Below are 144,179 nucleotides of genomic sequence, written 5' to 3'. Positions count from 1 at the left end.
CCTTTCATTGATGCTATATTTGCCAATCCTTGACAAGGAGGTACGAGGACAATATGTTGATCAAAAGGAACCATTAAAGATCCCAGGTTGCATGTCAATTCAACCCAAAGATGCTGGTTCCCCAATGTTGGACCGAACAAAGAATGAATATCATGTTTTCCTACAACGTGGGTCAGAGATGCGTATGAGTGATGGGATTTTGCTCAACACTTGGGAAAATATAGATTCCATGACGCTTAAGGCCTTGAGAGAGGATGAAAGCTTCGGATCGGTACCAATATATGCGGTTGGGCCCTTTGTCAGGCCGGTTGGACCTTCAGCTTCAAGGAGCAACTTGTTGGATTGGCTAGATGAGCAACCATCTAAGTCAGTAATTTATATTTCATTTGGGAGTGTTGGAGCTCTTTCAGCCCAGCAAATCACTGAGCTAGCTTTTGGGTTGGAGTTGAGCCAGCAAAGATTTATTTGGGTGCTGCGTCCACCGGCCAACAAGAAGAATATGCCTGGAAAGAAGCATGTGCTAGGTGACAAAGGCAACGATGCCCTAGATTACTTGCCCGATGGGTTCTTGACACGAACCCAGGGTTTGGGATTGGTGGTCACACAATGGGCACCACAAGTGGACATCTTGAGCCATCCGTCGACGGGAGGGTTCTTATCTCACTGTGGCTGGAATTCAGCACTAGAGAGTATATTAAATGGCGTGCCATTGTTGGCGTGGCCTCTCTATGCAGAGCAAAGCATGAATGCTATATTGCTATCTGAGAAAGTAGGAGTCGCAGTTAGCCCCAAAGTTGCACCGACTACAGCAGTGGTGGGGAGGGAGGAGATTGAGATGTTGGTCAGAAAAATCATGGGGGACCATGAAGAAGGGAAAGCTATGAGAGCTAGAGTTATGGAACTCAAAGTTAGCGGGGAAAAGTCTTTGACTGATGGTGGTACTTCATTCGATGCCTTGTCTCAATTTGCAAAGCAATGTGAGAATAAGTTGCTTGGCAATTAACCCTAGAAAATCGAAAGCACCCTAATAAATAAAGGAGCTACTAGTCTGTCGTATAAGCTACTAGTCTCTGGTTTTTTTTTTTTTTTTTCTTCTCAAAAACAAATTTGTGAGATGGGACCTAAGCTAGATCGAGTGATATCTTTTCTGTTCTGTACGAATTTAAATTCAATGTATCTGAGTAGTTTTTCTCTTCCTTTTTAATTTGTGTTTGAGATTATATGGGAAAGATTTAAAAAAAAAAAAAAAAAAAAAGTTGCATCATGCATGGGCTCCACGTACATTAATTAATTTGAAAGAAGAAAAATTATTTGTGAGGCATGCATGCATGCAGCTCCTATTAACCTCTATATGGAGTAAATAATGTCATGATAACTAACTGTACGTAACCCCAAAGGGGTAGCCTAAGTTACGAAGGACTTGATCTTCAAATATCACTTCTCTTAATATTTAAGGTTCAACACTTTATAGGTATAAATAATTTTTTAAAACCATATTTTTAATAAAAAAAAATAGCAATTTAATAAGTTTCATATAAAAAAAATTTTTGAAGATGCGGTTCACGAAATTGAAATTTACTTTATGAAATGGATTCAAAAAATCCTACCGCGTAGAGAGGTCCCCGACAAGATAATAAAAATTGTACGTCTCTTGCAAGTTTCTTGAAGAGTTCAAAACTGTCAATGGCAGGTTCAGAACAATTAACAGAGAAAGGCAAGTGATAAATACCAGATGGAATCCGCCACCTGCAAGTTTCTTAAACATCAATTGGAATGCTGCAATCTGTGAAGAGAAGGGTATAATTGGACTGGGTCTAATAGCTCGAGACCAAGGAGGAAACATTGTGGGTACAAAGAAAATAACACAAGCTGGGTTTAATGATTTCCTTTTGGCAGAAGTATTAGGAGCTTTTCAAGCAATAAAAATGGCTATGGAAATAGATTGTGTATTTTTTGAAGGAGATTCCTCCCAAGTTGTAAAGGGAATTAATTCTCAAGTAGAAAGTTGGGATAGAGTGGGGATGGTATTAACTGATATACACATGCAGCTATCTTCTTTTTCTAGTTGGAAGTTTTTGTTTATTAAGAGAAGTGGAAATACTCTACCTCATGATTTAGCAAAATCCTCTCTTGATGAGGATTCAGTTGTAATGTCTTTGTTGCCAGAAAGTAGTCATGTAACCTCTTAAGTTTAAAGTTAATATAGATGTATTTGATTTCAAAAAAAGAAAAGAAAAGAAAAGAGATCATGTTCGGAAATGAGTCTGATCATCAGTCAACACTTAATAAGTGAAGAAAAGGAAAAGTAGGCCGGGATCCTATATATTATAAATATCTGGCCGACATAAACTTTAATCGTAATGGATGATTGAATCATTTTCAAGATGGTGCCATTTGTTTTAGGAGTAATGTATTTTAAAATAAAATGATTTTATTTTTATAAATTATTTAATAAAATTGTCTCTAATTTAATATATAATTATAAATTGAAAAACTCTTAGGACAGTCGCCCGGTGTAAGCGCCGCATAAACGGCTGCTGATGTGGCAATAAAATAAAACGCACCGTTTTGAAGATGAACCATTTGAACGCGAGCTCCACAAGTAAGATCTCATTTCCTCCTTCCCTCCATCCTTTCGTCTTCATCTTCTTCTTCCCACAAAGCCCCTTCCCCTTCATCTCAAAACCCTAACCCTAACCTTTGAACTTCAAGCATGCAGCTCCACTTCCGGCATGCAGCTCCATTTCTGACATCTACTACCACAAATCCGAGGTCCGATTTACATGGGTATATTTTCTACTACATTCCATATTTTCCTCTTAGGATTTTCTTATCTACGAATTTTGTGATTTTTATTTTGATGTGTTCGATCTACAAACTATTAGGGTTTTTTAGGTTCTTTTTCTTTGTATTACCGAATGCTATTTTCATTGTTTGGTTTAAAGGTGTGGTCTTTCTATTTTCTTTCTATTACCAAGAAACTTGAAGATTTTTTTTCCTTTCTGTTGTAATCAAAATGGCAATTTAAATTCTTTTTCGACTGATTTCTAGTACCCAAGATTCTTCTTTAAAGTTTTGTTGACCCATTGTGGAGGGAGATGAAAAGGAAAAAGAAGAGAAAACTCAAAACGACTATACCTTACTCTGTTTCTCTATTTTCACTTTTGACTGAGTTGGAGCTCTTTAATTGCATTCACTTGAACCTGTGGGTTTTTTGTTTTTTTTTTTGGGTGAGTGTTTGGTTTGAAAATTTTGAGCTTGTTTCGTAAGGGCTTTGTTTGTTTGGGTTTGCCTTGGAGAATGCTCTGTGTTTAAGGTCTATTTCGGTGTCTGCATTCTTTATCTTCTAAATGAAGCCTTTTTGTTGTAAACTGTAGTTTGGTATGCCATAAAAGTAGCTGCCAATTTTTTCTTCTATTTGACTCGCCAGCTTTTCAGGCTTGTGCTCTTTCTTTTCTGCTTTTTTAGGTGCTTGAAAATCTTGGATTTCCCTGTTTTGTTTATCCATGGAAAGAAAAAGAGTAATTGATATGGTTTCTAATCTGTCAAAACTTGTAGTTGTCAACCTCCTTAACTTCTTCACAATCTAGCAATGTGTGCCTTGCATTGAGCTTTTTGTGTATGCTATTTTGTGATTAGGAGTTTATTGTCCTTGCCTATAAAAAAAAATAACCAAGAGTTATAGCTGATTTTTTTTGTAGTTGTAGCTTCTAACAAATTTCTTTAATGCATTTTATGCCCACAGTACGCACTTGGCTAAGTATACACTACAACTTATTTTGGTATTGGACCGAATGCTTCTCCGTCACAGGTAATCCAAACTATATTATAGTATAACATATCTTAAAATGTAGTCGTCTCAACTAATTGTCTCAACTAATTGTTTCAACTCTTTTGCACAGCCTTCTCAATTGCATCTAGCAATTCAGGATGATGACGAAGACGTTTATTAATAATTGATGCAGTTTGGTGGAGTAGAATATTTTTTGGTAGAGTTGCCAGTTGGATATTTTTTTGTGGATATTCGAAAGTACTTTTTGTAAATGAATATTATTTGGCAAAATATTGTCGGTAGAGATGTCAAATTTTCAGTGGAGATGAATATGTTCTATTGAAGATGATAATTTTTTGTAGTATTGGGCAAAACAATCACCCTACATGCAGTTGCTCTCTGTGTCCGATGTACAGTGTGTATAGTTGGAGCCATTCCTTTTTGTAATTGACTGGAAATTTGTAGTGGATGCAAGGACCATGAATTACATTGACATTTGTGGTAGAATGATATAAAAGTAGATGATTTACTGGACTCATGTACTTAGATTTGCATCTATATATATATATATATATATTTATGAGATTTTATTTGATATATTATTCATAAGACCCGTTGGAGGTACTGAGACATGCAGGTGTCAATGTAAGTCTGGTTGTGGCCATCAGTTCAAGTACTACTTGCATGGGTTTTGTTTCAAGTACACCTTCATTGCCGGCAGATCCTAATGAAGGCTTGCTCAAAGGAGTTTGGTGACAATTGAAAGCAACCTCTTATGGCTTGTGACCATTGTAGTTTAGAAGAAGATATTGACCCAAATGGGAAGGGTTCGCCAACACAAATTCACTTTAACAAGTTAACCATTGGAATTAGCACACTCGTGAAATATGTTTTACCATTTGAATCACAGACTTACATTTTAGAATCATGCAAATAGCACAAACAATTAGCTCAAAAATATATAATCTTACGTAAAGAGTACTCCATAAGCTTAGCAATATAGTTGGAAAGAAGCAGGCATTGCATCATAAATATCATCATAATAATGTTTGTCACAAGCAGAAGCATTGATACAATCCACAATTTGGGTCTTAAAATCCTTATTTCTTCCCGCTTTTCTTGAGTCCAGCACCTCCAACGGGTCCCTTTTGTGCCTTGGCTTTAAGCTCCTTGAGTGCCTACGTATCATACAAGTCGAATCAATTGTTTTTTGGTAGGTATACAGTTAGTTAAATCAAATTAAGAATCTTTCTTTCCAAATGGAACAATATGTACTCATTCTCAAAATATTCAGGTAATAGCTAAGTTCCAGATAAACATATAACTAAGTTAAGATATAAAGTATGAGATTTTGTTTTTGATAAGTAATAAAGCAGGAGAAAATCGAACTTCATCAAGTCACTAAGTTAACTCATGGTAATTTGATGTAAACATATCCAACTCCAACAGACACAAGCAATCCAGACTATGTATAAACCCCACAAACGAAGAAACACCACAATCAATGGCAGGAATTGAGAAGATCCAAAGAAATCTGTTTTCCAGTGTTTAAAATTATAGACATGTGACCCTATTTTTGGCTTGCAATATATGAGCTAAACACCAAATATGCACAAACCAAGAAAAGAAATCAAATATTCAAGCACTTGATAAGCACATCTTTATTATAACAGAGGAGTGGATAGATACGTACCATTTCATGGAAAATTGAAGTTTCTAGCTCTAAATTAGAACCCCTACAATGTAAAATTTTCATAAAGCTCAAAATTTCCTTTTCCTTTGATTAGGTACATAAAATCTGAAAATTTGTGGGTCATTTTTCTACCAACCTTTTTCTGCCTAGCATGTGCCCTCAGAAAAGCAGTTAAAACTTAAGTAGCTTTTGCTTAAAGGGTAAGATTATACAAAGAAACGGAAACAACAATGATGTAAAAACTCGCTACCTCATCGAAAGAGCACATCATTTCAAAGGAATTAACCAATAGTAATGCTACACATTAAGCAAAACACACTAAATATGCAAAATGTAATACCAAATTCCACAACCAGATTTCTGCTCAACAGAAGATCATAGCAGCATGGAGAACAAAATTTCGACAGGATATCACAGCACCATAAACTGAACCAGTCAACTAACATTTTTCTATAGAAAACTAGCACATACCCATTAATTAAAACAAATAAGGAGTCAAGTAACATCACAATTTTCTCATTACTCAAGATCTTGGCTTTTCTGCAAGAAACTATCCACAAAGCGAAGCTGACCTAATAACAAAAATGATACTATTATGTTTTTATTTTTCACCTCAAGAGCTTGCTTGGGTTTCTTGAACTTCCTCAACTCCTTGGCCACCCAACTACTGCTTAAATAATGGAAAGTCAAGACAACGGTTAGTCAGTTAGATCTCACATCAAACACATAGAAGAAACAGAGTAAAAAATAAATAAGAAAGTTAAAAATGCACCGTAAATAAGAAGTGTAATTTGAGAGCTAGATGAAAATTTCTGGAAGGAGCGACAATATGAGTTTTCACGAGCCGGAGAACTTATCAAGAGATGGAGCCAAAGCCAAAATGAGAGTCTCACGGGCAAGAGGTGAAAGATTTTCATCTATAAAACAAAAGGATAGCGAAGTATAGTAAGCTTGAAGACAAAGGAATGGAGAAGTACTACAAAGATCCGATTTTCACTATCTTTGTAAGTATTCACCCCTCACCACAAAGAGGACCTCTGCGAAGATGACCCACACCCCACGAAGATAACCCACATGAAGATGACCCAGTAGAAAATTCCCACAAAAATACCCACACAAAGAAGAAGACTAACTCAATGGCTACTTACGGCCTCTTAGAGATGACCCAAACAGAGTTGGTAACCCATGAAAATACCCGCATAACTTGAAGATCTTGTTGGGAATTTGGACCTCCCAAATTCACCCCCCAGGCTCTACCCTTTGCAGGAATAACAAGAAAAATAGAGAAATAATAACAACACAAGAAATTTACGTGGAAACTCCAAAACAGGAGAAAAACCACCAGACCCAGAGAAGAAAATTCACTATGTGAAAAATTGTTACAATCACATAATTTTTCTCCTCACCACACCCACAAAGCTACCCCATTAGTAAAACTTTAATTTTACACCTCTTCCCTTTTTACAAAAGGTTAATAGAAGAATTTAACTAAAGTCTAATGTTACTAAATAAGCTTTCAACTGGTATACTTAAACTAAGAGGTTAAGCCTCTTATTTATAACCTAAAGGTTTTGCCCCTCACTTACTTACCCACCGATGTGGGACTAAAAAGTACAAAATTCAACAATCTCCACCTTGCAACTTTGACTGGTCCCACAGCCAAGCTCCACCTCATTGAATATTTTCATAATCTCCGTTATCATGCTTCACCATAAAAGCATACCCACTCAGAATAAACCAATTCCAAGCATTTCACTTCGGCCCATATCGAAAACAACCTTACTGAAAATTATGATGTAACTTCCACGTTTGGCTCTCCTAGAAGTTCTTCAGCCATCAACATGAATTTCCACCACACACTCTGCATCAATGCCAAACCAATACCCGTGTGCAAACTTGTGGACCCGCTAATATTAACACATCCTCTATTATGGCAACTTTGGAAATTAGCAGTATGCCATGAGGATGTACATGTCTCTTTTTAAAGATCAAAATCTTTCATGGAGAGAGACATGACAACATTAGTATCATTTCCAGTATCTCCATTTACTGATTTGGAGCTACTTGCAGAACCTGCTCCAGCTTTTGGATAATTTTTCTTGACGTACCCAGATTGTCCACACTCCCAGCAGACTACTTTCTTCTTCATGGAGTTCTTCATCTTCCCATTTTCAGCTACTACCATCACTAAGTTCTCAAGTGGAACATTACTTCCACTACTTAGTCTTCTCTCTTCAGAAAAGATTTTACTAGTAACTTCTAAAAAAATTATTTTCTCCTTCCCATGTATCAAAATAGGTTTCATGTACTCATAGGAAGGTGGAAGAGACCAGATGAGTCTCAAGGCTTGATCTTCATCATCAATTTTAATTCCAATAGCTTCTAACTCAACGACAATGCTATTGAGAACGCTTAAATGATCTGAAATAGTTGTAACTTCACTCATCCGCAGTGTATGAAATTGCTCCTTCAGGTACACACAATTTGAGACGCCCTTCGTCTGATACACTCTTCAAGTTTTTCCCAGAATTCCTTTACCGTAGAAATTCCATGCACATTTGCAAGAATATTTTTGGCCTGGCACAGACGTATCGCACTTGCTGTTTTCAAATCCAGATCCTTCCAATTTTCATTGCTCATTTTAGATCTACTCATTTCACCAGTCACACTAGTACCAGTTCTGACTTTAGGTGTTGATCTGCCCTTCAATGCCTTGTGTAATCCTGATTGAATCAAGACATCATTGACTTGTACTTGCCACAAGCCAAAATTGATTCTTCCATCAAATTTCTCTACCTCAAATTTTATAAGATTTGAAAGCCTACTTCTTGACATTGCTTTGATGAATTTACTGTAGAAATGAATAGTACCTTACTAAGTCAGTTCCTAAGAAAGATTGGAGGGTCACAATGGACACACTTAAAATTTCCAATCTCCTAGACAGAACCTCCTTAAACTGTACGTATCCACACTACCACATCAAAGCTCCACTCCACAAAAAGAACATAGTGGCTCTGATACCAATTATTGAGAATTTAGATCTCCCAAATTCACCTCCCTAGGATCTACCATTTGCAGGAATAACAAGAAAAATAGAGAAATAATAACAACACACGAAATTTACGTGGAAACTTCAAAACAGGAGAAAAACCACCAAACCCAGAAAAGAAAATTCACTATATAAAAAATTATTATAATCACACAATTTTTCTCCTCACCACACCCACAAAGCTACACCACTAGTAAAACTTTAATTTTATACCTCTTCCCCTTTTACAAAAGGTTAATAGAGGAATTTAACTAAAGTTAAAAGTTACTAATAAGCTTTCAACTGGTGCACTTAAACTAAGAGGCTAAGCCTCTTATTTATAACCTAAAGGTTTTGCCCCTCACTTACTTACCCACCGATGTGGGACTAAAAAGTGCAAAACTCAACAGATCTCGATGCCGAAGTATAAATCGAGAAGAAGACCAAACCACAAAGCTTTTGTGAGCACAGAGACCACGAGCTCGAGAAGTAGCGACGCCACGAATCTTAATCTGTGAGCACAAAGACCACTGAAGAGTTTTCACACCAACAAGAAGCGGGAAGACCATGAGCTCTGTTTTCTTTAACCTTTTTGAATTTTTGTTTTTTTTTTTTTAAATAACTAACGTGGCATCAGCCGACTCCGTGGAGACTGTATTCGGCGATTGTACCTAGCAAAATTGTTATAAATTATATAACACGAGCTAGCTATTCTAATGAAGCAAATTAAACCATCATAAAGTTGGGAATTAAGAGATTAATTAAAAGAAATATGTTATCATTATGAGAAATTATTTAGAAAAATAGTAAATACACAACTATTTTTTACAACTTCATACTATATATTTGAACTCAAATAAGCTGATCACTGGTGAGGTTTTCTTTGGAAACCAAGCAAATGCCAAAAGATTTTATTTTCTCTATCTTAGAATAGTATTTCTGGTTAAATACAAAATTATTTTGTGGGTTGTCTTAATGTTAAATTTTCTTCGCTTTTTATGATTAAACTCTTTATTTTCTACGGTTTTAAGATTTATCATATTAATCGGTAAAATCTTCATTAAAGAGGTTGTGCCAAGAAATAAAATAATTAATAAGAATAAATTCCAAAATAACGACAATAAAGAATAAAAAATTAAATTATATATTCTAGGATAGATCTAGATTTGAAAATATAATGGAAAATGATGAGAGACAAAGCAAAGTAATTATAAGCAAATCAATCACAGGCACTACAACAATATTGATCTTTTCCCACTAGTTCTTTTTCCACTATATGTGCTCATGAAGAATAATTACTTATTGTTACAAATTGTATTAGTGGAAAAAAATATGTTCTTTTATCACTATTTTATCTCACGGTTTTAAAATAGTGGGTAAACTACTTTTTGCCACGAATTTATATTGTAGAAATAAATTAAGCTTTTCACACTAAAGAGGAGAGACGGCCAAAAAAAAAAAAAAACTTTTTCCCACGAATATTTGTCGCCGCAAATAAGTATTCTAGTTTAATCTCACCATTTAATCATCATCGTTGGATTAAATTTAGATCAAACGGCCCACATTAAATTGAAACCCTAATATATCCCCCCACCTCTCTCTCTCTCTCTCTCTCTCTCTCTCTCTCTCTCTCTCTCTCTCTCTCTCTCTCTCTCTCCCGCGCCGCACCCCCTTCCCATTCGCTCTCTCTCTCGTCGGCTCCATCCCAGGCCATTGTCGCCGCCATCGAGCATGACCACCTCACCGGACCCAGCCACCCCACCCCACCCCACGCCTCCCTCTCCCTCTCTTCCCTTTCTCTCTCCCCGAGGCAAGCCCAAACCGAGTCCCTCACTCGGTTCCCTGTCGTCGCGAGTCAATCTGACGCCAGCAGTTGAGCTGCACCACCACCAGCAGCCCCCCACCTCACCAACGACCCGCTTCCTCCCTTTCCCACAGCCGAAGCCCCCAAATTTCCGTCTCCCTCGCACGCTCCATCTCCCTCTCGGCATTCTCTTCATCACGGCCCAGATCCGCCGCTAGGCCCACCGTGAGCCACCTCGACTGTCTCAACTCCTGCCTCCCTCGCGTTCTCTCTCTCACGGATTCCCTGTGCACAGATTGGTTTTCCCTGCCGCCGTGAGCCACAATCGCCGCCTCTAGCCACAACGCCGCACCACCACGAGCAACCCACAGACACAGCAGTACCTCCCGCACGCTTTTATTCACTGTAGAAGCCCTTAAGTATGGTAAAATCCTACCTTTATATATTTAGAGTAAATGGACGTTTATATATATCGTGGTGTTTATTGTTTAGACAGATTTATATTCATGAATATGTAGTATTTTGGTTGTGTTGTTGTGAAAGTCGGAGGAGAAACAGAATGGTTGCGATATTGTTGTTGGATTGTGAAGTGTTGGGTCTTGTGTTGTAGTTGTGAAGTGTTGGGTTTTGTGTTATACTTGGTTGGAATTGTATTGAGCCATGATGAATTGAATATGCGTGTTGTATTTATTATGAGGGTTGGGATTGAAATATAGATCTGTGGTACTCCATTACATGCTGATTTGCAGGGGTGTGGGAAAGGGCAAGTATTAATTTCCTACTAAATGCTTGTTTGCAGTTTTGGTTGGCATCTAAAGTGTAATTCTAAAATGCCTCATCCATATATACAGACTGCTATCGCATACTGTTTGATCCATTAATTATTTGGTAATAAAATAAGAAATCATTCTCATCGCAGAACTAAGTTAGGAAACCAGTTTTGGAATATGTATATTGTGGCTTCTTAATGGCCATCATCTTGACTAAAGCTCAATGCTGCATATGTTGTCACGCTTCTATATTTAAATTGTTGTCTTCAGTTAACTCATCTTTCTTGTTTACCTCAGATAAGACCCATTCTATGTGTGTGTGTGTAGTTATTTATAAAATACTTGTTATTGATGGTTTTTGCCTGTCATGCTTATAACTAAAGTTGCATGAAGTTTCACTTATCATTCATGCTCTTAAAGATCTGCTCTGTTTTATTATTTCTCAACTTATCAATTAATTTCAGTAATATACATTTCAATTCATTCGTTGATGTGTCAGAAGTTTTTTGTTTTTGTAGGCATGCAATTCTTATCTATCTTGCTTGTGCATTTCCTGTAAGTTATTTTAATATATTTTTATTTATTTCATTGTGCAATTATCCAACAAATGGGATTGTTCCAGTGCTCGGCTAGAAACCTCAAAATTTATCATTTGCATAGAATGAGGGAACCCAAGAAAAGAAATGAAAAAATAAGCTCATTCAATTGGTGATGTTAATTTCCTGGAAAGTCTCAACTTTTTTTGGTATCCAAACACTTTCCTAGAGCAGTAACCTTTGGCATTTGCTTTTCCTTTAGTTCCTACTCCTATGTATACCTCTCTGATCTTATAGGCGGATGTTGAGAAAGGAGCTAGATGGCTTAAACTTCAATGAGCTCCAGAACCTAGAGGACCAGTTGAGTGAAGGGGTATTAACAATGAAGGACAAGGTGCTAAATTTTAGACTTTACATCTCTATACTTCCTTCTGTTGTCTAAATTGAATGTGCTTATTTGAGAAATCAGCCTTTCATATTATGGGTATGTAGAATTACTGATTCCTTTCATATATGCACCTATTTAAGTCCTAATCAATCCTTCATTTTGTTAAATGGCAGCCAAACTTGGTGGTCATGGTTCTTTGTTCTGTATGCTTGTAATTATCAAGTATTAAGCTGGTTCTTATCATTTTATTACCAATCTCATTTTTATCAAAACCTTGTGTTACCTTTTTGTTACTTCTAATACATGATGCAATGCAGGATCTGTTTGTGATATTTAGTAATTTAGTTGAATGTTGATTGGTAGGTGTGAAACAATATCATTTTTTTTTTAAACAATTATTATTTTTTTCTGAATTCTTTTACTATTTGCCGCAAATATGTCTCGTGGCAAATACACTTTTTTTTTTTTCAAAAAACATTTTTCTCCACCAAATGCTCTAGTGGGTAATATTAATACCCACCAGCACATTTCGTCATAAAATATAGTATTTCTCACTAACCAATCTAATTTGAGTAACCTTTTGCCAAGAAATTCGTTGGCTATCTCCACTATCTATTTAGTGGAAAAATATCATTATTTCCCACCAATTTACGAATTAGTGGGAAAAACACTTAGTGTCACCAACTTTAAGTCACTAGTCTCCCACGGATAGATTTAGTGGATAAAGAACATTTTCCACTACGACTATAGTTTTTCCGACCACATACACTTGTGGGAAAAGCCAACAAATGTTGTAGTGACGACACAAGAGTTTAACAATGTGCCTACATCTATAGAGTTATAGATAATTTTATTATATTGAAAAATCACAAAATACACTCTAGGGAGAAATCTCACTGTATAGAACACTCAGGGCGTACTAAACTGTTTATCAAGTACATATTTATAGTGTCACGTGACAATAATTTTAATTTTCACTTTTAGGTGTTATTCACTCGAGCGGAGTGTTAAATGCGTCTTGAGCGAGATCTTTGTCCAATATTTGCTCTAGTTACCTACTGAATGAGACTCGAGTGAACTCTCTGTCCGAATTTTGCTTAAGTCACCTATAGTGCAAACTTTCTACGTATCGTTTTTTTTTATCGCAAATAGTACCAAAAATTTCCTCCATGAGCATTGACCCCAGACCCCCACAAGCCTTGGCCATGTTAGCTCTGGCTTCTGCCTATCAGCCCAAGCCTCTTTAAAAATCTGTCAAAAAATTATAACGCATTCTTGTCAGATCAAGCCGACACACTAATAAAATCAGGCTTTACAAACCCAACAGAAATTTCTATTTTTTTAGTTCTAGTCCAAAAGAAAGCCAAATAAATGATATGCACGGATTAGGTCGTCTCCCACCTACTCACTCTCCTCTACATAGTGAATAAAATATTGAAGAAGATACTTATAATAATTATGTAATAAATTTTTAATGTTTTGATCAAATTTTATAATTATTTTAAAAATCTTCCAATAAAAATAAAGTTGTAAAGCAAACTGTATCTTTATCACTTAAATATTGCAGCTTTTTTAAAATGTGGCACATATACGTCATGTTACCAATCTTGGACTAGCGCATCAGTAGCCCGAAAATAATTAGACGAAGTAAATCGTGTCAATATTGTGAAAATATTTGTCCCACAACATGACATTGAGTTGTACGAAATTCGCGGTACTCACTATTTCGTTCAAATGTCCCGTATTTAAATACGAAGGAATCCTAAAACTTTTAAGTAAATTATATGTAGAATGTCCTCTTTTCAACCAAGCCGAGGTCCAAATTAATATAAAAAAAACTCTAGATTCATGGGATGCTTGGTAATTGGATTTTTGTAACCACGAGTTCGCCCTTGGCATTCTCATTTGCACACGATGTTTCGTAGGAGAATCAACCATAGAATTCTGACTGATTTGGTGAATGATACTAAAATTAAGATCCAATATTTTCTACTTTCTCAAAAAACAAAAAACACATTCACGTTATTATATGCCCTCGTATCTAAAATTAGTATCTGATGAGTAAATTGAATCCAACATTGCGAAGACAAGTTAATATTCATGTTCATGAAATTATTAACGAACGTTTCATGCGCATAATAAACTTTGAGATGATGATTGGATGGTTACGATTACCCTCACTGTCTTGTGAGGTGGTCGGCCGCCATGTTGAATTATTTTTGAGCTTTTTTGTTACAATAATACGAAAGACTAGCTTGTTATTCTAGAGAGAACATCGTATACTATCACAAAACAAATGAATAAGAATGATAATTTCTGTTCCTAGATTTTTTTTACTAATTTAGAAATAAAAACGACCATTCAGCCTCTTAAATGTATCAAACTTAGTTTAGCTAGGTGTGTGTTGTGTGTTCTCCTTGGAAGTTCAGATGTTTCACCACTAAGGTCTTCCCTCAGGAGGCTGGTGCTTTGAAGCTGAAAGGAATCCCTCTGCAGAGGGAGTAATTGTTGGGAGATACGGTTTTGTATCCGTTGGTATGCTATAACGTCGTCAAGCATGGCATAGGGTTGGGCAGCGGGGGGGCTGCAAATGGGAGGCGTGACAAGGTAAAATACACCTTTTTATCTTAGGTTTTGTTTTGTCTTTTTAAATAAAACGATATAAATCTCTAATGACGTCATTTCAAGATTACGTTTTGTTTTGTTTAAAACCTAACCCTCTCTCTCTCTCTCTCTCTCTCCCCCAAACCAACGTGGCCTCCCTCCCTCCCTCCCTCCTTCTCTGATTTTGGTGTTGGGTTCTGATTTTTTATTTTTTTTCCCGTTGGTTTTGGGCGGTTGGGGTTTTAGGTGGACGGCCGTGGGTGCCAGCCAATCCTTCCTCCGGCATCCGGACGAGGGCACCTGCCCATGAGAGGCAGTGCTGGGATTCAGGTACCCAAATTGTCTCCCCACCCATGCGGGGGGCAGGACCAAGGTGGCCCCCCGTTCGGGGGATGCAAGTGGCACCCCTATGGCATAGTTCACATGCTCACATTCAAGCACATATCACATGGGGAAGGGTCCTCTAGTTTTGTTCAGAGATGCTTATTTTGACCCAGAAAAAGGCAACAAAACTGCGGTGTCACGTGCAAGTGGAAAAGAAACACTCAGAAATGATCTTATTAGAGGAAGAGTAATGCTTCAATCATAAATCATCATCATGTCTTCATCCTTTAATGCGAAATCAAATGATTTAAAACTATTTGTTAAGAAAACTTATCTGCCAATCATTTGATGATGAGTTAGAAAATAATAAAATGATGATAATTAAGAAGATGGTGAGTGGTATTAATGTCCATCGAGGAAAATGAAAGTTTCTCATTTTATGCTTCCATGTTTAGAGACAAGCTCAACCCCAATATCCTCTTATGCATCAAACAGATCAACTTTTGTTTCAAGAAAGCTGAGATTTATCTTGAGCACAATATCCTAATGTAAGCAAACAGATAACCTGAGCACCAGTGATTTGAGCACAATACCCTGATGTTTTAAGAAAGCTGAGATTTATCTTGAGATTCAAACAGATCAATCCCAATATCCTATTTTGAATGCAACAAACACAGAATTATCTTGAACACCAGTGTGAAATTTGAGGCAATCAAAGGGACTACTCACTCATAATAAAAAGGAAATTGATTGAAAAACTTCACCTGAACTATATAGAAGATTCTAGCCCAACGAAGGAAGAAAGCAGATGGATTTGTTTGCTAATTAGATAATAGCAACCTCCAAGTGGTACTGCCTTTGTGTTTTGATCCCAAATAAAACAAAAATGATAAAAGAACACAATTCTAGGACAACCCCACTGTCTATTCAAACAGGTTCTTACAATAAATCAAGAATTGAAGAAGCTACTCCAAACATAATCAACAGGAAGACCTCCAAGTTCACCCGCTTTAGCCTTTCCCACCGCATGAATAATAACCTGGGGACGCTTTCCTTCAATGAAGCTTGTTGGAAATTCGATCTTTTCGTAAATGAATCAAATTAATATCCAATTCTGCAATGGCTCATAGAGAGAGAACTGTACACGTGACGAAAGGATAGGGTGCACCATTATCAAATGCAAGTCTCCCTACAGTGGCAGAAGTCACAAAAGATCCCAAGCAATGCCACACATCCCGGCAAAGAAGACCATGTATAGTGGAGAATGCACAACTAAACCAACATACAAGGCGAAATCTTCCGTCCTTCTATACATTATCATGCCTTGTCATCAACAGAATGCTTAACCATGGGTCTTCCCACTCCCTAATGTAAGCTCCAGATCATCCACTCCTACTTCATGGATTCTCTCACCCTCCCATGGCTTCACTCTGCCACTCTCAAACTCAAACTCTGAGCCTCTCCCCCTCTCCGCTGCAGCCCCCCAGTCTAGGCCCCTATGTCCGTCAACACCATCTTGGAAAGAACCCTGTTGGGCCCCTGGTTTCATTAAATTAAACGTTGGTGAAAGAGGAGGTGCTAGATGTGCAACTGTCTGGAAACTGACCCAGCGACCTGAGTCCACTGTGGAAGCATCAGACTCGTCGCATTCTGGTATTGTGGCAGGCATAATTTGGTGGCGCCGTGTAGGGCTTGCGGGGGCAGAGGCAGCAAAGAGAGGCTGGTGGAAGGAGTTTTGGGAGCCACTGTAAAGGGATTCCCAGTCAGGTTTTCGCTTTGAACCTCTAGAGGTTGGCGATGAAAGAGGTGGCGTTACTGGCGCACTATTAGATATTCTAAGAGGAGGGAGATTCGCGGGGATGGAGGCAATGTTGCGAAGGAACGGGAGGAGATATGTGGAGGGGTTTGCATCAAAGCGTGTAGGGCTTGGGAAGGAGGACGATGATGGGCTGGCATGATAGGATGGTATAGGACTCGCGAAATTTGAGGACTGTGGGCTTGGTTGAAGCGAGGAACATGCACTGAGGTTTGTTGAAGTGCCTGCAATCTCGCCAGGGGGTGGCTTGCTTCCCTGTATGAAAGGTATTAGCAAAAAAGTTAGGCAGGAGATAAGATTATTCGAAATGCAATGTTAATTTATTGCGGAAGCAGGAAATATTGATCAAGTTTCATGTTTTTTCTTCTTTTTTTCCCAGTCACTATCACGTTGAATTGAATACATGTGGCTCCAAGGACGATCTAAAAACACAAGCAAATGAATGATCTGCCAACCGGTCAAAGCAGGAACGGTAAACGGACAACTTTTCAACACGATGTTGTACATAAATAAAAGAGAGATTGAATCAATTTCAAACGTCTTCACTGTAAACGCAAACATATGGCGAAGAACCGAAATCTACTTCTAAACCTGGCAAACAAAGCAAACTCAGAAGCTAGATCTTACCCCATCATTCTGATAGACAAACCAAAACAAGTTCTGTAATCAAGACACATTACGCCATATAACATAACTGAAGCCAACCTCAGATTTAGAGGAGGAAATTACAGAACGAACTCACGGGTCAAACATAAGGATTAGGGAGCTTCTGAAATCCAGAACTTAAAAACAAAACAAAAAAATACACAAAACACAAAAATTACGGCATCTTAAGATCGAAACGAAAATTCAATCAGTGCATGCACGTGGGTCTTTCAATGGAAACCCAGAAAATTATAACTTCATTTATGTTCCAGAAACTCCAAAAAAATAAAGAGAAGACAAATAGACCCAGAAAACGATTGGCTAAAACCAAGAACCGAAAACGGCGAAAAGCAAAACCAGAAGTGCGAATAACACGGCTGAGAGGAGAAAATAAACGAGGAAGGGCGAAAACGAAACCTGACGATAGGTGGTGCCATCGTCTTGGACGATCCAGCCGGCCTCCGCACAGAGCGCCTTCAAGACCTCGTTGTTGTCGCAGTGCTTGGGAAGCTTATAGTTCCCCTGAGCTCTAAGACCAGAGTATATCTTGGCAGCAATGGCTCTTCTCCTTCTCTCCCTCCTCTTGTTGTTCTCCCTCTCTTTCCACGTCGGCAACCTCCCCGTAGACCCCCCACCGGCCATTATTCCAACCCCAACCCCTCTCTCAATCTCAAGCTTCTCGCTTTCCCACTCGACTTTTGCTTTTTGCTACTGTATTTTCTCGGGAGAGGGGATTCAGAGGAGAAGGATATCACCGGATCAGATCGAGCAGAGACCAGTCTACTGCACAAGAACAGCGCTTTCTTTAATCAAGTGAAGAGAGAGAGAAATGATGATTCTCTTTCACAGAGATAGAGATAGGGAGGCATCAAGCAAGGATAGAGGTCAATGAGTCAGTCCTCCTAAAGGGCAAAACAGGAACTTCAGGTTATTTTTATTTTAAAAAATTATGAAAATTTATTTTTATCTATACTAATAAAATGATATAATGCCAAATTATAAAGCTCGGAAATAGTAAGGTAGGACCTACAGAAGACGTGGATGGATTTGATAGAGTCACATTTATCAAAGGCACATGCATGGGTTGGTTAGTATGCATACACAGCGTGCCCTTAACCAGGATTTCGGTGCTGCGGTCCATGCATTGCATACGGTAACGAAAATGACAAAGGCCTCATTTCTTTTTTATTTTTATTTTTTACAATTTTTAATTTTTAATTATTGAATATTATTATTTTTTTTTTACATTGTTATTTTTTTTTTTTTTCTTTTTTTTTCATCACTGGCGTCGGGCATTGCCTTGAAATTACAACTTGTAAATTTTAATTTTTTTTTTTCATCATCATAGGCGGAAATTCCGAGGCGATGATTAAAAACAGAAAGAAAAGATGCCCCTCCGGAATTTGAGGGTTTTCGCTCTCACGGAGTTTCTGACGTTGATGTTCAGTTTGAACGGTACCAGATACAGACAAAGCACGTGGGTATGTGGGTCCCATAACAAAAGCTCTCTCCACGCCCCCTGTCCAAATCACCGTACTTTTTTGCAGCGTGGAGTCGGCTCCACACGTGCGACCCAGAGTCCTCAGAAAATAAAAAAAGAACTCACGCTGCTGGTGGCGACCACACTTTGCAGCCTTGGACGTGTCGTTCAGACCAAACAACACGTGAGTGTGGTCCCCATCTCGTTTACAAAACAACGAGGGGTACACGCCTCGAGCATTGCTGATATGACTAAAAAACCACTATTTAGACAAAAGTAAATTACAGTACTGTCCCCATTGTAATTCTAATTTATAGTTTTCAACCTAGCATTGAAGTCCTTCTGACATTTTCGAAATTCACGTACGAACTTTATTTTTTAGATACACGTATAACTTCTTTTATAATATTTTATATAATTATATTTTAAATTTAGAATTTTTTATAAAATAATATTATTTTTATAAATTATATTGTAAAAAATATTCTTTATATAAAATAGAATTGCGCAAAAAATTATAAACAAACTTTTACGTGGATATAGTTTCGTACATGTCCATCTCCTTTTTAATTAATATTTTTTATAACCTCTAGCTTTATTTTATTTTTATATTCTTTTAAAATATTTAAAAAATTTAATACTAATAATTGTGTATTTTTTAACGTTTGAAAAACCTTAACAAATATTTAAAAAGACAATTAATGAATACTCACACTCTAAGGAGTTATTTGGGAAGTTAAATATATTGAAAAATTTTCATCTCATTTCAAAAATTTATAATAATATTCTTCTCATACATCATTTAAATGAAAATAATATTTTTTAATTTTAAATACTTATATTTTCATCTAATCAATGTAACTTTCTTGAACTTGTAGATAAAATATAAAAAATGATACAATTTTTTTAAATTTAAAATGAATATATTCAAACAATTCTTTAACTTTATAATATTTTTATTTAATTTTTTCTGTCTTATTTTCTAAACTTGAATAAAATATATTAAATCATATCATTTTATTACTAATTATAAATTATTTTACTATTATTTACAAAATTCTTATATAATTTTATTACCTAAACATGTGTCTTCAAGGTTCTGTTCAATCTCAAACTAGGCGATTAGTATTGTTTTTATTTTTTTAAATAACCATGTACTTTATTAATATCAATCATTAATTAAATAATGTTCTCTTTCAATACAACTTATAATCTGAAAAGGACCCTTCTCCATTCATATATGCTGTCTATCAAAATCTAAAACTAATTTGGCCATAAGATGAGCAACAACATTCTCATCTCTAGGTGGAAAACGCAGGCTCCTTTGCTAAATGAAACTAAGTGCAAAGAACTCTTTCAAGTCTTCAATTTTATACCCATTCCGTGCTCAGCTTGCATTTAGATTCTGAATGTCCCCAATCATTTAGAGTACATAACCTTAAAAAATGACATGTTATAGACCCAACTTAATGCTAAAATCAATAAAATGACCTGTTGTAGACCCAACTCAATGCTAAAGTCAATAGATCTCTCCAATGCTAATATCGCTAATATCTAGACAATCATAGGACATTATACACAGCGGTTAGTATTGTCGACTCACAAATAGTACAACCTCTAGTTTAGGAATAAAAATTACTATTATTTTTTAAAATTTTAAATAAAATTTATATTCAAATAATTTTATAATATTTAAAAAATTTTCTAATATTTTCTAAAATTTAATAAAACTCTTAATTCATCAATTTTTTTGAAAAAAGAAAGGGCCTTGGTCCAAACTCCAGGATCCAATAGATGTTATAATTGGGGCAATGGGCACGTGCGGATCCAGCTAAGGTGGAGCGGGACGGGATAGCTAGGTGGCTTTAAGGCAATGAAGGGAACAAGACTTTGACACACGTGCGGGGGGCGGCGTGGGAGGGAGATGTGGGGACCACCTTCCCCTCTCTGTTTTTTTTGTTCTCATTGGTCCAAGAGACCACGTGGGAGTTCCATCATTCCCCCAAAAACATTTCCCCATTAATGAAACGTTCTTTTTTATATTTCCCAAGTTAGCCGATCCATTTTTACTTTCTTCTTTGTTCACAGACCGTCCTCATGACGACTCTACCCCATCCCCCACCTCTCCTTCACTTATTAAAGTGTTACTATCAGAAATATCATAAAATATTTTTTAAAAAAGTATTAATATAGATTGATAAGGTACATTATTATATAACTATTTTATTATAAAATAAATTTTATAAATTATATAAAATTTTATCAATTTATAAATTTATTTTTATAAAAAAATTTCGTGACGATAACACTTCTTAGAAGGTATCACTAATTGCTCAGATTTTAAAATAAAGTTAAATTAAGTAAAATTTTGATACAGAATTTGATGATCTTTGTTTAGTAATTAGGAGCTTGTTTGACAGATTTTGTGATTATACTCGGTCAAAATAATTGATGTCTTCCAGAGTTCCAAATTTGTGAAGTTTTGCCGCACTCCACCTGTTTGACAGATTGTCCGCACAAAGTTTTGTTATCTTCTCGGCTTCTAGCACACATCAGCTTATATTTTTCAACCCTCTAAATTGTACACGTTGCTAATTGAATATTATATAAAGAATAGGATTTATGTCAAAAGTCAAATTTATTGTTTTGTTCTTTAAAAAAATATAATGTTTTAACAGAGCTATACATGTCTTAAATGTTTGATTCATCTAACCCTCCCTTATTAGATTGTCAATGGTATTATACATTCAGCTGTATATGCTATTTGTTCGATTCAATGAACTTTGGTTCGTTGACATGTTTATTAGATTGTTGGTGGTATCACACATTCATTGAAAAGAACCTTTCTTCACCATATGAAGGGGAACAAAGTCATATTTATGAAACTACATCCCAAGTTAGAATTAAATTACTCTATGGAAGAAGATTACCTACTAGTATCAATTTGACTCAATACTAGCACGGATGCAATCCATGAGAACAAATAAAAGTCCGACAAATTTCGAGAGATAATTACTACCTTAAGCGCAAGAGATCAGGAACTATATATTAATGTTGGGTTAAGAATATAATGTAAAAAATTAAATCTAATTTTTTTTTCAATAGATTAAACTTTTAATATAAGTGATGATTTCACATGATATTAGAGCAGAGTTTATAAATTCTAATCCTAACTCTTCCACTCATGGGAAAGTCTTACCCAAGTGGTAATTTCAGATGTTGACATACTTGTTTTATTATCAAATCAATGGTCAGCCATCCAACTTACAACCAACGTTTTGTGCACCATTAGTCAAAGTTAAACGAAGAAATTAAAACAGTGTTAGTAAGCATGACAAGGGTACAAGTGTATAGACTAAAGTAAAGATTAACAAGACTAGGCAAGAGGACAACAACCTTCACCTAATCCTCACGTTGGTTGGACTTGTCTAATGCGAAATTAAATTTCATATTTATATATAGGATAAGAAATCTTGACTTCATGAAACAAATTCATTTCTATGTACGTACCTCGTCATTTGTTCTTCGACCGTCATAAGTCTTTGAATGCCATAATGTCATTGGATTATTAATACCTTCTTTGTCACGGACGAATATCTATCATGACTTGTGGATGATCCAAAAGATCCTACATCGTTTTTACACGCATGCGTGTATGACTACCGTACGTGCATGCATGCATGCACGTTATTTTCTCCAACAATTAATCCTTCATTTGATTTATGTTGCGGTAAATGAAATATATTTATATATTCAGTGATCAGCTTGTACGTGGCAGGAATATTATGGGAGAATTTTTTTATTTTTTTATTTTTGAAAATGAATGTTGGAGCAATTGGACATAGAAACCGCGTGCATTGAAGACACATATCCTTTCTTTATTCTAAATATCAATATCATCTTCAGTTTTTTCCTCTCTTTTGTCAGACTGTCCAATTCATGCTATTTATTATGATTCTTGACAGCCACGAGTGGATCGAAAATTTTCAGCATGATACTTTGCATCCACGGCTTTTTAAATTTTATAAATAATAATAATAATAATAATAATAATAATGGCAGTAGAACCAACCAAATATAAATAATAAAAAATTAACAGATTAGTAAATAACATAATATTAATTTAAGTTAACTTATTTGCTTATTTTATTTTCCTGTTTACTTATATTGTTCTATTTCTTATTTTCTTATTTACTAACATGATATCTTCTTAATTATTTATGCTTGGCTGGTTCTACGCCTATATTTATATATTTACTCTTGTATGTAGTCATTTCGCCTTCATATATCAGAGCCAAAACGATTTGGTTCCTGATAGATGTTCTATATCGTCTATTCCTTCGTCAATCTTCTTTTGGCTTATCCTGTTGTGTTTTTCTTCTTGTTTTCATTGGCGCCATCTTTATTATAAAGTAAATTTCCATAACCAAACAGTAAGGGCCGAGAGAGAGGGCATGAGAAGAAGAGCGTTGATAGGATATGTGTTACGAAATGTAATGGCTGTGAGAAAGTAAGCATGATAAGAAGTTATTAATCTTAAGATTTCAGTAAGTTTTTAGTGAATTAAATATTTAGGTCCAACTCATCTGTTAGCTTCAGATCTAGTATGTCTCCTAATATTGTTAATGGGGAGGACTTATATTCTCTTAAAAAATGATTGTACTGATTTCAATAAATGGTACTGTGTTCCAAAGATTGATGCTAAGGTTATTTATTTATTTATTTATTTTAATCAAGCATAGATGATATATATTGATAACAGAGAAAAAAATAGAGTCTAGCTCTTTACAAGTTACACTATAGGTGGATCTTTTTCACTAGGAAATTGCAATAAACAGGGAGAATTTGGATTAAAGAGATATTTCCATAGACTTTGATTGAAGCTGCCCATTGCGCTAGATTATGCGTGCATCAATTTGAGAATTGATGAATTTTCCTTGCTTGCCAACTTGTTAAGAATTTTAAGAGATCCTTTATATCATTGATGATGGGATATAAAATCCAATCTTGGACAGCTGAGGAATTTCTAATTGTTTGAATCACCACATTGGAATCTCCTTTAAGTATTATATTGTGCAGTTTTATTTTTTTAGCTTCTTGAATGGCCATTAAGGCTGCTCTAACTTCTCCTATGTTCAGATGGGGGCTGTGAATCCAGTCTGTTTTAGCAAAGAGAATTGTACCTGTAGCATCCCAGCATAAAGTAGAAATTGTGGAGCCATGTTTCCTCACAGCTACATCAAAAGACACTATCTTGGATTCTTGAAGATCTTGTTGTCTTTCTTCCATTGGCAAGAAATTATAAAAAGGCAAATTTTTTTTCTTTCATTGTCCAAACTCTTATACGATCTTGATAAATTTTTTGAATTGATTCGACAAACTTGAGGGGGGTGGATTGTATCTGATCATGGATGAATTTATTTCTATGGAACCAAAGGGAATCCATAGCAATGCAAGCAAAAACTTGAAAATATTGATGCTCAAATTCTAGGATTTTCAGGAACTTGCTTGGATTGATAATGTTATTGATCCACTCATAAACTGGTTGATGAGAAAAAATAGTAGTGTCAATAGGCTAATTTGAATGTCTCTACACAATTTTGGAATAAATACAATTTAGGAACATGTGTGTGAGGTTTTCAGGTTCTGTTTTTCAAAGAGGGCATAGGATCTCATCTTCCTCAAGTGGAATGACTATGAATTAACACCTTTGTTGGAAGAATATTGTTACATATTTTTCAAAGGAGTTTCAACCGATCTTGAATTTTTATTTTCCATAATTGCTTCTAGTTGGTTGAGTTGGAGGAGTGGGGATGATTTGTGTTTTGATTTGTAAGAGCGGTATAAGATGATTTGACCAAAAAGTTCCCAGAGGAATGATGAATCCATTTGGTTTTATCAGGAATTGAGTGAAAATTGTGGATGGCTACTGAAATGTTTTGGATTTTTCTTGTGGTTTCTTCAGTGAAGAGAGAGTTGAGAAGTAAAATATTCCAGCTTCTTGGTCTTAAAAAATGGGCTCCAAGACTATGGTATTCTAATCTATTGTAGTGATGATGTATGGATTTTGAGAGGGTTTGAATGAGGGCATAGTAGGTATTCAGGAATCCTGTCATACCTTCACTGTAGTCCCATTATTAATTTGAAAACAACAACTATTCATCAGAAAATCTCTTTGCTTGATAATACATTTCTAGAAGCAAGAGTCTTATGGTTTTGAGGTAACGTTGGCAAATGAATGAGATTTGAGATATTTTCTTGAAAGAACATCCTTACACAAATTGTTTGACCCATTCATAAAGGCCCAAGCACATTTAGAAATCAATGCCGAATTAAAGATATGCATTTTTTTTAAACCCAAACCTCCCATAGATTTTGAAGTGCAAATTTCTTTTCATGATTTTGGGATAAGTTTTTTCTTTTCAAGGTTGTCCATGCCCCACCAAAATCTCTGGAAAATGGAATCAAGATGGTTGGTAATGGATCTTGAAAGAAGATTTGTGCTCATAATATAACAAGGGATAGCACTTACAACTGATCTGATGAGGACAGTTTTCGCAACTTGTGAGAGGATTTTTACTTTCCAATCTTGAAGTTTTGACTGAATCTTTTCAATGAGTTCATTGTGAAAATTTAGAGAGTTAGCTCCTCTATTGAGTGGGATTCCCAAATACTTGAAACAGGGAAGAGGGGTTCTAAATCCACAAATGTTTTTAATATCAATATTTGTACCAAGGATGGTGTTGTGACTGAAGTGAAGGGAAGATTTTCTTTGATTAATCCTTTGTCCCAACCAAGCATTATAAGTATCAAGGCACTCATAGAAGGCCTGGGCATTTTGAATAGAAGCATCTCTAAATAAAAACAAGTCATCCATGAAGAAAAGATGAGAGATCGGAGGCCCATCTCTTGAGATTTTTATGCCTTTAATGGTATTGAAATTTTCCTTTCTAAAGATGAGACGGTAAATAACCTCACTTCCTAGGATGAATAAGAAAGGGAACAAAGGATTTCCCTGTCTTAGGCCTCTAATCGGGTGAAAAAGACCTTGGAGGGATCCATTAACAAGAATAGAGTAAGATACCGTGGTGATGCATTCTCTGAACCAGTTGATCCAATATTGACTAAAACTAGCATGGTGCATCACATAAAAAAAGAATGACCATTCCAGTGAATCAAAAGCTTTTGACATATCAATTTTGATGGTCATATGCCCAAAATGACCCCTCCATTTTTTCATGTTGTGAAAGATTTCCTAGGCAAGGATGGTGTTGTCTTGGATAAGATGTCCAGGAAGAAATACTGATTGACAGAGGGAGATGGTGTTGGGTAGAATAGATTTGAGCCGATTTGCAAGTATCTTGGATATAATTTTATATCAAACATTTGATAAACTAATTGGCCTAAAATGTTGCACTTTATTTGGATTCTCAATTTTTGGGATCAAAGCCAAATTAGTGTGTTTGAATTCTTTGAGGAGTTTGCCGTGAATAAAAAAGTTTTGAACAGCTGCGATTAAGTCAGCTTTGATCACTTCCTAGTAAGTTTTGTAGAAAATGCTTGTAAAGCTATTAGTGCCAAGAGCTTTTGAATTTGGAAGTTGTTTGATGATCAAAGTGATATCTCATTCAGTGGGAATGGCGCAAAGCAAACTATTTTCATTCTCGATGATCTTTCTGAGAAACAAATTTAAGTTCTCGAGTGGAAGGGGTTGTGAGGAGGTGTAAATGCTTTGAAAGTGTTCTTGGATCTTTGAAATGATTAAAGTAGGGTCCGAGGCCCATTGGTTTCCCCTAATTTTTAAACTGTCAATTTGATTTTGTCTCCTCCTGATGGTTGTTGTTGCATGAAAAAATCTAGTGTTGAGATCACTGGTGGTGAACCAAGTGATTCTGAATTTTGGTTTACAAAGAGATTCTTCCTGAAAAAGGAGTTCATTGATGTTGGTTCTGAGGTCGGCTTCTAAGGCGACAAGGATGGGTGAAGTCTGAGACTCTAGAGATTCCAGGGTTGAGTTCAGGATTTTAAGTTGAGTTTGAATATGACCAAATCTTTGGAGGTTCCAGGTCCTTAAAGCTTTTTTTGTAACTTTGAGTTTTTTTGCAAGGATGAAAGCAGGGGTACCCACAAAGGAAGAGTTCCAGGCTTTTTTGATGATCTCCAGGCTTGAAAGGTCTCTAGTTTAAAATTCTTCAAATTTAAAGGATTTGGGATGATTGTTGCAAGTTGATGTGTTCAAGATGATAGGAGCATGATCAAAGGTAACACGGGTGAGGGTAGTAATGGATGCAAGCATAAACAAGTTAATCCACCGAATGTTTGCTATGCCTCTATCCAATCTTTCACGAATTTGATTATGACCATGACAGTTATTGCTCCAAGTGAATTTTGGGCCCGAAGAGCCTAAATCTACAAAGCCATTATTATCCATGAAAAGTTGGAGACCTTTCGGTTTTGAAGGTTGGGCTACAGGTTTGCCTCCAAGCTTTTCAGATTGAGTGAGAATGGAATTAAAATCGCCAATAGCAAGAGAAGGGCAAGAAAAAAATTCCATGATTTTTGTGATGTTGTCCCAAAAAGAAGATTTTTTGCTACGAGGAGCAAAACAATAGACAATTTAGTAGCCAAGGTAAATGAATGGGATTAGAGTAAACCAAAACAGAAATAATATTACTAGAAACAAGAACCAATTCAAAGTCAATATCAGGCCAATACATAAGTAGTAATCCCCCCCAAACGGAGGAGTATGCAAAAAAGAAGTGAAACCTAGTCTATTTACAATGGAACCTGTGTCCTTACTACATAATAAAGTTTTAGATAAGAAAATAACTTTAGGGTTAAAAGCCCTGATATTTGCTCTCAAAGATCTGATTGCACAGGGCCGAGCAATACCCCTACAATTTCACGATAAAACCTTCATGGATCACTTGGTGACAGTGAGGGCTCTGCCACCTTAGCCATTGGATTCAAGGGAAAAATATTCATTGTTTGGGACTGTACTTTGTTACCCAAAATTTGCAGCTCTTGAGTCTAGTAGGGTGTATAACGAACGGTGCTTGAGGATCTCTTGCTGGCCTCCCTCTGGTTCTTGCAAGATTTTTTCTCCTTTGTTTTTTTCTTTACACTATGATGTTCATAGATCTCCAAGGAGGATGATACTGGCTGTGACGCCCCCAAATTCCGTTTGGGATCGAACGGACATTTGAAGCGTCGAGACATGCAACACAAGGTTACCTGCCCCCGTTCATGACATATAAGATGCAATGTTCCTAACATGCATCTAACATTATGTAATATTCGCAGCGGATAATTTTTTTCTTTAGCAATACTATGCACCAAATTGAAAATATCCCAAATGTTTAAAACATACTTCATACATAAAGACCCATTGAGTAGATCACAACACTAGTCCAAAATGGTTATGATCCAAAAAATACTAAAGATGCAACTCCATTGTACAAGTAGTAATTTACGTTAACTACTATATTAACATTGACGTCGCACCGTCGCTTAGTCAACTGTGTCTAATTGATCAACTCCTGATTCTCCTTCAGGTCCTGTAACAAGATCTACCATTCGGGGGGAATGGTAGTTGGGACTACCAAAGTGAGATTTGATTACAAATCTCAGTAAGTTAACAAAAAACTTCCACACAAGCTAATGATGCATGGATGACAGTAAAAGCATAAATGCATAATCAAATTCATAAGTAATTAAAGCATAACTTGGCGTACAACATAGCATAATTGACATAACTTAAATTGAAACATGAACTGAACTTGACTTGACATGAACTTGATCTGAAACTTGAGTTAACATGAAAAATACATACTTCACAGTTGTTGTGGCCCTATGTATTTTACGTGTAAATACATACTCCACAGTTGTTGTGGCCCCATGTATTTTACGTGTAAATACATACTCCACAATTGTTGTGGCCCCATGTATTCTACACAAACTTGACTTAACATGAAAAATACATACTCCACAGTTGTTGTGGCCCCATGTATTCTACGTGTAAATACATACTCCACAGTTGTTGTGGCCCCATGTATTCTACACAAACTTGACTTAACATGAAAAATACATACTCCACAGTTGTTGTGGCCCCATGTATTCTACGTGTCACAATTGCTGTGTCTCACGTAGTATATGCGCCACAATTGCTGTGACCTCATACATAAGTAATCAATATGAAACGTGACTGGAATACGAAAGGACTGAAGCCCTGACGTAACATAACGTGACTTGAACATAACTTGAAATACATGACCAACTTGAGATAGAAATATTTCGTAACATGGCATAACATATAATAGACAACATATTTAACATGACATACTTTCAACAGTGAATATTACATGACTTGGCATACATGTAATAGATGGCATACTTAACATGACGTACTTGTAAGGTATAGTAATACATGACAGAATATATTATGTAACAGATAAAAATTTGATGACAGAATAAATTCTGTATAATAGACAATTACGTGATAACTTGGCATGGCATGACATATATGATAACACACATACATACACTGTAGTTCCTTTACTTAGCACACATACACAGTAGACTGCTAGTAAGTTAAAAGCTAACTTACTTCGATCTCCGCGTTTCTTATAAAACTTCAAGTGCGATCACGAGGAACTGTAATTAGTGATTCTAAAAGTTAGAACTAAATCATTAATAATTTGAAATATGGAAAATACTAACTTAACGAGTAAAATTTTCATTTTACTCTCTACATGTTGGAAAATGACCGTTTTACCCATAACTTAAGGATTTTGTATACTAATTCCAAAAGTTTCCAAAATTTACATTCCTCATGTAAATTTTGTTCTAAACTTAAATATTAACTCAGAAAAATTTAAAACAAAACACAACTATGGAAAACACACTATGGCCGAAACATCCATAGGTCATTTCCCTTGATTTTTGTTGCAATTCCTTCCAACTTCAAAACTCATGCTTAAACCAAAATTTTGCAACAAACATCTTCCAATTCTAAGTTCAAAACCATACTTAAAACATCCATTTAGAAAAAGCTAATAATTAACACCAAACTTTTTTGTAAAAAGATCCAAGCACTTGAATCACAAGTTTTGACCTTAAATCAAAACATCTCCAAGAATTTCAAAAATCAAATCTTACTTCTAACATATTCATAATATCATCCTAACATCAACCATGCTTTAAATCATCGAACTAAAGTCACCAAAATCACAAAATAACATTTGGAGTTTTTTGGTTTTACACTTAGTCCAAAAACAGAAACTTTTTCCTCAACTAGTTTTGATAAATCTCTTGATCTATGACTTATAATTATATGATCTTCAAACCAAACCATCACATGGTTTAAAAAGATGTCCTAAAACATATATAAGCTTCTAATTCAAGATCACATGGTTAGAAATTAACCAAAACATAAATTTAGCCAAGAATATCCACAATTTGGCTTATTTGAATATCTCTTTGCATAAAATTTCATATCTTTGAAACTAACATCAAATTTCTTCAAAATAATAATATAACATGTATATAAGATACTTAGGATCCTCCAATAAAATTATTAAAGTCATTAGAATAGGTTTAGACCACCAAAGAGTTAAACTTTCTCAAAACAGAAACTGTTTTTCCTCTTCCAGTTTCTAAGTTTCTAAATCTAAGAAAATCTTTCATCAAAACCTTTAATCATGCAAAAATCCTCAACCAATAGTCATATATACATGTTAACAATACTCCATAAAAATTTCGGACCAATATCTATCCATTAGCTTGGTCAAAAACTCCAAACTATAACATACTCTCCAGATTCACGCCCAGAATGACCTTTCCATGGTTAAAAATACTTTTGACCGACCAAATGACCATGGAATGATACGAAAAATACATCTACGAAAACTAGACTCAAACAGGAACAACTTATATGAAGGATACTTTATGATAAAACACTTACAAAAGCTTCGAAATGGGTGTGCAAAAGAACTCCTAAAAGCTGTCCGAGAGAGAGTGTTTGGTATTCTTTCAATGGAAAGCATAAATGAAGATAATTTCGTGGGGAGGGGTGGCTGGAGATACTTGTGGATAAGATATGGAAGAGATGAGGCTGGAGTGAGAGTTAAGTGTAGGACTCTCTTACCCGAAGTGAGAGTTAAGTGTAGGACTCTCTTACCGGAGTGAGAGTGGAGTGTAGGACTCTCTTACCTAATAATATCTACAAAAATCAACTCAAGATATTTTTACCCAATAATATCCACGAAATTAGCTTAAAATATTTTCTAAATGTGGAGTAGACTTGGAAGAGTAAAGTGGTTAAAATCTTTCCATGTGTATTTTAAATATATGTTCTTAAGATATTTTCCAAATGTGTATTTTGCTTAGGTGTCATGATCTCACACCTTGATTTCCTTCACAATTCCATCTAATGGTTTTTTTTTGTGCTAAGTATCTAATACTATTCATTATGTGTGGTTAAGATCTTGTCAAGTATCCAAATAAAATTTCGCTAACCTAATTTGGACATTTCACACTGTGATTTTGAAAACACTGCGTTTAGTACGTTTACCGAGATTACTATTCACTCCAAAAAAATAAACGTAATAAACTTAGTACTGAAAAATCCTAAATATTCAATTAAGCCTAGTGGTGTAGACTATAATGTATTCTGACACTTCTAACTATCTCAAATAATTAAAATCACATTTCTGGCACCATAGTGAGTGATAATACTAACTATGTTGACAGGCTAAAACCTATGCGATTAGTTGATTCGTGTAAACTTACGGAATTTTCACGAGGTTCTTAAGGTCAAAAGAAATTTCACAATTGAATTTCTAACGGGCTGTTACACTGGCTCTTTTCCTTTGCAGGTTGCGTCCTCAACGCTTAAGGAGGAACTCAGTAAGCATTTTTTGAGTGGACTTTGTGGTTCTTTTCCATTTCCAGGGAGCTTTTCCTCTTCCTTAGATTCTCTCCAAGAGTTAAAGATGATAGGATAGGTTCAGAAGTGATTGAGGTAATGAAACTTTGAGATGAATGAGGAGCTTGATTCTTTGAAGAGGTCTGGGTCACCAATGGCATGGGTTCCATATTAGTAATGGCTGCCAAGTTCGGTATTGTTGGAGGAAGGTTTGGATGGGCTTGAGAGAATATTTGAGCTGGGTTCAATTGAATGGAATTGAAGGTTATGCATGCTCGGCCCGATAGTCATACAAGTAGTGAAATGTTTGGGCTAGATTTTTGGCTATCAAGAGGGCCACACTTTGTTTTATCTGATGGATTATTTGTTTGAAAATTGAGAGGTTTGGCTCAGCAACTAGATCACTACTTGGAGAAAGAAGTCTGTTGAGGGTATTTTTTGTGGGGCCATATGGGTTGAAGATGGGGGGATAGCTGCAATCGAGTGAATTTAAAGTTGTCGATGCTTCTGAAGGGACAGGTTGACGGTACTCAGTAATTGAAAGAGGCAGTATTGTCTGGTGGGTTTGATCTTTGTCACGTGTAGATCTGAATAGAGGGATTTGCATTGATGAGGGAGATTGACTGCCTGAAGCATGAATAGTGTCATCTTCAAGGTTTACATTTCCTTGGTTCAATTCACCCAAGAAAGCTCTTGGATACAGTATTCTTTCTGTTTTCCCTCTGGTGAGTTGATAATTCTTGGTTTTCCAGTTCCAAGATGTTTCACTTGTACTTGTTTACCTTTCTCACTGTAAGGCTGAGGACGGGTTGGAAGGGGAGAATCACTTGGTTCTTAGATCCTTACTGGAGGGAGAGTCTGGTGTATAGGTGCTTGTGGATCAAGTTGGGGTATATTCTGTTGTGGTTCTATGGGTTGTAAAGCTTTTCTTTCGATTCTGTCCCCACGTCAAAAATCAGGAGGTTCAGCTCTTAACCAATTTCCAAACCATGGTTCCTCAGCATTGTTAAAATATAATGGACAAACTTGCATCAAATGGTTGAGGCGTCCACACCCATAACAAAATTCAAAAAGTCTTTCATATTTGAAGCTAAACTTTGCTGGACTTCTATTGACTCTAGGGAGTGAAAACCCATCAAACGGGGGTTTTTCCATGTTAATGTCTACTCTGAGCCTTAGAAATTGCCAAGTCCTATAGTTGGGAGAGAGTTTTGGTCGATTTCCAGTAGCTTGCGGAGAACTGATTCTATTTTTTCAGCATTTGTTTATGTCATCAATTCTAGTGGAAGCCCATGATTTGTATCCAAAAAGTAGAGTATGTAAGATCCACCTCTTGAAGGCTAAGTCTTGGTGGCCAATCCCTTAACACCATGTGATAGCCTTTGAAATTCCATGGTCGATTAAGGAAAACTTTATATTTTTCTAGTGGAGTGGGGAATGTAAACAGGAATGTATTTGGTCCCAAATCTTCAATAATCAAACCATTTACAAAACTCCATACCGCCCTTATCGTGGAATGAAAGATATGCTTGTTGAGAGGTTTGGAGGAGACTATCTTACCTATAAGAGCTCGGTTGGAGATATGAGTTGCAATTTCTGAAGCAGGCTCTAGAATCAGGTCGTCCCAAGTTAGATCTTTGGTTTGCTAGACAAGAAGGTCAATGGTCAGTTGATCTGCTGACATCGTGTTTATGAGGACTGGAGCTTGATGGGTGAACACTGAAAAAGGAAGGATGGTTGTGGGTCAAAGTAGGTGAAAAAAAAAGGAGGAAATGATAGGTAAAAAAGATGGAGGGGAAGAGAATCGATGGAGAGTAGGAAAAGCTCATCCTAAGAGCTGGAAGAATGAAAGTAAACGGGTCAATCTTGATGCTAAGGTTATTTACAAAACTAGTTGGATTTACTTTGCTTTTAAAACTGAGTTTAATGTTAAGACCGTTAGACAGACGTATGTCATTTCCAAAACCCATGAAAAATGTTGTTTGTTTAATAAAAAAAAATCCATTCATGATGTTCTTGTCAAAGGATATATATCTCTGCATATTTGTTCTGTGCAAGTGGTTGTTAAGCCTCTTACACAAAAGGGGATTAATGCTTCTATGCTTTCAATGCTTAAGAGATGCTAGATTCAAGAGTATTGAAACTAATATATTTGGTATGACTAAGCCATCTTTGTTTAATGGTCCTGTTCATTTTTATTGTTTTTCTAATCTAACTCTTGCTTTAGATGATCCTAGCATACTTAAAGCCTTAACTTTGACTTTTTTGACATTTGGTTATAATATGGATGAAGGGACCAAAGCTCTTGCTATTGTTTATCGTATTTATTATAGAATATTAAAAACTAATATTAATTCCAAAGTTGTTTTAAAAAAATTCCAGTAATAAAACTTTGTTAATCCAAAATTCTACTCCTGATGCTAAGATCCAAAGTGCAAAAATGATTCAATGGAAAGATATCACTCTTCCCCTAATGAATGATTATTGGAACATGAATCTCAGTGGCCTACTAAGTTTGTTTCTAATGAAATTAATCTTAATTATATCTAGTAATATCTTAACAGTACTGTTAAAGTAAGTTTTGACAATAAGGCTAATAAGTCTTTGTTGATCAATGAAAGAAGAAATTCTTTTGCCAAGTCTACTGCCTCAGAAAATCCGTTAAGAAGAGATCAAAATCTTAATGATTTTCTAGAAAGTACTACTAAGCCTGATTTGAAGCTAAAAGGGATCGCTAGTAATGCCTCTCAATTAAGTATTGTTTATTATACTATTAAAAACACATATTTGTCTAAAAAGGATAAACCTATTAAAGAAGAAGAAGAAGAAGAGTTCTTCCATGTCTCCTACTACTTCTAATTTCATTGCTCCTATTATTCATAACCAATTAACTTTAATAAATAGAGCTTCTGAAATTGATTTGGTTGCTTTGTATAATGATTATAATTCTTCTAATAATAAAGAAAAAAGAAGATGTCACTATGCTACTTTTGATGAAAAATAACAATTGCTCTTAAACAAAAATGAAAAGAAAAGATGCATAATCTATAAAAACGTATCTTGTTATAGAAAATAAATATATTGTCCGATCAAGCCATCCACTAATACCAAAAAGTGAAAAGCATAATAAATAAGAGCAGGAAACACAAAGTGCGTGGATCAATCTGTAGACAACCTTGAGGTAGTTCCTGGATATGTTTGAATATATCATCTTCATAGAGATTACTATGATCAACATAGGCTTTAGAGGATACCTTGGATTCATTGTCAGAATTACCATTATCTTCTTGGCATGATTGTGTTAATAAGTAAATTAAATCTTTTTTCTTAAATCTTGAACAATCTTCTTTTTTAACTTTGAAGATTTATTGGATTTATTAGAAGAACCAGATTGATGTACTGCCTAGGTTATAGCATGTACAGGCATTTGAATCATAGTCTTAACAGAAGTGAAATTTTCAGTGCTTTATATATTTGAAGAAGCCAAAGGAAAGTCCCTAGTAACATTTTCAACAACATCATAGGTATGGGGAAATCTATCCCACCATTTGACGTACTAGTTGCAAGTAAGAATATCATCTTTTCTTTTTAATATAACACCACCTCAAGATCCAAGGAACCTTATATTTTTTGCGTAAGTGGAGGGAAACCAAGAATTTATGGCCATGGCGATCAATCTTATAAACAATAGAAAAAGTATTTGATGGCACCATTGAGTTTATCGGAGATGGTTTTCAAAATGAGACGAAATTGTGACAACCATCTCAAAAACCATAAAGGAAATTGGGAATTAAATTTCTTACCAAAATTGATGAATCAAGAATGGAACATTGCAATATCTTGAAACAGCATAAATTTGAATCGGGCTTTAATGTAATTATAATAACAATATGTGACATTAGAATCGGGGATCCTTTTAGTAACATCAATGATAATATTTAATAGTAATCTTTGCATCAATAAGTTATAGAAATCTTTGGTTTAACAAATCACTTTGAAATTTAAAAATACATAACACTATAGATAAAATCTCTTAATAGTATTAAAATTAGTTTGTGCACTATTGCAGACTCCATAATAGAAGAAAATAATTTATTCAAATGAGCCTAGTGAAACAATCTATTTCAAAATGCTACCATAATCAATGTCAAAGACATCTATTTCAACTATTTTAACAAAATTAACAATAGGAATACTAAGACAAGAAAGGGTCTTGACATGAGTTTTAATTATTTTTAACAAGAAAAGTATGAATGTCAGACCAAGGTGATAGACTAATTTGTAACCTTTCAAACAACGGCTTACGATATTTCCTTATATCTCTGTAGAATTCAGCAACGTAGTTCAAAAAACCAATAAATCTTTGTGATTATGTTTTATCGGTGATAAAGTTAGAAAATTTGTCAACAAATTGGATAGCTCTATCAATAGTACGAGTTTGTCATTTAGAAATGTCACAACCAAGGAAATGAATTTTTGTTTGGAATAGCATGATCTTTTTAGTAAGGACAACAAGACCATTTCGTTTGATGATATTGAGAAACAAATACGAATGTTTCTAATGTTCATCAATATATTTAGAGTATATAAGAACACCATCAATATAAACAATGATAAAGTGATTGAATGAATTGAAAATATCATTAATAATATTCTGGACTTTACTAGGAACATTTTTAAGACTAAAAAGCATACTATTCCACTCATAATGTCCAAAATGAGTGATGAAAGCAGTTTTGTATTTATCATTATCACTAACCTGGACTTGCTAGAAACCAGACTTCATGTCAATCTGAAGAAAATTATAGCATCACTTATTCTATGGATCATATCATTTTTATTGGAGATTGGGTACCTAATCCATTCTAGCATCTTGTTCAGAAGTTTGCAATTGATAACTAACTGAGATGTTCCTCTCTTAATTTCAACATTTTTCTGAACGTAAAAAGCCACCATATGGGAAGCGGGCCAACGAAAGAGCCATCTCTCTTATTCATGAAAGAGAGGACAACAAGATTATATGGGCTGGGTCAGGCATTCACTTCCTCGCACATGTTGCACAGAAGCATCCATCATCATACATCATACATGTAGGGTCCCCTAGAGCAGAGAAGTGAAAACGGACCGAATCCTGAACTACACTGACCACAAAAATAGTGAAAATATATATAATGAGATTAACTAATAGAATAAATGGAAAAGATGGATTGGGCCAGAAATAATATGCCCCGGGTTAGCAAAATCAAATAGCTAATTACTTGAGATTCTAAGGTCGAGTTCTACCATTCATCAAGGTGTCTAATAGTCAACGAGAATTTTTTTTTAATTTTATTTTTGTTTACTCCGTAATTAAATAAGTCTTTTTTTTATTGATGTTATGAATGTTATTTTATTTTTTAAAATATTTTAGGGCATTTTTAAAAATACATAGAAAAATACAAAAAAAAAAATTTACACTTTTTGGGACCCAAATTTGTATCCCAAATCGGTGGCTGTAGAGCCACTCATAGTCAATATGGATAATTTTTTTAATTAAATAATTTACTAAGAGAAAAATATATATTTTAATAAAAAAATATTAAAATAAATTTATAAATTAACGTATCTTGATATGATATATTAAATTTTAAAGTACATCTAACGTATGATATGAAATCTTATCAGTTTATATGTTTACTTTTATGCGATCCCTTTATGACTGTAGTATTTACATTAAAAAAAAATAGATACCTTTATATCCATAAAAAATTTGAGACGAGAGTAAATTTGCATGAATATTTAATACTATATTTCTCTCTTTATATCACTTTCCATAGTTTAGAAGAGATAAGCATAATATATGACTTCACATAATATTTTTTTTCTACCTTTAAATTATAGAAAATGCTGAAAATTTGAATTAAATAATTGAATCCAATGTACCATACCATCAAAATTAATAAAAAAATTAAAGAAGATTTTCAAACAAGACAAAATGCGTCATCTCTCAGGAAAAAAATGCTAAGGAGCCAGCGTAGACACACGTCGCTCATGGATTCGAGTTGCCGATCTGGACTAATGACCCAACAATTTCTGTACTTAAGGCTGTAGAACTCCAAGTCTCCAACTCAGTGGCGCATTCGCGCACTTTTTGAAAGCGACCACCAAAACCAACAGGATGATAGACATAGCGTTACAGTCTTGAGAATTTTGATTTTTCTTTGTTTTCTTTTTGGATTATTATCCGTTGGATACTTAATATGTAAATAATATCCTGGTTGTTTATTCTTTTGAGCGAATTCCTGATAAGTCCCGTGGCGTTCAGTGTTTTGGACAGCGCAAGTTGGCATGGTAGATCCGCTATAGATGCGGGGAACCTGCTGTCCCAGTTTTTAAGGTTCCGAGGTTTCTTGATTCATGGGCATCAATCGGGTCATCTCAAGATTTGGTGCTCGTCTTCCATCCAAACCTCTGCTTCCCAGACGATTGGAAACTATGAAGTGAGTTTTTGATTTCTCCCATGTTTCTTGTTATAGTTTCTTGGTTCTTGTTTCCGTTGACTTTTTCGTGTTCATTAACTGCTTTCAGCTTCTTCTTTTTCTTCATTAATTAATTTCCAAAAACAGCCTTTGATTAGTATTTATTAAGATTTTGATTGGTTTATATGGAAAATCTTGGAGTAGCCGTTTCTCGAAATTTCTCTTCTTTTCCTGTTGCTAATTTAGGTGCCTTAATTTAGCATTTGCAGATTTTAGATCCAGATTAAAAAACTGTGATATGGTGGTAGACATAATACCATATTGGATTAATTCCGATTGCTTTGTGGGTCTGAAATATTTTTCTATGAAACATATAATGTAGAGCTTTTGCATTTTTTCTTTGATACCAGTCAGTGGATTTACAATATCCATAAGAAGCAAATATAATGATGCTGCAGAAATGGCATTGTTGCTTTAACGGCTATTCAAAGTTGCTGGTTGCAAAACATCATTCGAAACGGTATTAACAAGGGAAATGTAGGGAGAAATCATTTAATTTGTTGCTTCATGGGGAAACATTTAGCTATTATACTTTGTGGATGCGGGTACCCTTTGATCTTTGTTTATCAGCTATACAGATAAGAAAAGTCCTATTAGATCCCCTTTAGTAGCTCGGGGATCGTCTTTTGAGGAAGAGCTAGTTGAGGAAAAACAGCATTTGGAGCATCGAAATGGGTCTGGGGATAATGCAATTAGCACAAGGAACCCACCAAAATAATCATTCTGTATATGGCTTTAATAGCTAACAGTGAAAAAATTAAAAGCTAACAGTGAAAAAATTAAAAGTCAGGGTGCTGTGTCAATGTGCATTTCTATATAGACACTTGCTCGCATTGATAGCTGCTAGTACTTTTTCATTGTCATTACTTGTACAAATTCTAATAAACGAGCTTCAAGATTGCAAATGCTTATGCCGTTCTAGATGCTATTAGTGTCTTTTGGTGCTTGATTCAGAACAATGTTTGCTTCTCTGTTAGAGGAATTTCACGCAATGCTCACATTGACTGTCTGTTGTATCCTTGCAATTGTTCACTTTTCACAGAAGAAGAAAATTTTTTGGGGTTTCTCTGTCTCTCATTCTGATAAACATGGCTGCCATAATGGAGCGTGCTGACGAGAATCTCCTCCCAGCTGTTTACAAAGAAGTCAGTGAAGCTTTCAGTGCCGGGCCATCTGACCTGGGCTATCTTACATTTATAAGGAACCTCGTGCAGGGCCTTGCATCACCCTTGGCAGGTGTACTAGTTATAAACCATGATCGCCCTACAGTTCTTGCAATGGGCACTTTCTTCTGGGCAGTATCAACTGCTGCAGTGGGTGCGAGTCAACAATTTTTTCAAGTTGCATTCTGGAGAGCAATAAATGGCTTTGGTTTAGCCATTGTGATACCAGCACTCCAGTCCTTCATTGCTGATAGCTATACAGATGGAGTGAGGGGAACAGGATTTGGGCTACTAAGCCTTGTTGGTACCTTAGGTGGCATCGGAGGTGGTGTTCTAGCAACAATTATGGCTGGTCAGCAATACTGGGGCATGCCTGGATGGCGTGTAGCCTTTGTCATGATGGCAACCTTGAGTTCACTAATTGGGTGGCTTGTTTTCTTGTTTGTGGAAGACCCTAGAAAAACAACCAGTGTTGCACATTATACCAGCGATGATGAAGAAAGGTAATGTCACTTTTCCTTTCTCCCCCAAGTGTGTTTTCTGTTTCATTGTAGTTCTCCTTCTGCATATAAATCATATCACCAATCAAATGTATTTTCTCCACTTCTTTCAGTTTCTGGAAACTTGGCTGCTTTATGTTTCAGGACTGATTCGATAGATAAGGGCAATGCTAGTACTGCAGCTTCAATTTGGCTGGAGTCTTGGACGGCAATGAAAACTGTTATGAAAGTGAAAACATTTCAAATCATTGTGTTGCAGGGCATTGTTGGGTCACTACCATGGACTGCCATGGTGTTCTTCACTATGTGGTTTGAACTAATTGGTGAGTTTGAAAGCAAACCCTAATTCTTTCCTTGGTGTATTATATGCCATATGTGCTGAAATTATAGATGATATTTTGCGTCAAAGGCCTACCATCCTGGTGAAGTGCCAAAGTAAAGATTACTCATGGTTAACCAATGTATGAAAGAAGTGAAATCTATATGCTCATTTTAGTAACTTTTCTCTTTTATTTCCTTCACCTGCATACTTGAAATTGGGGAACCATTATATGAAATTCACTGTTAAAATGAGGCTTAGATCTGTTTAATACAATTCACTGTCAATATGAATGGTAGACAGAGCTGTTCCTATGATGCCATCTGGCCTTTTTGCAGGTTTTGATCATAATAGTGCAGCAGCCCTTTTAAGTATTTTTGCCATTGGATGTGCTACGGGGTCCCTCCTTGGTGGATTAATAGCTGATCGAATATCACAAATCTACCCTAACTCTGGTCGTATCATGTGTGCGCAGTTTAGCGCCTTCATGGGCATCCCATTCTCATGGTTCCTTCTTACAGTAATCCCCCAATTAGTAGGCAGCTACTTCACCTTTGCTGCAACTCTCTTTATAATGGGACTAACCATCAGCTGGAATGCCACTGCTGCAAATGGCCCTATGTTTGCTGAGGTGGTACCTTCTAAGCACCGGACCATGATTTATGCATTTGATCGTGCTTTTGAAGGATCATTCTCTTCTGTTGCCGCTCCCTTGGTAGGTATTCTTTCAGAGAAGATATATGGCTATGATTCGAAATCTGTGGATCCAGTTTCAGGGTCTGCAAGGGAGGCTCTGGCATTGTCCAAGGGACTTATCACGATGATGGCTATTCCATTTGGTTTGTGTTGCTTGTTTTACACACCTCTGTATCATACTTTTAGGCGGGACCGTGAAAATGCAAGATTGGCTACTTTGAAAGAGGAACAAATGACTTAAGAAGCATTGCTTTGGCTGCACAGTGCTAGATCATGTGAATACACTGTAAGATTTCAAGGACTTCAGATTTTTAGGATTAGGAAATTTTCCCACAAATCAGGTTGAGTTTTTTCGCTTAAAATGAACTATATAAGAGAGGCTTGAACAACCGAATATTCTGACCATGGTTTTTGGAAGTTCTGAAAAATGATCCTTCTTTTGAAAAAAAGTTGGCAAAAGTGAAGTTTCATTTTCATACAATTCCGTGAATCTGAGATGGTGACACTTCTCATCGTGTTTTCCAACTAGAGCAGCAGAGCTATCTCCTGCACTTGGGTCGGCTAGCACGGGAAAGATAACCGGATAGGTTGATTTACATCTACAAGGCTCATTAGGGAACATTCAAACTCACTCTTACATTCCTAAAGGCACTCTGCTCTGATATTTCTGCAGTTTTAGCTTATTCTGATAATGTTATGCAATAATGATCTATCTGTGCTGCTGTCAGTGCATACATGTTTCGATGTCACAATCATTTTATGTTCATTTCTATTAACAAGCCTTTAGTTGTTTATAAAATAAAACGATTTAACTAATAGTTTCTCGAAAAATTACAGTTTCAAGTATCAAAATCAGATTTCAACAAGACAATTTCGAGACTATTGACATCAGTGAACTTGTTCTCTTTGTTAATGGCTACTCATAGTTCAACAACACTTTATTATTTATTTTGATAGTGCATAGAGCTTGCATGCATTTTCGAATTGAGCTGTAGAAGAGGCTGGATTCATCTAGTGGTCAATATTCTTGCCCGGCTTGACCTTAACTCGGCCATATTCTGGGTTGAAGGATCGTTTTAGATTCTCGCTAAAATTGTCAATATTTATGATACCAACAAAAAATTACATTACCTAATGTAAATTTCCAAAACAAGTCATTTACGAAAAGATGAATTATATACAATATGGTTATTAGAAAGAGACTAAGTTTTGAAAAATATGACAGTAAAGAGATCTCACATCTGTGAAAGTGGCAAATATAGACTGCCATTTGTTGGCCAGCCAATGTAAAATTCCACCCCTAGAGTATTTGAACCTTCTGTTCATTTCACAGTTTTATGCCATTACGACCACATTAAACTAAGATAAGAAACCAATACGTAGGGGTGTGAACTAAGATGGCAACTCAATGAATAATGAACTTTGAGCAAGCACTTTTCCCAGATTATGCAGGGCATATTAACACTCAAAATGCTTCACATAAAAGAGTAACACACCGTCTTCATTTGGGTTTTAGTTTGATTGGTCTCTCAGGAATTGATGCCCTTACTTGTGGCAGGCAATTAGCCTATAATTTGCAAATAAATTTTACAATCCAATCCATGGGCACTTAATCAAATGATGAAATGACTGAGTCAGCACTCAGTGCTCCCAAACCTACAGACACCGTTGAAAAAAGGTTTGCCCCACGTATCCACCAGCCATGGCCCTTCTCACATTAGCTTCAAACATCTTTGGATTGTCTCTCAACACCGCAGCTGCATCATGATTAAGAGGATCCTCGGAATTTGGTTCCTGCACACAATTGAAAGAAAAAAGAATACACAACACTCAGAGATATTGGATGGCAACAAAAGTACATAATCTATGCACACACATCAAGTAATACCGTGAAAAGATGATATAGCCCATAGATGATGGTGTTTATATTAAGGACAGGTTTCCAATCTTCCCGAAGGATGTTGAGGCAGACACTTCCTTCCAAGTCAATATTGGGGTGATAGACCTGCAAGTTGGACCCTCTATAAATGAAAAGCTACCTTACCATATAAACCAATGAAAATACCATCCGAGAAATCAGTGAGTAAAAACGGGACAACTATGAAGATAGAATGATCAGGTCTACCTTCGTTTTGCACTTGACCTTTGGTGCCTCGTGTGGATAGATGGGAGAAACTTGGAAGGAGAACAAAAATGTGCCACCCCTGGAACAACAAAAGATTTGAATTATTATTGCTTTCAATATTGAATGAACATGGAAAGGAACCAAAATTTTCGCTGTTAAATTACCAATTGTCTCAAAAATTTAAACTAACAAAAATATACTTAATTGAACATTCTTCCTGGCATGTAGAGTAGACTCCACTTTAATAAATGGGCTCCAACACAAAATATTTAATTCAAATAGGGGGTAAAGAGTAAAGTCTGGATTCAAAATTATGAGATAAATACAAATATGGAAAGAGATCAATACCATTTAATTTTCTTACAATCACAAATCAAATTTAAATTCATATTTTTTTTAGAAAATTCTGGAGATAACAGAGGAAAAGTTCGTACAAATAATATCCTTCATCAGGTCGAATAGAAACCTCAAAATTCATCAGGTCATCCTTGCCATTGGGAAATGATATGGCACACGATTTTGGTAGATTCAGCTCAGAGATATCTGCAAGAGATCAAATGCACAATGTAAGCAGAAACTCCTATTTTGTATGAGATGGCAAAAACTAAGACGGTAATTCCATATCATGAACATTTTCTAAAAACAGAAGCTTCTAAAAGAAAAGGGAAAAGTATACCAAAAAAGATTAGTATGTACTGCATCATACTTAATCTGGAAACCAAAGGTTCTAAAAGAAAGCCGGTCACGGAAATTTAGGTAGCAGGATATTCTTGGTGAATTCACAGAAAAATAAGGAGGTGTTATCACCAACAATGGAAAAAATGCCCAGTTGGCAAATTAACCTGCCAAGGGCCATGTTTGAAATGACTAAAAACTGGTACTCCACCGCTACAACTCGCATTATTTTTTTATTGGCACTGGATGTCCGAGAACAAAGTCTAGACTAATCCCGGGGGTGCACAGGCCCTCAGCAAAGAGTCTCCCAAAAGTTCATATCAAGTAATTCAAAAGGAAATTCTCCAGTCAGATGCCCCTTAGAATTTTTTTTTCCACTCGAGGATTTGAATCTTAGACTTGGAGGGAGCATAAAACCAAGACCAAGGCCCTTACCACTTGAGGCAACCCCTAGGGGCTACATCCCACATTATTAAACCATAGCAGCACCAAGCCACTACTTCTGCAATCAAGAAGGTTAAGAAGCTAATATTTCATTCTTCCTCCTAAGGCTGTCTTCAGTCTCAGGCTACCCTAACTTGATCTGCAGCTAAATTGATGCTGATGACCTCAAAAACAAATTCATGAGTTAATCTATTGCAGATGGTGTCAGTTGTGAAGTCCGGTATTGCTCATATACTGAGTGTTGATTTAAGCACCACAAACATGGGAGCCCACGATGAGCATTGTCACACCCAAAACTTTAGGGTCTATTTTAGGAAACTGGAGTTTCCTTTCAAATCAGGGTTTCCATTTTTAGGAAGTAAATTTTGTTTGTTCATTCTAGTAAATCATCTTAAACTTTGTGTTAGAAGTTAAGAGGAAAATATAGTGTATGAAAAAATGGGGCTGTGCTAGTATTTCTTGAAGCTGGACTCTTTTGGGATAAGCTTTGAGCTGTTCCAGATCTGAAGAACTAGAAATCAGCCTCATGTATGACTCTAAATGGATCCAAGGAATGGAAACATATTCGCCCTATCACTCCTAGCCAAGAATTCTCTAAAACACTAAGAGTTAAATTCGTACAGCCCTATTACTAGGTTTTTCAGGCCCAACAAAAGATCATATGACTTGAAAACTAGAAAAACAAAGGCTACTATGAGTTCAGAAAGCTCCCATAGGAATCTCTCGTGATGTTCTTCAAAACCAATCCCTAACCCTAGATAACTGCTGCAAACACCAACAAAAGTCTCTGCCTTGTTGAGGCCAGCCCTAGTAAGGGAAAAGCCAAGCTTTTTCTACACATACTACAATGCACCCCCCCCCCACCCCCGCGCGCGCGCGCGCGTGAGGGGAGCGCGGAGGTCTTGCTTAAATCTTTTTAAAGAAAACCCTAGGAAAGTTGCTGCAATTTTAGCAGAATGAAAAACAGCCTCAACCCCATCAAATTTAACCCTGTTACAGCAACTTTAAGTAGGTGATTATTGACGCACTTGTCTTCACTACAAGGGAAAAGGTAAGTAGCACGATCATGTATAGTAAACAATAATGTTTAAATTATTACGTTACATAAAGGCCTTTGTCGGAAGCCCCTTTTATGTATCAAGTTATGATGAAAGTGATTTTTGAATGCCATGATATAATAAACTGCAAATGCTATGATATGATGAATGAAATGATTTCATGTTAATGCCGCATTATTATATGTTTTGCATGCATCATGATCAAATGAAAATAAAGAAAAGTCATGACAGAAGCTTTAAAGAACAGCCGTGAGAGATACATGGTACCAATGCAAGCTACGGGTGAATGTGCGTATTCATTACGATGTGTTAAGTGGTTCTACCTGTGGCCATACTGGTGCACAACCTTACACACAAAGGTTCAAGTGTGTACACCATAAGTACATGTTATATGTTAAATGTTATGTTTTATAAGTATGCACATTTTCAAGTAAAACCTATGTTTAAACTATGTTTATTTTTATTTTTTTTATGACGGGGGAACCACCCCACGGTAGTACCCTTAGGACTCACCCATGGAACCTAAACCCCTGGGAAGACTAGTACAGCAACCCACCGACATGGCCTCCCGCTTAAATCACAGATTGATCCCAGGGGGAATCAAACCTATGACATGGGGCTCATGCACACAACTTTGCCCTTACCACTTGGGCTCCCACGAGTGGGTAAGTATTCACCTCGTTTTATATGATCCTAGTTTAAACTATTATATGATGTGTTGCTTGATGAGTATTCAACTCATTTTGTTATTTTTATGTTTTCTAAGTCTCCAGGAAAAGAGGACGATGTTGAGCAAACAAGCTAGATTTAGATGATATGTCAAGCTTATACATCAGACCCTAGTGTCCAAGGATAAGTGGTTCTACACAATAGGAATGTCGTCTTATCTCCATATGTTCACTCTATGAGACTATTTTTATTTGGCATATTCTATGTTATTTTTTACTTTTTTTTTTTTCAACTAAATAAGGAAATTTAATTTACGTTGAACCTATTTGCAGTTCCAGGAAAAGGTGTTACAACCATAAATGGTGAGGTAAATTATTTCAGCCAAGTATACACGTACAAGCTGACACGATCCAAACCATTCACTATGCCCTCTCAATAGATGGTAATACTTACTCGATGTTTTCACATGATATTACAGGAACAAATGCTTCAAAACGTTTCCTAGACGTTCTAAAAAGAATTCCAGCATAGTCTAGACACTTCAATACAACTACCCCATAGGGAAAACAAGAATCAGTTGAAAATATTGATACGAATTCTACTTGTAATTCAAACCCATGAAGACGCAATCAGCTAAAATATCAGCTCTAGCATTAAAGAAAAAAATAAAGTAATTAACATCTACTTATAAAAAAAAAACATCTACTAAATTCCAAACTCACAGTTCAAAAATAAGAAATCCTTTAAGAACTTAGAGAATGTAAGATGCATAATGTAGAGCTTCACTATGTACTAATAGTCATAAACTTTTTTATAACCAATTCATAATCTCTATAACCATAAAATTCCCATTAAACCCAGACCCAATTGAACTAACTTCACCCAAAAGAATAACCAACTTTACCGAATAAATCATCCAATCCATCTCACTCCATCTCTTCCACCCCTCCCTGTACCTTAAAGTTATCGTAACTTACACAACCAGAATGACCTCACTATATGGAAGATTGAAACCTTTATGAAGACGCAATTCTCCAGCTGTTTGCTTCTTTACAGGTACCCCACCTTGGGAATTTTCAGCAAGTTCTCTCTGCTTTTCCTTTACTTTGAATAACCTAATCATATCTCCTACACAAAAAGGTATTACAATTAGACTGCAACATATGTTTTTGTGCTTGAAAAAAAATGCATCAACATTGTTGAAAATATCAGTTAGGTGATCAATTACATCTGTAACAAGGCAAAACAACACCAAGTTAGATCTCAAATGCAACCATCACTCCAAATAACAAGCAATCAACCCATCAATCAATTCACTGACAAGACATACATCCTTCTTATTCAACCACTAAATAAAACGGTCAAGAAATTTTTGGATGCAGCAATTCCTTCTCCATTGTGATTGAGAAGTGGGCCTCCATCCGACAACTTTTTCTTGAGTAATGCAAATTATATTGAAGGCACAAAGGAGCATGACCCAAGCACACATGAAGTAAGCACAAGGATACATCTAACTAGCAAGAAGGAGAAAAAGAGCTATAATCATTAAAATCTAATAGCCTGGAAACTTGGGGTTGTTGTGAGCTTTAGTCCAAGCATAGAGATTGATAAACAATATGGCTCTTGGCTCTGTCACTATCCTCTCACAGTCTCCAAAGTTTGGCATTGCGTTTTTGCCAAATGTGCCACATTAAGCATAGAGGGGCCATCCAAACTCTCAAGTGTCGGTGGCTACCACAAGGATTCTGCAAACTTGCCAATAAGCCTGCCACCCTATGGCTACATATAAGCTACATATAAGTGCTAGATATAGCTTCATATATGCTCCTAGCCAAATTACAATGCAGCAAAAGATGGTCAATATTCTGCCCATTTTGTTGATACATACAACACCATTCCAATACTACAATATGTATTTTTCTCAAATTATCCATTGTTAAAATCTTTCACAAGGCAGCCATCCAAACAAAGAAACATACCACACAGACGCCTTGTTTCTCCAAATACGCTTCTAGGGAAAAGAAGGCCAACTGAAGGGAGGAGGAGGAGGAGCATTTTGAAATGGGACTATTTAATAAAGCGAGAGAAGTCCCCCCACCCAAAAAGGCCCAATGACCTCATTTGAACACCATCCTCACAATATATGCTACCATATTTGGCTTCCACGAAACAATCACTAGCCTCCCTCCTCTCAATGGCATATTATCATAATCATTTAAGAGTCAACTAACAAACCATTGTGAACACACACACACAGCTATATTGTATAAGACTGTTCGAGTAATCAAATGGGACCACACACACACACACACAGAGATATATTGTATAAGACTGCTCGAATAATCAAATGGGACTATTTAAGGGTGCAACTACCAGCATTTGGCATCTAGCTTATGTACAGAAAAGCCCAATTTTCATGCTTGCAAATATACAGAATTAATTCTTTATCCTTTCCCATTCAAAAATTTGAGGCCTTAATTTCCTTTCAAAATAAAAAGGAAATTATCAATAAATAAAACAAAATGAAATTCTTCAACTCTTGTTAAACCATTGTGAATATGTATAAAAGTCTGCTTGAATGATAAAATGGAAGCAATTTAAGGGTGCAGCTACCACCTTTTGGCATCTGGCTCAAGTACAGAAAGCCTAATTTCCATGCTTGCAACTATACAAAAATAATTCTTTTTCCTTTCCCATGCCAAAATTTGAGGGCTTGATTCCCTAACTTTAAAAATGAAAGAAATTCTTTAACTTTCAGTACATCATAAATTGCAGCAGAAACAAACGCCCTACGTCCCCCAATAAGATTAGTATAAGAAGATAACAAGCTGGAAAATAAATTTCTCTAATTGCTTAGACTGGCATGGTAAGGACCAAACCAAAGCAAATACATATAAATGTCATAACTCAAGAATGAACAAAAACAACGTCATTTTAAGCTCTCCAAGGAATACCCCAACATTTCTTCCTTTATCTGAAGTTCTACGAAATCAACAATACATGGAAGGCTTGCCCTGGTTCATAGACTTCTTATTTTCTCTTCAGTTAATCAGAAGAGAAAAGCTCCGCATCAGCACTTTAATCATGTATCAAAATACCACAGAAACGGTCCTAAAAACTCAAACTAAATAAAGCGAGTTTCCAATCAAATAAACCTCGCATTTGCGTAAATATAAATGCTCACTCAGACGCCAAAACCCAGATGATATAAACAGTGGTATCTACATTCATTTTTGGGAAAAACACATAAGTCAAACAATCCCAAACCTGAATCTTGTTAAGGAAAGCGCGGGTGATTATTACACAATGATATGGAAAGGGCTTGAATGAAGCAAACCTGCTCGAAGAAAAGGTTGCAGGGCGAAAACACGGTAAATTTCTGTGATTGAGGCGCGACTCGCGAGCTGCTTGTCGGACGGTCGGACAAAATTAGGAAACAGTGCACGGATTAGGTAACAGAGGAAACAGGCAGGGCAGGGTGGACCTCGCAATCTGCGGCTCAGCCTGATTCAATGGGATAGAAAGGAATACGGAATGGTGCCCAGAAAGTGTTTGCTTTTTTTGTACGCCGAGGCGAGGAGAGAGCATGTGGAAACTAGTATGGATAGGAACGTCACGTACAGGGGTGGCCCAACCAAAGTGGGCGTGTTAGGGCTATTGAGATTCGTGCTCATCATGTAGGCGTGTCGCCATGTCATTTTGCGATCAATATTTCGAGCGAAAAAATAAAGCAACATGAAGTCATTCGTTTACATGTGCCATTATTCCATGGTAGAATTGAGGTCATATGAAATTTTTTTGTTGGAATTGGACTCATTAGATGTGTAATATTCGTCCCTTATATCTTGCATGTGATATATGTCCCACATCTAATGAATCCAATTAAAAGAATTAGAGAGTAGAGCCAAGCCAAATCTATATTTTTAATCTTCAACTTTTATCTTTAAATTAAGTAACTAATATTTGCTCATACTAATATTTATCATTTTATCACCTTGTTAAATTCATAAATATTGGGATGATTGAAGTAATAAAGACTTGTGTTGATACCAAATAAACTAGGCCCAACCCACTATGACAATCATCAAGAGCACGAGACAAGACAAACCTCAAAGGAGTAATAAAGCATTGGAAGAGAAGTATGGATGATAAATTTTTGATCCAAATTAGAAAAACTAACTGGACCGAACAGTTTGATTCGGATCGAGAAATTCAATTTTTAGTCTGGTCCCTGAGTGCATTTTTTTTTTTTTTTTGACCAAATCGAACCTAATCAGACCGAAATGTTTACATATAAATTTCTTATATATAATATATTATTTTATATAGTATTTATATAAATTAATTATGAAATGTTCATCTAATTTATCACCATTGACCATATAAAATGTATAATAATATATGCTATCAGTTAACTAATATATCATATGATTAGTATATGTTATTGTATGTAGATACATGTTCTACTATTTACACATACGTAAAGTAATTAGGTAATATTTTTAAGATACTTATGTTACAAATAAGTATGAATAATCTATAAACAATGAAATTATTTAATTTTCATTAATCATATATAAAATGTTAGAAATTTAATATAGGCTATTATGAACATTAAAATACTAAGGTAGTAACTACAGTTCCTCTTTGAATCGGTAATATCGAAATTGTGTGTTTAACGGTAGTCAATGCTATGCTGACACATTAGACTCCTCATAGAAAACTCCTACACTACAACACAACATAGCAAAAGCGAAACTCCCACTTTTCCCCATGTATGTGTTTTCCTCATGTGAAGAGACCACTTTGACACCTTCGCACTTAGCACCACCCCATCGCCGCACACCGTACGACCATCTCATCAGTGTATGAGCTCTAAACCAGATCGGCACACACCTTCAAACTCTTGTGTTAGGGCATTCAAGATCCCATTGAAGTTGGTGGATTTGAATAATGTCCTAGTAGCCATCTCCCTCTCGGGCTTCCAAAAGTAGTTCAATCCCACTAATAACTCAGTAGTGGCAGCCTCAGTCTTCTCCTTGTTCACAAAAAATAGCAACTGCAGAAGCATTACGTTTGTTTTGGGCACCAAAGTTTGTTGCTCAAAGCTCTTTTCACTTTGCCATATTATCATATTATGTGTTAATGGTGACAACCAACCCAAGATCCTTCCCAAGGCTTCCCTCAACTCCCCAGCAAGAATTAGATTGCTCGTCAAAAACCCCGTGGATCCCTTCAACCTATCCCTCAGCATCGAACGTATATTACCAGGTAATATTGCATAAAGATCATCCCTGGTATCCACATCGACCAATTGTGGTGACTTGATCATCTTCTCCATCACTATGATCAAATTCAAGTAGTGTAGGGAAAAAGCTGCGGCACCTAGCGTAGTTGTTGGAGCTTTAGGAGGTTGGAGTTGGACTCGAAAAACCCATCAGCCAAATCTTTTTTTTTTTTTTTTTCAAGTTTTGGGCTTTTCATTAATGGCCTTGACAGGAAAGGCAAGAACTTGGGTTGTAAGGAAGGAGAGAGATCAAGAGGGAGGGACTCAGTTGAGGAAGATTTGTTTTTTTTCCCCCTGCAGTGCAGTCCGGCCTTTCGAATATGGGGTGTCTACGTGGCAGGCCACTATTGAAGGCTATTATTTGAAGGAAATCAGAAGGCCACGTGGGAAGATATTCTCTAATATCTATTAACATCATAAATATAATTATAATTCATTATTTACTAAATTATTATTTTAATGAATTAGAAATTAGTTATATAATTCACATTAAAGAGTTCACTTAATTTTAATTTTACTAATTTATTTAATTTTTATATTAATTTATCTGCCAAAAAGATAAGAGAAAAAAAATATTCCTAGTTCATAAGGACCGATAGCTAACAGTCCGGTTCAATCCGAAAAAATGGTGGATCAAAATTTTCAATCTGTGACTCCCCAAACTAGACTGATTAGACTTCTAAAGACAAGTTAGACATATAAAAAGAAAGGAAAACAAGGATATAAAGTTGACAAGTCACCAATTACTCCATGAATGCTTCGATAAAAAGGGTTTCCCTACCAAAGACCGTAAGAACTTATCGGAATGCTTCTTCTACCATCTTGGGACTCTAGAGATATCATCATATTCCTCTAGGCAAGAGAGTCCTCAACCCCTATTATACTGCGAGATATATAAGGTCGTGAGAAACTATACAAATCACCAAGTATAAAGGGTTTGCCCTCCAAACACTACGCTAACGTAGGTATTTTTGTCAAATCAAAAATCTTTATATTTCTCATTTATATTTTATTTATTATTTATTTTTATGAACGATCGTGAGGACACTGTACTAACACCCAAGCCACTATCGTGGGCCTAGGATGACTACTACCTTTCACAATAGGACCCAAAATGCTTCAATAATTTGTGATACTATTTATCTTTTTGATTTCTCAAATGATAAAAGATAAACACACATCACTTTTCATAATACATTAGATAACCATGTTTTAAAATGAACATTATTTTAATAAAATACTTTATAAAAATAACATCACTTTATAAAAATATTATCAAAAACATGTGTTGGGTGAATATCATTGCTCATAAAACTAAATAATAACACTATTGATGGGTATTTCTTTAAACTATCATATGAAGGAAGGGAAGTAAGATACGGGGATCGATCTAATAATAGATGAGCGATCCTACTAATATTGTTTCGAGAAACATAGCAGCACGAGCCGCACAAGAAATAAATTGTTAAGAGTAACGATGAACATACAACTGTATAAACTATTTCTACAAGCAGCCCATAACATCAAACTACCAACCTTTGATGTCTCCCTCTCCTCGTGTTCGATGTTTTTAGTTGTGACGGGTACAGAATGGACCAGACTCTCCCCCTCCTCGTTCCAAGATCCAAATGCTGTTCTAACTTCTAAGTTCCGGGATTGGGTTGGATACGACCAGACATAATCAGTTGGATATGTAAAAGAACAAAGCACGAAGAGGTTGGCTACTTTTTTCCTTGGACATGGAAAGAAATAATTAAAAAAAAGGAAAAAAGTTGGCTACTTGTTTCCTTTATATCTTCCCTCCCAAAATCCTCATAGCTGATATGCGAAATCGGAAAGGAATCTTGTTTTCCAGATTTCAGAAGGGAAAAATGGATAGAATCTAAACCAACCGATCATTTTTATGCCCTCTTCATTTTAGATTTTCATTACTTATTTTTCTTTACCAAAATCCCAAAATAAATAATAAAACGTCCAATCTTTTGATACAAAAGATGATTCCGCATCTATATATCTATTTATTTCCCGTGTAATTCAGAAGAACTTCATAATGCTACAAGTTTATGTCTATATACGACTAGAGCCATCTAAAAGGGTACTAAATTCCACGTTCATAACATAACCAAGACTCGTACAACAGCTGAAAAAAGTGAATCGTAATTGTATTCTGCCTCAGTCCGAAGCTGATGGAGGATGCTGGTGGCAACGCCTATTGCCGCTCCCAAACCAGCAAGAACTGAGCAACTTTCTGTTCTCAGGTAATTGACATACCTATTGCTACTGATATAATATTGCTAAAAAATTGTTGAAGAAATCCAGCTATAGCAGAGCTGTAACTGATCAAACCATCCATCATTGGTACCCCGGCTGCCTCTTTATCCATCCTAATGCCTTCTATTTCTTTCTAAATGCTCGTAGCCTCATACCTGATTAACTGACTTTGAAAGCGGGATGTGTATTGAGGGCTTTGGCAATTCGTCTGCAACCAAAATGTAGAAGAGCCCCATCACTCCAGTGTGCCTTTGAGTGCTACTGTAATTAGATTCCAGAATCAGTGTCTCCCCATCGTTTATCTTGACAGAACCTGGTCGAGGATAACAACTGGACATTCCTACAATATAACCAGCCTCATTTCCTGCTTCCTTCCCTTCTCCATAAGTTGGTATTGAAGAACATATTACCCGTCCACCCTGAAATGGCACGAACAAACATTACATTTCAATCTCCTAATTATATGATATTTGGCATGAAGGTTTCCACAAGATTTCAATAGATGTGTGGAGGTAAACAATTTGTGAAAGTAAACATAGAATGGCCCAACTAAGCCAGAGAAACCAAAAAGGTATCCAGATCATGATGAAGTCCTCAGCCTAGATGCATCGAGAAAATTCTGTGTTCAAGCATACAACTATCTAGTTGATGTTTTAATAATAAATAGAGACCTAAAAGTACTCAAGAGGAATAATTTTTGTGAACTGTAAACGGCCTTTTCTTGTCAGAGTTGACAAATTCTGATACATCTCAGTATAAGAACATCAAATCAGGTTGGTAAATGGTTAAGTTTTATACTATGCGACAACAGATTGAGACTGGCGTAGCAGATAACAAAGAAACTAATAAATGTTGAACTCATTTTACTACAAATAGTATTAAACGCTAAAATTACCTCTCCATAAAGAGTTGAACCAGTACCCCCTGAATGTTGATGGGCAACACCATAGATGACAGAACCACCAGTAGGCATTATGAGGCTTACCCTTTTGGTGTCAGTGCACCCATTATTAGCCATACCAGATGCCCTACAAGATTCAACTTCATACTCAACCTGTACCAAAGAAATTCTATTTACTCAATTAAAAGAGCTACTGAATTGAAGAAAAAATGCCAACAACAGAACAGAAGATGGCTCAGCTGAAATCTAAATTCAGTTTATACCATTTTGTTTTGTCTTTTGAAACTAATGGCACTTTGAGATTCACTTGGTTGTTACAACAAAGATGTAAAAGCTTATCCACATCTTAAAAAGCCAGCGTTTCTTGGAACAAGAAAATCAGCCTTTACATGGAATCATTAAGCATAAGATTTCCAAAACAGGAGGCCCATGTACATGCAGCTATAACTAAAATCTTTAATGAAAGGGAAAAGGCGGATCCTCAACTTCCAGCACACAGGAAAAATGCAGAAAAACCTCAGCCTGTTTTTTTTTTTTTTTTTTCAAAAAGACGGTAACGGTTAAAAATAGAGGATAACATTTGGGGGTGGATGAGAGAGGGCAAGAACAAAACTACTTTGCCTGTATAAAAAGTTAGATCGCCTGTTTCTGATGGCAAAAAAATCCATTCCAGTTCTACAAATACATTAAACAACCTTGCACTCTCTTAAATTACCAAATTCAGTATCTTTGAGGTCACCAAGACATAAATCTGATTTCTACTGGACAAGTTAGGTTAATACAAGTAATAAGCATGGTTTGTATAAATCTAAAAGCTTATCTTCCAACCATCTCTGAGAATGTTTCACATGTGTGTGCACGCACCAAAAAAAAAAAAAAAAGAGGTAGGTTTTCTCCTAATATGACTTTGATCTATTCTTGTTGTTTTAAATACCTTGGCATAACCCAAAGGAACAGGGCTATTTTTCATTCCAACTTTTTCACACATTTCTACTTGCACGTCGCTTGTTCGGAAACGTGCGTGTACGAGAAAAGGAGAGAGACCATTAATTAAGATCCTTGTACAATTAAAAATCATATTATATAGCATGATTAGAGTAAGTTCACTTACATGGCATTCATGTTCTGCATTCTGTCCTGTTGAATTCTCCAATCTTTTCCATGTATCAGTGACATCGAATATATAAATCTTAACAGGCACGATAAACTCATCCCAATCAAGCCACTTCACTGTATATCTCAGGTAAAGGCCTCTTCTCTCAGCACTCTCAAAGCCTTCTCTCAGTCTGCATTGTGTATAATCATAGCAACAGTATAAGCCTCCTTTATAGTCTGGCCTCAAGGGACGATCATATTGATCCTTTGTGACATTATATAGATCACACCTGCATTCAGTGCATCCCAACTTATCTTCGACGCCCCGAGTATCAATTGCATGAACATTAAGCAACCACCCCTCCTCATACCCAGCAGGAATTTCTGCAGGATTACCAACCTCTATTCCATAAGGATCTGGAACAAATGTAGCAGTTCCTCGTGTTTCAGACCCAAGACCATAATACTGTCCAAGAGAATTCTTCTGGCATATCCCACTATTCCTCACGAGAATATAATCAGATTTTTCAAGTTCCCGAGGGCCATTGTGATCTGGATTTGTTGCGCCTCGACGTTTATAGTATCTTGCAAAGATCCAGTGGTGGAGATAAGTCTCGTGAAGTGGCACTGAGTTCCCTGCTTCATCAACTACTTCAGCATTGAAACTCTTGAGAGCAATGTGACCTCTTGGGAAGTCAATATTATAGTAATATTTGTCCACCACTGATCCTGGGCCCAGCACAAACTTAGGGGATAGAAAAACAGCCGATTTCATCTTAGCATGTCCATTTCTCTGGAAAGCATGTGAAAGTTTTATGCTGACTGCCAGTAGCAGTATTGCCAATGTAACACGAAAGCAGTGTAGCATTTTTTCCCTGCCAAAACCATATATTCCCAGACGAGTTTAAAATTCATTTCTAGAAAATTGCGAAGCCCACATATGTTGCAACAATAATAAGAACAACTAAACAATAGGTTAGTGATACGCTAGAAAGCAAAAAGAACTTAATGATGCAGGAAGTGTTCTCCCTCTCTTTCCCTTTCTTCTCTCTCCCTTCACAGTTATTCTCTTTGGCATCTTCTTTCCCTTACTTCTGTCCCTTCTTAGTTCCGTACTCCTCAGACCTTCGCTTTCACACTTGAAGGGAATCCACATTCCCTCCAAATAGGGGTTGGGATGGAAATCTAGATTCCCATGGACATGTTGAGCCCCTCACATAAATCCACCCAAATAGAGTAATAGTTTAGGATTCTCAATAGACTATAGTCCTAAAAGATTACTCCCAAACAAATGCCACCTTAGAGTCAAGTTAGGATTAAAAATTTTATTTAGAACTAAAATTTAATTCATTTAGGAATTTGAGCCCTAATTATATTAAGATATTTGTTAGTCTATTTAAAGGTATCGTGTACTCCAATAATTTAAATATTTGATGAATTAGAATATTAAAAATATCCCCCCCCCCCCCCCTTCTCTTCTTTAGACTGGGTCCCTTCCCCCTCTCTTCCCTTCCCCTTTCTTCTCCCTCCTCTCGGAACTTCTTCTCTCTGGCTTCTTCTTTCCCTTACATCTCTTTTAGTTCCTCACTCCTCTGATCCCTCAAATTCCTTATCAATAGTTTTGTCCCACATCACTTTGATAAAATATAGAATATGACAGAAATCGAATGAGAAAATGGAAGAAGAATTAGAGAGAAAAACATTAAGGACTATATTTTATTATTCATGGTTAATAGAATTCAAAGCATAGGTTCCTATTAATAAGAAAATTGCATAGATATGAAAGAAGGTAAATATCTTAAAAATCAAATAAATATTATTTTGAAAATCAAATCAAATCAAATCTTTGTAGTTAATTAGAATAATAATCGAATAAAATTATTGATTTGATATTATATCTAACACACTTAAGACTTGTAATCGGATTTAGATCTCCTAAATTACTTGCCTGAGCTCTAGATCCTAAAGTGGAAGAGAAATGGGTCTCATAGTAGTTATCATAATATGAGAATTTCTCCGGCAGCATTAAATGCTCGATAAATTCTATGAGAGTCACTCTCTCCAGCTGTTTTAGCCATGTTAGTTGCAAATTAAGCATAAATATTGAGGTAACTCACTAGCCACTGGCATAAGGAAATTACAAAGATACAAAAAAAGGGTAAGAACAGAAACTGTAAATATTAGAAGCCACTGATTGCGGGATACCGGGATTGAGTATAGAAGGGTACGGATGGTATGGGAAGAAGACGTTCTTAAAGTTGATAAATTACAAAGGCTCCAACCGACTTCAATTGTAATCTTACAAATACTTTTGATGTATTAAATGTGGTTTGAGTCTTTATGGATCGCTACAGCTTGGCCGGATGATTTCCAGCGTAAAAAGCCATAGATATATAACTAAAAATAGATAGATATAAGTGAGCAATTCTTGAATGAAAGTTATGAAGCTAAGAAAACTGAAATATAGATATAAAAGTTCCATAATGGGTTACTTCCATTTCCATATCCATAAATAATATAAAGAAAGAGGAATAACTTTCTTATATTGTTCTTTTTTTCCTCTCTGGAAATCGAAAAAACAACAACCTGGGTTCCGTTAACGGGAAATTTAACGTTCAACACGAGGGAAATTCCAAATTCCCAATGGTCTAAACTAAGCGCGCTCTAAATCTCCTACCACGAAACAAAAATGGACAGAAGAACCAGTAATATGACTTCTAAAAAAAATAAAAATAGAGAGAGACAGAGAAAGAGAGAGAGAGAGAAGGTACCAAAATGGAGAGATATTCTGCAACGCTCACAGCGACGGTATTGATGAGTATGGGGCCGAAAAGATGAAAGATTAGATGGATGGGTATACTTTTATGGATATAGACGAGGCAAGTGTCTCTTTTGGAAGCTAGGAAGATGAGGTCACCGCTTACGCTTCATTTCCCGAAATTTACCGAGGCCAAGAATCAATCTCCGAGCACCTGATCTCAACAAATTTTAATTAAAATTTAACTAAAGTTTTTATTTTTACAAATTTTAATTAGTCACTTTTTATAACACTAAATAATAGATTTAATAAATTTTTCACTCTTTTATTAAAATATTAATTTTAAACTTTTTATTAAATTTTAATTCTAATTATAATTTAAATATGATTATATTAAATATTATGACTGTATTAAAGTTTATTATTGTATTAAAATTTATGGTTATATTATTATTATATTTTACTCTAAAAATATTTTACTAGTGGTTTTGGCTCTAATATGGAAGAATATTTTACTTTAAAAAATATTTTACTCTAAAAATACTATTTAGCTAGTGGTTTTGATTTAATAAATTTAGCTAGCCAAAAGATTGATGCTAAATTTACTGTACACTTGTTGAGTTTATTATAGATATTTTTTTAAAATTTTAGCTATTCTTTAACTATAATTTAACTTTGTTGAATCTACTACCAGTGCTCTCATACTCCAAAACGTCGGGTCAACTGTTCAGGAGAGCAGTTGCCTGCCCATAAAATGATAAAAATATAATAGAAATAAGAGCACTGGCATTGGCTTCATCAGAAGCCAATGCATCTTTAAAATTTAGCTAACGAAGATGAAAATCAGCTGCATTGGATTCGGTAAAAGTTTTATTTCAAGTTTTGAGCTACAGTGTTTAATCTTTTTCCTTCAAATATGAAAGACTACTGTTCGACATTCATCCTTATATTTTATTGTCGTTTTAATGAACAACGGATTTATTTTATTTCGTTTCTCTCTCCTTTCCCTCCCCGCGTCTTTCTTCCCCCCTTTCTCTCTTTCTCTCGTTCCATCGATCGAGCACAGAAGCCTGTGGCTTCTTCTCCTTTACGCAAAATCGGAACAAAATCCATGGTTTCTCTCCTCAAATCAGGTGCACGCAATGTTCTTCTCTTTTTCCTCCCCTGTTTTTTGCTCTCCCCCTTTCTCTATTTTTCTCTGTAAACGATAGTGCTCTTACCGATTCTTCCTCTTCTCTTTTTCTTCACGTTGAAGCAGAGTGACTCCTTCAGCACTTGGCGCGACAGTTTTCTCCTTCAGGTTCGTCTCCTCTCCAAATCTCCTACAACCCTAATCCTTCATTAATCTGTTATGCAACTGGTATATATTGATGATGATAAAAATCCCTAGTTTTTTTTTTTTGTTGATTTTCTAACTTGTTTTTGATTTGTATGAATTTATTGTTGTGGTCGATTTGATGATTTGCATCCCTAGTTTTTTAAGGTTGATTTTCTGACTTGTTTTTTATTTGTATGAATTTATTGTTGGCATATTTGATGATTTGTATCTCTAGTTTATTTTGGTTAATTTTCTGACTTGTTTCTAATTTTATGGATTTATTGTTGGTATATTTGATGATTTGGGACCCTAGTTTTTTTTGGTTGATTTTGTCACTTGTTTCTGATTTGTATATCTATTGTTGGTATATTTGATGCTTATCAAACCCGGTTTATTTGATTGAGCAAACTGTGAAGTGGCTTTGCAAACATCAAACTTTCTAAAGATTAACAATACGAAGCAATCAACAATCGTTTACTTTCTAAATAAACAACAGGAGTTTACAATCAAGTTCAACTCCATGAAACAATCAATCACAAATCAATAATGCCCCATACTTTTTCACCCTGCTCAGCCCCATAATTGTTGTTGTTGTTGGTTATTTTTTTTTTTTTTTTGTGATTCCATTTGCTAAATCAGTTAAAGAAATATTTTGAAGGAGAAAAATAGTTTGGGATCTTATGGGCTGAGTGTTCTATGGTATAAGATATCCTGTTGTAGCTACTTCAATAACATTTGTGTTTATGTTTGTACATAATCTGAATGTTGGAAAGGCTATTTTCTGGAGCAATTTCAGGAGCAATATTTTAAATGGAATGTGGCTATATTAAGAAATATGTATTGATGGTCCGGTTAATTTTCTCTCAAGGTATTGATGTCTTTTGGCTATTAATCTGGTAACAATATTGGCTATTAACAATAATTAACAATATTGCCTTTTCTTTTTCTTTTTTGCAAGTAGAAGGGCTGCTACATATGTAAAGCATTTTAACCATCTCACAGCCTAGTACTAATTTCATTATACCAACACATTAAGTATTTGTTTCCTCTCTATTTATTTCCTCTCTACTGCATATGTAAAGCATTAAGCATTTTTAGAGTTCCAATATGCCAAGTACATAAAAATATCATATTTATCTTACTGCACTTAACTTTGGTGGCTTCCAATGCATATGATTGACTTTGGTTTTATTAATTTTGTGATTTTCTAAGGTGTAGCACTCAATCTTGCTTTTGGCTCTAGCAAGCACACAGATTCTGGTATTGTATTTTCTGGATCCATAACATCTGAAAACCAACTCATGTGTGCTTATAACATTTAGTATTGATTCTTTCTGGTATGAGATTGCTATTCATGCAAATAAATGGTAAACCTGTTTAAGACTTTAAAAAATAAAAATGTTATAGTTGAAATGTACTTCAAAGATTGCTATTTATGTAGAATTTCAGATTTAAGTAGAATTTCAATGAGGTGTTCTGTTTTTATAAGTCAAAAAGTACAAGTGAGGTGGTATTGTTCTGTTTTTATTAGTAAAAAATCTCTATGAGGTGGTACTGTTTTTGTGTCTTAGTAGCAGATTTAAGTTCAGATTTTCAGACTTAAATTCTCAAAAGTGTTCTGTTTTTTCTTACTGTTTGTGTGTCTTACTAGCAGATTTTTTCGTGTCAAGTAGAGTCATATACTGCTATATATGCTGATGTTAAAGGCTTGAAATGTACTGTCTTGTTTATTGTGCTGCGTTGTATGTGCTGCATTGTCTGACAACTTAATAATTATAATTCTCCTAGGATGGACAATCTGTTGGATGAGGACCCATTCTTCACCACTCTCTTACAAAGTGGAGGAGAAGGTCCTATTACCACTCCAACATTCTCACAGCATTCTAATGTTGTGGTCGCTTCAACCCCCCTTCACGGTGAAAAGAGGCCTCCAACAAAAAAAGTTCAAAGAGGAGCTTCTTTCACTGTTGAGGAGGATAATGTACTTGTCTCTGGTTGGCTCAACATTAGTATTGATGCCATTCGGGGAACTGATCAGAAATCCACTCAAATGTGGGAGAGGATTTCTGAATTTTATCACGAATATAAAAAACCACAAACTATGAACCGTTCGGTTGGATCATTGATCAATCGTTGGTCCATGATTCAGAAATGCACAAATAAGTTTTATGCATATCTAGCTCAAGTAGAGTCATTGCACCCGAGTGGTGCAACCGAACAAGATAAGGTATGTACACTTTTCCTTTAATAATATGGTCTACTTATTCAAAGATTTATTATTTGACACTATTCTTTAAAACTTTTTTCAGATTGAAAAGGCAAAAATATTGTACAAAGAGATGGAACGAGGGAATTTCACAATGGACCATTCTTGGAATCTTTTGAGACACCAACCCAAATGGCATCAACATTTGAATACGCTGAATACGAGGAGAAAGCCACATGATAAACGTCCTTCCAATGAGCAGTCAAGTGAAATTTTGGGCGATGTTGTGGAGGAGCATGTTGAAAGGCCTGCTGGAAAAAAGGCTGAAAAGGAAAACTTGAGGAAGCGAAAGGCTCAAGAATCATCTGATGCTGAGTTCAACACGGCATTAGGAGCAATGACCGAGGATAGACGATTGTTCATGGCGGAGAGAAGAGAATGGCAGACGAAGGTTGATCGTGATAGAGGTGCACAACTGGATCTTGATAAAAGAAAGTTTGATGCTGAGATGATGGGCAAGGATCTTTCTGATATGAATGCCATGCAGCAAGCCTACTTCCGTAAAGTTCAGAAAAAAATTTGGGAAGAATCAATGAGTGATTCAGATGGTATATCCGAATGACCTATGCATTTCCAGCTTCTAGTGGCTGCTTAGCCACAAGACTTCATAATGAAGCATGTGGCTGGGCAGCCACTATGAATGGATGACTTTCTATTTTTTTGAATGGAAATACAAATGGAATTTCTGAATGTTAGTTTAGTTTTTGGACTTGGTTTGGAAGCTGGTTTTTATGAATCAACTTGTATTTGCTGGATCTGTTTGTGGAAATACTTTGGAAATATTTTGAGGTTGTATTCTTAAACTTGTCTGGGAATACTTTGGAAATACTTGGGATATTTTGGAAGTGAATTGTGGTTAGAAGCTATTTGTATTGAGAAACTGTGTATTTGGATCTGTTTATGGATGAGAAATTGTGGTTAGAAGCAGATTTTATTTATACAATTCTATTTGGATATTTGGGCAATGTTGGTTGTCTCCATTCTAGCTTCCAGGAAGCAGGTCTTATTTGTGTAGTTTATTCACATAGATATTTTGAGATCAGATTACTAGAGTATTGCACTAATACATAAATAAACTACACTTCGTTAAATATCCATGACCAGCAGTAGTACATTATACTGCAACCAAAACAGGATATTTTTTTACTCACTTCTTTTGCATTGCATTGCACCAATTTTGGGATATATTAACATATTTGTGTAGTTTATTCACATGGTGGAGTAATTTGAGATCAAATTATTAATGTATATATAATTAGTTTAATTGTAAAATATGAAAAAAAAATTATTTTTTTATTAAAATAATAATATTATATTATTATTTTGATGAATCCAATTCCAATGTGAGATTATGGATAGGAAGATTTTAGATTTATGAAAAACTTGTACTTTTCATCAAATTTTGAAGATGGCTTTGATGAAGCCAATGCCAATGCTCTAAAGGGTATATACATCTCCTTCTTTGGCATCTTTGCTATCCAATTTTTTTTTTCCAGTTTTTACTATTTTTTGCATTATCTAGATAAACATAAATTCAATCAATCAATATAATCATATAATTTAATTAAGAATAAATTTTATTAAATAAAATAGATTTTTTATTAAATTTATTTTTTTTCTCAATTATACAAGAATGTTATTTCTTTACATTTTTAATTCAGATTCAAAGAGTAAAAATAAAAAATACTGGATAATAAAATAATAATAAAGCAAGCGTAAGGGCAAACATACAATATTTTTATATTTTTATTTTAAATGAGAAATATTTTTATGAAATAACTTATAAAAATACCTTCAATTTAAATTCTAATTTAAAAACAATTATAAAAAAATTACAAGTATATACTCATGAAATTAATAGTCATTTAAAGGGAGTTTTGTCCCTTTAAATTAATAATCATTCAAAAATTTCTTAAAATTTCCTTGTCAAACTTTACTAAAATACAAAATATTTTTAATTTTTAATTTTAACTTTTTAATTTAGGAAAATGCTCTGACAAAATGTCAAAACTTACTGAAACAATGTACCAAACACTCTTCTTTTCTTAAAAATTTGTGTGTATTTTTTTAGTATTTAAAAAAATTACTAACTCATATGCTTTTAAAAAAAATAAAAAAACAATACACTAGTAGATACCAATTCGGTGAGAGTAGCACTCTCTTTTTATCTAATTTTTCTAAACTCTCAAATAAAACATAAAAAAATAATATAAATTTTTAAATTTTAAAACAAAAATTATATTAAATAATTATATTCTAACAATATTTAGATTTATAATATTTTTTATTTAATTTATTCTTTCCATTTTTTCCAAAAACCTATCAAACATTTCAACTCAAATTATTTTACTATTATTCACAAATCTTTATCTCATTTCATTTTTCAAACATAAAATATCTTTTAATTATTATAGAAAGTAACTGATCAGTTAAAGGGCAAGGAACTCTGAATAAGTCAAATGATAAAAGATTATTATATAACACATGACCTCAAATTGATGTGATTTAGTATAAAAATATAAAATAAAAACCAGTAATTAATTTTTTAAAAATAAACAATATGTTGTTACATTTGGGTCGATACGCATATACACTCGTTCTTATCGTAGCCCCTAGGTGAAGGCAAAATATGTTTTCTTGTTGGTGAAGACAAACGTAGCTCGGTAATAGCTTGGTAATGGCAGCCTCAGTCTTCTCGTTCACAAAAAATAACGTCTCTAGAAGCATCACGTTTGTTTTGGGACCAAAGTTTGCTGGTCAAGGCCTCCCTCCACTCACCAGCAAGAACCGGATCGCTCACCAAAAATCCGGCGGATCTCTTCTACCTATCCATCAGCATCGAACGTATACTACTTGGTAACATTGCATGAAGATTATCCCTGGCATCCTCACCGACTAATTGTGGTGACTTGATTATCTTCTCCGTCACTATGATCAAATTCGAGTGGTATAGGGCTAAAGCTGCGGTGCCTAGCTCCTAGCATAGTTGTTGGGGCTTTAGAGTACTAGTATTGACTTCATCAAAAAGGTATTTGGAAAGTTTTGAATTACAATAATTATTGTTCTTCCTTCAAATTTGAAGGTCTACTATTCCACATTCAAACTAATATTTTATTCTAATTTTAATAGCCAATAGTTTTATTTTATTTTACTCTAAATTAGTTGAGAATCAATTATTTAAGTACTAAATTAAACTATTAATGTCTATATGGTTAATATAATTACAAAATATGAAGAAAAAAATTAAAAATATTATTATTAAAAAATAATATTATATTATTATTTTGATGAATCTAATAGTTAATCTAATGTGAAATTATAGATATGAAGGTTTTAGATTTATGAAAAATATGTACTTTTCATCAAATTTTTAAAATGAATTTGATGAGTCTAATAGTAGTACTCTAAGAGCATTCACATTGTCTTCAGCAAAGTTATTTTTAAAATTTGATGAAAAGTACAAATTTTTCATAAATCTAAAACCTTCCTATCTATAATTCCACATTGGATTAGCTATTAAATTCATCAAAATAATAATATAATATTATTTTTTTAATAATAATATTTTTTTTTCATTTTTAGCAATTAAACTAACTATAGGTACATTAATAATTTAATTTTATACTTGGGGCTGACCATAAATCCAAAAGTGAAATGAAACTAAGGTTGCAGGGGAAAAAATGAGAGAGAAAAAATAGAATGCAACAATTGGAAATTAAAATGTAGTAAAATAATTAGTTGATGAGTATATAGTAACCCTTCAAATTTGAAGGAAACTATAGATTTACTGTAACTCAAAATTCTCAATTTCTCATTTGATGAATTTAATGCAGCTATGATTTACACATATTCATTATTTTATATATTTGACTTGATTTTTGATGAAGCTAATGCTAATCCTCTTGGGAGATTTAAGTTGGACTCGAAAAACCCATAAGCCAAATCTTTCTTTTCTCATGTTTTGAGCTTTTCATTAATGGCCCTGACATGAAATGGCAAGAACTTGCATTGTGAGAATGAGAGAGATCGGGAGGGAGGGACTCGGGAATGAGGAAGAATTTTTTTTCCCTCTGCAGTGCAGTCCAGGCATCCAAATATGGTGTCTACGTGGCAGGGCACCATTGGAGGTTATTATTCATAAGAAATCGGAAGGCTATGTGAGAAGATATTCTCTACTATCTATTAACATCAGAAATATAAGAGTTTTGCTACAGGTACCCGCCGTTGGGTACCTTTAGCGAAATCGGTTGACGTGGCGCTGGATTATTTAAAAAAAAAAAAAGCGAAAGGAGAGAAAAACTGAAATCAGTTTCTGGAAAAAGAAAGTACAGAGACAAAGAGGGAGAAAGATCAAATGGAGTACGGGCTTGTTCTTGCTCCTACTAAAAGAAGATCAAAGAGTCAAAGACCCATATCTTATTTTCTGTCTTCTTGCAAGCATATTACAGTCACTCTAAACATGTAAACCCTCCATTTGAAATCTGATTTGAAAACTTGAGAATTATTCTAATCGTACATGGTGTAAACCAAAAGGATGGGAGAGCACTAGAGCCTAGAGGTAGAGATGTATTGCGCGGAATCACAGAAAGAGAGGATCACTGTGGGAAAAAAAAAAGTGGAGAATTTTTTTTGGCAATTATGGTGTTTGGGCGCTCGGAAAATTTTGAAAGAGGCTGAAAAGTGTGGGAATTTTGAGAAAGTTAACAAAGGAAGACAAAAAAAAAAATCTTGTAGGCCTTGCATCGTAGACGTATCAGAGAACAAAAAGAAAAGAATTGAAAACACAAAAAATAATAAAACGGCAGTTTAAGTAACTGAGATTGGAGCATTTTATGCGTGAAAGAAAACCGACTCTTTTGAGTATGCGTGTGTTGGGGGGAGGGGAAGGAATTGGAACTATGTTATTGTATGGGCTCTGTGTTTTGTTTGGATCTCAGGATTATTTGGATTTTCCTTGAAAATTTATCATGAAAAATTGTTAAATATATTTTCTGATAAGACTAATTTTACAGAACTAGAGGAGTGACTGGTAGATAGAAACAAATACGGGATAATGGGCCAAGGTAGAGGACCTGAGTGAGAGTACAGTTCCTCTCGACTTTCTCCATGAATTTGTCAAGGTAAAGAAACAGTGCAGGAGGATTCACAGGAAGACGAAGAAGAAGAAGAAAAAAAACATGTGCTTGTGTGCGTATGGGAGAAGTATTGTGGGGGCAAGGAGTTTCTTTTACGGGGAGGAGATACGAATCAATAAATAAATAAAACACCCCGTTTTAATATTCCACGTGGATGGACGTGTACGCTAAGGGTACCCCAATCCGTGTGCAAATAGATTTTTCCTAAATATAATTATAATTCATTATTTACTAAGTTATTTTTTTTAATGAATTAGTATTTAGTAACTTAGTTACATAATTCATGTTAAAGAGCCTACTTAATTTTAATTTTACTAATTTAATTAATTTTTATATTAATTTATTTGCCTAAAAAGAAAAAGAGAAAAAAAATGTTCTTCACTTGCAAGGACCGATACCTAACAGTCCGGTCCGGAAAAATGGTGGATTGAAATTTTCAGTTTGTGACCTCCAAATTGGACCAGACCGATTATACCCCTAAAAATAAGTGAGACACATAAAAAGAAAGGATGATAAGGATTAACACGTCATTAACCACTCCACGAATGCCTCAATAAAAAGAATTTCCCTACCAAAGACAACAAGGACTTGGAATGCTTCTTCTACCATCTTGGGACTCTATAAACATTATCTTCTTTCTCTCGATAAGAAGGTCTTCAATCTCTATTGTACTAAGAGATACATAAGGTCATGAGAGACCCATGTAGACGTAACTCTTTTGCCAAATTGAAAATCTTTATACCTCTCTCATTTATATTATATTTATTATTTTCTTTTACAGACAAACGCGAGGACACCTTACCGAAGCCCAAGACACTAGCGTGGGCCTAGGATGACTCCCCCTACCTTTCTTAATCAGACCCAAAAATGCTTCAACAATTTGTGATAATATTTATCTATTTGATTTCTCAAATGAAATAATAAACACATCACTTTTCACACTACGTTACAAAACCATGTTTTCAAATGAAAGGTATTTTAGTAAAATACTTTATAAAAGTAACATCATTTTATAAAAATACCCTCACGTTGAAATATATTGTGAAATGTGTTATGTGAATATCATTGCTCATAAAACTAAATAATAACACTATTGATGGGTATTTCAGAAGAACTTCATAAGGCTACAAGTTTATGTCTATATACAAATAGAGCCATCTAAAAGGATGCTAAATTCCACGTTCATAACATAACCAAGACTCGTACAACAGCTGAAAAAAGTGAACGATATTTGTATTCTCCCTCAGTCCGAAGCTGATGGAGGACACTGGCGGCAACGCCTATTGCCGCTCCCAAACCTGCAAGAACTGGGCGACTTTAGAGGTCTGTTCTCAAGTCGTGCGAATTGACATACCTATAGCTACTGATATAATATTGCTAAAAAATTGTTGAAGAAATCCAACTATAGCAGAGCTGTAACTGATCAAACCATCCATCAATGACTGCCTCTTTATCCATCCTAATTTGCCTTCTATTTCTTTCTAAATGATCATAGCCTCATACCTGATTAACTGACTTTGAAAGCGGGATGTGTATTGAGGGCTTTGGCAATTCGTCTGCAACCAAAATGTAGAAGAGCCCCATCACTCCAGTGTGCCCTTGGGTGCTACTGTAATTAGATTCCAGAATCAGTGTCTCCCCATCGTTTATCTTAACAGAACCTGGTCGAGGATAACAACTGGACATTCCTACAATATAACCAGCCTCATTTCCTGCTTCATTCCCTTCTCCATAAGTTGGTATTGAAGAACATATTACCCGTCCACCCTGAAATGGCACGCACAAACACATATACAAGAGAAGCTATTACATTTCAATCTCCTCATTATACAATATTTGACATGAAGATTTCCACAGGATTTCAATAGACGTGTGGAGGTAAACAATTTGTGAAAGTAAACATAGAATGGCCCAACTAAGCCAGAGAAACCAAAAAGTTTTGACAGAGAAATGCAGAAATCCAGATCATGATGAAGTCCTCAGCCTAGATGCAACGAGAACATTCTGTGTTCAAGCATACAACTATCTAGTTGATGTTTTAATAATGAATAGAGACCTACTTATAAAAAAATAATAAATAAACCTAAAAGTACTCAAGAGGAATAATGTTTGTGAACTGTAAACGGCTTTTTCTTGTCAGAGTTGACAATTTCTGATACATCTCAGTATAAGAACATCAAATCAGGTTGGTAAATGGTTAAGTTTTATACTATGCGACAGCAGATTGTGACTGGCGTAGCAGATAATAATGAAATTAATGAATGCTGAACTCATTTTACTACAAATAGTATTAAATGTTGAGATTACCTCTCCATAAAGAGTTGAACCAGTACCCCCTGCATGTTGATGGGCAACACCATAGATGACAGAACCACCAGTAGGCATTGTGAGGCTTACCCTTTTGGTGTCAGTGCACCCATTATTAGCCATACCAGATGCCCTACAAGATTTAACTTCATACTCAACCTGTACCAAAGAAATTCTATTTACTCATTTAAAAGAGCTACTGAATTGAAGAAAAAATGCCAACAGAACGGAAGATGCCTCAGTTGAAATCAAAATTCAGTTTATACCATTTTGTTTTGTCTTTTGAAACTTATGACACTTTGAGATTCACTTGGTCGTTACAACAAAGATGTAAAAACTTATCCTACCTACATCTTAAAAAGCCAATGTTTCTTGGAACAAGCAAATCAGCCATTACATGGAATCATTAAGCATGAGATCTTCAAAAACAGTAGGCTCATGGACATGCAGCTATGACTAAAATCTTTAATGACAGGGAAAGGGCCAATCCTCAAGCACACAGGAAGAATGTAGAAAAACCCAGCCTTTTTTTTTTTTTTCCCAAAAGATGGAAATGGTTAAAAAAATAGAGGATAACATTTGGGGGTGGAAGCGAAAGGGCAAGAGTTAAACTACTTTGCCTGTATAAAAATCTAGATCGCCTGTTTCTAATGGCAATAATCCATTCCAGTTCTACAAATAAATTAAACAACCTTGCACTGTCTTAAATTACCAAGTTCAACATCTTTGAGGTCACAAAGACATAAATCTGATTTATATTGGACAAGTAGAATTACGTTAAATACAAGTAATAAGCATGGTTTTTATAAAATCTAAAAGCTTCTCTTACTCCCATCACTAAGAATGGTTCACATTTGTGTGCAGGCACCAAAAAAAAAGAAAAAAAAAGAGAGGTAGGTTTTCTCCAAATATGACTTCGATCTATTCTAGCTGTTTAAAATACCTCGGCATAACCCAAAGAAGCAGGGCTATTTTTCATTCCAACTTTTTCACAAATTTCTACTTGCACGTCGCTTGTTCGGAAACGTGCGTGTACGAGAAAAGGAGACCATTAATTAAGATCCGTGTACAATTAAAAATCATAGTATATAGCATGATTAGAGAGTAAGTTCACTTACATGGCATTCATGTTCTGCATTCTGTCCTGTTGAATTCTCCAATCTTTTCCATGTATCAGTGACATCGAATATATAAATCTTAACAGGCACGATAAACTCATCCCAATCAAGCCACTTCACTGTATATCTCACATAAAGGCCTCTTCTCTCAGCACTCTCAATGCCTTCTCTCAGTCTGCATTGTGTATAATCATAGCAACAGGATAAGCCTCCTTTATAGTCTGGCCTCAAGGGACGATCATATTGATCCTTTGTGACATTATATAGATCACACCTGCATTCAGTGCATCCCAACTTATCTTCGACGCCCCGAGTATCAATTGCATGAACATTAAGCAACCACCCCTCCTCATACCCAGCAGGAATATCTGCAGGATTACCAACTTCTATTCCATAAGGATCTGGAACAAATGTAGCTGTTCCTCGTGTTTCAGATCCAAGACCATAATACTGTCCATTAGAATTCTTCTGGCATACCCCACTATTCCTCACAAGAATATGATCAGATTTGTCAAGTTCCAGAGGGCCATTGTAATCTGGATTTGTTGCACCTCGACGTTGATAGTATCTTACAGTGGCCCAGTGGTGGAGATAAGTCTCGTGAAGTGGAACAGAATTCCCTGCTTCATCAACTACTTCACCATTAAAACTCTTGAGAGCAATGTGACCTCTTGGGAAGTCAATATTATAGTAATATTTGTCCAGCACCGATCCTGGGCCCAGCACAAACTTAGGGGATAGAAAAACAGCCGATTTCATCTTGGCATGTCCATTTCTCTGGAAAGCATGTGAAAGTTTTATGCTGACTGCCAGTAGCAGTATTGCCAATGTAACACGAAAGCAGTGTAGCATTTTTTCCCTGCCAAAACCATATATTCCCAGATGAGCTTAAAATTCATTTCTAGAAAATTGTGAAGCCTACATATGTTATAATAATAATAACAACAACTAAACAATAGGTTAGTGATCCACTAGAGAGCATAAAGAACTTAATGATGCAGGAAGTGTTGTCCCTCTCTTTCCCTTACTTCTGTCCCTTCTTAGTTCCGTACTCCTCAGACCTTCGCTTTCACACTTGAAGGGAATCCACATTCGCTCCAAATAGGGGTTGGGATGGAAATCCGGATTCCCATGGACATGTTGAGCCCCTCACATAAATCCACCCAAATAGAGTAATAGTTTAGGATTCTCAATAGACTATAGTCCTAAAAGATTACTGCCAAACAAATGCCACCTTAGAGTCAAGTTAGGATTAAAAATTTTATTTAGAACTAAAATTTAATTTATTTAGGAATTTGAGCCCTAATTATATTAAGATATTTGCTAGTCTATTTAAGAGCACTAATAATTATAGCCTAAGGTTATTTTGGCCAGCCCCTTGAGCCGGCTAAATATTATTTTCATACTAAAATAATTTATCTCCCACTACCTCTGCTCTCCCGCATAAGAAGAAAAAGAAAGAAATTTCTCGGTTAGGTTTCTAGATGTGCTTAAAGATCGCAAAAGAAAGAAATGTTTCGTTGAGGTTACTGGGACTCATGCAAAGCCAACTTGCTTCATTTCACTACTTTTATTTCGATTCTGGTATACATTATAAAGAAAATCTAACAACTGAAAAATCAATCCAAACCACCCGCCCAAACATAAATGATGTGCAACTCTGTCTTCCGTTAAATTAATTTCTTAGTAGTGCTTCAGAAACAAAACAAAAAAGAATAAACAAGAATAAATAATTTTGGTTGATAATGTTCAATAGAATTAAAATAATGAAAATTTTAAAATTAATACTTTAATAAAATAGTGATAGATTTGTTGAGTCTATTATTTTGTGTTATGAAAAGTAACTAGCTAAAATTTATAAAAATGAATTTCTTAGCCAAATTTTGACTAAAATTTATTGAGACCATTACTAATACTCCAAATGTATCACGTACTCTAATAATTTAAATATTTGATGAATTAAAATTTTAAAAATATTCAGTCGCCCCCCCTCTCTCTCTCCTCTCGGAACTTCTTCTCTTTGGCTTCTTCTTCCCCTTACCTCTCTTTTAGTTCCTCACTCCTCTGATCCGTCAAATTCCTTATCAATAGTTTTGTCCCACATCATTTTGATAAAATATAGAATACGATAGAAATTGAATGAGAAAATGGAACAAGAATTACAGAGAAAAACATTAAGGACTATATTTTATTATTCGTGGTGAATAGAATTCAAAGCATAGGTTCCTATTAATAAGAAAATTGTATAGATATGGAAGAAGGTAAATATCTTAAAAATCAAATAAATATTATTATGAAAATCAAATAAAATCAAATCTTTGTATTTAATGAGAATAATAATCGAATAAAATTATATTATATATATATATATATCTAACACACTTAAGACTTGACAATACTAATCGGATTTAGATCTCCTAAAGTACTTACCCGAACTCTAGGTCCTAAAGTGGAAAAGAGATGGGTCTCATAGTAGTTATCATACCATATATGAGAATTTCTCCTTAAAATGCTCAGCAAATTCTATGAGACTCACGCATCTCCCTCCAACTGTTTTAGCCAATGTTTTTTTTTTTTTTTTTTATGAAAAGATGCTTCATTGCATTTATTCATAAACGAAGTTACAACTGTGACTTATCAATACTAAGTAAACTAACGCAACTGCTCAAGAGCTTTCCCGGTCAACAAATATCTTTGTGACAGACATTGTCTTAGCTTCTACACCTTCTCTCCTGACAATAGTCAAAAGAGAAAGCGTTCTGTCAAAATAGAGCTAAAACAACCTTTCTTCCAAAGAAGAAAGATACACCCACACTCCATCCTCCCAATGAGGAGGAGTACATCCACACTCTCTCCTCCCAAAGAGGAAGAGTATCAACACCTACCTTCCTCCAAAAGAGGAGTAGGACAAAAAACCCACATTCCTCCAAAAAGGAGTGGGACACCAACCTATTTATTATTAAAAACCTAAAACAGATTAAAAACAAAAACTAAAAAAACTGATAATGGGCTTGTATGCACGTGGGGGCCCAGCCCAAGCCAAAACCCAGCTTATGTGCACGTGGGGGCCCAGCCCAAGCCAACCCGTTAGGGTTGCATCGCCTGTATGCATCGCCTGCTTCTCTCGCCGCCACCCACTACACCCGTTAACCAGCACATGAGCCAGCCGCTCCACCACGATGCACGGAGAGCACCACTGACCCAGGTGAAAGCATGGCAACCATGGGTAGGCAGCCCATAAAAACCACACGCCAAAAAACAGAGCAGCAAGCTCCGTCGACCCAGCCAAAAACAGGGAATTCTCAAACCGACGCCAGGTTCATCCCCGTCACTGTCACCAGCCCATAATCACCAAAACCATCCTTACACCACTTCGGCTAAACTAAACAGAAACCAGAGACGAAACCAATCGAGCCGGTGAGAGGCTTATTCCAGACACCCAAACCAAAGACCAAACAACCAAAACGAAAACAAAAACGAAACGAAAAACAACCAAACGAAAATAAAACAAGGAAAACACTGCGACACCTGATTTCCGGCCACCATCCTAAGGAGTGAAGCGCCATGAGTTACACCCGGACTCCACCCCAAAACCCCTTTAAACCTCCATGCAGCTCGGCATCCAACCCGAAAAAACACCCTCTGTTTTCCATGGTTAAAACAGAGATCTTTCCACCCGCGGGAAACACCCCAAACCAACATGCAAAAATTCATCTCTAGGAGCAAAACACCCGAATCAACTCACACCGTAACCCTCTGAGCAAACCCCACAGAAGACTATACCACCACAGTCAGGAGCATCACCCAAAACGGAACCGAGAACCTCCACCCCCAAAAAGAATCAAATCTCCGCCCAGCTAGGTGTAAAAACGAAAAAGAGGCCTCGAGACGGAACACATCCTCTGGTGGAGGCCACAGGACCCAGATCTTATTTTAGAAGAAAAGAAAAAAATGAAAAAACGGAAAGGAAAGGGTTGGAGGAGGAGGGAGGGAGGAGCCGGAGCCCCTCCTCCCTCGGACGGTTTTCAGCTTCTTTTGCCTAACTGTTTTAGCCATGTTAGTTGCAAATTAAGCATAAATATTGAGGCAACTCACTAGTCACTGGCATAAGGAAATTACAAATATACAAAAAAAAGGGTAAGAACAGAAACTGTAAACGTTAGAAGCCACCAATTGCGGAATACCGGGAGTGAGTATAGAAGGGTTACGGATGGTATGGGAAGAAGAAGTTCTTACAGTCTATAAATTACAATTGTAATCTTACAAATACTTTTGGCGTATAAAACGTGGTTTGAGTCATTATGGATCGCTACAGCTTAGGCCGGATGATTTCCAGCGTAAAAGGCCATAGATATATAACTGAAAATAGATAGATACAATTGAGCAATACTTGAATGAAAGTTATGAAGCTAAGAAAACTGAAATATAGATGCAAAAGTTCCATAATGGATTACTTCCATATCCATAAATAATATATAGAAAGAGGAATAACTTTCTCATACTGTTCTTTTTTTTCCTTTTTGGAAATCGAAAAAACAACGACCTGGGATCCGTTCACGGGAATTTAACGTTCAACACAAGAAGGGAAATTCCAAATTTCCAATTGTGTAAACTAAGCGTGCTCTAAATCTCCTACCACGAAACAAAAATGGACAGAAGAACCAGTAATATGACTTTTTAAAAAACAGAGAGAGAGAGAGAGAAGGTAACCAAATGGAGAAATGCTGCAACGCTCACAGCTACGGTATTGATGAGTATGGGGCCGAGGAGTTGAAGATTATTGAGGGGTTTTATGGATGAGCTTTGCTATTGATAATTTTCACACGCCATACACTTTATTTTTTTATAAAATTTTAAAATTTATTTTTTTAAAATTAATTTAATTTTTTTATTCATTATCTTTAAATTAAATATTTGAAAAAAAATTTAAAAAAAAAAAGTGATGTACGGTATATAAGTTGAGAAATCCTGGAGACCGGTCCGACTGTTAAAACCAAAATAACAGCCCTTCAATAACCATGCGCCACGTAAGAGGTTCATTGGGGAAAATATGCATATGCATACACCCGATCAAATGACTCTCCCCTCTCTCACTCCTTCGTATTCCCTTTCTTCCTCGCTTTTTCCACTCAATCCCTGAAGCTCTCGACCCCCTCATCCCGCACGGTGCTCGACCCAAACGGTAGCAGAGCTCAATTCAGACGATGAAGAAGACCCAAACGGTAATCTCTCTCAATAATCTTTTTCAGTTTTTGCTTTTTTAAATTTCTCTATCGGCACTCTCTCGATAATCTTTCTCAGTTTTGAGTTTTGAAATTTATTTCAAAGTTTTGTTATTGTTATGATTGTCTCTCGGTGATTTTGTTATCTTCTCATTACCAAGGATTTCTCTTTTTAATCTCATGTATATGACTTCGATGTATCAATTTGAGAGATGGACATGAAGCCCTAATTAGAACGACAGTGGAGTTTCTTACCAGATCAAAAAGAAAAAAAACAACTCTTGATCCTCATTCTAGCCTCTAATCAGTACGATAAGGGCAGTGGAAAATAAATGGGTGTTTGAGAATGGTTTGTTGGAAGAAATTTAGTAGTTCATTAGGGGTTTCGTTATATGAAGTTTCTTTATCCGTGTGGGTTAGGTGGTCTGAAAAAATGGAGATCTCGGTGTCGGACTGAGATGGTGGCAGTGGAACTAAGCTTTGTTGGGCGGCAAGGATTGATGGCTGTGCAAAGCAACGCTGAGCTTGGAGCGAAGACGGAATGAACCTGAGAGAGAATGGAGATGCTAATTTCTGGGTAGTGCTTCTAGTGATCATGTGTGGTGAGGTGTAAAATATTTATGGTGTTTTAGCTTACGTGTCGCTTTGTGAATGACAGGCTACTTTTCAGGCTTTGACAGACGGACCGCTCCACAGCGCCTCGCATATAAGTTTACGTGTTGAACTTTTCTTTACGAATAGCCTAATAGGTGGTACTTCTGTGGATATAAACGAGGCAACTCTTTTGGAAGTAAGGAGGATGAGGTCACCGCTTACGCTTCATTTCCCAAAATTTACCAAAGTCCAAGACTCAACTTCGTACTCCAAAGCGTCACTTCAACTGTTCAGATGATTATTAGAATGAAAATAGAAAAATGACAAACATTAAATATTTTTATAATTTTACTTTAGATGAGAAATATTTTTATAAAAATATATTTAATTTAAAACATTGTTTTATAAAAAAAATTAAGGAAATACCGCTCCTAGCTACAGCTGAAAAAAAATATTTTTTATTTAATAATTAAGAAAATATTTTTAAATAATGTTGTGTGTTTATTTTATAAAAAAATATTTAATAGTATTAAAAAAATACATATAAAAAAAAACTCATTTTTATACTAACTTAGCTCCCAGCGCTAGGAGCGGTAGCTGCAATGCTTCTCAAAAAATTATAAAAAAAAATTACATATGCTCATGAATTAATAGTAATTTAAAAGGAGTTTTAATTAAAAAAAATTCATCTTATTTTATTTTAATATTTTTTAAAATTTTTATTTTAAACATTACTCAAATATAAAATAATTATAATTTTAAATTTTAACTTTTTCATTTAAGAAAATACTGTCCATTGACAAAACTTACTGAAACAGTGTACCGAATGTTTTTTTTCTTAAATATTTGTGTGTTTTTTTAAGTATTTAAAAAAATAAATGCTAGCATATATGCTTTAAAAAGACACAATACACTAGTCGGTACCAATTCGGTGTCGGTGGGAGTAATAATATCCATTCATCTAATTATATCTTATCGATATAACTTTTTTAAATTTTAAAATAAATATTATATTAAAAAAATTAAATTTTAATAATATTTTAACTTATAATATTTTTATTAATTTTTTTTCTATTTTTCCAAAAACCAATCAAACATCTTAATTTAGAAAGGTGCTATTTTGCTACCTCGATAGCACTGCTCATTGTTATGTCATTTTAAATTTTTTTCAGTTTTCTTTTCATATTTTTTTAATATATTTAAATATTTTTAAAAAATAAAAAAATACACCAATACACTTAAAATTACTTCTTTAATTATTAAATAAAAAAATTAAAATGACGAACAGTATACTCCAAGCATCAAAGTGATATTTTTTTTTAATTTAAATTATTTTATTATTATTTACAAATTATTTTACTATTATTCATAAACGTCTATCTCATTTCATTTCTCACACATCCCAAAATCTTTTAGTTATTATATAATTGAGTTCAAAGGGCAAAGAACTCTGAATATAAGTAAAATGATAAAAGACTATTATATAACTCATCACCCATGAGCATTTACACTCGTTCTGATCCTAGGTGAAGATAAAATACGTTTTCTTGTTGGTGAAGACAAAGACTAAACGATTAAATATAAAGTTGTTTTTTATACTCAGAAAAAAAATTAAAAAATGCTATCTTTTAAGACGACTCTAGAGTTTTCAATAAAATTCATAAGTTATAACTCATTCAAACACTATCCTTATGAAAATGATGGTTTGTTTTTACGCAAATGTCAAACTATTGGAGGCAGGATTTACGTGGTCTGTTACAAGTTCCAATCCTTTTATTTTCTTGTATTTTTTAATAAAAGGTCAAATCAAATAAATAAAAATAATAATACATTTATAAGTTTTTGATAACTATTTTAAAATTTATATTAAACCAATCAATACAATTATATAATTATAATTTTTAAAAATTTAAATAATTTTTCATTTTTACCTCATAAAATACTTTTTTAATTTGTTTCCAAACAAATGTAATATGTTTTAAAGTGTTTTTAAACATTTGGTTACCAAACAGTAATAAAGAGTTTTGCTATATACAAGTAAAGTCGTATACTAATCTACGTACTAATACTAATTAATTCATATTTAAAATTTAAATTAATATTATTTTAATAAAATATATTTTTTGACCAATCACATTAAATTAATATACATATTAATACACAATTATGCTTGCAGCTAAATTTTCCCTATCAACTTAAGTTATAAATTATAAGTTTTATAATTATAAGTTATATTTAACGATACCAAACATGCACTTATATATATATATATATATATATATATAGTATATAAGGATAACGAATAGATTTTCCTTTCTTCAAACCGTCATGCTTTGCTTCAGCATGATCTCCTGAGCGCCAGCAGCTGAACTTAAAAAAGGGATAGTCGGATAATTAGAATATATCATAATATTTGTGGACTAGAATCAAATAATTTCAATTACGATATTCTATTGAATTTAAAAAATTAAAAAGAAAAAATTGAATAAAAATATTTTAAATTTAAAAAGTTATTTGAATATAAATTTTGTTTGAGATTTTAAAAATAAATTTTATATTTTATTTGAAAATTTAGAAAAGTTATAATAATTAAATATGATTAAATAAAAAAATTAAAAATTAAAAATATTTTGTATTTAAGTAAAACTTGAAAAAAAATATTTAAAATACTTGCGTTTTCAAATGCGCCGATTCAAGGCGAGAAAGATGGACAAAAGAACAAATTAAATTGTGTAAGGATACCTTTCATTTTTAATTACTGATTTTGCTATTTATCATCTTTATACATTATATATTATATATTTTTTTTAATTTTTAAACTAATTAAATTTTTCTACTCATCATATACATACACTATACATTTGATAAGAAAAATAAAATAAAAAAATTATGTTTAATATGTTGTATAACTGTATAGTGACAATACTACGTAACCACTAACCTTGGACGGTTGTGAATGGATTATGTGAGATTCATTACAATTGGAAAGGATCTTAGTTGTAATAACGAGTTCCTTTCTTATGAATGGTTACCACTTATATATAGACATAGGAAATGAGACGTAAATGACTAGTATTCATTATTATACGAGTGAGTTTCTTTATAATATTAAATATTAAATTATTATTATTATCGGATCTGTTTTATATGTTTTTTTTTTATTCTAAATCTTGTTTTATTTTAATCTTAAATTTCTTTTATTTACTTAAGTGCTTGGTTAAGACCTTAGTTACGAATTCTTTTTGTTTATTAATTTAAAATGGTTGAAGGTAAGAAAGAGTTCACGAAGAACATATAGGTTTATATTATATAATTTCAATTATTTATACAAATTGAATTGTCAAAGTCTAAAAAAATAAAAGACACAATAAGTAGGTCCAATAACATCTAATATTGTTTGGGTGATGTTCGAGTAATTACAAGAAGAATGTGTATAATTTGTGACGAATTATTTATGGTGAAAATGACTATCTAGACTTATGTTGATATATAATAATATTTTTATAGCATATAACTATAAATAAACATTTTTATTTATGTAAACTAAAATAACTCATATGTGAGTTTTACCAACTTTCACATAGCGTATTTCTTCAGATTTAACTATACAATTCAATAAATAATGAGAGAGAATTATGGTCATCAATATAATTTAATATGGCACATGTTCAGACTTGATTATCGATTGAAAACTTGAATGATGTCTATTCACTACTAGTACTTGCAAATTTTGATTTTGATTTCAAGAAGTGAACGAATTGAGACTGAAGAGCAAACGAGGGAATGGGAAAATACAAAATAAAAATATAATAAAATACGTAATAAAATTATTAGATTCATACTACTTACCCACTTTTCGTATGCTTTCCAAAGAAGCTTTTTTTCATATGGATCGCCTCTTTAGAGAACATTTTGACCGAAAACACTTTAAAAAGTTGGATTTCATTATTATAGATTGATGTTATTTGTAAAAAGAAAGAAAAAATATTAAATTAGTGAATAATTTATTACTCCATTATAAGGTGATAAAAGTATTGTTGGATGAGATCTTTAGAAGAATCGGCGCGGCTTGAATTATGCCTTTAAAGGTGGTTGATTTAATAGCTTGTTGGAAGGAAATTCAAGTCTATCCTCAAGCCGCAAGCGGTTGCAGTTTGGAGGATGATTGATCTTTTGTGCTTACGTGATGTATTTGCCATTTGGGTGGAAATGAATGATTAGTGCTTTAAAGATAAAAGAGCGCGCCATGGAGGAACCTGGGAATTTTTTGTGCACAATTTATTGCCCTGATTTTCAGCCATTGTCCTTAATCAAATTAGCGTTCATGATTTTTTATTGGGTATCGCTGGGAGCTAACGCTAGTTGTAATGTGTTTTTATTTTTAGTCTTTTTTTATATGTATTTTCTTAACATTTTTAAATATATTTTTTTTAAAAAATATAACATTATTAAAAAAAATACTTAATCATTAATTAAAAAAAAAAAGAGAAAAAAAAAACTCGGCCAATAGCAGCCTCCCACTTCCAGCTATGGCCTAAGTATTTTCCTTTTTTATTTTTTATTTTTGATTCTTAGAATATATTTAAGTGTTCTATTGTATACTTTCTATATACATAAACTTTACCAACTTCATTTGCATCAATAAAATTTTCATTTTATTTATAAAGAAAAATATCTTACCACCTTAGTTAATTCAGAGCCCAAACAATCCTTGAGAAGAAAACAAAACGAAAGTTAAGGGAATTAAAGTTAAGGAGCTTGCTGATCTGGTTTGGGCGTGTGGGTTTATGGGCTGCCGTGCTTTAATCTGGGTCGGTGGTGCTCTCCACGCATCGTGGTGGAGCGGCCGGCTCATGTGCAGGATGGTTAACGGGGGTGGCGGCGGGAGAAGCAGACGATGCAACCCTAACGGGTTGGCTTGGGCCGGGCCCCCACGTGCACATAAGCTGGGCTTGGCTTGGGCTGGGCCTCCACGTGCATACAAGACAGTTTTTTAGCTGGGCTTGGCTTGGCTTGGATTGGGCTGGGCTTATCAGTTTTTTTAGCTTTTGTTTTAAATCTGCTGTTCTGTTTTAGGTTGTTAATAATAAATAGGTTGGAGTCCCACTCCTTTTTAGAGGAATGTGGGTTTTTGTCCTACTCCTCTTTGGAGGATGGTAGATGTTGGTTCTCTTCCTCTTTGGAGAGGAGAGAGTGTGGATGTACTCCTCCTCCTTGGGAGGATGGAGTGTGAGTGTATCTTTCTTCTTTGGAAGAAAGGTTGTTTAGCTCTATTTTGACAGAGCGCTTTTTCTTTTGACTATTGTTAGGAGAGAAGGTGTAGAAGTTTAGACAATGTCCGTCACAAAGTAATTTGTTGACGGGGAAGCTCCTGAGCAGTTTGCGTTAGTTGACTTATAGTCTGGTTTTCCTGTATTGATAAGTCACAGTTGTAACTTCGATTATGAATGAATGCACTGAAGCATTTTCCATCAAAAAAAAAAAAAAGTTAACTGAATGTTGAAACCTTAATAAAAACAAATGACACCAATTATTTGTGTCTTTCTCTTTTGAGATGCTCTATCTTTTGTATCAATAAGTCTCACATATTTTTAGACATGTCTTTAGACTGCTGAATTTCTTAATTTTCCTACAGGGACTTTAATCATCGCTGGGATTTTAGCAGCTAGAATATGAGACATTTTTATCTTATTGCATCCAAAATTTAATTATCATCTGAACTTCTGGTTCACATATGATAATCAAGATAACGTCGAATAATTTCATCTTATTTGCTTCAAGCAAATTTTTCTTTCCACTTCTGGTGGTAAGACTTTATAGTAAAAGAATCTTCTAGTTCTTTTATGGACGTCCATATGAAAATCATTCGACTTATCGTAATTGATTTTGGATGATCAAGATAACCATTAAAAGATACAAATATTTTGAATCATATCACATTTTTGATGCATCATAATATTTAATTCAATAATTGTATAATATTATCTCAAAGAGAAAGCTTATAGTTTTTCCAATACGAGCTTCTGGCCCGAAAAGATATTCATTATCACGTCCAATCTCTTAGTTTCTTTGAATGAAATGCATCATTCTTTTCACTTCAGGGAATAGAATGATATAAATTCATTATCATTCACTTCAGGGAATGATGTAGATTTAGTAAGACGTGACTAATGATTCTTATCAAAAGTTCATTATTTTGCTCAGTCACTGAAAGATCAGATATAAATTTAGAATATATTGTGAACGTTTGCATTTCATATTGCTATTTCAGGAGCATACTCGATATTGCTACTTCAGGAGCACATTCGAGACGTTCATTCAAATATATATTCTTTCCACAATTTCAATTATGCAACTTCAGGTGCATAAATCATAATGAGCTTTTGGTACACGTATCACTCATTTAAATTATGAGGTACTCAATAAAATTATTGATTTAGGGCGATGCTTCAGGGATGCTCCATTTCCATTCTCAGATAAATCATTTCATCAATAATTTATAACAAGTATAAAAGAATAAATAAAACTTATATCTTAGAGATTTCAAATAATATATTGAAAAACTTACTTGAAATAGAAGACTACTATCTTCAGTATCATCTGAACTTTCGTGTATGAAGGTTTGCTTGAGATCGAAAAAAATCACGAAACGTGACTCCTCTCACCTAATCACGAGGGCCTTTTACGTGTGTTACTAACTCCACTTTTTGCTCTAAAGTTTTCAAGAAAAGTCTAACTTATCCAGCGTCTCAATAATCATAACCTATCAAATAAACATGTCAGAAAGTCAAGCACATAGAACTGAAAGCACAGAATTGAAAATAAGAATATAGCTTGCGGGGCGTGGGTCCTACTCGTTTTGGCACAAGCTCCAGAGGTGCCCGATGCAGGTCTCCTTCTCTTTCATTATTTTTATTTTTTATTTTTATTTTTAAAATGTTGCCGACAAGCCCCACGCCTTTTGACTTTTCTTCTCTTGTAGGATAAACTAATAGAAATTATTAGTTAAATATAACATGCCAACTACTCTCGAAAGCTAATGGAATTTGTTAGTCAATTATGGCATGCTAAATCATTAAAAACATTTTCCTATCCTTGCTAGCTGGAGCTCATCAAGTCCAGATTGGCGAATCCATCGCCACCAAAAGCCGTATCTTACGAGTGCTGCATGTCTTGCTCCACGCTCTCCGAATTCCCTCCAATATGGTACATTTGATTGTGGTCATAACTAGCCAAAACCGAAACTAAGTTGTCAGTGAAAAACACTATATCATCGTCTCCAATTACGAACCACCTCACGTTCGGTAACCCGAGCTTGTAACTTTCTAAAACAATTCGGGCAATCCGAACGGCCGACTGGGAGCTCGAGAACCTGCTCCAATCCTTTTTCTATGCTTTGGCTTTAACACATGCCAAGATCTGGGTTTTAACACATGCCGAGGGAGCTGAGGATAACACCAAGCTCCGACTCGGAGATCTGCCATGATACGAAGGAATTCTCAGCTGAGGACATAGTAGCTGGAGAGGAGGCTCAGGATGTGGTCCAGCATAACTAGTGCATCTGGAAGGAAGAAATGGACGAGCGGGGATGGCTCGGCCATGTATGGTGGGTTCGGTGATGGTGAGAGCCATCCGATCTGTGAGCAGGGCCACTGGGGCTAGGTCCAAACAGCAACCGTTCGAACCAATACGCCATGGTGTGCTTCGCCTTCTCGTAGATAAATGAAGGTGTATTGAGGTGATTAGCTTTGGCGAAATCCTCTGTTAACACTCTGCTTGCTTCCACCCCGCCGCCGGCAAGGCTCAAGATGGCCACAGAGATCATGACAAAGATGATCAAAAGGGTACTGGCCTTTCTGGAATTCATGATCTTGATCAGAATTAGCGCCTAGAATTTGATCTATAAACTTCTGTTTCTTTTGCTGAAAAATATAGTAGGATGTTGGTGAGAAACGGAGGTTTTGCTATCTTCTTTGAAGAGTACAAGGAGAGCTAGCTGTTTGTGTACTGCTGTCCTACTTCAATAAGAATATGAGTTAAAAAGAAAGTAGGTAACTATGGCTTGCGCCCCACTCATCAGGACGTGTTCTTTGCCTACGGAGACAAAGGAAGAAGATGAAGTTCGAAGAGAGTAGGAAGATGATGAGAATCGTGCTGATAACGTGTTATAAAACTTATTGAAAAGGAGAGAGTTTCAAGAGATTGAGAGAGAGCGAGAGAGGGGATTCTTTTATTGATCTGTATATCATATAACATCAATATATTCATATATATAGGGTTACAAAAGAGACTATGCTTTTGACGACTAGCACTATGCATTTGACGGCTAGCTAACTATGCTTTTGACGACTAGCACTATGCGCTTGACGACTAGCACTATTCGTTTGACGGCTAACTAAATGTGGTCATACAATTCAAGATAATTTATAACACTAAGTTATGTTTTTAATGAATTAGTATTTAGTAACTTAGTTACATAATTCATGTTAAAGAGCCTACTTAATTTTAATTTTACTAATTTAATTAAATTTTATATTAATTTATTTACCTAAAGAGAAAAAGAGAAAAAAAATGTTCTTCACTCACAAGGACCGATACCTAACAGTCCGGTCCGGAAAAATGGTGGATTGAAATTTTCAATTTGTGATCTCTCAAATTGGACCAGATCGATTATACCCCTAAAGACAAGTGAGACACATAAAAAAAAAGAGTGACAAGGATATAAAGTTGACACGTCATCAGCCACTCCACGAATGCCTCAATAAAAGGAATTTCCCTACCAAAGACAACAAGGACTTGGAATGCTTCTTCTACCATCTTGGGACTCTATAAACATTATCTTCTTTCTCTCGACAAGAGTCTTCAATCTCTATTATATTAAGAGATATATAAGGTCAGACTATACAAATTACCAACCTCCAAATACCATATAGACGTAACTTTTTTGCCAAATTAAAAATCTTTATATCTCTCTCATTTATATTATATTTATTATTTTGTTTTTACGGACAAACCGAGGACACCTTACTGAAGCCCAAGACGCTATCGGGGGCCTAGGATGACTCCTCCTACCTTTCATAATCAAACCCAAAACTGCTTCAACAATTTGTGACAATATTTATCTATTTGATATCTCAAATGAAATAATAAACACCTCACTTTTCACACTACGTTACAAAACCATGTTTTCAAATGAAAGGTATTTTAGTAAAATACTATATAAAAGTAACATCATTTTACAAAAATACCCTCACGTTGAAATATATTGTAAAATGTGTTATGTGAATATCATTGCTCATAAAACTTAATAATAACACTATTGATGGGTATTTGAGAAGAACTTCATAAAGCTACAAGTTTATGTCTATATACAAATAGAGCCATCTAAAAGGATACTAAATTCCACGTTCATAACATAACCAAGCCTCATACAACAACTGAAACAAGTGAACGGTAATTGTGTTCTCCCTCAGTCCGAAGCTGATGGAGGACACTGGCGGCAACGCTTATTGCTGCTCCCAAACCTGCAAGAACTGAGCAACATTAGAGGTCTGTTCTCAAGTCATGCGAATTGGCATACCTATTGCTACTGATATAATATTGCTAAAAAATTGTTGAAGAAATCCCTCTATAGCAGAGCTGTAACTGATCAAACCATCCATCATTGGTACCCCGACTGCCTCTTTATCCATCCTAATGCCTTCTATTTCTTTCTAAATGCTCGTAGCCTCATACCTGATTAACTGACTTTGAAAGCGGGATGTGTATTGAGGGCTTTGGCAATTCTTCTGCAACCAAAATGTAGAAGAGCCCCATCACTCCAGTGTGCCTTTGGGTGCTACTGTAATTAGATTCCAGAATCAGTGTCTCCCCATCGTTTATCTTAACAGAACCTGGTCGAGGATAACAGCTGGACATTCCTACAATATAACCAGCCTCATTTCCTGCTTCATTCCCTTCTCCATAAGTTGGTATTGAAGAACATATTACCCGTCCACCCTGAAATGGCACGCACAAACACATATACAAGAGAAGCTATTACATTTCAATCTCCTCATTATACAATATTTGACATGAAGGTTTCCACAGGATTTCAATAGACTTGTGGAGGTAAACAATTTGTGAAGGTAAACATAGAATGGCCCAACTAAGCCAGAGAAACCAAAAAGTTTTGACAGAGAAATGCAGAAATCCAGATCATGATGAAGTCCTCAGCCTAGATGCAACGAGAACATTCTGTGTTCAAGCATACAACTATCTAGTTGATGTTTTAATAATGAATAGAGACCTACTTATAAAAAAAATAATAAATAAACCAAAAAGTACTCGAGGAATAATGTTTGTGAACTGTAAACGGCTTTTTCTTGTCAGAGTTAACAAATTCTGATACATCTCAGTATAAGAACATCAAATCAGGTTCGTAAATGGTTAAGTTTTATACTATGCGACAGCAGATTGTGACTGGCGTAGCAGATAATAATGAAATTAATGAATGTTGAACTCATTTTACTACAAATAGTATTGAACGTTGAGATTACCTCTCCATAAAGAGTTGAACCAGTACCCCCCGCATGTTGATGGGCAACACCATAGATGACAGAACCACCAGTAGGCATTGTGAGGCTTACCCTTTTGGTGTCAGTGCACCCATTATTAGCCATACCAGATGCCCTACAAGATTTAACTTCATACTCAACCTGTACCAAAGAAATTCTACTTACTCAATTAAAAGAGCTACTGAATTGAAGAAAAAATGCCAACAGAACGGAAGATGCCTCAGTTGAAATCTAAATTCAGTTTATACCATTTTGTTTTGTCTTTTGAAACTTATGACACTTTGAGATTCACTTGGTCATTACAACTTAAAAAGCCAATGTTTTAAAAAGCTTATCCTACCTACATCTTAAAAAGCCAATGTTTCTTGGAACAAGCAAATCAGCCATTACATGGAATCATTAAGCATGAGATCTTCAAAAACAGGAGGCTCATGGACATGCAGCTATGACTAAAATCTTTAATGACAGGGAAAGGGCCAATCCTCAAGCACACAGGAAGAATGTAGAAAAACCCAGCCTTTTTTTTTTTTCCCCCCCAAAAGATGGAAATGGTTAAAAAAATAGAGGATAACATTTGGGGGTGGAAGAGAAAGGGCAAGAGTTAAACTACTTTGCCTGTATAAAAATCTAGATCGCCTGTTTCTAATGGTAATAATCCATTCCAGTTCTGCAAATAAATTAAACAACCTTGCACTGTCTTAAATCACCAAGTTCAACATCTTTGAGGTCACAAAGACATAAATCTGATTTATATTGGACAAGTAGAATTACGTTAAATACAATTAATAAGCATGGTTTGTATAAATCTAAAAGCTTCTCTTACTCCCATCACTAAGAATGGTTCACATTTGTGTGCAGGCACCAAAAAAAAAAGGAAAAAAAAGTGAGGTAGGTTTTCTCCAAATATGACTTCGATCTATTCTAGTTGTTTAAAATACCTCGGCATAACCCAAAGAAGCAGGGCTATTTTTCATTCCAACTTTTTCACAAATTTCTACTTGCACGTCGCTTGTTCGGAAACGTGCGTGTACGAGAAAAGGAGACCATTAATTAAGATCCGTGTACAATTAAAAATCATAGTATGTAGCATGATTAGAGAGTAAGTTCACTTACATGGCATTCATGTTCTGCATTCTGTCCTGGTGAATTCTCCAATCTTTTCTATGTATCAGTGACATCGAATATATAAATCTTAACAGGCACGATAAACTCATCCCAATCAAGCCACTTCACTGTATATCTCACGTAAAGGCCTCTTCTCTCAGCACTCTCAATGCCTTCTCTCAGTCTGCATTGTGTATAATCATAGCAACAGGATACGCCTCCTTTATAGTCTGGCCTCAAGGGACGATCATATTGATCCTTTGTGACATTATATAGATCACACCTGCATTCAGTGCATCCCAACTTATCTTCGACGCCCTGAGTATCAATTGCATGAACATTAAGCAACCACCCCTCCTCATACCCAGCAGGAATATTTGCAGGATTACCAACTTCTATTCCATAAGTATCTGGAACAAATGTAGCTGTTCCTCATGTTTCAGATCCAAGACCATAATACTGTCCATTAGAATTCTTCTGGCATACCCCACTATTCCTCACAAGAATATGATCAGATTTGTCAAGTTCCAGAGGGCCATTGTGATCTGGATTTGTTGCACCTCGACGTTTATAGTATTTTCCAGTGGCCCAGTGGTGGAGATAAGTCTCGTGAAGTGGAACAGAATTCCCTGCTGCATCAACTACTTCACCATTAAAACTCTTGAGAGCAATGTGACCTCTTGGGAAGTCAATATTATAGTAATATTTGTCCAGCACCGATCCTGGGCCCAGCACAAACTTAGGGGATAGAAAAACAGCCGATTTCATCTTGGCATGTCCATTTCTCTGGAAAGCATGTGAAAGTTTTATGCTGACTGCCAGTAGCAGTATTGCCAATGTAACACGAAAGCAGTGTAGCATTTTTTCCCTGCCAAAACCATATATTCCCAGATGAGCTTAAATTCATTTCTAGAAAATTGTGAAGCCTACATATGTTATAATAATAATAACAACAACTAAACAATAGGTTAGTGATCCACTAGAGAGCATAAAGAACTTAATGATGCTGGAAGTGTTCTCCCTCTCTTTCCCTTTATTCTCTCTCCTTTCACAGTTTATTCTCCTTGGCATCTTCTTTCCCTTACTTCTGTCCCTTCTTAGTTCCGTACTCCTCAGACCTTCGCTTTCACACTTGAAGGGAATCCACATTCCCTCCAAATAGGGGTTGGGATGGAAATCCGGATTCCCATGGACATGTTGAGCCCCTCACATAAATCCACCCAAATAGAGTAATAGTTTAGGATTCTCAATAGACTATAGTCCTAAAAGATTACTGCCAAACAAATGCCACCTTAGAGTCAAGTTAGGATTAAAAATTTTATTTAGAACTAAAATTTAATTTATTTAGGAATTTGAGCCCTAATTATATTAAGATATTTGCTAGTCTATTTAAGAGCACTAGTAATTATAGCCTAAGATTATTTTGGCCAGCCCCTTGAGCCGGCTAAATATTATTTTCATACTATCTCCAACTACCTCTGCTCTCCCGCATAAGAAGAAAAAGAAAGAAATTTCTCGGTTAGGTTTCTAGATGTGCTTAAAAATTGCAAAAGAAAGAAATGTTTCATTGAGACTACTAGGACCCATGTAGAGCCAACTTGCTTCATTTCACTACTTTTATTTCGATTTTGGTGTACATTATAAAGAAAATCTAACAACTGAAAAATCAGCCCAAACCACCCGCTCAAACATAAATGATGCGCAACTCTGTCTTCCGTTAAATTAATTTCTTAGTAGTGCTTCAGAAACAAAACAAAAAAGAATAAACAAGAATAAATAATTTTGGTTGATAATGTTCAATAGAATTAAAATAATGAAAAGTTTAAAATTAATATTTTAATAAAATAATAATAGATTTGTTGAGTTTATTATTTTGTGTTGTGAAAAGTAGCTAGTTAAAATTTGTAAAAGTGAATTTTTTAATAATTTTGATTAAAATTTATTGAAACTACTACTAGTACTCCAAATGTATCACGTATTCTAATGATTTAAGTATTTGATGAATTAAAATATTAAAAATATTCAGCCGCGCCTCCCCCCCCCCCCCCTTCTCTCTCCTCTCGGAACTTCTTCTCTTTGGCTTCTTCTTTCCCTTACCTCTCTTTTAGTTCCTCACTCCTCTGATCCCTCAAATTCCTTATCAATAGTTTTGTCCCACATCATTTTGATAAAATATAGAATACGATAGAAATTGAATGAGAAAATGGAACAAGAATTACAGAGAAAAACATTAAGGACTATATTTTATTATTCGTGGTGAATAGAATTCAAAGCATAGGTTCCTATTAATAAGAAAATTGTATAGATATGGAAGAAGGTAAATATCTTAAAAATCAAATAAATATTATTATGAAAATCAAATAAAATAAAATCTTTGTATTTAATGAGAATAATAATCGAATAAAATTATATTATATCTAACTCACTTAAGACTTGGCAATACTAATCGGATTTAGATCTCCTAAAGTACTTGCCCGAACTCTAGATCATAAAGTGGAAAAGAGATGGGTCTCATAGTAGTTATCATACTACATATGAGAATTTCTCCTTAAAATGCTCAGCAAATTCTATGAGACTCACGCATCTCCCTCCAACTGTTTTAGCCATGTTAGTTGCAAATTAAGCATAAATATTGAGGTAACTCACTAGTCACTGGCATAAGAAAATTACAAAGATACAAAGAAAGGGTAAGAACAGAAACTGTAAATATTAGAAGCCACCAATTCTGGAATACCAGGAGTGAGTATAGAAGGGTTACGGATGGTATGGAAAGAAGAAGTTCTTACAGTTTATAAATTACAATGGCTCCAACTGACTTCAATTGTAATCTTACAAATACTTTTGGTGTATAAAACGTGGTTTGAGTCATTATGGATCGCTACAGCTTGGCCGGATGATTTCCAGCGTAAAAAGCCATAGATATATAACTAAAAATAGATAGATACAAGTGAGCAATACTTGAATGAAAGTTATGAAGATAAGAAAACTGAAATATAGATGCAAAAGTTCCATAATGGGTTACTTCCACTTCCATATCCATAAATAATATATAGAAAGAACTTTCTCACACTGTTCTTTTTTTTCCTTTTTGGAAATCGAAAAAAAAAACGACCTGGGATCCGTTCACGGAAATTTAACGTTCAACACAAGAAGGGAAATTCCAAATTTCCAATTGTGTAAACTGAGCGTACTCTAAATCTCCTACCACGAAACAAAAATGGACAGAAGAACCAGTAATATGACTTTCTAAAAAACAGAGAGAGAGAGAGAGAGAGAGAGAGAGAGAGAGAGAGAGAGAGAGAGAGAGAGAAGGTAACCAAATGGAGTGATGTTGCAACGCTCATAGCTACGGTATTGATGAGTATGGGGCCGAGACGTCGAAGATTATTTAGAGCATTTCCATCCGGGTTTGCATATGGAAGTTTTTCCTATAATTTAGGGATTTTTTTAGGGTTTTGCAATAAAAACACCCCACATTCTGTTTCTCATTTTGCGATCTACCTTTCCGGTCTGTACAAGAAATCCCCATCTTTGTTGATCTACTGTACATCCGCATCGTGTATTTGGCTCCTGTTTCTTCCCTTCCGTCCTGTGTGTTCTTCCCTTTCCCTAGGGTAAACGGTTTGCTTCCTCCCGTAGCCTTCTAGCACCATTGATGCACTAGTGAATCGCCGAATAAAGTAAGAGAAAAACTTGCTATTTCGATTCTTTGGTTGATTGTCTTCCCCAATTATTGGTCTATTTTTCTTCTCTGGTTGTTTTCTCTCTCTCTTTTTCCTGTTTATCTCTTCCCCTTTTTCTTCCTCTCGACGCCATGAGAGAGCTGTGAGAGCTGGAAATTCTCCCTCCTGGGACACAGTTGTCATGTTTTTAGTTAGGTGTTTGCTGAAATCACAATCTCTGATTATTTCATAATCGCGGCTCTTCTCATTCACTGATCTCGGTGTTGGGGGCAAATCGCAGGTATAAATTTTTCTTAAATATTTGGGTTTGAATATTTATGAATACTTAAATTTGATAGGTGTATGAATATTTGGGTTTGCCCTACTTTTACTGAATACCAAGCTCATTGAAGCAATTGCACTTTAGAAGAGTAGCTCCAAATGTTATATCTCCCCACGTAATGGGTGACAACCAAATTACGAAAAAAAGGAAATACTTATGTTTGCCAACTAGCAGATACATTTAAGCCTGTATGGTTGCTCCATTGAATTGGACTTATCAGCTTATACTGTCTACCTTTCTTGTTAACTGTTCTCTTTGGGAATAATGTTGCATGGGTGATAAATTTATAATTTGGGTTTGCTAATAATTGAACTTTTTGAAGTTGTTGAATTTAACTTTGTGATAAGTGAAACTTCATATACTACCTGTGTAATTGGGCGATGCCTCTTTACTTGTTTTAATAAAATCTTCTCTTACTTGCAAAAAAAATAAATAAATCTTAATGTTTGGTTAAGAATCCAGCCTGTTCACAAACTTAACCAAATTAAGCTTAGTTTTGGTTCTTATCGTTACACAGATGTTTCAGGTTCCAGGCTTGAAAGCAACAAATTAATTTAACAAATCTTACTATGGATAGTCTTTACAACTGTCATATTATTTTGATAGACTGGTGTTGTATGTGTAAATGAAATGGGAAACTGTTGATTATCTCCTCCTCCATTGTGACATGGTGTAAGATGTGTGGTTTTTGATCCTTAAGATGTTCAGAGTTCACTGAGTTATGCCTAATTGGGTGGAACTTTTGGCATGTTGGGAAAGAAAGTTTGGTTGAACGAACTTAATGCCATTTGGGGTACATTTTATTTTATATTGTGGTGCTTTTAGAGAAAATGGAATTCTTGAAAATCTCCATGTCCGCGAGAAGAAGAGTTTGACTCTACAATTTCTTAAGTCCATTTCAAGTTTTGTTACATTTATGCCTCTATTGATGTTTCTACTTATGCAGATTTTTGTACTCTTTTTCATTGTCTTTGATCTTTGTCGGGTGCTTTTAGGGGTGTAAATTTTAACCGGTAAACGGGAAAACTGGACTGGTTGTGCCGGTTTTGAACTGGTCCGGTCCGGAACCGGTTTCATAAAATGAAAAACCGGCCGGAACCGGTCCGGTTTCGGTTCCGGTCATTTTTAGACCGGACCGGTACTATTTAATATGTGTATATTTTTTTATTTATTTAATGTTTTATGTTATATATTTTATATTATATATAATTTTTTATATATAATATATAATAATATAAATTATAATTATATAAAAAATAGTGTTATTTTAATTTATAAAATAAAATTTTAATTTTAAACATGAAAATTTAATTGATCATATGCTTTAAATATATAATATTATAAATATATATTATTTATTAATAACATTTTATCATAGATTCATAAGAAGTAAGAACCTAAAAAGAAAGAAAATCACTCAAATATTATTACTAAATTTTAATGACCTAATATACTTAAAACTCTTTATATTTTTTTTGATAAGTACATAAGACATTAGTAGATAAATATAAATTATATATATTAGCATATAATTTATATAAAGCTATACCAAAACTATACTAATAGCATAATTTTTTTACATAGCACTTTTTTTTTACATAGCAGTCTTTTTATATAGTAGTTTTTTTTAAGTAGAATTTTTTGACATAACAGTTTTTTTTTTTTTATAAACAAATTTTTTTTATAATAAATATATATTTTATTAAAACCGGACAACCGGACCGAACCGGACCGGAAACCGGAATACCGGTTTAGGAGTGTAATCGGTGCGTAATCAGTTTTGAAAATTGTAAAACCGATGCCTACCGGTTCGGTCCTAGATTTTGTCCAAAACCGGACCGAACCGGACCGGTTACACCCCTAGATGCTTTATCTTATATACATCTTGCATACTTGGATTGTGCCCCTTGTGCTTAGTATAGTTGTGTTTACTTATAAAAAAATTGAAGAAACCAAATGAACTTTGTTAAGTATGATAGTTTAACCCATAGGGGTTGGCTTAAGTGGTAAAGGCCTTGGGTTTGGGGTATGGTCCCCCCAAGTCTAAAGTTCAAATTCTCTTGGATGCTTGTTTTAAGGCTTACTTGATAGATTACTTCGTGCTTGTTAATGGAGATTGGGAAAGAAGTTTGGATGCTTTTTGGATAGGTGCATTCATATGATAATTCATATCCAGTCTTCCCATGATCATTTACGGATGGTGTTTGGTCTGTGAGGCTGACCACTTACAACTTCAAGATACTCGGCTTTCCTTATGTCCTTGTCTCAAGTGGTAAAGGAAGTGGTCCAAGTTAGTTTTAGGCTCTATTCCTGCTCGGCAGAAGAGGGACAATGAAAGCAAAAAATAAACAAAATAAAATGAAATAAAGACAGTGTGGGATTCGTTTGCTTTTTGAATTAGTGGCATATATGTAACTTGTTCTTCCACAATAGCTAACACAAGGCAACATGTGGTGTATGATCTTCACTTGTTTGTATTTTTTCCACTTGATATAACGCTTTTCAAACTTGGAAAAGCCTTAATTTTCAGCCTTAGGAGGTTAACATATGTTGGGAAATAATTTTATATTTGTTGTCCTCCTCATTTCCACTTGTATAAGCATCGTTTTTTGAGTAAGTAAAAGGAAATTTTTTCATTAAAAGAGTAACAATGGACGCATGCTTGAGATTAATGCTTTTTGTTTATTTAAGCCTTTTAAGCTGCTTTTTTCCACACTTGATAAAATCATGCAAGAATTTCTCATTTGCACCGTGTAGATCCTATAGCTAGAGCTCTTGCCTATTCTTATAATCAATACAATCTTGTTGGATAATAGTATTGTGGTTGTGACAGTCTCCTTGTAGTTTGCTTGAATTTGTGCAATCTTTTTGGATTCTTTGCAGTTATTCATATATCTCGGGGGAGGGGAGCTGTTAATAGGCTATGATGATGGTTATAGTGCTGGTAATTCACTAGTGTATTAGGGGACCCATCGATATCGCGGGGTAATCCTCATTCGGATTACCATATTGCAGATTGTGGTACTTTCCACAAAAGGCAATCGGGGTTCGAGTGGGGTTTTGCAGCCATTCGATGTTCGCTACCTTACTTATGCATGCTGAGCATATTTACAACCATTCTGAGCCCTTTCTCTTATTAATATATGTTATATTAATAATGTATATAGGATGGGGATGCTCTTATATAAATTAATGTGATTTGCATGCTATTTGGTTGGTGTTTTGTATTATGTTCTGATAGAGAAATAATGTATAAACTCAACCCTCTCGGCTGTGATGATGACAACCGCATATGGAGATACGAGATTCTGATTGCTATCTCCTCAATGGTTAGGTAACCCGGACGGCCAATAAGTACTGGCAACCGGTTGTTGCAGCCATGAGTGGGTGGCAATCTTATCTTTTGTATTGCCATTCGTTTCCTAAACCCTGATCAAAAACCAAACTTCAAAGTGATATCTTTTCTAATCTCTAAATGTTTTTTTAGAGATGGATTCACAAGATGTGACTAGTATGTACTTCACAAATCTTTTTAGTCAAGATTCTCAACTCAACCCCACGTACGGTGGGCAAAGTGGAACTTCTCCGTTGACCCTTGATGACTTTCCAACCCTACCCCCTAACGAGCACATCGGCGTTAGGAAATCAGTCAGGGGTGTGAATTTCACCCCCGAAGAAGACAAGTTACTTGTCCCCACTTGGCTAAATTGTAGCCTTGATGCTGTTCAGGGAACAGATCAAAAACACTCCCAACTTTGGAAAAAAAATTTTGAGTACTTCTAGCAATTTAAAGAAACCACAAATGAGCGGACAATTAAATCTTTAATTCATCGGTGGTCAGTTATCCAAAAGGCCACAAACAAATTTTGTGCGAAACTAGGTCAAGTTGAAGGGTTAAATCAAAGTGGCATGACCGATCAAGACAAGGTAAAAGTTCAAAATCCTTCTTGTTTTACTCTAAAATTTCTTATCTTTTACATTGGTTTAACATTGGGTTTTTTTTTTTCCATGCAAGTTCGACAAGACCAAGGTTATGTACCAAGCGCTAGAAAAATGCTCCTTCCAATTTGAGCATTGTTGGCACCTGTTGAAGGACCAAGCTAAGTGGATTTGGCGCGCCACAAAGGAGGATCCAAAACGAAGGAAGATGATGTCCCCATTCCCGACTCCAACTCGAGGTTCTGGCGCTACAATTGATTCAGCTTTTGATATGGAGGCGGATGAAGTCATGGAAAATGACGTTATCGAGTTGGACCGATCAATTGGAAGGAAAGCTGAGAAAGGAAAATGAAAGGCCCAAGGCAGGCAAGCAGAGCAAAATTTCCAACTCAGGAAGATGAAGTATACTCTTTTGGAGGAATCACGCGCTCAGGAGAAAGAGTTTTATCGAATGAAAGCCGAGAAGATGGAGTATGACAAGGAAAAAGAGGAAAAAAAATTACGCCTTGAGGATGAACGATTGAGGTTAAAGGCCGAGAAGATGATGATTGAAGCTGAAAAAGAGCAAAATAAAATCCGTCAAGAGGACAAAAGACTGAGGTTGGAGGTTGAGAAAGTAGAGTTTTCGAAGAAGGAATTAGATCAGCGCATTATGATGATGGATGTGAGTGTCATGCTAGAAATGCAGCGGTTATATTTCCAGCAACTCCAGAAGGAAATCATGATGAGACGCAATACTTCTAAAGATTGAACATTTGATTGATAATAGTGACATTTTCAGTTGTATTTCTTATTTTTTGTTTTGAACAATAATAGATGTATAAAAAGCATGTGTATGTATTTTTCAAGTTGTTTTATTGTCCCTCAAGTTGATCATGCAAGTAATATGTTATTATAATTTTAAATTTTATTAAAAATAAAATTTTCATCATCATATAGATTGCAAAGCTTATACTCAAGGAAAGGCAATAATAGATCGACTTTTACCATTAACATAGTCACTAATGGCACGAAGGAAATACAAATGCAAAGTAAATCAATTCAAATATAAAGGTAAATAACACGAAGGAAATACAAATGCAAAACAAATTAAGTCAAACATAAATATTAAATAACATGAAGGAAATACAAATGCAAAGCAAACTAACTCAAACATAAAAGTAAATAATACTATGGAAAAGAGGTCATAGTTTGAATGCGACAGGGCTAATGTTGGGAATATAATAACCATTGATGTTCAATTAGATCTTCTTGGAGCTGATGATGTGCCGAGCTATCTCTAATATGATGATGACGCTAGATGAAGTCCGTAAGCTCAATTGTATGATTGCGTAACAATTCTGGGAGATCATCATCAAGTTGATCATATTCAATGTTCAGACTCTCACTATCATCACGTTCATCTTCAATGGTCATATTATGTAAAATAGCACATGCTTTCATAATATTTGTTAGGTCCTTCACTTTGAACATTCGGGAAGGTCTATGAATGATAGCAAATCGTTGTTGAAGTACCCCGAATGCACGCTCAACATCTTTTCTTGCGGATTCTTATGCTTTCACAAAATTTTTTTTCTTATTCCCTCGTGGTGATGGAATTGTTTTCACAAAAGTTCGGCACTTGGGATAAATACCGTCCGCAAGGTAATACCCCATAGTGTAGTTATTGCCATTGATAGTGTAATTGACTGCAGGAGCACACCCTTGGGCAAGTTCCGTAAAAATAAAAGATCTCTCTAGCACATTAATGTCGTTATGTGAATCGGGCATACCGAAAAATGCATGTCATATCCAAAGATCATATGAAACAATTGCTTTTAAAATAATAGTTGGTTCACGGATGTGGCCAGAGCACATACCTTTCCAGGCTGCGGGACAATTTTTCCACTTCCAATGCATGCAATCAATGCTTCTGAGCATTCCTGGGAATCCTCGTTGTTCACCAACCAGCAGCAATCGGGCTATATCATTAGCATTTGGGGACTGCAAATATTCATATGAAAAAATACGTACTATTGTCTTAGATAATTTTTTTAGACTCTCCATTGCGGTACTTTCACCAATACGTATGTATTCATCCATAAAATCTCCACTAACCCCATACGCCAGCATTCTAAGTGCTGCGGTTATTTTTTGTATAGAAGATAAACCGAGTCTTCTGACATGATCTCTTCTCTGGACGAAATACGGCTCATAAGACTCTACCTCATTTAGAATACGAAGAAATAGGGGACGGTTCATCCGAAATCTCCTTCTAAATAGATTCGAGGGATATACTGGATTCTCTGCGAAATAATCACGAAATAGGCGCTCGTGCCCCTGGGCATGATCACACCGAATAAACTTACGTGGGTGCCTATTGTCACGTTGCCTCGATGACTGTCCATCGACCTCCTCAGTATGAACATCGCTATCATCTTCAGAGGATACGTATGTCAATAATTTGAGAAAGAAGGTACGAGCCATTTGATGAAGGGAGTAGGAGATCAAAGAATAAAATAGAATCTCTGTTCTACAAATGAAATGAGACTTGAGTTTGTGAAAATGTGAATGTTAGCAATATGCGTATTTATAGAGGAAAAAGTTACCGTTACACTACAAACAAAAAATGTTACCGTTTGAAACAAGACAAAAAAAGTTACCGTTATAGAAAAGACAAAAAATATTATTGTTGGGAAAATGACAAAAAAATTACCGTTGTAAAAATGACAAAAAATATGACCGTTGGAGAAAGGACAAGTAATGTTACCGTTACATCCAATTAAAAAAATTATATCATCAATACGTGACTACGGATTCTCATTAATCTTTAATTGATAAAGAGTACTCATCTAAAAAAATTTACCATCACGTTAGAAAATGCATTAATTTATTAATAAAATTTACTATTTTTATAATAGAATTTTTGGTTTGAAAAAATACTATATTGGGTAGTCAAAATCATATAAATATTTAGTAGAAAATTATAGTTGAAAAGAAGATAATAAGACAAAAGAGTTAGTAATTAGGATTGTAAATGGAAGGGAGAGAAAAGAGTAATAAAAAAAATAGAGAAATATTATTTAATAGAATAGAGATGAGGATGAGGAATGAGATGTAAGAGATTTTTAGAAGATGAATAAAATTTAGGGATAAATTTGAAGAAATGTGATTTTGAGTTAAATTATAGAGATGGGGATAAGAAACTAGATGAGAATGCTCTGAGAGATTTTATGGATGAGCTTTGCTATTGATAATTTTCACACGCCATAAACTTTATTTTTTTATTTAAAAAAAATTAAAATTTATTTTTTTAAATTAATTTAATTTTTCTATTTATTATCTTTAAATTAAATATTTGAAAAAAAATTAAAAAATTAAAAAAAATATGTGATGAATGTTATATAAGTTTACGTGTAGAACTTTTCTTTATGAATAGGTGGTACTTTTGTAGATATAAACGAGGCAACTCTTTTGGAAGTAAGGAGGATGAGGTCACCGCTTACGCTTCATTTCCCAAAATTTACCAAAGTCAAGACTCAACTCCGTACTCCAAAGCGTCACTTCAACTGTTCAGATGATTATTAGAATAAAAATAGAAAAATGACAAACATTAAATATTTTTATAATTTTACTTTACAAGAGAAATATATTTAATTTAAAACATTGTTTTATAAAAAAATTAAGGAAATACCGCTCCGAGCTGCAGCTGAAAAAAAATATTTTTTATTTAATAATTAATAAAATATTTTTAAATGATGTTGTGTGTTTATTTTATAAAAAAATATTTAATAGTATTAAAAAATACATATAAAAAAAAAACTCATTTTTATACTAACTTGGCTCCCTGCGCTAGGGGCGGTAGCTGCAATGCTTCTCAAAAAATTATAAAAAAAATTACATATGCTCATGGATTAATAGTAATTTAAAAGGAGTTTTAATTAAAAAAATTCATCTCATCTTATTTTAAAATTTTTATTTTAAATATTACTTAAATACAAAATAATTATAATTTTAAATTTTAACTTTTTCATTTAAGAAAATACTGTCCATTGACAACACTTACTGAAACAGTGTACCGAATGTTTTCTTTCTTAAATATTTGTGTTTTTTTTAAGTATTTAAAAAAATAAATGCTAGCACATATGCTTTAAAAAGGCACAATACACTAGTCGGTACCAATTCGGTGTCGGTGGGAGTAATAATATCCATTCATCTAATTATATCTTATCGATATAACTTTTTTAAATTTTAAATTTTAAAATTTTAAAATAAATATTATATTAAAAAAATTAAATTTTAACAATATTTTAATTTATAATTTTTTTATTAATTTTTTTTTATTTTTCCAAAAACCAATCAAACATCTTAATTTAGAAAGGTGTTATTTTGCTACTTGAATACCACTGCTCATTGTTACAATTAGTCATTTTAAATTTTTTTTATTTTTTATTTCATATTTTTTTAATATTTTTAAATATTTTTAAAAAATAAAAAAATATACTAATACACTTAAAATCACTTCATTAATTATTAAGTAAAAAATTTAAAATGACAAGCAGTATACTTCTAACAGCAAAATAATATTTCTCCTTAATTTAAATTATTTTACTATTATTTATAAATTTTTATCTCATTTCATTTCTCATACATCCCAAAATCTTTTAGTTATTATATAATTGAGTTCAAAGGGCAAAGAACTCTGAATTTAAGTAAAATGATAAAAGACTATTATATAACGCATCACCATGAGCATTTACACTCGTTGGTGAAGATAAAATATGTTTTCTTGTTGGTGAAGACAAAGACTAAACGATTAAATATAAAGTTGTATTTTATACTCAGAAAAAAATTAAAAAATGCTATCTTTGAAGACGACTCTAGAGTTTTCAATAAAATTCATAAGTTATAATTCATTCAAACACCATCCTTATCAAAATGATGGTTTGTTTTTAGGCAAATGTCAAACTATTCGAGGCAGGATTTACGTGGTCTGTTACAAGTTCCAATCCTTTTATTTTATTGTATTTTTTAATAAAAGGTCAAATCAATATATAAAAATAATAATACATTTATAAGTTTTTTATAACTATTTTAAAATTTATATTAAACCAATCAATACAATTATATAATTTCATAAAAAATAGTTTAAAATTTTTTTTTATAAATATTATAAAATAGCTATAAACGAGTTATAAATCTCTAATAAATTGTTTTGATGGATGGGTGTACATAAGACAAGTCAAGTTCTACGATGTGAAAGCTTTAGGTCAGACTAAGGCTGAAAATCGATCGGGCAGTTTTGGTTTTATGCCTAAATCGAGACCGACCGATCCTTCAAAAAATTTTGCATCAACTGGCTGAAACCGACCGTGTTGGGGGGAGAAAACCGGCCGGTTCCGATCTGTTCACCTGTTTGGGCCGTGGGTTTTGGGCCCTGTTTTGGACCTTTTATCCAATACATGTTTGGGCTTCTTTTATATATATATATATATATATATATATTTCCTGAATTCATCATCCAACATCTTTTTAATTTTTTTTCTTAACTAATAATTCAATTCATCATCCAAGATATTGTAAATTCATCATTCATCACAATTCATATTATAAATAAATAAAAATAATAAATAACCAAAGCATTTATCATATTAACTAACTAATTACTATATTACCTACAAAATAATTAAAAATAAATAAAAACAACTTCACTAGATATTTAGTATTACATATTACAAATTTGAAAAACAAGTAAAGTTGTCTTAAGCATAACAAAAATACAAGTAAAAAAATAACATAAATAAATGAAAATAAATTGTCTTAAAGACTTAAACATAGCAACAATGCAAAAAAATTAAGAATATCGATCTTCAAGTTCACTCATTATTGTTTCAAGCCTTCAATCTTCAATCGCCAATACTTATCACGTTCGATTGTGCAGTCAACTCTATAAGAATAAATAAGAATAAAATATCAAATGTTAGTGAATTCATATTATGAAAAATATGCAAAATTAAATTACAATGAAAATTTGAAAACATTACCCGATTCTACTACAAAGCTCTCCACATTATCCATAGCATCTCGGATATCAATGTGTGTTGCCGGATGCCTTAACCAATTTTGAGTGCAAATAAGTATCTCAACAGTTCTCGGAGCCAACGAACTCCGAAAAGGATCAAGCACACGACCTCCTTTGCTAAATGCTGACTCGGATGCAATTGTAGAAACAGACATGGCTAATAAGTCTTGTGCAATCCTTGCAAGTATAGGATAGTTAGCCTCATTTATTTTCCACTAAGTCAACAAGTCAAACGATTCGCTGAGTGCCTCATAACCATCTGATAAATATCGATCCACTTCAGTTTTGGTAATATTAGATTCTATGGCGGAAGATGCCCTATACCACTCCTTGAACCATTTGGTCTCATGTTTACCATCACCTTTATTCATGGATCTAGATGTTGGAGGGGGTTGAAAAACTGGAGTACTCGTGGTGGAACTAAATATAGTATTATACTCTGCATACAAATCTGCAAATACATGTCTCACATTCGAAACCAACTCCTCAGCACGAAACTCATCATGGATTTTCTTCAAATGGAAAGTAAGAAATCCTAACTTGCTTTGTGAATCAAGCACAACAGTAATTAACATAAACAAGTTCATCCTATCTAATGATCCCCAATACTTATTGTGACGCCCCCAAATTTCGTTTGGGATTGGACGGACATTTGAAGCGCCGAGACATGCAACACAAGGTTACCTGCCCCCGTTCATGACATATAAGATGCAATGTTCCTAACATGCATCTAACATTATGCAATATTCGCAGCGGATATTTTTTTTCTTTAGCAATACTATGCACCAAATTGAAAATATCTCAAATGCTTAAAACATACTTCATACATAAAGACCCATTGAGTAGATCACAACACTAGTCCAAAATGGTTATGATCCAAAAAGTACTAAAGATGCAACTCCATTGTACAAGTAGTAATTTACGTTAACTACTATATTAACATTGACGTCGCACTGTCGCTTAGTCAACTGTGTCTAGTTGATCAGCTCCTGATTCTCCTTCAGGTCCTGTAACAAGATCTACCATTCGGGGGGAATGGTAGTTGGGACTACCAAAGTGAGATTTGATTACAAATCTCAGTAAGTTAACAAAAAACTTCCACACAAGCTAATGATGCATGCATGACAGTAAAAGCATAAATGCATAATCAAATTCATAAGTAATTAAAGCATAACTTGGCGTACAACATAGCATAATTGACATAACTTAAATTGAAACATGAACTGAACTTGACTTGACATGAACTTGATCTGAAACTTGACTTAACATGAAAAATACATACTCCACAGTTGTTGTGGCCCCATGTATTCTACGTGTAAATACATACTCCACAATTGTTGTAGCCCCATGTATTCTACACAAACTTGACTTAACATGAAAAATACATACTCCACAGTTGTTGTGGCCCCATGTATTCTACGTGTCGTAATTGCTGTGTCTCACGTAGTGTATGCGTCACAATTGCTGTGACCCCATACATAAGTAATCAAGATGAAACGTGACTGGAATACGAAATGACTGAAGCTCGGACGTAACATAACGTGACTTGAATATAACTTGAAATACATGACCAACTTGAGATAGAAAAATTTCGTAATATTGCATAACATATAATAGACAACATATTTAACATGACATACTTGCAACAGTGAATATTACATGACTTGACATACATGTAATAGATGGCATACTTAGCATGACGTACTTGTAAGGTACAGTAATACATAACAGAATATATTATGTAACAGATAAAAATTGACAACAAAATAAATTCTGTATAATAGACAATTACGTGATAACTTGGCATGGCATGACATATATGATAACACACATACATACACTGTAGTTCCTTTACTTAGCACACATACACAGTAGACTGCTAGTAAGTTAAAAGCTAACTTACTTCGATCTCCGCGTTTCTTATAAAACTTCAAGTGCGACCACGAGAAACTGTAATTAGTGATTCTAAAAGTTAGAACTAAATCACTAATAATTTGAAATATGAAAAATACTAATTTAAAGAGTAAAATTTTCATTTTACTCTCTACATTTGGAAAAATGACCGTTTTACCCTTAACTTAAGGATTTTGCATACTAATTCCAAAAGTTTCCAAAATTTACATTCTTCATGTAAATTTTGTCCTAAACTTAAATATCAACTCAGAAAAATTTAAAACAAAACACAACTATGAAGAACACACTATGGCCGAAACATCCATAGGCCATTTCCCTTGATTTTTGTTGCAATTCCTTCCAATTTCAAAACTCATGCTTAAACCAAAATTTTGCAACAAACATCTTCCAATCCTAAGTTCAAAACCACACTTAAAACATCCATTTAGAATAAACTACTAATTAACACCAAACTTTTTGTAAAAAAAAAAACAATCCAAGCACTTGAATCTCCAAGAATTTCAAAAATCAAATCTTACTTCTAACATATTCATAATATCATCCTAACATCAACCATGCTTTAAATCATCAAACTAAAGTCACCAAAATCACAAAATAACATTTGGAGTTTTTGGTTTTACACTTAATCCAAAAACAAAAACTTTTTCCTCAACTAGTTTTGATAAATCTCTTGATCTATGATTTATAAATATATGATCTTCAAACCAAACCATTACATGGTTTAAAAAGATGTCCTAAAACATATATAAGCTTCTAATTCAAGATCACATGGTTAGAAATTAACCAAAACATAAATTTAGCCAAGAATATCCACACTTTGGTTTATTTGAATATCTCTTTGCATAAAATTTCATATCTTTGAAACTAACATCAAATATCTTCAAAATAATAATATAACATGTATATAAGATACTTAGGATCCTCCAATAAAATTATTAAAGTTATTAGAATAGGTTTAGACCACCAAAGAGTTAAACTTTCTCAAAACAGAAACTGTTTTTCTTCTTCCAGTTTCTAAGTTTCTAAATCTAAGAAAATCTTTCATCAAAACCTTTAATCATGCAAAACTCCTCAACCAATAGTCACATATACATGTTAACAATACTCCATAAAAATTTCAGACCAATATCTATCCATTAGCTTGGTCAAAAACTCCAAACTATAACATATTCTCCAGTTTATCTCCCAGAATGACCTTTCTATAGTTTACACAATATTTGACTGACCAAATGATCTTCAAATGGGGCAAATAAGATATCCATATAAACTAGACTAAAAAAGGAACAACTTATATGAAGGAGACTTCATGATAAAACACTTACAAAAGTTTCGAAATGGGTGTGCAAAAGACCTCCTAAAAGCTGTCCGAGAGAGAGTGTTTGATATTCTTTCAATGGAAAGTGTAAATGAAGATAATTTCGTGGGGAGAGGTGGCTGGAGATACTTATGGATGAGATATGGAAGAGATGAGGCTGGATTTGAGAGTTGAGTGTAGTTTTCTCCTACCCAAAATATCTATAAAAGATTATCTCATAATATTCTATCCAATAATATCTACAAAAAATCAACTTAAGATATTTTTATCTAATAATATCTATAAAAATCAACTCAAAATATTTTTACCCAATAATATTCATGAAAATTACCTCAAGATATTTCTTTTTATCCAATAATATCTACAGTTTTGAACAGACGTTTTGTCCGAAAATATGAAAAAATGTTATTGCGCCATAAGACTTTAAATAACCCTCCGAGTCTAATAGCACAAACTATAATACATTTTGACACTTCTAACTATCTCCAATAATCAAAAACGCACTTCTGATACCATAGTAAATAATAACACTAACTATGTAATTAGACAAAAACCTATACGATTAATGGATTCGTGAAAACTTATGGGGTTTTCACGATGTTCCTAAAGTTAATAGAAATTTCACAATTGAATTTCTAGCGGGCTGTTACACTTATCATATTTGGTTCTCATGTTTATGACCATACTCCTCAAACAAGTATTAGTACTCTCACTCAGCATAATCAATTCAGTTTGGAGATCACAAATCTCTAAAAAATTGGTGTTTGCTGTCACATATAAAGATCCAGAAAATCTAGTAGTGGCTTCATAAAACATCTCTAAAAACTTGACAAACACCTGCACTGTCTCCCATTCTGTAGCTTTAGGAGGTCCCATGTGGTCATCATCAAAGTAATAGAGGAAATTATAATCCTCACTCTCCATCCGCCTGAAAACCTTCTCAAACTTCTCAGTTGCCTCCAACATCAACTATAGGTTGAGTTCCATCGTCTCTGTACATCAAGACACAACATTTTCTTAAAATCAATTTTTTCTTTTTCTGCACATCTCTTAAACTTTTCTAATCTTGCGGGGGATGAAAGCACATATCTCACTGCATTTCTAACCATTATAATTGCATCATTGCACTTCTTCAAATCCTCACTCACAATAAGATTTAATATATAAGCACAACATCTCATGTGCATATACTTACCCCCCAACAAATTCCCTATCAAAAACTGTTTCAAATAGGAAATTGCATTATCGTTCAAACTTGCATTATCAACAGTTACAGTAAATATTCTATCAATACCCTAATGAAACAAGCACGACTCAACATATCTTCCAATGGTATCCCTTTGATGATTAGGGATTAAACAAAAATTAATTATTTTTTTCTGTAATTTCCAATTCTTATCAATGAAATGTGCAATCAGACACATATAATTCCAATTATGTACTGATGTCCATGTATCTGTCGTCAAGGAAATCCTCATGCCACCATCTCTAAACACTTTTTTAAGTTTCCCATTTTCTTTTTCATACAACTGCATACAATCTCTTGCAACTGTGACACGACATGGAACTTTAAACTGGGGTTCAAGAGACCAAGCAAATTTTCTAAATCTCTGTCCTTCAACAACTCTAAATGGCATTTCATCAACAATTACCATTTATGCAATAGCCAATCTCGCAATCTCTTCACTAAATTTGTGGGTTACAAGAGTCTTTAATGCACTACCATCACTCTCTCCAACCCCCTCCTCAGGTGATGCCTCACCTGTCAATATTTTTTGATACCTATCTAAAGGTCCACGTTTATGAGAATTTTTACGACATGAAGGCAAATGATTTTGCATCATTGAAGTTCCATTCCTCTTTGAGTGGCAAGCATACATCTTGTCACAATAATTACATTTAGCTTTTGGATTATCTACAGGACAACCATCTACCTTCGTAAAATGATCTCATACAATCGATTTGTCCGTCCCTTTTCGTTTCTTAGGTAATGGACAAGTACTACTAGTAGGGGCACTAGGGGGTTTTGAAACATTGGTCTCTCTCACATCTTCTTCCAAAATAATGGTTAGTTGAGTTTCATTTGTATCAACATCAATAGAAGACGAAGAAGAATCCATCTAAATTATAAAACAAAATATAAATGTTATACAACATCACAAATTTGAAAATTGACAAACGTAACACAAAATATCCCAGCAGCTAGTTTGTAACATGACAAACATCACAAGTCTAAGACTCTAATCTAAGTTGTTCACTCATCTTCTCTCAATTTATATAAATAATTACCAAACCCTAACAGATTATATATTAACAAATTAATAATTATATATATATACACAATAGATTATATAAGTTAATATATAACAAAGTATATATATATATATATATATAACAGATTAAAATTTATAATTATATATATAAAACAAATTATATAATATATATAGCAGATTATATGATATATAGTATACACTATACATTAAGAAGTAAGAAAGAGAGAGAGAGAGAGAGAGAGAGAGAGAATCCGCGAGGGGGGGGAGGGGTAGAAGAGAATAGGGAGAGGGAAGAGGGGAACTAGGAACGGGAAGGGTAATAATCCTAACCGTTCCCAACCAAACGACGCCGTTTGGTTTGGTTGAGACCAAACGACGCCGTTTGGTTTGGTTGAGACCAAACGGCGTCGTCCCACTTATTTTTTTTGTTACTCATTTAAACAAAACAACGTCATTTCATATGAAACGGCATAGTTTTTATATAAGATATATATTAAATATATATACGGTCGATCGGTTTACCGGTTTTCTGTATGGGCGAACCAGGACCGAGCCGACCGTGATCGGTTTCTATTTATTTTTATCGCTGGCCGACTGGTTCTTCACCAGTTCCGGCTGGTTCCGGCGTTTGGCAGTCGGTTGCCGTCGGTGGAGGTCGGTTTGCCAGTTTCTTGTACACCCCTAGGTCAGACCGCGTTATGCATAGATCCGCCGTGAAGAGAGACCATTTTAAGGACTTGTTTGAGGTTACGGTAAGAGTTTTAAAAATACTTAAATAGTCTTAAAAGTTCTTTAATAATAAAATTATGTCATTTGGATGTTACATATTAAAGTCCTTTTTAACTTTAAATAAGCTAAAAAGTATGGATGTTTTTCTTCAAATGTGCTTTTATAGATAATGAGGAAAGTAATTTGAATTTTGAGGAAAGTAATTTGAATTTCAAAACAGCTATTAATGGACGAAAATATCCATACAACTTTAAGATAATTATAACTTTCAAACTTTCAAGGATATGATTATAATTTTTAAAAATTTAAATAATCGTCATTTCTACCCCAGAAAGCATTTTTTTTAATTTATTTCCAACCAAACGTAATATGTTTTAAAGTGCTTTTAAACATATCGTTACCAAACAGTAATAAGGAGTTTTTCTACGTACAAGTAAAGTCACGTACTAATCTATGTATCAATACTGATTAATTCATATTCAAAATTTAAATTAGCATTGTTTTTAATAAAATATACTTTTTGACCAATCACATTAGATTAGTGCACATATTAATACACGGTTGTACTTGTAACTAGATTTTTCCTATCAACTTAAGTTATAAACTATAAGTTTTACAGTTATAAGCTATATTTCTTAACACGATACCAAACATGCACTTAAAATATCTATCTATTATAATAAGTGTCTATCCTAAATGAACAGTAATAAACAATATTTTTCTTGTTTTTGTTATATAGTTACATTTTTATCCCTAAGTTGCTTTTACTTTTAAACCAATAAAAAACTCTATTTTTACTTTTACATTTTTGCCCCTTGATCTTCTAATACAACAAGTATTAATTGCTAATTAAAAGTTTTTACCCCTTGATCTTCTAATGCATAGATTTTTTTTTTTTTGTGTTTAATCTTAGTTAAATAATTATTATAATTATTTTTAATATTTATGAGCTTGAGATTAATTAAACATTATCTCAAAGTGTAGAGATGAGAAATATTAATATTTATGAGCTTGAAATTAATTAAACAGTATCCTAAAGTGTAGAGATGAGAAATATCTCGTAGTAGTTAGGTGGGGGTCTAAGCGACATTGATTCCATCCGATCTCATTGCTTTGAAATTTGGTAGTTTGATTGCATTACTCATTCTTTTCCCCCACCACTTCTAACTTCCAATATTAAACTTTTTCCCTCCTAAAAAAAGTACAAAAATAGGCAGGTTGAGTGTCAAAATTCTTACCATTTTTTTTTAACTTTTAAAAATATTTCTCACAACTTGATTATTTATTTTACATTAATATTTTTGTACGTGGGTTCTAAATAATTAAAAAATATATGCAAAATTTACACAATTTAATACTACAAATATCATTTTTGTTTATTTTATTGTATGAGTTTGACCTAAAAGGAAAAAGAAAATTAATAATACATACATAATATTTTTTACAACTATTTTACAATTTAGTGTATGTTAAAAGGTATAGTAAAATTCAAAATTTTAGCTAAATAAAAAAATCAAAATTAAATTAGAAAAACTTAATAACTTTTTATGAAATAAAACTATCATGCATATTGATGGATTGTGAAATGGGTTGTTGAATAATAGTATATTTTTGTGTAAATTTTTTCTGATAAGTTTGATGTTATGATTAATTGATTAGGCATATATATAAATATATATATGTATATTTATTCTATTATAATAAATGTCTATACCATATGAACATTAATTAATAATAATTTTCTTGTTTTTGTTATGTAGTTACGTTTTTGCCTCTAAGTTGCTTTTATTTTTAAATCAATAAAAAACCTTGTTTTTACTTTTACGTTTTTGCCCATTGATCTTCTAATACCATAAGTGTTAATTGCTAAGTAAAACACATACATGCAAGCATAGGAATTAATTTATAAGCACAAAGATCGTAAGATCAAGATGTGCTAGCTGACATTTTTATTTTTCTATATATATATATATATTTGTAAAAATAAAAATAAAAATAAAAACAAACAAACAGATTAGAGAAAGAAGACGAGAGAAAAAAAAATAATCTGAACGTATGTAGTACCTACATGTATATATATAATGTTGTATATTTGATTTTAAACTAAAATATAATTTAACTACAAACGTAAATTAACCATTATGACATCTGGCCAGAATATATATATTGAAAGATGTTATACTTTACTAACTTATTATTATCTAAAGATATTTCTTAAAATTTATTTATTTTTGCATTAAATTACGCATTAATTAAATTTTTTGTAAAATATTATATATTTTTTTTATTAAAAATCTTATCTCACCCAATTAGATAAACGTACTTTGCACGTTGCTCTAACCTAGTATATATATATATATATTATATGGAAAACTCAGAAACATGCATAAGAGTAATGTTACATACAGTCATTATAATTATTTTAAAAAAAAGTGAGATTTATTATTAATATATATATATATTTTTTATTTGGGATCCACTGCAATTATCATTCCTCCATGCATATATATATATATATATATATATATAATTAATATATTAGTACAGCTGCTAGTATATATATATTACAAGGATAACGAATAGATTTTTCTTTAAACCGTCATGCTCTGCTTCAGCATATCTCCTGAGTGCCAGCAGCTGAACTTAAAAAATGGATGGTCGGGTAATTAGAATATATCATAATATTTGTGGACTAGAATCAAATAATTTCAATTACGACATTCTATTGAATTTAAAAAATTAAAAAGAAAAAATTGAATAAAATTATTTTAAAGTTAAAAAGTTATTTGAATATAAATTTTGTTTGAGATTTAAAAAAAATATTTTTTATATTTTATTTAAAAGTTTAAAAAAGTTATAATAATTAAGTATGATTAAATAAAAAAATTAAAAATTAAAAATATTTTGTATTTAAGTAAAACTTGAAAAAAAAATTCTCAAAATACTTGTGTTTTCAAAGGCGCCGATTGAAGGCAAGAAAGATGGACAAAAGAACAAATAAAATTATGTAAGGATATCTTTCATTTTTAATTACTGATTTTGCTATTTATCATCCTCATACATTATATATTATATTTTTTTTATTTCTAAACTAATTAAATTTTTCTATTATATATTATATTTTTTTTATTTTTTTATTTCTAAACTAATTGAATTTTTCTACTCATCATATATATACACTATATATTTGATAAGCAAAACAAATTAAAAAAATTATCTTTAATGTGTGGTGTAGCCGTGTAGGAATGATGAGTAAAATTTTTCATAATGACAATGCTACATAACCACTAGCCTTGGACGGTAGTTTCATAATGAATTATGTGAGATTCATTACAATTGGAAAGGATCTTAGTTGTAATAACGAGTTCCTTTCTTATGAATGGTTTCTACTTATATATAGACATAGGAAATGAGACGTAAATGACTAGTATTCATTATTATACGAATGAGTTTCTTTATAATATTAAATATTAAATTATTATTAGTATTATCGGATCTGTTTTATATGTTTATTTTTTATTCTAAATCTTGTTTTATTTTAATCTTAAATTTCTTTTATTTACTTAAGTGCTTGGTTAAGACCTTAGTTACGAATTCTTTTTGTTTATTAATTTAAAATGGTTGAAGGTAAGAAAGAGTTCACGAAGAACATATAGGTTTATATTATATAATTTCAATTATTTATACAAATTGAATTGTCAAAGTCTAAAAAAATAAAAGATACAATAAGTAGGTCCAATAACATCTAATATTGTTTGGGTGATGTTCGAGTAATTACAAGAAGAATGAGTATAAGTTGTGACGAATTATTTACGGTGAGAATAACTATCTAGACTTATTTTGATATATAATAATATTTTTATAGCATATTACTATAAATAAACATTTTTATTTATGTAAACTAAAATAACTCATATGTGAGTTTTACCAACTTTCACATAACGTATTTCTTCAGATTTAACTATACAATTCAATAAATAATGAGAGAGAATTATGGTCATCAATATAATTTAATATGGCACGTGTTCAGACTTGATTATCGATTGAAAACTTGAATGATGTCTATTCACTACTAGTACTTGCAAATTTTGATTTTGATTTCAAGAAGTGAACGAATTGAGACTGAAGAGCAAACGAGGGAATGGGAAAATACAAAATAAAAATATAATAAAATACGTAATAAAATTATTAGATTCATACTACTTACCCACTTTTCGTATGCTTTTCAGAGAAACTTTTTTCATATGGATCGCCCCTTTAGAGAACATTTTGACCGAAAACACTTTAAAAAGTTGGATTTCATTATTATAGATTGATGTTATTTGTAAAAAGAAAAAAAAATATTAAATTAGTGAATAATTTATTACTCCATTATAAGGTGATAAAAGTATTGTTGGATGAGATCTTTAGAAGAATCGGCGCGGCTTGAATTATGCCTTTAAAGGTGGTTGATTTAATAGCTTGTTGAAAGGATATTCAAGTCTATCCTCAAGCCGCAAGCGGTTGCAGTTTGGAGGATGATTGATCTTTTGTGCTTACGTGATGTATTTGCCATTTGGGTGGAAATGAATGATTAGTGCTTTAAAGATAAAAGAGCGCGCCATGGAGGAACCTGGGAATTTTTTGTGCACAATTTATTGCCCTGGTTTTCAGCCATTGTCCTTAATCAAATTAGTGTTCATGATTTTTTATTGGGTATCGCTGGGAGCTAATGCTAGTTATAATATGTGTTTTTATTTTTAGTCTTTTTTTATATGTATTTTCTTAACACTTTTAAATATATTTTTTTAAAAAAATATAACATTATTAAAAAAAATATTTACTTAATCATTAATTAAGAGTAAAAGGAAAAAAAAAAGAAAAAAAAAGGGCTAATAGTAGCCTCCCACTTCCGGCGGTGACCTAAGTATTTCTCTTTTTTATATTTTATTTTTAGTTCTTAGAATATATTTAGGTATTCTTTTATATACTTTCTATGTACATAAACTTTACAGACTTCATTTGCATCAATCTAAATTTTCATTTTACTTATGAAAAAAATATCTTACCACCTTAGTTAATTCAGAGCCCAAACAATCCTTGAGAAGAAAACAAAACGAAAGTTAAGGGAATTAAAGTTAACTGAATGTTGAAACCTTAATAAAAACAAATGGCACCGAATAAATTGGATTTAAATTGCTAGAGCTGTTGACTAAACTTTTGGGGAGGTTTGGGTTCAAAACTCATTCCAACTAATCTTATTTTTGGATAATAAGATGAGATGAAATAATTTTAGATAAAAGTTAAAAGTTGAATAATATTATTAGAATAAATATTTTTTTAATATTATTATTGTTTTGAAATTTAAAAAGTTGAATTGTTTATTATATTTTATATAGAATTTGAGAAAATTGTAATAATTATATAAGAATATAAGATGAGATGGAACCGTTTCTGTACCCAAACTAAGTTTAATCTCACTAAACATTATAAATTTCACAAACTTTAATATAAAATACAATAAATAATTCAACTTTTTTTAATTTTAAAATAAAAATAATATTAAAAATTAATATTTTAATAATATTTTATTTATTTTTCATTTCATCTCATTTTATCTTACTATCTAAACCTTTCAGCTTAAAATGTGAAAAAGATATATATATATATATATATTTATAATGGGTTATACAACATTTATGTTTGTCGAGTGAATTTTTCTGGTAATATTAAAGTTTAATAAATGTTATAAAACTTATTTTATGTGTTTATTATTTTCTTACTCTTTTCAATTCATAGAGTTCCTGAACTTGGATCATTATATTTTTAGAGTTTTGCTATAATTAGTCACCATTCACATCATACACCTCATACTTATAGCTTTGAGTAGAATGTGGGACTGCTTTTCAGAGTGTATATGGATGTTTTTCATAAGGTGTAGGGTATTGATAATGAATAGTGACTGATAAAAAAAAGTATTCATATTTTTATACTGGGTATGAGGTTTGCTACATGTTACGGGTTGGAATCATGCAAGAATGGACGAGATCATGGATCGAGGCCAACATGAGTAAGCTGAAGTAATTAGTGTTGCAGAGAAAATGTTCAATACAAAGCGTTTTGTTAAGCGTTGGTTATTTGAATATAACTGATTGTGATTGTGTCGTTTAGTATAAGTAAATGTAAATAAAAACGGTATCGTTTCATAGTTATCGTTTAAGTCGTTAGATGGCTGAACTGTAATAAGTCGGTGGCATTTTCATACACAGTTCATCTATAAAAGGCAACCCTGAGTTGGAAAGGAGGCCAACTTCGGAATTCAGTATCGATCATTCCTCTCTCTCTTTATCTTCTCTTCTCTCTCTTATTTCTCTCTCTAATTCTTGGAGGCTTCTTGGAGGGTGATGTCCTCGAATTACATCCATTTTTAGTTACTGTGAAGAGGCTCATTACAATTTGGTATCAGCAGTCAGTAATGGCAGAAGGAACGAGATCATATGATCAGATTCTTGATTCTGTGAATCAGTTACGTGCACAACAAGAGCGTCAACAGAAGCAGATCGAAGATACTATTTCTGTTCTGGTTCAACAGCAAGAAACAGCTAGGGTGGAAAGGGAGAGTCAGGATAGGAGGTTTGCGGAACTGTTACAGCACATTTCAAAGATTTCCTATAATAATCAATCTGGGGTTAATGCACAAAATGTGAGGAATGTGCAGAATCATCTTGGAGGTGATGACGATGGTCAAGAAGGTATGGGAGAGGTTTATTGTAGAAATATGGGTGAAAGACCTAATATCAAGGGATTAAAGTTAGATTTTCCAAGATTTGGTGGCAAAGAGCCTTCGGCATGGATTTATAGAGTTAATCAGTATTTCTTGTATCATCAAGTGCCTCATGGTCAGAGAATTTTTTTGGCTTCCTTTCATATGGATAATGCAGCTTTGGTATGGTTCCAGGATGCTAGTGAATCTGGAATTTTTCATTCGTGAGAGGAATTTACTCAGGCGTTGCAGGTGAGATTTGGTTCAACTGCTTATGATGATCCTATGGAAGCATTGACACGCCTTAAACAGGTTCATTCTGTTACTTCATATAAGTCTGAGTTTGAATTGCTTTCCAACCGCATTAAAGGTGTTTCTGAAAAAAATAAATTGAGTTGTTTTTTGAGTGGCCTGAAAGATGAGGTTAGGCTTCCAATAAAAATGTTGAATCCATCCACTTTGAATGAGGCTTTTGGTTTGGCAAAAAATCAAGAGGAATATGTTTGGAGTACAAAGAAGTTGTGGAGGAATAGTTTTACTGATTCACACTAGTCAAGTGGTGGTGGATCTATCTTAGGGACTCCTAAGGTGCCTGCTGTTAAGATGTCTTACCAGAAAATTAACGAGACACAAATGCAAGATAGAAGGAAGAAAGGCTTGTGTTACTTCTGTGACGAGAAGTGGCAGCCAGGCCATAAATGCACTAAACCTAGAGTTTATGTGATGGAAGGAATGGATATGGGATCCACTAGTGAGCCTTTTAAGGAGAAAGAATTGATTATAGAGGAAATACATGAAGAGCCTGAATCCGCAGACATAGCTTCTATATCGTTACAAGCTATGGTGGGCACACCTAGTACAAAAACTATGAGAGTAGTGGGGCAAATTAATAAAAGGAAGGTAGTCATCTTGATTGATTCTGGCAGCACCCACAATTTTGTGGATACTGCACTAGTTGGAAGGTGTGGATTGGTGGTACAGCAAGGGCAATCTATGCAGGTTAAGGTTGCTAATGGTGATATTTTGAGCAGTGGTGGTAGGACTACTGCAGTGACCCTACAAATATAGGGCACGAGACTTGTTGCTGAATTCTTTACTTTGACTTTAGGAGGGTGTGATATGGTGTTGGGGGTGAGTTGGCTTGCTTCACTTGGGCCTATACTTTGGAACTTTGCAGACCTACAAATGCAGTTTGATTATAAAGGGAAGAAGGTCTCTCTCAAAGGCCTTACAGCACCTACTTCTACCTTGGTAGATGACAAAGAAATTTCTATGATTTCTAAAGTAGGTTCTAAAGGAGTATGGTTACAGCTCATGTCTATAGAACCTATGAAGAATCATGATAAATCTCCTCCAGAAATTATTCACTTGTTGCAATAGTTTGGAAGGGTTTTTGATGAACCTACCACCTTACCTCCTCATAGAGCTCGAGATCACCAAATACTTCTTAAGAAGGATTTTGTACCTATGAGTGTCAGACCATACAGGTATCCTTATTTTTAGAAAACAGAAATAGAAAAGATTGTTGCTGAATTACTTAAGTCTAGTGTAATTAGAACCAGTCAATCCCCATTTTCCTCCCCTGTGTTGTTAGTGAGAAAATCTGATGGGTCTTGGAGAATGTGTATCGATTATAGGATGCTTAATGAGGCTACTATTAAAGACAAATATCCAATACCAGTTGTTGATGAGCTATTGGATGAGCTTTTTGGCTCAACAGTTTTTTCAAAGTTGGATCTGAGATCTGGATATCACCAGATTCGAATGAGAGATGAAGATGTGCCTAAAACTGCATTCAGAACTCATGAAGGACATTATGAGTTCCTTGTCATGCCATTTGGCCTCACGAATGCTCCTTCAACGTTTCAAGCACTTATGAATGAGGTTTTTAAACCTTTTCTTAGACAGTTTGTCATAGTCTTTTTTGATGACATCCTCGTCTATAGTAAGGATCTGTCATCCCACTTAATTCATTTGACCACTGTGTTGAACACACTTGAGAAGAATCAGTTGTTTGCAAAGAGATCAAAGTGTCACTTTGCATGTTCAGAAATTGAGTATCTTAGTCATTTAATTTCAAAAGATGGTGTAAGGGCTGATCCAAGAAATTTGGATGCAATGATATCTTGGCCAATTCCAAAAACTCTGAAGTCATTGAGAGGTTTCTTGGGATTAACATGATATTATAGGAAGTTTATTCGAGGATATGGTCAAATAGCTGCACCTTTGACTGTTTTGTTGAAAAAAGATGCATTTCAATGGTCTGAGACAACAACTAAGGCTTTTGAGGAACTGAAAACAGCAGTAACCAGCCGTCCAATTTTATGTTTGCCTAACTTTAATAAGCAATTTGTGGTGGAGTGTGATGCAAGTGGAGTGGGTGGGTGTAGGAGCTGTCTTGATGCAAGATCATAGACCATTAGCATTTTTGAGTCAAGCTCTCAAGGGTAAGAATTTAATGCTGTCCACCTATGAGAAGGAACTACTAGCACTTGTTATTGCTGTCAAGAAATGGAGACCTTATCTGTTAGGGGCTGCTTTTGTTGTGAGAACTGATCATCACAGCCTCAAGTACTTGTTGGAACAGAAAGTGGGGACAGCTGCTCAACAACGGTGGATTTCTAAGTTGTTAGGCTATGAATTCACTATTGAATACCAAAAGGGTGTTGAAAACAAAGCAGTAGATGCTTTGTCAAGGAAGGAAGTCTCAGATGCTAACACCTTGATGAATGCTATTTCATTTCCTACACCAATTTGGTTAGAGGAGTTGAAGCAAGCTTATGCTTCAGATCCAAAGGCACAAGAACAGTTGACAATTCTGCAAGGAGGTTCTTCCTCTACTTCTACATTTTCTATTAAACATGGTCTGTTGTTTAGAAAAGGCAGAATTTACATTCCTGCTAATCCTGAGTTGAAATTAAAAATTTTGAATTTTGTCCATGCTAGTCCATCTACTGGACACTCTGGTTTTCACAAGTCCTTGCATAGAGCTCGACAAGATTTTTACTGGCCTGGTCTTAAACGTGAAGTGAAGCAGTACATTAGAGAGTGTGATTTATGTCAAAGAAATAAGGTAGAACATGTTTACCCTGCTGGTCTCTTACAGCCCTTACCTATGCCTGCACATATATGGACAGATTTGTCCACGGATTTCATTGAAGGATTGCCAATCTCGAAGGGATTTTCTGTCATTATGGTTGTTGTTGACAGATTATCAAAATATTCACATTTTATGGCTTTAAAGCATCCATTTACAGCATCCAAAGTGGCAGCATTATTTTTTGACAATGTTTTTAAGTTGCATGGCATGCCTCAGAATATTATTTCAGATAGAGGTGCAACTTTTACTAGTTCTTTTTGGAAAGAACTCTTTAAGCTGCAAGGTGTGACACTTTCATATTCATCAGCTTACCATCCTCAAAGTGATGGTCAAACTGAGGTAGTCAACAAGTGTATTGAGCACTTCTTGAGAAGCTTTACTGGGGATAAACCAAAGTTGTGGTTTGACTGGTTAACTCTGGCAGAATGGTGGTATAATTCAACTCCTCACACTTCAACTAAGATGACTCCATATGAGGTAGTATATGGTAGACCTCCAACTCAGCTTCAGTCTTATATACCTGGTTTAACTGCTAATCAAGCAGTTGATGAGATTTTGAAGACACGGGAACAGATTCTTTCTACTCTTAAACTTAACTTGGCTGTTGCCCAGGAAAGGATGAAGTTTCAAGCAGACAAGAAGAGAACTGAGAGGGAGTTAGCGGTTGGTGATTAGGTTTATTTGAGGTTACAGCCTTATAGGCAACACTCAGTGGCGGCTAGAAGAAATTTCAAGCTATCTCTTCGTTTCTTTGGACCTTTTCAAGTTGTTCAAAGAGTGGGACAGGTTGCTTATAGGCTGGAATTACCACCAAACAGCTCTATTCATCCAGTTTTCCACATTTCTTGTCTCAAGAAGAAATTGGGGCATTTTCATTCTCCATTCTCTTCTTTACCTCCAGTAGATTTGCAAGGTAAATTGACGCCTGAACCTGAAGCCATTTTGCAGCGTCGTAGCAGACAGGTTCACAATAGAGCAGTAGTTGATGTGTTGGTGCAATGGAAGGGGGCTAGTGTTGATGATGCAACGTGGGAACCTTATTGGCCTTTGCGTGACAAGTTTCCTCACCTTGTGGGCAAGGTGCTTTGATGGGGGAGAGTATGTTACGGGTTGGAATCATGCAAGAATGGACGAGATCATGGATCGAGGTCAACATGAGTAAGCTGAAGTAATTAGTGTTGTAGAGAAAATGTTCAATACGCAGCGTTTTGTTAAGTGTTGGTTATTTGAATATAACTGATTGTGATTGTGTCGTTTAGTATAAGTAAATTGTAAATAAAAACGGTATCGTTTCATAGTTATCGTTTAAGTCGTTAGATGGCTTAACTGTAATAAGTCGGTGGCATTTTCATACACAGTTCATCTATAAAAGGCAACCGTGAGTTGGAAATGAGGCCAACTTTGGAATTCAGTATCGATCATTCCTCTCTCTTTATCTTTTCTTCTCTCTCTTATTTCTCTCTCTAATTCTTGGAGGCTTCTTGGAGGGTGATGTCCTCGAATTACATCCATTTTTAGTTACTGTGAAGAGGCTCATTACACTACAAAGCCGCCATTGTTTACAACACATACCGCACACTTTGCTGAACTAGTTTTTTTTTTCCTGGTTCTAACTTAAATGTATGTTTCTCCTTCTCTCCAAACAATTCCAATGAGTTGCGGAACCCACAACAACCGCCCATTAGAGCCACTTCCATTTTTTTGCCATTTTCTTTTGATATGGAATCATATTGATGCTTAGCTACAGTTCATACCTGTCAGTCTACATTGCAAAATGGGAGGGCTAGATAAGAATGGTAGATCTGTCAATATATTTTGCCATTATGTGAAAATAGCAGTAAGATTACAATAATTTGAACTTTCATTCGAAAAGAAAGAGAAAAAACAATATTAGAACATTAGTATTGGCTTCATCAAAAGTCAATGCATTTTTAAATTTTGATAAATTTATTTAAAATGAACTTGTATTGGATTCATCAAATGAGTATTTGTGAAGTTTTGAGTTACAGTAATTGTTGATCTTCCTTCAAATTTGAAGGTCTACCATTCCACCTTCAAACTAATATTTTATTCTAATTTTAATAGGCAATGGTTTTATTTTATTTTATTCTAAATTATTTGGGAATAAATTATTTAAGTACTAAATTAAATTATTAATGTCTATATGGTTAACATAATTACAAAATATGAAGAAAAAAATTAAAAATATTATTATTAAAAAAATAATATTATATTATTATTTTGATGAATCTAATAGTTAATTCAATGTGGAATTATAAATATAAAGATTTTAAATTTATAAAAAAATTATACTTTTTATTAAATTTTATAAATAAATTTGATGATTTTAATACAAATGCTCAAGAGTTTTAGAGTTAAAACTGAAAATTAGACGATGTTGTTGGGGCTATAACCTCTGGTAGCTAGGATTTTCTGTCGCATTATAAAGGGGTCAATCTGCACGGCCAACAATTAAGTAAATTTCTATTTCCCCGTTGTAATGAAAATTTGTCAGAAACTGTTCGGTGTTATTTGTAATAGCATAAATTTCTGCCATTTTGTCGTCTTTGTTTGTGCTGTCCTTGTTTTTCAGACTACGAGGGAAGACGCGGGGCGCTGTAAGGGGGGTTGTTTCTGGAAATAAAGATTTCAAATGGAAGAAAAGAAAATTTAAAGAAAAAAAAAAAAAAAAAAAAAATGCTACTTGGGCTGGTGTGCAGAAGTTGTAGAATAATGGATAGTTGAGGTGCCTTTTTGTATGTTTTATTTATTTTATTTAGATTTGTATTAATAGGCTTGGGCTTTAGCCCATAAACTTTCTAAGGTTTATTTAGGATTTGTGTTATTATCTTATTTAAATGCTTGTAATGAAATATTGAGGCAGTTTTTGGAGATTAATGAGCACTTGTTATTGCCGATACTCTTTGCTTCATTCTCATTCTCTTATTTTCTTGCTTCTTTTCTTCTCTATTCTACTACTATTCAGTTTCCTTTTTTTCTTGCTCCACCATTATCCTACATCAGTCAACTGATCTTTTTGTGAATACCTAATCTTATAGGTAGTTTGGTTTGCTTTATACTCTTTGTATCTACTATAGTTTCATTTGTTATAGCTTTAAAGTTTGGTTTTGGGATACTTCCATTCCCCAAGCTTATTTAGTAGAGGCATTTCTTAGTAATAAATGAGACTTTCTTCTGGAGTATCGGTTTCTTTTAAAAAAATTCAAGGGATCTAAATTTAAAAAAAATGAATGTAGCCTCATTATTGGTAGGAAAATGTTTGGAGGTAGAGGATCTCATTTTAAATTTAAAATTCTCATTTTATCATTACAATTTTATCAAATTCACATATGAAATATAATAAACAATTCGATTTTTTTAAATTCTAAAATAGTTATAATACTAAAAAATAATAATTTAAACTTTAATCTCAAACTTAAAATTCTCATGTCTATCTCCAAATCTACCCTAAGTGGTGAAAAAATATTTGTGACCCATTTCTCTCCACCTTTCCTTCCTTTCCATTACTTTGGTTTCACACCTAACTTTCGTTTCTTCAACGCTTATCTATTCATTTTTTTTTTTTTTTTGAAATTTTTGTGATGAAATCCACTAAAATGGATAAGGCCATAAATGATATATCGGATCTGGGCTGTTTTTAGTCTTTTACCCTTTTCACTTTGAATATGCTCTCAAGGGGAAAAATGATTATAATAAAAGGCATAAAGGAAAGCAATCGTGCCAAAGGAAAGATTAGTGGTGTATGTATAATTTTTTATATAATTATATTTTAAATTTAAAATATTTTTATAAAATGATATTAATTTTATAAAAATGTATTTTATTTTATTTAGATTTGTAAAATTAAAATGAAAAGTCTGTGCCCAAAGGTGGGCCCACTCGTGACTCAGAGATTGGAGTGGTGAAGTCTGTGCCTAGGTCTAGGTGGGGGTATCTTTCAGGTAAACTGTGCCGATGTGAGAATCATGGGCAATAAAATGAGGGTGGAATATCGTTAAGACATTATTTTATGATGGATAGAAGATGGGACGAGATAAAACAATTTTAAACAATAGTTGGGAAAAAAAATAATAATAAATGGATAGTTTATAAATAGTAAGAAAATCATTTTAATCAAGATGTTTTAAAGAATTTTTAAAAAATAAAAGAGAAAAAATTAAATAAAAATATTATAAAATTAAAATATTATTAGAATATAAATTTTTAATCTTATTCTTATTTTAAAATTTAAAAAAATTAAATTATTTTTATGTTTTATTTAAAAATTTAAAAAAGTTGTAATTATTAGATTAAAAAATTAAAAATTAAAACATATTTGTATTTAAACCATATTTAAACATTGAGATGAAATAAGACAAATTCAAATCTATATGAAATCAAACAGAGCCTAAATTAATAATATAAGTAAAAAACAAATAATACCATATTCGCTTTCATAAAACTTTTCATTTTATCTCATTATTATAATTTTTTCAAAATTTTATATTAAATAAAATAAACAATTCAACTTTTTTAAATTCTAATATAAAAATAATATATTTTAATAATATATTATTTAATTTTTAATTTTAATCTTAACCCACCTTATTTTATTTTACCTCGTCTTTAAAAATAAAAGGAGCCTAATTGACACGAGGATCACGGGGGATCCAAAAATTTGGTGGATTCAAGTCAGGACCTTTCATTTTTCTGATGCTTGAAACACGTACGTTCATACTCTATAAGTCTACACATTAATTAATACTGTCCGTCTATGAGGAATTGCCCTTTCATTTTTCTGATGCTTGAAACACGCACGTTAGGTTATGCTGGGAGCCTCTCTCTTTCTCAAAACATCAATTTTTTTTTTTTGTTCTCTGCAGTGCAGTTCAGGCATCCAGTTATGGAGTGTCTACGTGGCAGGGCACCATTGAAAGTTATTATTTGAAGGAAATTTGAAGATGTTCTCTAGTATCTATTAACATCATAAATATAATTATAATTCATTATTTAATAAGTTATTTTTTATTTTTTTAATGAATTAGTATTTAGTTACATAATCCATGTTAAAGAGCTCACTCAATTTTAATTTTACTAATTTAATTCATTTTTATATTAATTTATCTGTCTAAAAAAGAAAAAAGAATAAAAAATGTTCTTTGCTCATATGGACTGGTACCTAATGGTTCAGTCCGGTCGGGAAAAATGGTGAACCCCCAAATTAGAGCAAATCAATTAAACCCCTAGAGACAAATCAGACACGTAAAAAAAAAAAGGAGGAAGATGACAAGGACATAAAGTTGACATGTCAGCAACCACTCCATAAATGCCTCAATAAAGGGATTTCCCTACCAAAGACCCGTAAAGACTTATCGGAATGCTTCTTCTACCATTTTGGGACTTTAGAGACATCATCTTCTTTCTTTTGGACAAGAGTGTCTTCAATTTCTATTTTACTAAGAGACACATAAGGTCACGAGAGACTATCTAAATCACCAAGCATATAGGGTTTGCCCTCCAAACACCATGTTGACGTAAATCTTTTGCCAAATCGAAAATTTTTATATCTCTCATTTATATTTTATTTATTATTTTCTTTTACAAACGAACGTGAGGACACCGTACTGAAACCCAAGCCATTGTCGTGGGCCCAGGATGACTCTTCCTACCTTTCATAATCAGACACAAAAGTGCTTCAACAATTTGTAATAATATTTATCTATTTGATTTCTCAAATGAAAAATTATAAACACATCACTTTTCACAATGCGTTACAAAACCATGTTTTAAAATGAAAGGCATTTTAGTAAAATACTTTATAAAATTAACATCACTTTACAAAAATACCCACACTTTAAAACATGTGTTGTGACATATGTTATGTGGAGATATCATTGCTCATAAAACTAAATAATAACACTATTGATGGGTATTTCAGAAGAACTTCATAAGGCTACAAGTTTATGTCTATATACAAATAGAGCGATCTAAAAGGGTACTAAATTCCACGTTCATAACATAACCAAGACTCGTACAACGACTGAAAAAAGTGAACGGTAATTGTATTCTCCCAGTCCGAAGCTGATGGAGGACACTGGCGGCAACGCTTATTGCCGCTCCCAAACCTGCAAGAACTGAGCAACTTTAGAGGTCTGTTCTCAAGTCATGCGAATTGACATACCTATTGCTACTGATATAATATTGCTAAAAAATTGTTGAAGAAATCAAACTATAGAAGAGCTATAACTGATCAAACCATCCATCATTGGTACCAGACTGCCCCTTTATCCATCCTAATTTGCCTTTTATTTCTTTCTAAATGATCATAGCCTCATACCTGATTAACTGACTTTGAAAGCGGGATGTGTATTGAGGGCTTTGGCAATTCGTCTGCAACCAAAATGTAGAAGAGCCCCATCACTCCAGTGTGCCCTTGGGTGCTACTGTAATTAGATTCCAGAATCAGTGTCTCCCCATCGTTTATCTTAACAGAACCTGGTCGAGGATAACAACTGGACATTCCTACAATATAACCAGCCTCATTTCCTGCTTCCTTCCCTTCTCCATAAGTTGGTATTGAAGAACATATTACCCGTCCACCCTGAAATGGCACGCACAAACACATACACAAAAGACGCTATTACATTTCAATCTCCTAATTATATGATATTTGACGAGAAGATTTCCACAAGATTTCAGTAGATGTGTGGAGGTAAATAATTTGTGAAAGTAAACATAGAATGGCCCAACTAAGCCAGAGAAACCAAAAAGATATCCAGATCATGATGAAGTCCTCAGCCTAGATGCATCGAGAACATTCTGTGTTCAAGCATACAACTATCTAGTTGATGTTTTAATAATAAATAGAGACCTAAAAGTACTCGAGAGGAATAATGTTTGTGAACTGTAAACGGCTTTTTCTTCTCAGAGTTGACAAATTCTGATACATCTCAGTATAAGAACATCAAATCAGGTTGGTAAATGGTTAAGTTTTATACCATGCGACAACAGATTGAGACTGGCGTAGCAGATAATAAAGAAATTAATAAATGTTGAACTCATTTTACTACAAATGATATTAAACGTTGAAATTACCTCTCCATAAAGAGTTGAACCAGTACCCCCTGCATGTTGATGGGCAACACCATAGATGACAGAACCACCAGTAGGCATTGTGAGGCTTACCCTTTTGGTGTCAGTGCACCCATTATTAGCCATACCAGATGCCCTACAAGATTTAACTTCATACTCAACCTGTACCAAAGAAATGCTAGTTACTCAATTAAAAGAGCTACTGAATTGAAGAAAAAATGCCAACAACAGAACAGAAGATGGCTCAGGTGAAATCTAAATTCAGTTTATACCATTTTGTTTTGTCTTTTGAAACTTACGACACTTAGAGATTCACTTGGTTGTTACAACGAAGATGTAAAAGCTTATCCTACATCTTAAAAAGCCAATGTTTCTTGGAACAAGCAAATCAGCCATTACATGGAATCATTAAGCACGAGATCTTCAAAAACAGGAGGCTCATGGACATGCAGCTATGACTAAAATCTTTAATGACAGGGAAAGGGCCAATCCTCAAGCACACAGGAAGAATGAAGAAAAACCCAGCCTTTTTTTTTTTTTTTTTTTTCCCAAAAGATGGAAATGGTTAAAAAAATAGAGGATAACATTTGGGGGTGGAAGAGAAAGGGCAAGAGTTAAACTACTTTGCATGTATAAAAATCTAGATCGCCTGTTTCTAATGGCAATAATCCATTCCAGTTCTACAAATAAATTAAACAACCTTGCACTGTCTTAAATTACCAAGTTCAACATCTTTGAGGTCACAAAGACATAAATCTGATTTCTATTGGACAAGTAGAATTACGTTAAATACAAGGAATAAGCATGGTTTGTATAAATCTAAAAGCTTCTCTTACTCCCATCACTAAGAATGTTTCACATTTGTGTGCAGGCAGGCACACACACACACAAAAAAAAGAAAAAAAAAAGAGAGGTAGGTTTTCTCCAAATATGACTTCGATCTATTCTAGTTGTTTAAAATACCTCGGCATAACCCAAAGAAACAAGGCTATTTTACTTATCATAAAAAATAATAATAATAATAATAATAAATAAATAAAAAATAAAAAAAACAAGGCTATTTTTCATTCCAACTTTTTCACAAATTTCTACTTGCACCTCACTTGTTCAGAAACGTGCGTGTATGAGAAAAGGAGACCATTAATTAAGATCCGTGTACAATTAAAAATCATAGTATATGGTATGATTAGAGAGTAAGTTAACTTACATGGCATTCATGTTCTGCAATCTGTCCTGTTGAATTCTCCAATCTTTTCCATGTATCAGTGACATCGAATATGTAGATCTTAACAGGCACGATAAACTCATCCCAATCAAGCCACTTCACTGTATATCTCAGGTAAAGGCTTCTTCTCTCAGCGCTTTCAAAGCCTTCTCTCAGTCTGCATTGTGTATAATCATAGCAACAGTGTAAGCCTCCTTTATAGTCTGGCCTCAAGGGACGATCATATTGATCCTTTGTGACATTATATAGATCACACCTGCATTCAGTGCATCCCAACTTATCTTCGACGCCCCGAGTATCAATTGCATGAACATTAAGCAACCACCCCTCCTCATACCCAGCAGGAATATCTGCAGGATTACCAACTTCTATTCCATAAGGATCTGGAACAAATGTAGCTGTTCCTCGTGTTTCAGATCCAAGACCATAATACTGTCCATTAGAATTATTCTGGCATACCCCACTATTCCTCACAAGAATATGATCAGATTTGTCAAGTTCCAGATGGCCATTGTGATCTGGATTTGTTGCACCTCGACGTTGATAGTATCTTGCAGTGACCCAGTGGTGGAGATAAGTCTCGTGAAGTGGCACAGAGTTCCCTGCTTCATCAACTACTTCACCATTAAAACTCTTGAGAGCAATGTGACCTCTTGGGAAGTCAATATTATAGTAATATTTGTCCACCACCGATCCTGGGCCCAGCACAAACTTAGGGGATAGGAAAACAGCCGATTTCATCTTAGCATGTCCATTTCTCTGGAAAGCATGTGAAAGTTTTATGCTGACTGCCAGTAGCAGTATTGCCAATGTAACACGAAAGCAGTGTGGCATTTTTTCCCTGCCAAAACCATATATTCCCAGATGAGCTTAAAATTCATTTCTAGAGAATTGTGAAGCCTACATATGTTATAATAATAATAACAACAACTAAACAATAGGTTAGTGATCCACTAGAGAGCAAAAAGAACTTAATGATGCAGGAAGTGTTCTCCCTCTCTTTCCCTTTCTTCTCTCTCCTTTCACAGTTTATTCTCTTTGGCATCTTCTTTCCCTTATTTCTGTCCCTTCTTAGTTCCGTACTCCTCAGACCTTCGCTTTCACACTTGAAGGGAATCCACATTCGCTCCAAATAGGGGTTGGGATGGAAATCCGGATTCCCCCCTTCTCTTCTTTAGACTGAGTCCCTTCCCCCTCTCTTCCCCTTTCTTCTCCCTCCTCTCGGAACTTCTTCTCTCTGGCTTCTTCTTTCCCTTGCGTCTCTTTTAGTTCCTCACTCCTCTGATCCCTCAAATTCCTTATCCATAGTTTTGTCCCACATCACTTTGATAAAATATAGAATATGATAGAAATTGAATGAGAATATGGAAGAATTAGAGAGAGTAAAACATTAAGGACTATATTTTATTATTCACGGTGACTAAAATACAAAGCATAGGTTCCTATTAATAAAAAAAATTACATAGATATGAAAGAAGCTAAGTATCTTAAAAATCAAATAAATATTACTATGAAAATCAAATCAAATCAAATATTTGTATTTAATTAGAATAATAATCAAATAAAATTATTGATTTGATATTATATCTATCACACCTAAGACTTGGCAATACTAATCGGATTTAGATCTCCTAAAGTACTTGCCTGAACTCTAGGTCCTAAAGTGGAAGAGAGATGGGTCTCATAGTAGTTATCATATTATGAGAATTTCTCCGGCAGCATTAAAATGCTCAATAAATTCTATAAGACCCATGTATCTCTCTCCAACTGTTTTAGCCATGTTAGTTTCAAATTAAGCATAAATATTGAGGTAACTCACTAGTCACTGGCATAAGAAAATTACAAAGATACAAAAAAAAGGTAAGAACAGAAACTGTAAATATTAGAAGCCACTTATTGCGGAATACCGGGATTGAGTATAGAAGGGTTACGGATGGTATGGGAAGAAAAAGTTCCTACGGGTTATAAATTATAATGGCTCCAACTGACTTCAATTGCAATCTTACGAAGAGTATAAAATGTGGTTTGAGTCTTTATGGATCGCTACAGCTTGGCCGGATGATTTCCAGCGTAAAAGGCCATAGATATATAACTAAAAATAGATAGATACAAGTGAGCAATTCTTGAATGAAAGTTATGAAGCTAAGAAAACTGAAATATAGATGCAAATGTTCCATAATGGGTTACTTCCACTTCCATATCCATAAATAATATAAAGAAAGAGGAATAACTTTCTCATACTGTTCTTTTTTTCCTTTCTGGAAATCGAAAAAACAATGACCTGGGATCCGTTCACGGGAAATTTAACGTTCAACACAAGCAGGGAAAGTCCAAATTCCCAATGGTGTAAACGTGTTTGTGGAGTTTAATAATAATGAAAAAGCAATAAAAAAATAATGAATAAGAATATAAAATAATAAGAAAAAGATAAAAAATAATAATAAATACTATTACTTCACTACCCAAATCAGCCTAGGCGACGTAGGCGTGCTCTAAATCTCTTACCACGAAACAAAAATGAACACAAGAACCAGTAATATGCCTTTATAAAAAAATATAAATATAAAATGAGAGAGTGAGAGAAGGTACCAAAATGGGAGATATGCTGCAAACGCTCACAGCTACGGTATTGGATGAGTATGGGGCCGAGAAGTTGAAGATCATCGAGGGGTTTTATGGATGGGAACTCTTTATATGAGGTCACCGCTTACGCTTCATTTCCCAAAATTTACCAAAGTCCAAGACTCCAAAGTCCGAACTCCTCCATATTCCAAAACGTCAGCTCAACTATTCATCAAGCAATTGTCTTGCTATGAAAGAGTTTTGTTATATATAAATATAGTCGCGCACTAATCTGTGTATTAATACTGATTTATTTATACTTAAAATTTAAATTAACACTATTTTCAATAAAATTTACTTTTTAACCAATCACATCACATTTGTGTCCAGATTAGTACACAATTATGCTTGCAACTATATTTTTCCTCCATGAAATTGAAAAGCTTTGGTAAGTACAAATAAAATTACAAATTAATTTGTATTAATATTAATTTTTTTTATTTTTAAAATTTAAATTAGTATAATTTTTAATAAAATTTATTTTTTAACTAATTACATTAAATTAGTACACATGTTACTGTACAATTGTACTTAGATTTTTCCAAATATGAATAGGAATAAATATAGAAAATATTGAGTTTATATTTTTGTTATAAATGAAAGAATTGAGTTTATATGGAATTTTGTTAAGATGAATATTAGAATGAAAATAAGAAAATGATAAAAAGACAATATTTTTCTAAGTTTGCTTTAGATGAGAAATATTTTTATAAAAAATTATAAAAAAAAATTACAAGTATTTAAATTTTATACTCATGAATTAGTAGTCATTTGAAGGGAGTTTTGATTAAGGACTTATTTCGAAAATTCATCTCATCTCATCTAAAATTTTTTTAAAATTTACTTCCTAAATATCACTCAAATATAAAATACTTTCAATTCTAAATTTTAACTTTCTCATTTACGAAAATGCTTTATCCATTGACAAAACTTACCGAACTGTTTTTACTTTTTTCTTAAACATTTGTGTTTTTTTTTTTTTTTTTTTTTTTTGTATTTAAAAAAAAAAATACTAACACATATGCTTTAAAAAGACACAATACCTAGGCTGTACCAATTCGGTGTCTATGGGAGTAGCGCTCCCTTTCATTTAATCATTATCTATTTAATATAATTTTTTTTAAATTTTCAAACAAAATATAAAAAATAATATAATTTTTAAAATTTTAAAACAAAAATTATATTTTAACAATATTGTTAATTAAAATATTTTTATTCATTTTTTTCTCTATTTTCTCAAAAACCAATCAAACATATTAATTCAAATTATTTTACTATTATTTAAAAATTATTTTACTATTATTCATAAATTTTTATCCCATTTCATTTCTCATACATCCCAAAATCTTGTAGTCATTATACAAGGTAATTGAGTTCAAAGGGCAAAGAACTATGAGGCAAGGTCTCCTTTGTTTTTAGAGATAAGTTGAGATTAAAGTTAAAAATTGAATAAAATATTATAATAATATATTATTTTAATATTATTTTTGTGTTAAAATTTGAAAGAGTTATAATGATTATTTTATTTTGTATCAAAATTTGAAAAAGTTGTAATAATTAATTGAGATGAGATGAGATGTTTTATGAAATCATTGTTTACTTTCATAAAGCATCTCATCTCCCCTTATCTTACTTAATTATTACAAATTTTTTAAATTTTCATATAAAATAATATAAATAATTCAACTTTTTAAAATTTTGAAAGAGAACTGCTACAAACACAAAGAGATTACACAAAAATAAATTCACAAATTGACGTGATTTCATATGATCCGTTAAATCTACTTTACACTAAAAGTAATTTTATAATCTGACCTTATTTATAAAAAAAAAAAAAAAAAAGTAATTTTACAATCTGACATACTGCATCAAGCCACATCAGTTTGTAAATTTACTTTTGTGTAATTTTTTGTGACTAATATATTTCACAATTTTATATCACCTCATCTTATCTGCAGAAACAAATCAAATGATAAAAGATTATTATATAACACATCACCGATGCGCATTTTCACTCGTTCTTATCGTAGGTGAAGAAAAAATATGTTTTCTTGTTGGTGAAGACAAAGACTAAACGATTAAATATAAAGTAATTTTTTATACTCAGCAATAAGATAAAAAGGCTATCTTTTAAGATGACTAGAGTTTTCAATACAATTCATAACTTATAATTCATTCAAACACTATCCTTTTAAAATAATGGTTTATACGAGTCAAGGTGAGAAAGAGGGACGAAAGAACAAATGAAATTAGGTAAGGATACCTTTCGTTAATGACAATGCTACATAACTACTCGCCTTGGACGGGAGTGAACGAATTATGAGAGATTCATTACAATTGTAAAGGATCTAAGTTTTAATAACGAGTTCCATCTTATGAATGGTTACTACTTAGATATAGACATAGGAAATGAGTATTTATTATTATACAAGTGAATTTTTTTTTATAATATTAAATATTAAATTATTATTATAGGATGTCTATTTTTTTATTCTAAATCTTGTTTTATTTTAATCTTAAATTTCATTTATTTACTTAAGTGCTTGGTTAAAATCGAATTATTTTTGTTTATTAATTTAAAATGGCTGAAGTTAAGAAAGAGTTCATGAAGAATAGGCTTATATTATATAATTTCAATTATTTATCCAAATTGAATTGTCAAAGTCCAACAAAAAAAAAAAAGACACAGTAAGTAGGTCCTATAACATCTAATATTGTTTGAGTGACGTTCGAGTAATTACAAGAAGAACGAGTATAATTTTATTTATAATGAGAATGATAATTTAGACTTATTTTAATAAATAATGATATTTTTATAACATATAATTGGTTACAAATAAATATTTTTATTACTGTAAATTAAAATAACTCATATGTGAGTTTTACCAACTCTCACATTGTGTATTTCTTCAAATTTAACCATACAATTCAATAAAAAATTAGAGAGAATTATGGTTATCAATATAATCTAATATGGCATGTGTTTAGACTCGATTATCGATCTGAAAACCTGAATGATATCTATCCACCACTTGCACTTATAAATTTCAGTTTCGATTTCAAGAAGTGAAAGGATGGAGACTAGACAATAAACGAGGAAATGAAAAAAAAAAAATACTTAATATAATTATTAGATTAACAATATTGATGAACTTTTCTCTTCGAAGAGTATTTGAAAGTCTCGTGTGCTTTCTTAAGTAGTTTTCTTCGTATGTATAGTCACTTTTGAGAATATTTTAACCACGAATAATTTGAAAAGGTTGGATTTCATTATTATGTATTGGTGTTATTTGTTTAAGAAGAATGAAGAATTAGTAAATCATTTATTACTACGTTGTGAGGTGACAAACGTATTGTAGGATGAGATCTTTAGAAGAATTGGTGTGGCTTTGGTTATGCCTTTTATGGTCGTTTATTTAATAGTTTGCTGGTGTTCATGACTTTCTATTTTTAATTTTTGGTTCATAGAATATATTAAGGTGTTCTTTTATATACTTTCTATATACATGGACTTCGCCGAGCTCATTTGCATCAATAAAATTTTCATTTTACTTATAATATATATATATATATATATATAAATCTTACCAGCCTAGTTGATTCAGAGCCGAAACAATCCTTACTTGAGAAGAAAAACAAAACGAAAATTAAGGGAATTAAAGTGAATGTCGAAACCTAAATAAAAACAAATGGCGCCGAATAAATTGGATTTAAATTCCTAGAGCTGTTGACTAAACTTTTGAAATGTTTGAGTTTAAAGCTCATCTCAATTCATCTTATTTAATCATTATAATTTAATTTTTTTTATATAAAATATAATACATAATTCAATTTTTTCAAATCCTAAAATAAAATAATATTCTAACAATATTTTATTTAATTTTCATTATATCTCATCTTATCTCAACTCATTAACTCAATCTCTTTATATTAAAATGTGAAAAAGATATACATATATATAATGGGTTATATAATATTTATGTTTGTCGAGTAAATTTTTCAGGAGTTAATTACACTTTGCCTCCTCTAACTACCACTCAATTCACAATGTGCCCGAAACTATTGATTGTATCAAAGTGGGCATTCTTACTTTTAAAATGTATCAAGTCCTCCCTTCCGTCTACAATGAGCATTAAATTGAACGAAAGACTTACCAACGTATTTCTCATATGCATCTCCTTCAATGCAAAGATAAAATCGCTCCTCACTCCATCAGCTTTCATTCCCCCAAATTGAACTTCATATCTGAAAATTCTCAAATCCAAAATTCAAAAACCCTAACTTGGAAACCACTGACCATTGATCGATTGCTGAAGATGCATGTGAGAACTTTCTGTCGAGTGCCAGTCGAGCGAACTCTCTGTTTTGAGTTCTGCTCGAGCCATATTGAGCAAACTTCAATCATTTTTATGTTACACTGCTTCAACACTTATTACAACAGTATTTTACATAGATTTTTACGAGAATATGTCAACTAACTCATTTTTTCTTCAACAAAGTCTTAAAAGATCTTCTTCTTTTTTCATTTTCTTTTCTTTTCTTTTCTTTAGTTAGCATAAGGAATTTCTCATTTTTCTGTACGAAACGAGTTCATCCAAGCTTCCAAGGTATCTACTTATTTGTTGTACAATCTCTTTGTTTTTGTTTTTTTTTGTTGCGATGCTGTGTTACAAAGTGAGAGAGTTGTGGTAGACGCATACTCGACCAAAGCAAAGAAAAAGTTAAAACAACAAAAAAATCCAATCTTTGTGCAGCCAAACAGCAGTGGATCGACTTTTATGATTTTTGGCAAGTTTTTGTAAATAAAAGTATAAGAAAATATGAAAATTCATAAGGATCTTTGAGACTAAAGATGATGATAACACAAAAAGTGAAAGAATATGTTTCTTTATTTTCTACAAAACGATTTTATTTTTTTAATAAAAAAATATAAATCACGAGGTATTCCATGTGACAAGACACTTCAAGCGAGCACGCCAAGCAATAAAGCTCAGGCGGCCGCTAGTAGCTCCCATTTGAATAAGAAAAATTATTCTTGTCATTCTCATATTTCACACATTACATTTATTTTATTTTATTTTTCATTTTTCTATAATAAATATATAATGTGTAGATGATAAATAGAACAATTCAATTAGTTTAATAAGAATAAAATAAAATAAAAAATAAAAAAATAAAAAATAATATTTAAATATATAAAATATATGGTATAAAATAATATGTAATATTTTTCTTTAAATAAATTAAAGGTAACCTGATTAATGGTAGGAAAATATTTGTGATCCATTTCTCTCCCTCCTTCCTTCCTTTCCATCACTTTTGTTTCACACCGAACTTTCCTTTCTTCAACCCTTATCTATTCATTTATTTATTTTTTTTAAAATTTTTATGATGAAATCCACTAAAATGGACAGGGCCATAAATGATATATCGGATCTGGGCTGTTTTTAGACTTTTACCCTTTTCACTTTGAATATGCTCACAAGGGGAAAAATGATTATAATAAAAGGCATAATGGAAAGCAATCGTGCCAAAGGAAAGATTAGTGGTGTATGTATAATTTTTTATATAATTATATTTTAAATTTAAAATATTTTATTTTATTTAGATTTGTAAAATTAAAATGAAAACGTATTAGAATAAAAATTGGAACCTTGCAAGATGCCAATTCAAAGACTATTGGAGGTAGCGCAGTCTGTGCCTAAAGCCTAAAGGTGGGCCCATCGTGACTCAGAGATTGGAGTGGTGAAGTCTGTGCCTAGGTCTAGGTGGGGGTATCTTTCAGGTAAACTGTGCCGATGTGAGAATAATGGGCATTAAATGAGGGTGGAATATCGTTAAGAGCATTGCCTGGAAGGATAAACTATAAAGCCTTTTTGCCGCTGGGGTTGACTGGGTAAAATTTTTATTTATTTATTTAATGATTAAGAAAATAATTTTAAATATATTAATATATTTTTTTATTTAATAATTAAGAAAATGATTAAAAAAATATGAAATTAAAAAAAAAAAAACAAATTAATGCTAAGCGGCACACCAACCGTACATTTGAGGCGGCATAATAGTTGGACCTTGCCTGGAATTCTAATATAATCTTTTAGTTATAATATAGATTTTTTGTTAAATTAATTTATATTAGATTAATTATGTTAAATTCTAAATAATAATATAATATTATTTTTTATTTCAAATAATATAATATAATTAATCCTAAACTCTAAATAATATTTATAAATTTTTTTCCTAATATTTTATAAATACACTTCATATATTAATTAATAATTTTATTAAAAAATAAAATTATTATTTTTCTACTATTTTTTTCATCAACCTAATTATTCAATAAATATATAATTTTTACATAAAAATTATAATGCTAATTTGTCCAATACTCAAAAGCTACCCAACCCAATGCTTTTATCAAAAGAACAACAATCTACAAAGTGAGAGAAAGTGAGCGGCAAGTTAATAGAGAAATGATAAAATAATACTTGATCCTTGTACAGTGCCTGACCATAGATGGAGAGCATCTAAGATTTACTGCAGTTAAAATGTAAAACTTTTTAGATTTGGTTAGGCTAATGTAGGAGTTTTTATCATATTTTTCTTCAATTTGCACTTGCAGCCATTGCTCTAAGATGTCATTTTATGATGGATAGAAGATGGGACGAGATAGAAAAAATTTTAAGTAATAGGAGAATAGTTTATAAATAGTAAGAGCACTAGTATTCGATTAGTCAAATGTTAATGTTTTTTATATTTTATAGAATATTGATGAAATTGAATCCATATTTAATTATGTTGAGGGAAAAATGAGCGTGTTGGCATATTCTTGTGAAAACCTGTGGAAAATGGTGTTGTAACAAGTGTTGTTGCGGAAGGATTGAAGTGGGCTTGAAGTGTGCTCATTATTGGTCAAAAGAAGCGACTTCGCTCGACCCTCGCTCGACAGAGCGCTCGAGCGAACTCAGGCAGATTCAACAGCTCGACCATCGCTCGACATACGGCTCGAGCGAACTCAGGCAGATTCAACCGCTCGACCATCGCTCGACATACGGCTCGAGCGAACTCAGGCAGATTCAACCGCTCGACCCTCGCTCGACACTGAGCTCAAGCGAACCCAGGCAGAGTGTGTCGCTCGACCCTCGCTCGACACTGAGCTCGAGCGAACTCAGGCAGAGTCGACCGCTCGATACTCGCTCGACATGGCGCTCGAGCGAACTCAGGCAGATTTCGGCGCTCGACCTTCGCTCGACACTTCGCTCGAGCCAATGTTCCAGATCACTTACAATGTAGGGTTTTGAACGCCTCATTTGATGGGAACTATAAATAGAACATGTTAGCTTCTGTTCTATGTGTGGAGAATCAGAGCAAAAACCCTAAGGGTCTCCAAGAACATCTTAGAGCAATCTCTCCCCCATTTGATTGATTCTTTCTTGGAAAAACATTTCTCCACCACAACATACACAAAAATCAGCTTTTACTTGAGTCCATTGAAGTGGACATTTTTGTTGGCCGGAAGAGTCCGGAGCTGCCGTTGATGCGGAGATCGAGAGGTTCTCGTGGGAAGCTATAGGAAGGTCGGAGTTCCGACACTACATGCGTGTAGAGATCGAGTGGGTCACTCGTGGTGTTGCAAGCCAAGTTTAGCTACTACAAAGGTTTTGTGAGTGTTCTAAATTGGTTGTAACAAACTAAAGTTTCTATAGTGGATTTGAGGTGGTGTCTTACACCCAGAGTGGTTTTAGATTTTGAAGAGGTTCTTCAAATGAGTTTCCACTCCGTGAACAAAATCATGTGTTGATTATTTGTGTTATTTGTTTCATTTATTATCTGCTTGTTTGATTAATTTTCAAAAGGCCATAAAAATTAGATTACACCTATTCACCCCCCCCTCTAGGTGTAGTGTTGTGTAGAACCACTGCTTTTTCAATTGGTATCAGAGCAGGGTTCACTCCGCTAGGATTTAGTTCCTGAGTGTGATCCTGCTGTAGTGGTTTAAATGGATAGGTCTCAATCACTCACATCTCCACCATTTTTTGATGGAAGCAACTATGCGTATTGGAAAGTTCGAATGAGAGCTTTCCTTAAGTCTGTGGATGAACGAGTGTGGGCTTCCATAACAAATGGATGGAAGGAACCGGTTGTAGTCATTGAAGGAGTCCAAACCCCCAAGAGTGTGGAAAATTACTCTAGGGATGAAGTCAATGAGTGTAGTTGGAATAGCAAAGGCTTGAATGCAATGTTCATGGCCGTGTCCCAGGAGGAGTTCAAGAGAATCTCCATGTGTGAAAATTGCAAAGAGGCATGGGACATTCTTGAGGTTACCCATGAAGGTACCAAGGCGGTAAAGAACTCTAAACTTCAAATGCTGACCACCAGTTTTGAGGAGTTGAGAATGAAGGATGATGAGACATTTGATGCTTTCTATGCAAAACTAAATGATATCGTCAACTCTCGCTTTAATCTAGGGGGACAGAATTCCTGAGAATAGAGTTGTGAGAAAAGTTCTCAGATCTCTTCCTGAGAGATTTCGTCCTAAGGTTACGGCTATTGAGGAAAGCAAAGATGTGGATACTATGAGAATTGAAGAATTGGTGGGCTCCCTCCAAACATATGAACATACTCTTCCAATGGACAGAAAGCACAAGTCCATAGCCCTCAATACTGTTAGAGAGGAGTCAGATGAGTCATCCGATGATTTGGCTATGAGTGACAAAGAAATAGCATTCTATGCTAAGAAATTCAGGAAAATGTTTGTGGCTAGAAATAAAAAGAATCAGAGCCTAGATAAGAAAAAGTTTGAAAGATACAACAGAGGCTCAAGTTCAGGGAACAAGGATAGAAACTTTGAAAAGCACACTAGAACAAATAGAGACAAGGGTCAGTCAAGTGTGCAGTGTCATGAATGCCGTGGTTTTGGACACATTCGCCTGGAATGTCCAAACTACAAAAAGGCAAAAGAAAGAGCAAAAATTGCATCCCTAAGTGAGAGTGAATCGGAGTCAAGTGATTCATCAGGGAACTCTTCCCCAAAAAGAAATCTGAATTACATGGCATTCACTGTCTCGGTAGATAGCAAAAGTCAACACAGTGAAAATGTGTCGGATGATGAGAGCAAGTCTGGAAATGAATCTGAATATGAAGATGAGCTGCAAGAAGTTTATGAAAAGTTATACAAGGAATGTGTTAAATTGAGGAAACTCAACAAAGTGCACATTGAAGAGATAGACTTCATTAAAAGAGAAAATGAAGAGCTTCAAGGCAAATTAACTGATGCCATTGTTCTAGCTGATCACTTTAAAATGAAGAAGGTTTGCTTGGAAGATGAGTTAAAAGCTCATGAAAGTGAAATAAGCTTGTTGAAGGAAAAGCTGAAATCCTTCTCCAGCGGGAAACAAAAGTTGGATGAAATTCTAAGCTTTGGAAAGCCCCATAGTGACAAGAGTGGTCTGGGATATGGTGCAGTAAAATCTGAGACTGCAACCACCTCAAAGGTCTCCCACAAAAATGAGAAGAAGACTGTGTTTGTTCGTGAATCAGCTGTCAATGGAAAGACTAACCCATCTGACAAGGGAAAATCTCATGTCCAAATGGGTGTTCTGTCTCATGTGAAACCAAGAACTAGAAATGCAAGACCTATTTGTCACCACTGTGGTAAAACAGGTCATGTTGTAACGGAGTGTTTTAAGCTGAAAAGATACATCACGTATGAACATACACCTTCTCAAAGCAAAAGTGTGCACCCTCCAAACATGGGTAAACGTCTCATAACTGCTCCTAAGTATACCTCTTCATTCAGGAGACAAAGAGATAGCAAAGAAAACTGTGTGTGTCATAATTGTGGTAGGGCTGGCCACATCCGACCAAATTGCTATGAGCTTAGGAAGAATCACATGAAAAATGGAGATAGACAACCAAGAAGAGGGCATCTGAATCTTTGGAGTCAAGTGATGGCTTTAACTAGGCAAAATGAGATGCTGAATGTCAAGTTAGACCAACTGTCAACTACCAAAAAGGGTGGGTCTCCAAAAGTTAGAAAGATGTGGGTCAGAACTGGAGAAAGAAACACATGTCATGTGGCACACATTGCTCTAAAGACTAGAGACACATATGTGTGGTACCTTGATAGTGGATGCTCGCGTCACATGTCAGGTGATAGGAGTTTGTTTAAAACTGTTGAGGAATACAAGTGTGGAACAGTAACTTTTGGAGATGGTGGAAAAGCTGATATAGTTGGAAAAGGTGAAATTGATATACCTGGACTACCCGTCTTGAGGGAAGTACTGTTTGTTGATGGATTAAAAGCAAATCCTCTCAGCATAAGTCAAATGTGTGACAATGGTGCTGAGGTTCGCTTTTCAAAAGAAAAATGCATTGTTTCAGATAATGATGGAAACTGCATGATGCAGGGAACGAGGACATCTGACAATTGTTATGGCATCACTCCTAATTTTCAACATAGTTGCAACAGTGCTAAGAGTGAGGCAACAGACCTGTGGCACCAAAGACTTGGACACGTGAATCATAAAAATCTGTCCAAGATTGCCAAGAAAGATATGGTGATAGGATTGCCTGAGCTGGGTAAAGTGGAGACTCCTGTGTGTGGGTCATGTCAATTGGAAAAACAAGTCAGAACAGCTCACAAGAAAACTACGGCTATCCTAACTGAACAACCTTTGGAGTTATTGCACATAGATCTTATGGGACCCTCTAGAACTGAAAGCCTGGGGGGAAAGAGATACATACTAGTAATGGTGGATGACTTCACCAGATATTCATGGGTGGAATTTCTGAGAGAGAAAGCTGAAGCTCCTAATGTGATTAAAATCTTGTGCAAGAAGCTTCAAAATGAGCAAGGAAAGGTAATAGTTAGAATTAGGAGCGATCATGGAAGAGAATTTGATAATTCAAATCTTGAGAGTTTCTGTGATGAAGAGGGCATCAGTCAAGAATTTTCTGCCCCTATCACTCCACAGCAAAATGGAGTGGTTGAAAGAAAGAACCGGGTGATTCAAGAAATGGCTCGAGTCATGATACACAGCAAGAATGTTCCTACCCATTTCTGGGGAGAAGCTGTGAACACGGCATGTCATATTGTGAATAGAGTCTATCCGAGACCAAACACTTCCAAAACACCATATGAACTGTGGAAAGGAAAGAAACCAAATGTGAAGTACTTCAAGGTGTTTGGAAGTCAATGCTACATTTTGAGAGACAGGGAAAACTTAGCTAAGTTTGACCCCAAAAGTGATGAAGGGATTTTTCTTGGATACTCTAGAAACAGTCGTGCGTATAGATGCTACAATCTGCACACCAGAACTGTAATAGAATCCATAAATGTGGTAGTGAATGATGCTCCTGAAGAGAAATTGAATAAAGATGAGCCATCTCACTTACCAAGTGGAGCTGAAAGAGAAGATAGTGATGCAGTAAGGGAAAACTTGGAGTTCGCATCCAATGAAAAGATAAGAAGCCAAAAGGAACCTTCTTCAAGAGTAAAGTTGAATCATCCTCAAGAAAATATTATAGGAAACATAGATGAAGGGATGAGACTAAGAAGGAAAGTGGTAAATCAATTGGCTCACTCAAGTTACATCTCACAAATTGAGCCAAAAAGGGTCGAAGAAGCTTTGAGTGACGAGAATTGGTTAAATGCTATGCATGATGAAATAAATCAATTTGTGAGGAACGATGTGTGGTATTTGGTGCCAAGACCAGAAAGTCACAATGTGGTAGGCACAAAATGGATTTTCAAGAACAAGTCTGATGAGAATGGAATCATTGTGCGAAATAAAGCAAGACTGGTTGCTCAAGGGTATGCCCAGATGGAGGGTATAGACTTCGATGAGACTTTCGCTCCGGTTGCCAGACTTGAGTCAATTCGAATTTTGTTGAGCATCGCTTGTCATATGTGCTTCAAGCTCTATCAAATGGACGTCAAGAGTGCTTTTCTGAATGGAGTTCTCCAAGAAGAAGTATATGTTGAACAACCAAAGGGTTTCAAGGATCCAAAATATCCTAGTCATGTCTACAGGCTGAAGAAAGCTCTTTATGGTCTAAAACAGGCTCCCAGAGCTTGGTATGAAAGACTAACTTCCTATTTGGAGAACCACAAGTTTTTGAGAGGAAGTGTTGATAGGACATTATTCATCAGAAAAGCTGGAGAAGACATAACAATTGCTCAAATTTATGTGGATGATATTGTTTTTGGATCTTCTATTGACACTCTGGCTCTTGAGTTTGCTGATGAGATGAAGAGTGAATTTGAGATGAGCATGGTAGGTGAATTAACCTTTTTCTTGGGACTCCAAGTAAAACAGTTGAATGATGGGTTATTCATATCTCAATCCAAATATGCAAAAGATCTTATCACAAAATTTGGATTAGATGGCAAGAGCCATGCTAGAACTCCCATGAGCACCAGTGTTAAGCTAAGCGCTGATCTGTCAGGCAAGAATGTTGAGCAATCTTTATATAGGAGCATGATTGGGAGTTTGCTGTATCTCACTGCAAGTAGACCTGACATTGCTTTTAGTGTTGGGGTGTGTGCTAGATTTCAAGCCAATCCAAAAGAATCACATTTAATAGCTGTCAAACGCATACTTCGTTATGTGAATGAGACGATTAACTATGGGATTTGGTATTCTAGAGACTCTAACACTGAACTTGCAGGCTATTCAGATGCTGATTGGGCAGGTAATGCAGATGATAGGAAAAGCACCTCTGGTGGGTGTTTCTATGTGGGGACGAACTTGGTAGCCTGGATGAGTAAGAAACAAAACTCAATTTCCATGTCTACGGCTGAAGCTGAATACATTGCTGCAGGGAGTTGTTGCACGCAATTATTGTGGATGAAGCAAATGCTATGTGACTATGGCATTGCCCAAGGAGTGATGAGCGTCTATTGTGACAATACCAGTGCTATTAACATTTCAAAAAATCCTGTTCAACACTCCAGGACCAAGCACATTGACATTAGGCACCATCTCATTCAGGAGCTTGTGGAAACGAAGGTTGTGACCCTTGAGTATGTTCCCACCGAACATCAACTAGCCGACCTTTTTACAAAACCCTTGGATAAGCTTCGGTTTGAACTTCTTAGAAAGGCTATTGGGGTTTGTGCTTTGACATAAGCCTAAAACATGCATAACATGCATTACATGTTTTTCATGCACTTTCATTTTTTTTATTATTTTATTGTTGTTGATGTTTGGGTTGCATTTGTTAGCTGTTTAGTTTTATTGTCTTTGATTGCTGCCCCTACATGCACTCCATGATTGCGCTATATAATAGTGGGGTTGTTAATTCTAAAATCTTGGTGCATGTATCTTTTGAGATTTGTATCATATATCTATGTTTTACAAAGGTTTGGAACATGAGTATCTCGTGTAATCTGTGACTGGCAGCACACACTTCACTCCAAACTCAGTCAATTGACATTTCACCACTTGTGAGTTTATTGGGGAGGCAATCAAAAGTGGTAGGAAGCTCTATCTTCATACAGAATTGACCACGGGCTAGATGACCTCATCATGGTTCGCTTGTGCAAAAATATGGTATCTCAAACAGAAAAGAAAAAGTGAAGTTATTATATATATATATATATATATATATAAAAAGGGTGAAAAACAGAATAAGTTTTCTGTTTTCTTGAACATACTGAGACAAGTATTTAAACAGAACGATTCAGGTCCTAGCAGCATTAGGTTTGACTTTCTGTGTCTTGAATGAGCTTCTCAAGCACCTATGGTTTCATGTTCAGCCCAACCCCACCCACGCCTTACGGTTGAAATTTCTTGATTGAGCAAGGACCGCTTTAAACACGCACGTCTATATTACTTGTGATACTTGGTTTTAAACTGCGTATTTTATGGGAATATGATGCTTCTCTACATTTGATATGTACTCTTGGTGTGAAAATTGACATTCCCAGTAATTGTCCAAGTCATGTGAGTGTTGTGTGCCTCAAAACTGGGCAAAATGTGTTTTTCTGGAGGTCTCGCTCGACACTCGCTCGACCCCGCTCGAGCGACAACCGCTCGACAGCCGCTCGAGGGTTTTAAGTTCGCTCGAGCGAACGCCTGGTATAAAAACCCAGCGCCGCTCGAGCCGCTCGAGCACAGTGGCCTCTTTCTCCCTCCCGTGCGATTTTCTTCCTCCTTTTCTCAAATTTCTTCGTTTAAACAAGTGTTTTTCTTCCGAAATCATCTTCAAACCAAGGTAAATCCTTTTCTCTCTTGTATTTTCGTGATTTGATGTTTTTATTTTAGGGTTTTTCCGTGTGTTGTTATGCATTTGGGTTTCGGATTGGGTGTTTGAGAGTCTTTCTTCGATTGTTTTTCTTTTATCTTGTTTTATTGAGGCTATTGTATAGCCATTGTTGGGATTGGTTGTATTTAGGAGGTTTTTGAAACTCCCATGGGTCTATACCCGAGTTTCTCACTTGGATGCACTCCAAGTGTTCGATAAAATGCCTCAATGAAGTGTGTTTTTGGTTTTTCATCATGCATTGGCATAGCATTGCTCCCATATCTATTTCATGTCTATCCTAGGTTTGAGACATCGTTTAACTAGGATTGCATTATGTTTTGAAGGTGTTTTGGTTTAGAATTGGCATTGGTTTGCACATGGGTCATGCATGAGGTTTGGCTTTCGCTTGCCAATGGGTTGGAATTGGCTTGTAAATGGCTTGGCATTGTCATTGCATAAGAGTCATGCAAATGGGTTGGCATTAGCTTGTAAATGGCTTGAGTTGTCATTGCATATGTGTCATGAATGTGGTTGGCATTAGCATGCATGTTGGTCTTTCACATGAGTAGGCATTAGCATGCATATGGGACACTTTGACCTAGGCATTTGTTATTGTTTTGAAAAATGAGGAGTGACATCGGGCATGCACCGAGTCTTGCATTGTTAGTTGGCATTGTTGCGTCAGCATGCATGCATCCATCACGTCTTTGCATTGCCTTAGCCTTGTCTAACGTCTTTGACTCTGCCTACAGCCGACACCATGTCTCGACGTGTTCGTCCTCGCCAAAACCCTCCTGCACCCGTTCAAGCCCAATTCCATAGTGCCCGAGCCCAAGAGTTATACTCTCAGAACTTCTCGCATCGTACTCCCATAGTCGAGCGTGAAGTGACATTAGGTGAGCTTACCGAGACTATAATTCCCCGTATTTTTTAGTCTTGTCAGTGGCAGGCATTGACCACTGGTCATCCCACTCCTTCTGTGGAGTTGGTTAGGGAGTTTTACTCCAATATTCATGACATATCTG

The 144,179-nt window shown here is 34.3% G+C and overlaps 9 protein-coding genes, 1 long non-coding RNA gene and 1 pseudogene across 23 annotated transcripts in view; 4 read left to right on the top strand and 7 right to left on the bottom strand.

The window, feature by feature from the left end:
- Positions 1-1,204, top strand: part of LOC122307210 (anthocyanidin 3-O-glucosyltransferase 5-like) — a 1,720-nt gene extending 516 nt beyond the window's left edge. The window contains exon 1 of the mRNA XM_043119934.1: positions 1-1,204. This exon is cut by the window's left edge and continues 516 nt beyond it. Within this exon, the coding sequence (XP_042975868.1) occupies positions 1-1,003 (1,003 nt within the window). The 3' untranslated portion in view covers positions 1,004-1,204.
- Positions 1,205-10,145: 8,941 nt separating this feature from the next.
- Positions 10,146-12,246, top strand: LOC122307207. Its single transcript, XR_006241647.1, has 2 exons — positions 10,146-11,997; positions 12,165-12,246. It is a non-coding gene; the product is annotated as an uncharacterized LOC122307207 (long non-coding RNA).
- A 3,405-nt stretch (positions 12,247-15,651) lies between these two features.
- Positions 15,652-18,239, bottom strand: LOC122307203 (BES1/BZR1 homolog protein 2-like). Its single transcript, XM_043119915.1, has 2 exons — positions 17,798-18,239; positions 15,652-16,990 (listed from the first exon to the last, which is right to left on the bottom strand). The coding sequence occupies exons 1-2, from the start codon at positions 18,020-18,022 to the stop codon at positions 16,262-16,264; spliced, it is 954 nt and encodes a 317-aa protein (XP_042975849.1). The 5' UTR covers positions 18,023-18,239; the 3' UTR covers positions 15,652-16,261.
- A 19,626-nt stretch (positions 18,240-37,865) lies between these two features.
- LOC122307180 (multidrug resistance protein 2) lies at positions 37,866-41,730 on the top strand. Its single transcript, XM_043119874.1, has 4 exons — positions 37,866-38,264; positions 39,346-39,969; positions 40,111-40,289; positions 40,624-41,730. The coding sequence occupies exons 1-4, from the start codon at positions 38,182-38,184 to the stop codon at positions 41,220-41,222; spliced, it is 1,485 nt and encodes a 494-aa protein (XP_042975808.1). The 5' UTR covers positions 37,866-38,181; the 3' UTR covers positions 41,223-41,730.
- A 672-nt stretch (positions 41,731-42,402) lies between these two features.
- LOC122307190 (NEDD8-conjugating enzyme Ubc12-like) lies at positions 42,403-49,585 on the bottom strand. Of its 3 annotated transcripts, none has more exons than XM_043119893.1 (6): positions 49,220-49,585; positions 46,967-47,080; positions 43,541-43,649; positions 43,107-43,185; positions 42,870-42,986; positions 42,403-42,775 (listed from the first exon to the last, which is right to left on the bottom strand). In XM_043119893.1, the coding sequence occupies exons 2-6, from the start codon at positions 47,073-47,075 to the stop codon at positions 42,638-42,640; spliced, it is 552 nt and encodes a 183-aa protein (XP_042975827.1). In that variant the 5' UTR covers positions 47,076-47,080; positions 49,220-49,585; the 3' UTR covers positions 42,403-42,637. The 3 variants fall into 3 exon arrangements, with proteins under 3 accessions (XP_042975827.1, XP_042975818.1, XP_042975834.1); XM_043119884.1 differs by having other exon boundaries at positions 49,290-49,583; XM_043119900.1 differs by lacking the exon at positions 49,220-49,585 and adding an exon at positions 48,907-49,172.
- A 988-nt stretch (positions 49,586-50,573) lies between these two features.
- LOC122301566 lies at positions 50,574-51,691 on the bottom strand. The gene has a single exon (XM_043112979.1). It carries the CDS (start codon positions 51,291-51,293, stop codon positions 50,814-50,816), a length of 480 nt encoding a protein of 159 aa, XP_042968913.1. The 5' UTR covers positions 51,294-51,691; the 3' UTR covers positions 50,574-50,813.
- A 1,528-nt stretch (positions 51,692-53,219) lies between these two features.
- On the bottom strand, positions 53,220-58,434 carry LOC122307146. The gene is made up of 5 exons (XM_043119829.1): positions 58,278-58,434; positions 55,523-56,381; positions 54,406-54,564; positions 53,666-53,929; positions 53,220-53,475 (listed from the first exon to the last, which is right to left on the bottom strand). The coding sequence occupies exons 2-5, from the start codon at positions 56,372-56,374 to the stop codon at positions 53,449-53,451; spliced, it is 1,302 nt and encodes a 433-aa protein (XP_042975763.1). The 5' UTR covers positions 56,375-56,381; positions 58,278-58,434; the 3' UTR covers positions 53,220-53,448.
- Positions 58,435-59,059: 625 nt separating this feature from the next.
- LOC122307163 (glutathione S-transferase T3-like) lies at positions 59,060-62,786 on the top strand. 4 transcript variants are annotated; one of them, XR_006241640.1, is made up of 4 exons: positions 59,060-59,397; positions 59,520-59,564; positions 60,795-60,842; positions 61,892-62,786. XR_006241640.1 is itself a non-coding variant. In XM_043119850.1 (4 exons), exons 3-4 carry the CDS (start codon positions 61,372-61,374, stop codon positions 62,408-62,410), a joined length of 957 nt encoding a protein of 318 aa, XP_042975784.1. In that variant the 5' UTR covers positions 59,070-59,397; positions 59,523-59,564; positions 60,795-61,371; the 3' UTR covers positions 62,411-62,786. The 4 variants fall into 4 exon arrangements, 2 of the variants coding, with proteins under 2 accessions (XP_042975784.1, XP_042975790.1); XR_006241639.1 differs by having other exon boundaries at positions 59,062-59,397; positions 59,523-59,564; XM_043119850.1 differs by having other exon boundaries at positions 59,070-59,397; positions 59,523-59,564; positions 60,795-61,809.
- Positions 62,787-68,061: 5,275 nt separating this feature from the next.
- Positions 68,062-75,227, bottom strand: LOC122307100. Of its 6 annotated transcripts, none has more exons than XM_043119750.1 (6): positions 74,559-75,111; positions 72,894-72,958; positions 70,409-71,267; positions 69,291-69,449; positions 68,487-68,750; positions 68,062-68,290 (listed from the first exon to the last, which is right to left on the bottom strand). In XM_043119750.1, the coding sequence occupies exons 3-6, from the start codon at positions 71,258-71,260 to the stop codon at positions 68,264-68,266; spliced, it is 1,302 nt and encodes a 433-aa protein (XP_042975684.1). In that variant the 5' UTR covers positions 71,261-71,267; positions 72,894-72,958; positions 74,559-75,111; the 3' UTR covers positions 68,062-68,263. The 6 variants fall into 6 exon arrangements, with proteins under 6 accessions (XP_042975684.1, XP_042975711.1, XP_042975693.1 ...); XM_043119777.1 differs by lacking the exon at positions 74,559-75,111 and adding an exon at positions 74,452-74,504; XM_043119759.1 differs by lacking the exons at positions 72,894-72,958; positions 74,559-75,111 and adding an exon at positions 75,119-75,227.
- Positions 75,228-85,611: 10,384 nt separating this feature from the next.
- On the bottom strand, positions 85,612-128,504 carry LOC122307154 (annotated as a pseudogene).
- On the bottom strand, positions 123,857-129,026 carry LOC122307126. Of its 4 annotated transcripts, none has more exons than XM_043119807.1 (5): positions 128,869-129,026; positions 126,262-127,120; positions 125,058-125,216; positions 124,300-124,563; positions 123,857-124,096 (listed from the first exon to the last, which is right to left on the bottom strand). In XM_043119807.1, the coding sequence occupies exons 2-5, from the start codon at positions 127,111-127,113 to the stop codon at positions 124,070-124,072; spliced, it is 1,302 nt and encodes a 433-aa protein (XP_042975741.1). In that variant the 5' UTR covers positions 127,114-127,120; positions 128,869-129,026; the 3' UTR covers positions 123,857-124,069. The 4 variants fall into 4 exon arrangements, with proteins under 4 accessions (XP_042975741.1, XP_042975750.1, XP_042975723.1 ...); XM_043119816.1 differs by lacking the exon at positions 128,869-129,026 and adding an exon at positions 128,742-128,760; XM_043119789.1 differs by lacking the exon at positions 128,869-129,026 and adding an exon at positions 128,511-128,533.
- Between the last annotated feature and the right edge of the window lie 15,153 nt (positions 129,027-144,179).

The sequence above is a fragment of the Carya illinoinensis genome, chromosome 1, assembly GCF_018687715.1.
Source record: "Carya illinoinensis cultivar Pawnee chromosome 1, C.illinoinensisPawnee_v1, whole genome shotgun sequence".
NCBI lineage: Eukaryota > Viridiplantae > Streptophyta > Magnoliopsida > Fagales > Juglandaceae > Carya > Carya illinoinensis.
This window is presented reverse-complemented; position numbering and strand designations above follow the sequence as displayed.

Coding starts and splice junctions, on each gene's coding strand:
- LOC122307203 (XM_043119915.1), bottom strand. CDS start 18,022: ATGGCCGGTGGGGGGTCTACGGGGAGGTTGCCGACGTGGAAAGAGAGG. Junction 16,991..17,797: donor ATGGCACCACCTATCGTCAG/GTTTCGTTTTCG, acceptor CCTTTCATACAG/GGAAGCAAGCCACCCCCTGG.
- LOC122307180 (XM_043119874.1), top strand. CDS start 38,182: ATGGGCATCAATCGGGTCATCTCAAGATTTGGTGCTCGTCTTCCATCC. Junction 38,265..39,345: donor AGACGATTGGAAACTATGAA/GTGAGTTTTTGA, acceptor CACTTTTCACAG/AAGAAGAAAATTTTTTGGGG. Junction 39,970..40,110: donor ACCAGCGATGATGAAGAAAG/GTAATGTCACTT, acceptor TTTATGTTTCAG/GACTGATTCGATAGATAAGG.
- LOC122307190 (XM_043119893.1), bottom strand. CDS start 47,075: ATGATTAGGTTATTCAAAGTAAAGGAAAAGCAGAGAGAACTTGCTGAA. Junction 43,186..43,540: donor CCTGATGAAGGATATTATTT/GTACGAACTTTT, acceptor TTGTTGTTCCAG/GGGTGGCACATTTTTGTTCT. Junction 42,776..42,869: donor GGCTATATCATCTTTTCACG/GTATTACTTGAT, acceptor AATTGTGTGCAG/GAACCAAATTCCGAGGATCC.
- LOC122301566 (XM_043112979.1), bottom strand. CDS start 51,293: ATGGAGAAGATGATCAAGTCACCACAATTGGTCGATGTGGATACCAGG.
- LOC122307146 (XM_043119829.1), bottom strand. CDS start 56,374: ATGCTACACTGCTTTCGTGTTACATTGGCAATACTGCTACTGGCAGTC. Junction 54,565..55,522: donor ATGCAGAACATGAATGCCAT/GTAAGTGAACTT, acceptor TCTTTGGTACAG/GTTGAGTATGAAGTTGAATC. Junction 53,476..53,665: donor TTTCAAAGTCAGTTAATCAG/GTATGAGGCTAC, acceptor AAAGTTGCTCAG/TTCTTGCTGGTTTGGGAGCG.
- LOC122307163 (XM_043119850.1), top strand. CDS start 61,372: ATGGACAATCTGTTGGATGAGGACCCATTCTTCACCACTCTCTTACAA. Junction 61,810..61,891: donor GTGCAACCGAACAAGATAAG/GTATGTACACTT, acceptor AACTTTTTTCAG/ATTGAAAAGGCAAAAATATT.
- LOC122307100 (XM_043119733.1), bottom strand. CDS start 73,974: ATGGCGCTTCACTCCTTAGGATGGTGGCCGGAAATCAG. Junction 71,268..73,936: donor GGATGGTGGCCGGAAATCAG/GTGTCGCAGTGT, acceptor TGGTTTTGGCAG/GGAAAAAATGCTACACTGCT. Junction 68,291..68,486: donor TTTCAAAGTCAGTTAATCAG/GTATGAGGCTAT, acceptor AAAGTCGCCCAG/TTCTTGCAGGTTTGGGAGCG.
- LOC122307126 (XM_043119789.1), bottom strand. Junction 125,217..126,261: donor TTGCAGAACATGAATGCCAT/GTAAGTTAACTT, acceptor TCTTTGGTACAG/GTTGAGTATGAAGTTAAATC. Junction 124,564..125,057: donor GTTCAACTCTTTATGGAGAG/GTAATTTCAACG, acceptor GTGCCATTTCAG/GGTGGACGGGTAATATGTTC.